Source organism: Malaclemys terrapin, chromosome 6 (genome assembly GCF_027887155.1).
Source record: "Malaclemys terrapin pileata isolate rMalTer1 chromosome 6, rMalTer1.hap1, whole genome shotgun sequence".
Taxonomy (NCBI): Eukaryota; Metazoa; Chordata; order Testudines; family Emydidae; genus Malaclemys; species Malaclemys terrapin.
Genome location: NC_071510.1, coordinates 80,004,581 through 80,148,759, shown reverse-complemented (window position 1 = coordinate 80,148,759; position 144,179 = coordinate 80,004,581). Strand labels below are relative to the sequence as shown.

General features: G+C 39.6%; 1 long non-coding RNA gene across 1 annotated transcript; it reads left to right on the top strand.

Moving 5' to 3' along the window:
• The first annotated feature begins 45,091 nt into the window (after positions 1-45,091).
• On the top strand, positions 45,092-135,608 carry LOC128838798 (uncharacterized). Its single transcript, XR_008445276.1, has 4 exons — positions 45,092-45,411; positions 117,268-117,500; positions 120,064-120,231; positions 135,099-135,608. It is a non-coding gene; the product is annotated as an uncharacterized LOC128838798 (long non-coding RNA).
• Positions 135,609-144,179: the final 8,571 nt, after the last annotated feature.

The following is a 144,179-nucleotide window of genomic DNA, read 5'->3' as shown; positions in this document are numbered from 1 at the left end:
GAACTCAACCATCTCATGGCCACTGCTGCCTAGGTTGCCACCCACTTCTACTTTCCCTACCAATTCATCCTGAGAGAATTCCCCCTCATTCATCCTGAGAAAATCTGCTGTGGCAAAGGTACCTTTTAACAAGGTAGACAACACCATCAAGCAGATAGTGAAGAAGTGGATGTTTCTTCCCCAGAGAACCAGCAATGAACTGGTTTAAATCTTTCACAGGCAGGGAAGTGCCAACATCCCTTGTATGGGTGATCTGAGTGACATCACAGTTCCCTTTGAAAACAGGACCCCGGCCTTCCGTGACACCTGATCTCAAAAGCTGGATAAGTACACCCCTCTGGCCGACACCCTGAGAGCTAGGGGTTAGCAGGTTCAAACTCATGTTCTAATCATCGCAGCATTGGACCCTCGTAACGAGAGAGTGTTGTGAGAATGCGGAAATGGTCAGCACTATGCTGGGCTCATGCGGCAACTCATGGTATCAGATGCCATCAGGGGGTTGAGGGACATCTACTTAGAACACATTGCCGGACATCGGCAATACCAGGAGAGATGAGCTGGAGTGCTGATGAGAACTGAAATCAGAAAGTAACTGAAATACTTCTCTGATGAATTATACCTAGTAAGAGACTGAGGGATAATCTACACTCATTCCTATATTTACTTTCTACAACCAACCCTCTGTATAACTTTTTATGACTGATGTACCCGAATATTCAGATTGTATCGGTAAATTTATTCACCTAAATTTGAGTTATTGCAGATTATGTACTATATGTATTTTGTGACTTTTAAATCAGATTTTGTACTTTTCGATAATCTAAGCAATACACCTAGATGGACAGACACTCTTTCCTTTATGTGTGTATTATATAATTTTAACATTAGCTTTAATAAAAATTTTATTCTCCCCATAAATCTGTTCACCCATGTCAAATGTCCCATAACACCTTGCATGAGCTGCACTACGCTTTGGCTTAAGTAGATAGGAACATATTCAGGATCAGGACACACAAGTAGGGGTGAGAGCAACAGGTAGGGAGTTACTCTCACAGGTGAGAATTGGAATGTCCTAATCAAAGAGATATAATTGTTCTTCCCTAGTACAAACATAGGAGATGCCTTCAGGTCCCTTTTTTCTGAACACATGTATTCCAGATGTCAACAGATAAGCGTACACCAGGGTACACCATGGTATAAGAAAACAAGGTAGAAAGCTTGGTTAAATCTAGTTTCAAAATGATGCATGCAGTACCTTTTTGCTTGTAAAGAGGATGGGCATAAAAAAATAGCTTTAGGAGTGTAACTTTGGGAGCACACCTTCTGTGTAAGATTAATTTAATGCTGCACAAGATGGCATCTCAAAAACTTGTATAGTGAACCTTCCTTCCTGCACTATGTTATTGAATTTTAGCAATAAACCTGACAGTGGTTATTTGGTCTCTTGAATATATTTCATATTGTGCTCAAGCAATTAACTATACTATTTAGCAACAGCATCCTCCATGACAACATACAGTTTCTCTAAGATGTCTGTGGAGGTGTGCTCTTTTTTCAAATCCACACCGACAGTGAGGTGTGCTGTCAATTGAGGGTGTACACGTGGCCAGTGCTGCTGCTAGTCTTTCTGCTGCTTTCCTGGTGGGCCGAACAGCACATGTTATGTGCTGTCTGACCATTAATCCACAAGGGCACCCTCCAATATTCTCAGTTACTTAGGTCAACCTGTACTGAAAATATCTCACAAGATCATACAAATATAGCACTGCCTTTTTTGCAAAATAGGACCAGCTACTTATCTGTCCCCTGAGAGCAGCTGTTGCCACAAATGATTTGAAGCCCTAACCCTCCACCAGGGAGAAAGGAAGTATATCCACAGCCAGAATCTTTGCATATTCTGTGACCAGCTTCCCAGCACTCAGGTGTCTGATTGTATTTTTGCCCCCCTTCTGATAACACTATGGTAGGGTCTGTTGATTGATGATGCTGGACTTAGCTGACAAATTGTGGAGAGCATTGGTGGTGGTAAGCTCCGCTCTGAAGTAGACCCCTTGTCTATTTGCTTGTCTCTTGAGCTAACCTATTCTGGCACTTTTGTGCTGTGATTGCATTTCCTGTCTTTTTAGCATGCTATTTAGAGTCCTGGCACAGACTGACTCTACATCTGTGAGGCAGGCAAATGGCAGTGTTACTATCCCCAGCATCAAGACTGAAGTGGTTCCAAACCCAGAGGTCTGCCAGTTTGCATTTTGCAAGACAGGGTTGGGAGACTTGACTGGTGACAGTTGCTGCTGAGTTAAATGCAGTGTGGGAGCATTGCTTTCTCCCACTAGGTTTTATCAAAACCATGTCCATCAGAGATGAAAAGTCAGGGACCTCTCCCCATGCCATTCCCATGATCTTGGAGCGTGACTAACAACCATTTCCTTTACAGAACTGAATTAATGATGGAGGAAAATTTGAGAGAGAGTGGTAGCTGATTTTCTCTGGACGATAGCCTGCTAGGGTCAGCATGACATTTGGATTAAAAAAAATAAAATGATATTAACATGACACACTTTGATGGATTAAAAACCGAATGATAGGTTTCAAAATGTTATTTAAATGGGGAATCAAGCAAGTCTGTTTCCTGTGTGATACCATAGGGATTGGTACTTGGATCTAACAATTTTTAATCATAGACCTTGAAGAAAACATTAAATCTCTGATAAAGTTTGAAAATGACCCCAAAATAGAGGGAATGGTAAATAAGGAAGGTGACAGGTCACTGATTCAGAGCAATCTGGATCACTTAGCAAACTGGGCACAAGCAATGTGTTTTAATACAGCTAAATGAAAATATATACATGTAGGAACAAAGAACATATTTACAGGATAGGAAACTCTATCCTGGGAAGCAGTGACTGAAAAGATTTGGGGGTCATAGTAGATAATCAACTGAATATGAGCTCCCAATATGATGCTGGTCAAGAGAGATAATGTGATCCTGGGATCCATAAACAGTGGAATCTCAAGTAGGAGTAGGCAGGTTATTTTACCTCTGTATTTGGCACTGATGCAACCACTGTTGGATACTGTGTCCAGTTCTGGTGTCCACAGTTCAAGAAGGATATTAATAAATTGGATTTGAAAAAGAACCATGAAATGACTAAAGGATTAGAAGACATGCTGTATAGTGATAGACTCAAAAAGTTCAATCTATGTAGTTTAACCTCTTTGTTAAGCTCTTTGATTATAGTCTATAAGTTTCTTCTTACACGTGGAACAAATATTTAATAATGGGCTTTTCAGTCTAGCAGAGAAAGGTATAACATGATCCAATGGTTGGAAGCTTAAGCTAGACAAGTATAGGCTGGACATAAGGTTTAATTTTTTGACAGTGAAGATAACTATTTGGAACAATTTACCTACAGTTGTAATGGATTCTCCATCACTGACAATGTTTAAAGAAACAGATGTTTTACTAAGAGATAAGCTCTAGCAATTATTTTGCTGAAGCTGTATTACACAGCAGATCAGACTAGGTCACAGTGATCCCTTCTAGCCTTTGAATCTATGGAACAGAAGCAACTTCCTGTGGTGCTAGAGAAACCCGAGCTGCACTAACAATCTCCTCCTCCAGCACATTGACTGGTTGATTGTGCCCCAGGAAAACTGTCTTTTCCAGAGGAGTTGTCTCAGAGGTGATGCATGGGGTGGGGAGGGCACACGGCCTCTCAGAGTTGCTGCTTGACTTGTGTTGAGCATGCTCACATGGACTGAGCATGCGCAGTAAAATCTGAAACCGCTGCCCTCACTCTGCCTCCTCTCTATCAGTAGGTATGAGTCATCTCTGGCTGTCATCCTTGGGCAAAGTGGATGCTGCTGAATCCTTTCTTTACTGTGCAATCCTGATTCCTCTCCCTTCTCTTCCAGGGGCTTATGCTGCAGAGTTTATCTGATTATCCATTGTACAATCCTAAGATGGTCTCATTTTCCCACTCTAAATTTCCCCATGGAAGAATGCTGATTGGGCTCTGGGTCGAATGCAGCAAGTAGTTTGTTGCTCCTTGTCTTAGGCACAGCCTCAGAATTTCCTCCCCTCCACCCTTCAGACAACTGCTGTCTTCAAGTCCCTTTTCATCTTGCAGAAGGGAAGAGAGTGCATGGAGGCAGAGGCAGCAGCAGCACAGATACAGGGCGGGGAGGAGACAGACAATACCTGTTATACTGTGGATATCCTCTCCTGACCCAGCTACATTTTTTGATCAAACAAACAATAAGATGTCTGAATCTGCTGGTTTGAGCAAACACACCCTCAGTCAAGCAGAGAGAAAGAGACCAGAGGCTGCAGCAGGTCACACTGTCACTTCACATGGGTAAACTGAACCATTCTGAAGCAACATGCACTCGTCCAGTGAAACAGCACCCAGGACAACATATGACAAGAGTGACTGACACATTACAGTGAATCGAATTTTTCAGCATGAAGTCAAAATGGAACAGGAAACTTGGAATGAAATTCTAAAGTTGGAATGAAACAAAACAGTGAAGCCAAAAACAACCCCCTCCCTCTTTTTCCCCCTGAAACATTTCTGTTGAAAATGTGATCCAAACCAGTGTGCCTTTGAGAAACTTCAATTTTGTCAAAACTTAATTTTCCAGCAGAAAACTGTTTAGTCAAAAATTCTCTAACCAGCTTGACCAAACACCTCTGTAAATCTGACTCCCAGTGGGATTTTTGAAAGCACTTACATACCTAACTCCCATTGATTTACAGGAGTTAGCACCTAGATGCTTTACATAACCTGACTAGGTACTTATATACATCTTTAGGCACCTAGAGTTCTTTCAAATGTGATTCTACATGAATTAACAAGATTTTAAAAAGGCTCCTGATTAGTATAACTGAGAATCCTGTAATTCCCCATACTACTTTGTTCATTTATTTTCAAGAGTATAATTTGGTTATTTTTAATGATTTATGCCAACAGTTGGCTGTATACTGGTAGTTACTGTAATATAGCTTCATCCAGCAAGGGGCTGAGCACTCTGGCCTCAGTCCTGCAAAACACTTAAACGTGTGCTTGAATGTAAGCATGTAAGTAATTCCTTTTGACTTTGGTCTTTTCGGGGTCAGCAGAAGAATGCCTCACCCCTTTTCAATTTGATTAAAATGTGTCATTCATTTTTGAACTGCATTTGGTGGGGCACAAGAAAAAAATTCTCTCGCTATTTTCTCTCCATCCCACTGGAGAAACAGGGATAGCGGGTGACAGTGAAATCACTTTCTATTCTCTCCTCCTTTTCCAAGTGGAAAGAGTCGGAAAGTGAGAGAAAGCTTCCCCCTCGCCCCACCTCTTACATTTGTTACCCTCTTTTTTTCAGTGGGGAAGTGAAAGCAGGGTTGAGGGGAAGAGTTAAAGAGCGAAAGAAAAGAGGATTTTTTTTCCAACAAAAAGGTTGGGAATATTTTTTGGAGGTTTTTTGGTAGCAAAAGGCATTTTTCAGTGAAAAAAGAAAAAAAAAATACTTTAATCAGCTCCACACAGCACCTTACAGGTTGGAATCTTCTGTATTTTAGGGTTAGAAATTGCATCATTGAAACCAATAAGAATTTTTGCTGTGAAGTGAGGATGAGACTATCATATTTTTCCCCAGTGGTCACCGAACAGGTCAGTGGCAGAACTGGGAATAGGACTCCTGATTCCCAGCACAATGCCCTGTCCATTGAGTAACACTGCCTCCCTTGTTATCAGATCCACTCCAACCATTTGGATTGTGCATAGCCACTGAAGGTTGTAACACACATATATACATAAAGAATTTACATTTGGGGGCTATATAGCCCATGATGGGAGGAACTGGGGTTCACAACAGTGGGATTCCCTGAAGCCACTCTTATTAACTCCTTGCTCACTGGGAAATCCCAGCAGAAGTATAGTGACATTTAACAAGATGCTATATTCTCCCCATGGTGCCAACCATCTGTGCTGGCCAGTACACAATGGGGATGGACACAAGTCCCTAACATCTGCCTTCCCTGGGGTGTCTAGCACAAGAGGCATTACTAGATTTACATAATCCTGACAATGAGTGTTGAAATACTGGCCACCCCATACAGGTATCCAAGGTGTGAAAGGCTCTCCAACTGATCCACTAGGACCCAGAGTTATTAACATTCCAGACATAAGGTGAAGCCTTCGCTTAGCCACTTGGAGCAGGGGTGTGAATAGAGGAATATTATTGTTATTAGTTAGTGTTATAACTTGTCACTATGGTGCAGTGTTTGGTCTGTGATGCAGGTATTTCTTAAAGGACACTGAGTTCTTTATAATATGATGCGTAGGTTAGTCTGAATTTTAAAGTTACATAAAGGTGCCTAGAATAAGGAATCAATCCTTATTGAAGCTTTTAACATGCAAATTAAGTCAATTACATAAATTAAATACTTACATTTCAGTGTGAGCAGATGAGTCCTGCCTGTTACAGTCAAAGTCAGTAATTGTTCAAAGTAATTGTTTAATTCATAATTAAACTAAAATAACTTCAGCATAGCAGGAGAGAGGGGAGGCAGGGAAATGTAACACTTATTCCTGCGATATTTTTCCCTCCTGTACTGCATGCTGGAGGTAGATGTGATGTAAGGATTTGAAATCTTGATTTGTGCCTATTAGCCCTAGCTTTGAATGTAAGGATTGTTGGTTTTTTTAGCTTGTCTTATATGATGTTTATTTTACACCTGTTTAGTTAATCAGTGCCACTTTTTTTAATGCCTGGGCATCTTGACTGCAATGTGAATGACTGATGTTTGTTTTACTACTTAATGTTTATGATACCCTGAAGTCACTTGGATCATTTAGTACAGAATTCTCTGATCTCTTGACAACTTTGAGGTGTTCTTTGGAGAACTGTTTGATAGTCCAAGACTTTAATCTTTACATTGATTACCCATCTGCTTTGGGAGTTTGGAGTTGTCTCAGAGCACTGGAATGTTTAGCATTTTTTCATCTCATTAATATTTTTTTGCCCACAGCCACAGCCCTAATGTAGATTTAGTACCTAACATTGTAGGTTTCACTTTTTTTTGCAAATGCATAATCATACCGGTCCTGATCTCTTTGTCTCATTTCCATTAAATAGAAACTGGACTTTTTTGCTCTACACACTTTAATTGCCTGTTTAGTTCAGTAAGTAATCACCTCCTCCACTTCTGCTACTGTACGCACAAACTTCTTACTACTCTATTGGAGATGCTGATTCATAATATGGGAACTATAATTCATCTCCTTTTTAGGTCTTTATAATTTAGTGCAGCAAGGGTGAATTAATCATCTTCTCTCCGATATTAGCCCCTTTTTATAGGTCTACATTGCAGTATCAGGGCCTCAGTCATACTTCTGCTGTCATTTGCAATGAGCTGCCCATTGACTTCCACAGGATTCCATTTGGGGTCCATGCAGAACTTACTGTAGGACTGTAGTTTAACATGGATTTTTCAGAATGATGGATTCCTTTAAAAAACAGATTTCTCTATTTTCATTGTGATTTTATTTAAAGAAACATGTAAAGTTTGCAAAATTGTGATTTCAGTGGAAAGAGTTTTCTCTCAATGAAATCAAATTGCATCCATTTGGGTAGGTTTAGGAACAGGGGTCTGATCCAGTATGGCAACTCCTAAGTCTATTTAGTCCAGTATTCTGTCTGACAGTGGCCAGTACAGGGTGCTTCAGAAGGTGTAAGAACCCTGCAGTAGGCTGATGTGGAATAGTCCATTTCTAACTTAGGGCTCCTCAGCGTCTCTAATAGTTACAGACTGACTTAACCCTTGTAGCACAAGGTTTAATATTTCTTCCAAAGCATTTGTTATTGATTATAACTCTGGATATTCTTTATCCATATCAATATCCACATGTATATACAATCCCTTTTTGATTCTTAAGTTCTTAACCCCAACAACTTCCTTTGATTACTTCTGACTCCATTTGCAAAATCTTCCCAATAATTATTTGCAAAATAAAATATATTTTTTTAAATTAGTTGGATAATATGTTATAATAAGAAAGGTGGTTGACTCTTGTTCTGCAGTGATCAGTACTGCATCAACCTTAGCAAGCCCACTTTTGTTTAACTAGAATTATGCTTATTTCTGATAAGAGTCAGCCGATGGACTGAAACTGATTAACAATCACAGATAGTAACTTATGTACCTCCTAATGAAAAATTACCTTAAAGTATGGAAAACCATGATTCGTTATTTTGGCAACAGCACTAATACAGGAACGGGTGGGAGACATACCAAAAGCAACTATGTAGCTGGATGTTTTTTCTCGCCCAATAACTAGACCTTCAGTCTCAAATGTTAGTTTCCAGGTAAAAGTTTTTGCTATTAAATGTCATACTATTAGCTTTAGGCGGGTTTTTACAAGTGTCACTGAGGAAATAAACTTAAGACAATGGGGTTGCTCAGTTCGGGGGGCATAGTTTGTCCTGTTCAATCTTTATTACTAGCGCTGATGAATGAGACAGAAAGAACCCACTTTTCTACCATAGTCCAGGGCAAGTTTGCATAGGTGTCAGTTATTCAAGGAAATCTTTTGGGGCTAAATTGTCAGTTGTTACTTGGCCATCCAGAAGAGTAAAGGGATGTAAGATCCTCTTCTCCCTCCTCCACACCTTACTCTCCCACATGTCCCTATTTATTTTGTGACTCTGGCTGCACTGGGAAGAGCATCTGCTACTCATGTGATGTCCTGTGAACAAGTAGGCAGAGCATGACAGGCAGTGGAAGGAATCCTGGTTTTGCTTCCCTCACTACTTGCAAGCCAGAATAGATAGCCGGGTACTCATAAGATGTTCCAATAAAAGGATGAAGTAACTTTCTCTCACCCCTTAAGCCCCGAGCAGCCACAATTTGTTCTCTGGTCCACTCTCTGGGTGCTGCAGCTATATCCTCCTTTACTCATGGCAGCTGGTAAAGCTACATTCTACCCCTTTACTTATGAGCTGCTGAGCAAACTTAACATGGCTTTCAATGAGACATAATGAATAGCTCAAAGAGAAGTTTAAGTGGTGCTTTGATCACACTATAACAGTTATGGCAATTTCCTGGACAAACCTTATGCAAATATTTGGGATTGGATAAAACTTCTTTAGGAGGAAGACAGGATTAATGCAACCTCTAGGAGGTAATGTGAGTTTCAGAAGACTGCATTGAACAACATAACAGACATGAATGAATTTTTGGGACAATAACTGAAGTGAAATTCCCATCCATGGACTCAACCTTTGAAGCTTTGCCCTGAGGGAGGAGGGGGTGGGACTTTTTGTCTGCTGATCACCTGTTCATGAAGACATTTCAGAAAAACTGTATAAAGGAGTAACTGGCTTACTCATGAGTGTTCATGTTTTAAATCAAAGGAGTGATGAAATGGAAACCACAGGAAAACCCATGGGTCGGGTTCGAAGGAGCATTCACTAGTCAGAGCCCTTGTTGGACTCTTATAAGCTTTTTAGTGTGTGTGTGTGTGGGGGGGGGGGGTTAGTATTTTTGTAATGCTTCTACCTTAAGAATAAATATGCTTGTTTAGAAAAAGCTGTGTGATAGCTTAACTATGGCAATTATACTGATTTACTCTCCCTTAGGAGAAATGTAAAGTAAAACAGGCCGGTTTAGGCACCCGACTTTGCTGGAAGGTCACAGTGTAGGCAGACACCTGGGCAATCTGGAAATATCCTGATTTGGAGGGAGAAAGACATAAAAGGAGAGGAGACTGCTGATGAGACGGGAGCCTAGATGGGGGTGCCCTTGCTAGGCCACAATGGGGGAAAATGCAGGTGCAGTTCCCCAGCACTGAGACACCTACATGGTGAATAGAAAGTGGAATAGTGCAGGTTTACACTCAGTCTAAGAGACAAAGGTATAACAAGATCCAAGGGTGGAAATTGAAGCTAGACTAATTCAGATGAGAAATAAAGGTGCAAATTTTCAAACAGTGATCGTAATTAACCAGCGGGATATCATACTAAGGGCTGTGATGGATTGTCCATTACTGATGATGTTAACCTGTTCTCTACTCTTTTTTTTCGTGTTTCTGATACAGGGATCGAAACATTTGTATACGCTTTACTGATACTGAATGCAGCATCTGCCACTTTTTAGTTCTCCCTTAAAAATAAACCTTTTAATGAAGGATTATTGCACTCCTTGCCTCAGAAAACTAGAAGCAGCATAGCCAAGACTGATATAACCTTATATACTGCAGTTAATATGAGAGTATGCATGTGTTTGTGGTTTTATTATTGCTCTTAATACTAAAAGCAAGGCAACTGTTATTAAAAAGACAGTGAGACTGTGCCTTCAATTTAGAATTCATAGGTGAATAGGGGAGAATTGAAGCTAGCATTAACAAAGTGGCTGTGTGGAGCACAGTATGTGAGCTTCCTGGATCCCTTGTCTATACTCAGAAAGTGTGCTCAGTGCAAGTAATTACTATCTGTAGGTGTACAGTTCAGATTCAGTAATGCTTTTGCTACACATTAACAAGAAGGGGAAAGGATTCCAGTCAGGGATCAGGACAGAAGGTCTGACTGCTGTTCCTGCTGAGTTTATTTTATTATATCCTTTATGGAACATCACTTCTATGACTGGCTTTGTGCAGTGTAGAGGTCATAAGAATGCTTTGGGTTCGCTGTGGGCTCCTGGTGGGGAACAGACTTGCTTATCTATTGCTAACAGTATTTTGCGAGTCCAGTTGTACATATTCTGTCTAAACTTTGACAGCTTTTTTGCTCCTGCTCTGGCTTCTGGTGTTTGCTGGACCCAAAAAGGATTGGGCTTTTTTTTTTTTTTTTTTTTTTAAATGAAACATCTGCTAGCTTTAAATGGAAAGATTCTCTTCAGTGGATTTCAGTGGATTTTTGCAACTATCTTGTTATAAATATTATGACTGCTAAAGTAATTTTACATGAAAATCCTTTTCTGCTCTTTGACACAGGAAGCTATTCATGTAGAATGCAAGAGACAGGAAGTGTCAAGTTATAGCACATTCAAAGCCATATACACAAGAAGCCATTTGCAGTGCACAAGAAATTTTGCAGATACTTTGTAGGACAACTCTAGGCTGCCCTGTGCAGGCACCACTCACAAGCCCTTGCATAGAGAGCAAGCTGGAGGCAGGTGCGTGTGTTGGGATGGGAGGAGAATCCCCGTAGCTTACCCAGCTATGGGGATTCTCAGCTTCTGTTGGCTTTACAGTAACCCCACAGGTAGACTGGAAGTGGGGTGGGAGTAAGAAGGTTCACACTCCTGACTGCTCTAAATTACTGTCAGGGCAGCACCAGCCCTCTGCATCCCAAAATAGAGAGGGGGCACAAAGGTGTGTTAAAGCCGAATTTGCCCCTTCAGCCTTGGGGCTATGCTTCTCTGTGATGCCTATCCTACAGGTATAGCATAGAATTTCAGCTATTATATCTAGGATTGGCATGCTGAAAAGACTCCAACTGGAACAAAGTGTGGTATCCTCCGCTTAGGAACACAGACTGCTGTGAACCCATGATCCCTGTGCTCCACTCTCTGTATTGATGTTCCCAATGAATACAGAGTCCTATTCAATGTCTTTGTTATATTCAAAGCCCACTATGGAACTGCTCCAAGCTATGTGAGAGATTACTTCTCGCTCTGGAACCATGACCATCCATGACAGCTATATTTCACTGTGTGTATGAACAGCATGAAACTGTTGACCAATAGGGCATGATCCTGAGCAGAGGAGGAAGAAATTTCACAGGAGCTAGACCATGATTATGGTACTCACTGGCAGAATAAGCATTCACAAGTCACTGCAAAACTCATCCCTTCAATTTAGCCTTCCCTCAGTAAATTCTTCATATACTATCTTTAGACATACCCAGAACATACATACACCGAAGACAATAAGCCCCTGTAAAACAATCAAGTAATTTCTCCAATAGGGTGAAAAGGATTTTGGCCATAGCTAAAGGTCTCTTTGAAGCTTCATGTTTGGGGTCCGTATAAGTCATAAGAACTGTCCTATGGTAATAGATGAAGTTTTTTTTTTTAAGTCTCTATTTTCATATATGTGAATGTAATCCTGAAACTTGTACTAACACACTTTTGTTTCAAAATATGGATCATTCATTTCATGAGATGACGACTATTGAGGCTAAAGTGATACAGACATAAGGTATTTAAGCCACAGATTTTTTCTGAGGTTGGCAAAGTCAATAAATAGTTGATAGTAGTTAATTTGATACATTAATTTGATGCCTCATTCATATTACAGATTACAGCGAGTGGTCTTTTTTTTCCATACAATGACCCCAAACCACAGAACTCCTAATATTTTTTAAGCTTCACCCTATATACACCATTCCCTTCAACACATTAGTTTGGCAGAATATGTTGCTGCTGTGATGGATAGTACATGTCTTTTGTTCTTGTGGTTTCCAGATTTGACTTTTGAGGCACCAGATGAAGAATTACATTTGGACAGTTGCAGCACCCATGAAATAAAAGAAACTGATTGCAGGAACAGATTGGTTTAGAAGCTGAGAACTGATCAGTGAAATAGATCCATAAGTCACCTTGTAGAGTTCTGTGGTGGATTATTAAGTAAAAATAAATGGTGCTATAAAGGCCTATGAACAGCTAAGACCCTTGTGCTCCAACAGAGCCTTTGTGGCTCTTCTTATTACTAAAAAGGTCCTTTCAGTGGAATGCATACAGACTTCTAGGATCTTTTATCCCCAGCAGAGCATCTGCACAGAACTCAGGCTTCTGTTGTGTATGCATCCTTCTCTTAGCCACAGACAGAAGACAGAGTCCTTCTTTTTATGTAGCCCTGATGCTGTGTGCCTTCCTCCCACCCGCCCCCCATAACAGATCTGCATAATAAAGAAGCTTCAGTTAATGCTGAATCAATTCAGACCTTACAGCTCTCTCTCTCTCCTCTCCTCACTAAGTATGCCTAGCAAGACCACAAAAGGCTCATTAGCTGCCTTGCAAATGCTAGTTCAAAATTTGTGGAGGTTTTTTTTTCCATTCCTGATTCAGAACACAAACATTACAGCAAGAGTTATATCTTCAGTTGAAAAGCAAGAAGCTTTTCTCAAACAGTCTAACTCTTCCAGCAATAATTTGACCATGTCCATTCAGGACTTACTTAGACAATATTTAGACTCGAAATAATGATTTATGTTAGCCGACATGTTTTAGATAACATGATTTTCAACAGGACTTGGCATCTTCATCATCTGGACCCATGGGACAGAGACTCTGGAAGAATTCCACCACGATTTCAACAGCTTCCCCCCCACCATCAACCTCAGCCTGGACCAATCTACACGGGAGGTCCACTTCCTAGTCACCACAATACAAATAAGTGACAGTCACGTTAACACTACCCTATACTGAAAACCCACCTACCGCTATGCCTACCTTCATGCCTCCAGCTTCCATCCTGGACACACCACATGATCCATCATCTACAGCCAAGCCCTGAGGTATAACCACATTTGCTCCAACCCCTCAGACAGAGACCAACACCTACAAGATCTTCACCAAGCATTCTCAAAACTACGATACCCGCACAAGGAAATAAGGAAACAAATCAACAGAGCCAGATGTGTACCCAGAAGCCTCCTGCTGCAAGACAAGCCCAAGAAAGAAACCAACAGAACTCCACTGGCTATCACCTACAGTCCTCAGCTAAAACCTCTCCAACGCATCATCAGTGATCTACAACCCATCCTGGACAATGATCCCTCGCTTTCACAGGCCTAGGGAGGCAGATCAGTCTTTGCCCACAGACAACCCGCCAACCTTAAGCATATTCTCACCAGCAACCACACACCACACCATAGTAACTCTAACTCAGGAACCAATCCATGCAACAAACCCCGATGACAACTCTGCCCACATATTTACACCAGCGACACCATCACAGGACCTAACCAGATCAGCCACAACATCACCGATTCATTCACCTGCACGTCCACCAATGTAATATGTGTAATATGGCCATCATGTGCCAGCAATGCCCTCTGCTATGTACATCATCCAAACTGGAAAATCCCTACGTAAAAGGATAAATGGACACAAATCAGATATTAGGAATGGCAATATACAAAAACATGTAGGAGAACACTTCAACTTCCCTGGGTACAAAACTTCGGTTCATTTGCAAATTTGACACCATCAGCTCAGGATTAAACAAAGACTGAATGGCTAGCCAACTACAAAAGCAGTTTCTCCTCCCTTGGTGTTCACACCTCAACTGCTAGAAGAGGGCCTCATCCTCCCTGATTGAACTAACCTCATTATCTCTAGACTGGTTCTTGCCTGCATATTTATACCTGCCTCTGGAAATTTCCACCACATGCATCTGACGAAGTGGGTATTCACCCACGAAAGCTTATGCTCCGATACGTCTGTTAGTCTATAAGGTGCCACAGGACTCTTTGTCACTTTTAACAGGACATGGTGTCTAGTGTGGCCACAACTAGGACTGGATGGAAGAGGTCATCTTTTTCATGGAAGAATTTTGAAACACTTTTTTTCTTCAATGTCCCTTGAAATATTTTTTGGATTAGTAAACATTTTCCTGCGATTTTTTAGAGCCATTTTCCACTAAACTTTTGATCACATCTGGAAAAAGCCATTTTGGCTAGTCTAGATATGCCCTTTGTAAATGCCTCTATATAGAGTCAACTCTCCTCACAGCCCTTTTAGCTGTGCTGTAGATAATCTTTAGACATCTGAAGCTTGTGCATGCTTCCCCCTACAGACATATTCACGGTTGCATATTAGCAGGTTGCATATTATCTGCTCTAATTGATTAGAGCAGAGAGACAAAGATTTATACATTTCCATGGAAATTGTACTGCTGAAGAATAAAGCCAAGATTTTCTCCTGTCAGAGCATTACTCAGCACAGGAAGGGTGTGAGCACATGCTGGTGTTTGCTCCCTGATCCTGAGCCCAGTCCTAACCTGGATATGACTTTGTGACTTGAGGCAGTAGCTGGGTTGTTTGAGATCTCTCACTATTGTAAGGTCCTTTAATGGACAATATACCAATGGCAGATAAACGTAGCAAAGTGAAACACCATCTTCAGGCCCCCTACCTACCCTCAATACATCCAAGACACTCTCTTTACCAGGCATGGAGGGGACAGAAGCATAGCACCTGGGTCAAGCATAAATGCTCCCGCAAATTCTCCTTTCACTGAGGAGTTCTCTGCGGTCATGTAAGGCAAGTTTATGCCCACTTTGAACTACTGAGTGGTGCAAAGGGTCCAAAACTCACCAGAGGATCTAGCCACAAATGTTTAAGTAGGCCTACTCTGTAGTTTTGTCCTATCTTTTCATAATGTAATACTAGTAATTGCTTGATGTACTACATCCTAATCAGAAAGTGTGTATATATATATATATATATATATATATATATATATATATATACTGTATGTGTGTGTGTGTAGCAGTTCCATTCAGGCAATATATATATATACACACACACACACACACACACACACACACACATTCTGCAGTGGTACAATTCTCATCTGATTATCCAAGCCACACAGAACATTTCAAATTACATTTTTGTCCTTCAATTTGCACTTCAGCTCATATTGGTTCCATATTTGTAAAGTGAATACTTTTTTCCACCAGAAGTGTTTACTGAACTATATCATGAACAACCATACATGTTGTAGTTGTGGATGAATCAATTCTATTCTCCCCCCCTTCACTCCCCTCCTTTGTACCCTTTTTGACAAGCAATTCATTATTTGATCACATATTTATGGGCTAAGGTGGAGAGGTTGGTGAAAAAGCCATCTGTTCTTAAGGTGGGAGGGGAAGAGAAAAAGAAATCACTTCAAAAATGTCATACTGCTTGCACATCATTTACAGATATAGAAATATACATTCCACTTTCTCAAACTAAAAATTTCATTTTCACCTCGAATTGGTCATGCATTTAGGCAAATACAGTAACTCCTCACTTGTCCCAGTTAACATTGTTTCGTTATTAGGTTGCTGATCTATTAGAGAACATGCTCATTTAAAGTCACACAATGTTCCGTTACAAGGTTGTTTGGCTCGCCCTGCTCCACCCGCCTACCCAGCGCTCCTGCCAGAGAGCGGGGTCGGGGTGTGGGGGTTTGCTCTGCTCTGCCCACCTTGTGTTCCAGCCAGGGAGCGGGGTCGGGGAGTGGGAGCTTGCCCCATTCTGCCCACCTGGCGTTCCAGCTGGGGAGCAGGGTCAGGGCGCAGGGGCTTATCATTCTGCCTGCCTGGCATTCTAGCTGGGGAGTGGACAAGCTAGACCCGACTCCCCGGCAGGAGCACCGGATGGGCAGAGTGGGGCAAGCCGAGGTGATGACCAAGGTCCCTTCAAGCCATATATTTCTATGATTCTATGTTATACAGCAAGGATAATTATTTAGCATTTCCCCTACACCCCGCCTCAACCAAGCTTCACAATCATCATTGGCGAGTACAATATTAAATAGTTTGTTTAAAATAATTTAAAACTTATACTGTATATGTATATAATGTCTTTTGTTTGGCAAAAAAAAAAATTCCCTGGAACCTTAGCGCCCCCCCCCCCCCCCCAACCTCCCATCTACATTAATTCTTATGGGAAAATTGGAATTGCTTAACATCGTTTCGCTTAAAGTAGCATTTTTCAGGAACATAACTACAACGTTAAGCGAGGAGTTATGGTACACAGTCTGGTAGATCCTGTGCTGTTAGAATAAAGTCACATGATAGATCCCACATGTACAATCAAAGCAAAGTATTTTTTAATGCTAATCTAAGTTTATTTTTTAGGTTTTCCTTTTGGAAATATTTTTAATAACACTAGTAGGAACATTTTTTATATAAAGACCATTAAAAAAAAAACACCTCATCCGTGGTCCAGAGTCAGCATATGGTGGATGAGAGGAGGAGTCCACAGTGTGGTTGAGTGGATAAGGTGCTAGCTTGTGACTCAGGAAACCTGTGTTCCATTTCCAGCTTTGTCTGCAATGTGACCTGGGACAAGTCACTTGACTATGCTTCTGTTTCCCATCCCCACCATTAATCTGTCTAGCATATTTAAATTATTAGGTGCTTCTCTTACTATTTGTACAATCCCTAGCACATTTGGGACTTAACTTCTTTTGGGGCCACTTTGTGCTACTGTAATAGATAAAACTTGCATGGGCTAAAAGGTCTATAATGGCAAAGGCACAGCTCCTCAAAAGGTACTTAGGTGCCTTACTCTCATTGAAATCAATGGGAGTTAGGTGCCTAAATACCTTGAGGATCTGGCCAAAGTGCCTAATGTGGACAATCTTTAGTCTACATCCAACATCTCTGTAGCAGTTCCATTCAGGCAATGCAAGAGAGTGGCTCCAGGATGAGCCACATGAACCTAGACCTGAAGCACTTGTAGGACTGATATGGGTGCCCGAGAGGAGGAAGAAATGAGAAACATTTAGCTAGCAAAGTCTTAGGACTTTCTCCTCTCCAAACATTAAAATAAATAGATTACCACTTAGAATGCTTAGGTAAATTTCCCCTTACCATCTCATTAACACAAATCCACAGATCCGGTGAGAAAAACTGACCTACAGATATCTTTTAAAAGGAACCCTCATAATTGTGTAGAAGACAACAGAATAACCATAGTGGAGACATCCTTCCAGACATACTGAGTCTAAAATAAGATCGTCTCCTTCCTGGAATTCAAATTCAACCTGGCTAGAAGCATCTAGAGCAGGAGATGCTTCTAAAATGAAAGGTATTTTATAATTGTGTGGGGAACAGGTCTCGTTTCTTTCTATTATGTGTTACTCATACAGAGCCCAGACGTCTACTAGATACTTTATTGAGCAAATATCACACATCTCAAACTTGCTAAGATTTATATACATGCTTAATTTGATGCATTGTGGTTAATCTCACTGATGTCAATACTTATCATAGTCAAACTTTTAAAGTATTAGGTTATATTTAGTTTTGTTTTTAAATTCACTTTAAAATATATATATTAATATCTGGGCTGTATTTCATAATAAAGTTGAACAAACACATAATAGCACAGGTTTTTTATTACTATTAAGCTTATTTATATAGTAAATCTCATTCAATGGATAATATTTTCCCTGCATTTTTCCACAGGTGACAGTCACTATTTCCGGTGAACTTTTCTTTTCTTTTTTGTAGGAAAGGGATTCATAGTTTGGAGGTAACTGTAACTGCACTCATTTATAGCAAAGCAATGACAGAATAGAACTCTTTTCCCAACAAACAGTAAGAGACGGCTAATATTCTGACTGGCCGGCAGCAATTCATGTCAGCATATGGGGAAAGAGTCCCCTCTCCTTATTAGATGTGACTGTGGTGTCATCTTAACAAAGAGAGCAAGAGTATCATAAGAGGGCACCAGTTGGCATCAATCTGACTTAACCTGGAAGGTGATTTATTCTGAAGTGACCAGCAAGTTTGGGCTAGTGAAGAGGTCAGTAAAACCCTCATAATTCTTCCTAGGAAAGGGAAAAGACAGGTCAGTGGGTATGAAAAGATTTCATCAGCCACTCAAACATGACACAGTTCCATCTGAAGACACCTGAAGGCACATAGACCTATCACGACAGCTGCTACAGGAAGATGTGGCTGTTCTATAGGGTATCAGAGTTGAGTATATTTTGATATTTGAAACTGCAACTCTATATGCTTGCAACCATGTTAGACAAACGTTATGCAGCAATATCTCTCTAACAACTTATTTATTTCCTGTACATTAAGCCTTCCTCTCTGCTCTGTTGTATGGTATGTATGAATTTATGTAGGTACCACACTAGTTTTATGTTGAGTTAAGCTCTGGAAAATCTGTGATCAAACAGTTATAAAGAGTGGCTATATTGTCCAAATTATCAGATGGTGTAAGTAAGTGGAACCCAATTTGCTTTATTTAGATTTATATAAATACTATTCAGAAATAAAATGATGCATCTAAGGGTAGGTCTATACTTACCTCCGGGTCCAGCGGTAAGCAATCGATCTTCTGGGATCGATCCTGGAAGTGCTTGCCGTCGACGACGGTACTCCTGCTCGGCGAGAGGAGTACGCGGCAGTGACGGGGGAGCCTGCCTGCCATTTCTGCACTCGCGGTAAGTTCAAACTAAGGTACTTCGACTTCAGCTACGTTATTCACGTAGCTGAAGTTGCGTATCTTAGTTCGAAGTGGGGGGTTAGTGTGGACCAGGCCTAAGAGTCTAGGTGCCCTTGGTATAAGTCTCAATATCATTGTCAAGCCACTTACAGAACATCAGACTACTCTTTGTCCCCCAAATCCTATTTCCTCAACACCTACCTCTGTGGCAGCCTATGGTGAACAAGATATCCTTGCACCCTACCCTGAAGAGTAATAAACATAAGCTATTTCAGGCTGATGGGAAAGCCTTTTTCAGAACCAACAGATCCTCATAGAATGCTTTAACCACCAGCCCCGTTGCTTTTAAATTGGCAGGAGGAGGGGAAGAGAACACCTTGAAAACCAATATGTGCTGGCTAACATATTGCTATCAGATTAATAATTTGTATTATCTGCACCATATATACACATTAGTAAGCATTAATCACAAATAATATAGCAGTTATAGAGGCTAAATTGGCTTATACCTTTACTATAATCCTGTTCTCTTATGCTAAATATCTTATAGCACATAGGTGACTACTTCCCCGCTGCCCGGTGTGAGCTCGACTCCCCTCCCACCCCTAGCCCCACCCTGCACTGCCTCTTCCCACCCCTACACCACCCTTGCTCTGCCCCCATTCCACCCCCTTCCCCAAGTCCCCGCCCCTGCCCCACCTCTTCTCTGCCTCCTCCCCTGAGCACGCCACGTCTCTGCTCCTCCCTCTCCCTCCTGGAAAGTCCTAAGCGCCACCAAACAGGTGTTAGATGGCGGGGGAGTGGGAAGCACTGAGAAGGAGGGGGAGGAGGGGGGACACGGCATGCTCGGGGGGGGAGAAGGAGGCGAGGAGGAGGGAGCTTGGCTGCCGGTAGGCGCAGAGCACCCGCTAATTTTTCCCCATAGTTGCTCCAGCCCTGGAGTACCCCAGAGTTGGTGCCTATGTTATAGCACCTTTCCAACTATAAGGGTAGTTAAGCTCTGGAATAGATGTCCAAGAGAGGTCATGGAGTCCCCATCATTAGAAGCTTTTAAAAACAAGTTAGACAGACATGTGTCAGGGATGGTCTATGTTCACTTGGTCCTGCCATAGCACAGGGGGCTGGATTTGATGACTGAGGTCCCTTCGAGCTCTACATTTCTATGATTCTATGCTATACAGCAAGGATAATTGTTTAGCATTTCTCCTACATTCAAAACTTCATCACATTTTACCAAAACAAAGACTTTATGTGGAACTGTGAGTAACAAAAATGCAAATAAAGCTAGCCCAGTCTCACTAACAGGGAGCTTCAGCCAGCTTGACACTCTTAAAGGGCTTACATTTATTAATGCAATTTATAAGGTTTCTATAAAATTTGTAGAAAAAATTACATTCGATACAGGAAAAAATTTAAAAAATATTTCCCCCATTTTTCAATTATTTACTCACTTCCAAAATATATTATAGTAATGGGAAAATTACTTCAGATTATATTAAATGCAGAGATAATCAATATATCTGTTCTTCCAGTGGAAAGTCAGTAGAGGATAGAAAAAACACCACTTAAGTGCTACAATAGTTAACATACTCAAAGGATTGGAGTTAAATGGATTTGAGATTTTTGTTATTGTATGGTGGTGTAGTTAAACTTAATTTGGGAGACAGTGAGTTTCTCCTTTGTCTATCATTCCCTCTAGGATAGTGGCTTCATTCCACTTACTCATGCTATTGTAATCATTATATTATCTTGATCTATACCAGATTACTTTAAACTAGAACATAAGTATCACCTTACCGTTCCAGGTACATTTTTAGACAGCAGCTATCGTGGACTTCAACACAACTATTCCATGTCTGCAAACTGCTAACTCTTTAATTACTGGACTCAAATATAAAGCCTTGTGAAGCATATAAAACACCCCCTGCTTTAAACATTGATCATTAACTAACAGTAAAAATCTTTAAGAAAGATTTTCTCCCAAGCCTTTATGGTCAAGACCATGAATTCTCAAAAAATCCTCAGCCACAAGAAGCTTTAAGTAACCACTAACTGAAAAAGATAATTCACAGTCCACAAGAAAAAATAAGTCACCTATAACTGAATATAACAGTTTGTGTCCCCATAATTCCTTGCAAATTAGGCTGCTCTCTAGTATCTTCAGTTCTCTCCCCATCTAACAAATGAGTAATTCTTATAGGACTCCCTGGTGTAGACCTATAGCTCCCGATTGCTGTCAGTCATTGACTCTTTATCCCAGATAATTCTACCTATGTAGGTGTAGAACTGGGAACAGGTAGGTAATTTCCTTCCTGACATTTTGAAGGTAGGGCCTCTTATCACCACTTATTGAAGCTCTGATTGAACTAAACTGCCATATAAAGTACATTCAAGTACAATTTTGAGCTGATCAGCTTTACATTCTATATGTACTTCTTTTGTCTCTTCAAACAAGGATTTACTTTTTGTCTGCCACATTAGTCCATCTGAAGTAACACACACCACACACAAGAATGTAATGACAAAGGAAAAGCAATCCATCATCTCACAGTAACTGCATTGGTCTAGCCAGTTTGGGTCAATATTCCTTTTTTATCTCATTAAAATGTTAGACTAGAATTAGTTATTATGAAAGGATAATAACTAACTATTTTAAAGAGCTGTCTATCCAAGATTTGGCGAAGTGAAGTTTCGCACTTTAACATTGCCAGATATATGACTAAAAGTGTATAGTTAAAACAAATACATTCAGTAATTTTAATATACCTGTAGTCTTTCAAAATCATGTATTTGTTCTTTTTAAAAAAGCATCCCATGGCTTTCATGCAATATGTGCTATCTCCAATTGTTAACAGATATTGTGGTCCACTATATGACCAAAGTAAATGGAATTTTATTAGTAAATATTAGTTTTGGCTACTATTTATACTTATTACAACAATATATCACTGATTTACTGTCCCCAGTACTTTTTAGCCAATAAGACAGCAGGAATCATGAACTTTAACTTTTCAGTGTTTATACACACATATCCATACACACCTCTACCTCGATATAACGCTGTCCTCGGGAGCCAAAAAATCTTACCGCGTTATAGGTGAAACCACATTATATTGAACTTGCTTTGATCCACCGGAGTGCGCAGCCCTGCCCCCCAGGAGCACTGCTTTACCGCACCGTGTTATATCCGAATTTGTGTTATATTGGGTCGCATTATATCGGGGTAGAGGTGTATGTTTACACTATACTAACTATAAACACACACTAAAATAAATATTTACATTTAACTGTAAACTTGAAACAGAAAATACTGCATCAGTAATCATGAAATCAGTGACAAAACCCCAATGTCCTGAGCCAATGCCTATTGAAGTCAATGGAAAAAGTCCGAATACTACTAATGGAGCAATCTTAACTCTTGATATTTCCTAAATTTTGAGTAATTGATCTTAACGATACAGGAACAGAGTGAAGGTTGTTTGGGTGCCATTAATTGTGATTTTTGTGCTGTTTTTATTAAAGACTTCATATTTGGAAACTCCTTGTCTGACTTGCTCTACACTTTTCAGAAAATTTCTACCATGACAGAAAACTCTCAATTTGCAGGCAGAATGGTTGTTTTAGTGAATTGGGATAGGTGGTCAAAAATCAGCATTGAAGACTAAGCCTTTACTTCTGCAGCCACTACAGTATGTCTATAAACCATATAAGATTCTGAAATGTCTCAGACACTAAACTGGGGCAAAAAAACACTATCAGTATTTCTAAGGCACCTGTAACTGTAATATCCAAGGGCTTGTCTACACAGGGAAAAATCCTAGAATAGTTAATGTGGAATACCTAACTTGTAAAAAGGCATACTTAGTGTGGAATCGGAGTCTCCACTAGGGAAGGTAGTGCAGAATAGCAACTGTTCTATAAATTCACACCCTAGCTTCACTCTGAAATCCTCATGCAGACAAGCCCTAATGCCAAATGACAATTAAAGGTATCCTTGGGTATGCCCAAAAGAGACTCTATTCTGTCTACTTAGGGCTTGTCTATACCTGAAACACTGCAGAGGCACATCTGCAGCTGTGGTGCTGTAGCGCTTCAGTGAGGACACTAATTACTCTGATGGGAGGGGTTCTCCCATCAGCACAGATAATCCACCTCCATGAGAGGTGGTAGCTAGGTTGATGGAACAATTCTTCCATCAACCTAGTCCAATGTACACTGAGGGTTAGATTGGCTTATCTATAGTGGTTAGGGGATGGCTTTTTCACACCCCTGAGTGACATAGCTGGCTCGAGCTAATATTTTAGTATAGACCAGGCCCTATATCATTGTTTCGTTTACTAACCTGAGTTATTCTGGACACTCAGTGAAATATTAAATACAATGCAACAGAATTGCCATATAAATTGTTATGATATTCATCTTTAATGAAAATTTGCTAACTTCACAAGGCAACATTCAAAAGTTTTTTTTTTTTTATGCTGATAGGATAGAAGTAAATGTTATACTGTTGATGTAGCTGACTTCCTAGTTGTTGTCTATATTAAGTGTCTCAGCAAGATTTCTGAAGGTATTTTAGTAGACTGGAATGAATTTAAGAGAAAGAGCTCAATTTCATAAATAAGATATCAAGAATAAATAAATAAATAAATAAAGAAGCTGTGCTGAAAAACAATAGAATGTGCCAAACTAGTTTGAATAAACATCAGAAAGAGATTTGTAGGATGGCAAAATTTGATCAGGATTCTCCATAGATGACAGAAACAAAAGCCTGTTTATGTTGGTCATAAAACACTGTGTTCAATTTTGGGCATCCTTATTTTAGGAGACAGAAGTTAAGGAAAGTTCCAATTATAGCATCAAGACCAATATGGAGCATGTAACGTAAGAGGGAGGGCATCAAAAATTAGGTGTATTCAAAGAGAAATGAGAAGAGACATGAAGACTGTGTACAAATACATAAGGAAAAGTTATAAAAAGTATCAGTAATGGCTATTTTCATTAGTAAACAAATAAAAAAAACTAATGAGTAACTGTAGAATGGGAAAGATAAGTCAACAGGGCTTGATTGTGGAATATGCTACTGGACGAGACTAAACTGAGCCTAAGTCCGATTGCTTTTTGAGTATGCTGCATGGCTCACTTATTTGTTAGTTTTTCACCATAACTTATACAAATACAGGGAAAACACAGGAAACCAAAGTTTATCTACAATCCCACAATGGAAGAAGGATGTTGATAAATCAGAAAGGGTTCAGAGGAGAGCCATGAGGATGATTGAAGGTTTAAAAAGCATGCTTTATAGTGATAGATACAAAGAGCTCAATCTATTTTAAGAAAAAGGTTAAAATATCACTTAATTACTGTCTAAGCATCTACAAAGTAAATAAATAATCATTTCTTCAATCTAGTAGAAAAAGATATAACATGATCCGACCCCTAGAAGCTGAAGCTAGACAAATTCAGTCGGGAAATATGGTGTAATTTTTTAATTTTTTAAATTCTATGAGTAGTGTTTGTCTAATCTGTTTTTAAAAAACCTTCAGTGATAGGAATTCCACAACCTCCTTTGGAAGCCTATTCCAGTGCCTCACTACCCTTATAGTTAGAAAATTGTTCCTAATATCTAACCTAAATCTCCCTTGCTGCAGATTAAGCCCAATTACTTATCCTACCTCAAGTGGACACAGAAAACAATTAGTCACTGTCCTATCTAAGACACCACTTAATAGATTTGAAGACTTGTTACCAGGTTCCCTCCACCCCTCAATATTCTTGCCTCAAGAAAAAACATGTACTTTTTTTAAACCTTTCCTCATAGCTCAGGTTTTCTAAATCTTTTCTCATCTATGTTGCTCTCCTCTGGACTCCAATTTGTCCACATCTTTCCTAAAGTGTAGAGCCCAAAACTGGACATAGTAATCCAGCTGAGAACTCACTAGTGTCAAGTAGAATGGGACAATTACCTCTTATGTCTTACATATAAACTATCCTGTTAATACCTCATTGAATGATATTAGGTTGTTTCACAACTGCATCACATTGTTAACTAATTCACCTTGTGATCCACTAGAGCCCTCAGATACTTTTCTGCATTACTACTGCTTAGCCAGTTATTCACCATTTTTTAACTGTGCATTTGATATTTTCCTTCCTAAGTGAACTAATTTGCACTTATCTTTATTGAATTTCATGTTGTTTACTTCAGACCAGTTCTCCAATTTATCAAGGTCATTTTGAATTCTAATCCTGTCCTCCAAAGTGCTTGCAACCCCTACTAGCTTGGTGTCATCTGTAAATGTTATAATTATACTCTACACTCCATTTATACATGTTATAATTATACTCTATGGGACCATTTCAAGTACCTTCAGAGCAAAACACAGAAAGACCTCCGTCAGATACAAGACAACTGGTGGGAGAGCAAAGCCAAAGAAATTGAGCACTATGCTGAGACCCACAACTTAAAGATGTTCTTTAGTGCTATTAAGGCTGTCTATGGACCCTTTAAACCAAGGACCACCCCATTGCTCTCATTAGACAACACAATGCTGATTAAAGATAAAGAAGGCATCAACGAAAGATGGCGAGAACATGTTAGCAACCTTCTCAATAGACCATCAACCGTGAATAATAATGTCCTTAATGAAATTCCACAACAACCTGCTCTGACAGATCTTGACTTTTCGCTCACTATAGATGAGATTAAGAAAGCTGTTAGCCAGATGAGTTCAGGGAAAGCTCCTAGAAAAGATGGGATACCAGCAGAGAGATATAAAGCAGCAGGTCCAGCAGCACTAGCACCATTCCACAGTGTGATCATCAACACCTGGGAGAATGAAAACATACCACAGGACATTCGCAATGCTACTATTGTCTCTCTTTTCAAGAACAAAGGCATCAAAGCAGAATGTGGAAACTATAGAGGCATATCCCTCCTCTCTGTTGGAGGGAAGATCATCACCCACATCATCTTGAACCGCCTAATAGCTAGTATTTCCGAGGCAAATCTACCTGAAAGTCAATGTGGTTTTCGACCTGGCTGGAGCACAGTCGACATGGTGTTTGCTGTCAGACAAATACAAGAGAAGTGCATTGAACAGAACATGCACCTGTATGCTGTCTTCATAGATCTGACAAAGGCATTTGATACCGTCAACAGGGAAGCCCTTTGGACCATTCTAACACGACTTGGCTGCCCAAGAAAATTTGTCAAGATTATACGCCTTTTTCATGACAGCATGACAGGTGAACTATTGTCTGATGGAGCCACATCAGCCCCCTTTAACATCACCAATGGCATGAAACAAGGATGTGTTCTCGCTCCTGTCCTGTTTAACCTGTTCTTTGCATGTGTCCTTAACCATGCACTGAAAGATCTGGACCGAGGTATATACTTGAAATACCGGCACGATGGTTCACTTTTTGACCTCCGTTGCCTGAATGCAAAGACTGACAGTGCAGAAACTCCTTCTTGAGGCACTTTTTGCTGACGACTGTGCCCTCATGGCTCACACTGAAAATGGTCTTTAGCACATTTTCAACAAGTTTGCTGAGGCCTCGCAACTTTTTGGACTAACTATCAGCCTTGGAAAGACAGAAGTTCTCCATCAACCTGCACCTGGATCAAATGCTTCTGTCCCGAGTAACTCCATCGATGGCACTCAGATGAAAGTAGTGGAGAACTTTAAATATCTGGGTAGTGTCATATTCAGTAATGGATCACTGGATAATGAGATCAATGCACGAATATCCAAAACAAGCCAGGCACTTGGCTGTCTGCGTGTCAAAGTTTTAAATCACCACAACATCCCGATGTCAACAAAACTGTTTGTATACAGAGCTGTTGTTCTTTCATCTCTTTTGTACGGGTGTGAAACATGGACTATATAGGCCTCACATCAAGCAGCTCAAAACATTTCACATGCACTGCCTCTGCAACATCATGAAGATCCGCTGGCAAGACAAAGTGCCCAATCTTGAGAGAGCCCAGATGACAAGCATCGAAATGATGATCATGAAGTCACAGCTATGTTGGACCGGTCATGTCAGCCGCATGGATGCCAACAGAATCCCCTGCCAGCTTCTGTATGGTGAGCTCTCCCAGGGCATCCGGCATATAGGTCATCCACGGAAACGTTACAAGGACACCATCAAAGCCAATCTGCACTACAGCAGTATCAAACCTAGGGACCTTGAGGACGCCGCCAGCGACAGAACACAGTGGCGTGCAACGGTCAGAAATATCTGCATCACCTTTAAGGAAGACCGCTGCCGGCGTCTACAAGAGGCACGCGAACGATGTCACAGAGCATCAGCAGCGCACAATCCACTGACCGCGAACTTCCCATGCACCGTCTGCAGCAAAATATGCACCTCTAGAATTGGCTTGTACAGTCACCAGAGGGCACACGATAAGACCAACAACTGATGATCTGCACAGATTTGTCATCATTGGATTTGATGGACTACCAAGAGAGAACTCTACACTCCTTTATCCAAGTCATTAATGAAAATATTGACTAGTGCAGACCTCTGTGGTACTGCACTAGATGTGCGCCCATTTTGACAGCAAGCCATTTATAACAACTCTAAGTATGGTCTTTCAACTAGTTTTGGACCCACTTTAAGGTAATTTCATTTAGACCGCATTTCTCTAGTTTGCTTATGAGAATGTGAAGTGGGACTGTGTTAGAAGCCTTACTAAAAATCAAGATATATCACATCTATTGCTCCCCTCCCCATCCACTAGGCCAGTAACCCTGTCAAAGAAGAAAATAAGGTTTGGCAATTTGGCATTATTTGCATGCTGGCTAATCCTCGTAACCCTATTATCCTCTAGATGCTTACAAATTCATTGTTTAGTAATTTGTTCAGTATCTTTCCAGGCATTGAAGTTATGCTGACTGCTCTATAAATCCTTGTATCCTCTTTGTTCCCCCATTTAAAGACAGATACTGTGTTTACCCTTATCCAGTCATCTAAGACCTCACACATCCTCCAGCAGTTCTCAAAGATAATTGCTAGCAGTTCCAAGATTTCTTCAGCTAGTTCCTCAAGTACTCGAGAGCAAATTTCATCAGACCATTTTGATTTGAACATCTAATTATCTAAATATAATTAACCTGTTCTCTTCCTATTTTTGCTTATGTCCCTTCCCCCTTGTTATTAATATAAATTAGGATAAAAATCTGGTCACAGTTAATATTTTAGTGAAGAATGAAGCAAGTTAGGCATTAAACTCCTCAGCTTTCTTGATGCTCTTAGCCAAACTAAGCTAAAGCCCCATGATGCTCCATGACACTATTGACCAAAATCAAAGAGCTTGGCAGTCAGGTCAAAGGAATAGTGGAAAACACTGCCTGTGATGTTTCAATTACATCTATTGCTAAATGTTGCCATTAGCAAAATGGAATTTTTCCAGTGAAGCTAACTTGTAAAAGGAGCTATTATCCAGGAAGATAAGTTGTTTGAATACCTACCAGAAAACAGATACATTGTAAAAATCATCTATCAAGAGCTACATGTATTGATTAAAGCATGGAAGATATTTGTTGCTGTAACTGAAAGTGTGACTGAAAAGGAGGTATTCTGTAACCAAGATAAGGAAGTGGCTAATAATTAAAAAGTAAAGATATTTAGAATTCTTTATATTCATGCTAAATTGTATAACTTTAAAACTGTACTGTAGTTAGATGTTATAACCTTTTTGCAAGAATCCTGCTCAGTATACACAAGAGAATGCAAGCCTATCAAAGGCAATGTGTATACTACGTGTACAAATCCCCATATCCAGGCATTTCCTCTTTGTGTGGTTCAGCCATTCCTCCACTGCTGCTACCAGTGCTACCACAGCTTCACTGTTATTTACTCACACTAGCTCTGTGAGAGAATGTGCATATGAGCAAGAAATTGCAGCCCTAGCTTGAAGTTTAGACATTGCCAGAGCATGTGGTTTGAAGGCTGGTGGGTTATATCTGCCTACTACAAAACCTTTGTATCTTACAAACTATATATGGAGACAGATAAAAGAAAGACTTTAAGTTCTGTAGTGTTAGACAATCTCAAACAATATTATACACACTATCAATATTATACAGAATATCATATGATTTTGTTTAACAATTAATTATAATGAGCTCTTCTCAAAATGCTTATCACTTATGTTAAACCAAAGGAATATGGAAGTGCTGTAACTTCAGTGTTAGTTACCAAGATATTCCAGAGAGACCGGACAAGACAAAGAGTGTTGATGCTTAGCTAACTGGCTTTCTGTATTAAACTATAGCTGGTGCACAATACCTTTAGTGTTGTGCAAGGGAGTTGTCCAGGTGAAAGTGGAGCGATTACATGACCCTTGGGGTAAACTTGTAGTCTGTGTGTTTGTGTTTGTGGTGTGCTTGTGCTTGACTGAAATATATCATGTGGTCTGTTTGGGGGACTGTGTGCTGACTGTGTGTGTGCTGAGCCTAGCGGTCTGCTAGGCAAGGCTGAGAGCTTCTTAACGAGGCTTTGATCCCTAAGCCCTTTAGGACCCATCAACCCTTAACCAGGGGGTTGGGCTACTCAGGAAGACCAAGGCTTTAAAAAGCCTGCTCCTAAGCAAACAGAGGATCTAGCGAACAGGAGCTGCTAACAGGGAAGTTTTGTGAGGGAGTTTACAAGGGAAGTGGGGAGCTAGAAACACTTAACATTCTTTAAACTTAAAGCCAAAAACACCCCCTGATAAAAACAAAACAGCAACAAAGGAATGAGCTTCAGGAGTAAAAAGATAATGCAGGCAAAAGTCCAGCAACAGAGTGGGGGCTATCCAGTTTATTGCACCCAATGCAGCATGTATGATTACCTGCCCTATTGGCAGGTGGCATATGTGTGCATTTGGTGCAAGGAGCTCCTGGCCCTCAGAGACTATGTACAGGCTTTGGAGACAAGAGTGGCTGAACTGGAAGAGCTATGGAAGACAGAGAGGTACATAAATGAGATTTTTTGGGACACAGTAGAATGGGCCCATCCCCCCCGTCTGACAGCCTCTGTACTGTTGAGGAGGATGAATGTTTCAGGGAAGAACAGGAGTACTTGTGGCACCTTAGAGACTAACAGATTTATTAGAGCATAAGCTTTCGTGGACTACAGCCCACTGCTTCGGATGCATATAGAGTGGAATAAATATTGAGGAGATATATATACACACATACAGAGAGCATAAACAGGTGGGAGTTGTCTTACCAACTCTGAGAGGCCAATTAAGTAAGAGAAAAAAAACTTGGCCTCTCAGAGTTGGTAAGACAACTCCCACCTGTTTATGCTCTCTGTATGTGTGTATATATATCTCCTCAATATTTATTCCACTCTATATGCATCCGAAGCAGTGGGCTGTAGTCCACGAAAGCTTATGCTCTAATAAATCTGTTAGTCTCTAAGGTGCCACAAGTACTCCTGTTCTTTTTGCGGATATAGACTAACACGGCTGCTACTCTGAAACGTTTCAGGGAAGGAGAACCATCCAACTGGAGCAGAAGGAAATGATCCCATAGTTGGGACCATCCTTCCAGATGATATTGTGGTATCCTCTTGCACTGAGGATACCTCTCCAGGGGAGGGAACTCCAGTTATTAGGAAGAGACAGGTAATACTTATGGAGGATTTGATTAGAAACATAGATAGCTGGGTTTGCGATGACTGGGAAAACCATAATATAATAAAATGTAGCTTTTCTGTGGTGGGGAAAAGACCACCGCAGCCCAACACTGTAGAATTAAATTTCAGAAAGCGGAACTACACAAAAAGATGGAGGTTAGTTAAACAGAAATTAAAAGACACAGCACCAAAAGTGAAATCCCTGCACGCTGCATGGAAACTTTTTTAAAACACTGTAATAGAGGCTCAACTTAAATGTACACACCAAATTAAAAATCATAGTAAGAGAACAAAAAAAAAGTGCTACCATGGCTAAACAACAAAGTAAAAAAAGGAGTGAAAATCAAAAAGGCATCCTTTAAAAAGTGGAAGTTAAATCCTAGTGAGGAAAATAGAAACGAGCATAAACCCTGGCAAGTGAAGTATAAAAATATAATTATGAAGGCCAAAAAAGAATTCTAAGAACAGCTAGCCAAACACTCAAAAAGTAATAGCAATTTTTTTTAAGTATATCAGAAGCAGGATGCCTGCTAAACAATCAGTGGGGTCACTCGACAATTGAGATGCTAAAGGAGCACTCAAGAATGATAAGGCCATTGCAGAAACACTAAATGAATTCTTTGCATCAGTCTTCATGGCTGAGGATGTGAGGGAGATTCCCAAACCTGAGCCATTCCTTTTAGGTGGAAAATCTGAGGAACTGCCCCCAGATTGAGGTATCATTAAAGGAGGATTTGGAAGAAATTGATAAACTAAACAGTAATAAGTCACCAGGACCAGTTGGTATTCACCCAAGAGTTCTGAAGGAACTCAAATATGACATTGCAGAACTACTAACCGTAGTTTGTAACCTATCATTTAAATCAGCTTCTGTACCAAATGACTGGAGGATAGCTAATGTGACACCAATTTTTAAAAGGGGATCCAGAGATGATCCCAGCAATTAGAGACTAGTAAACCTGACTTCAGTACCGGGCAAACTCTTTGAAATTATAGTCAAGAACAAAACTGCCAGATACATAGATGAACATAATTTGTTGGAAAAGAATCAGCATGGTTTTTGTAAAGGGAAATCATGCCTTACCAATCTACTATAATTCTTTGAGGGGAATCTAGTGGATATAGTATACTTATATTTTCAGAAAGCCTTTGACAAGGGCCCTCACCAAAGGCTCTTAAGCAAAGTAAGAGGGTCATGGGTAAGAGAGAAGGTCCTCTCATGGATTGGTAACTGGTTAAAAGGCAGGAAACAAAGGATAGGAATAAATGGTCAGTTTTCAGATTGGAGAGAGGTAAATAGTGGTGTCCCCCAGGGGTTTGTACTGGGACCAGTCTTATTCAACACATTCATAAATGATCTGGAAAAGGGGGTAAACAGTGAGGTGGCAAAATTTCCAGATGATACAAAACTACTCAAGATAGTTAAGTCCCAAGCAGACTGTGAAAAGCTAGAAAATGATCTCTCAAAACCGGGTGACTGGTCAACAAAATGGCAGATGAAATTCAATGTTGATAAATGCAAAATAATGCAAATTGGAAAACATAATCCCAGCTATACATATAAAATGAGGGGGTCTAAATTAGCTGTTACTACTCAAGAAAGAGTTCTTAGAGTCATTGTGGATAGTTCTCTGAAAACATCCATTCAATGTGCAGTAGCAGTCAAAAAAGTGAACAGAACGCTAGGAATCATTAAGAAAGAGATAGATAATAAGATATAATATAGATATAATAAAGATGTAATAAAAATATCATATTGCCTCTATATAAATCGATGGTACATCCACATTTTGAATACTGCATGTAGATGTGGTCGCTCCATCTCAAAAAATATATACTGGAATTGGAAGAGGTTCAGAAAAGGACAACAAAAATGATTAGGGGTATGGAATGGCTTCCATATGAGGAAAGATTAATAAAACTGGAAGTTTTCAGCTTGGAAAAGAGACAGCTAAGGGGGGATATGATTGAGGTCTATAAAATCATGACTGGTTGGCAAAAGTAAATGAGGAAGTGCTATTTACTCCTTCTCATAGCACAAGAACTAGGGGTCACCAAATGAAATTAATAAGCAGCAGGTTTAAAACAAACAAAAGGAAGCATTTCTTCATATAACGCAGTCAACCTGTGGAACTCTTTGCCAGAGGATGTTGTGAAGGCCAAGACTATAACAGGATTAAAAAAAGAACTAGATAAATTCATGGAGGTTAGGTCCATCAATGGCTATTTGCCAGGATGCGCAGGGATGATGTCCCTAGCCTCTGTTTGCCAAAAGCTGGGAATGAATAACAGGGAATGTATCACTTGATGATTATCTGTTCTGTTCATTCCCTCTGGGGCACCTGACATTGGCCACTGTTGGAAGACAGGATACTGGGCTAGATGGACCTTTGGTCTGACCCAGTATGGTGGTTCTTATTTTCTTATCATAACTTCTGGAGTGCTATGTTCAAAATAAGATAAGAAACTTTTGCATTCTCTGTTCATGTGCAGGTTCTGAGTAAACTTGTCTGAATTTAAGATGTATTTTATGTTAAAAATATTCTCCATCTACCAGGTAAAGGCGATTAATGGTATCTTGGTGGCTGATATCAAAAGAATACATTAAAAATGAGTGTGACATTTGAGGTAATACAGATAAAAATTGTGAAACTTTGAGTCAGGTATAAATACAGGAGGGATAAGCACACAATCTTGAGACAATCTGACCAGTTGTACTTCTCTGTTCCAGATGGGTTGGCATCTTATTGAACCTGCCATCTGTATTATGCTTTATTAATCTGATTAATATTTGTATTAATGAAAGATGATTGAGCCTAGCTATTTGACATCTTCTATTACATTAAATTGAACCCAAAACAATGTCATCCGCTATTAGCTCTCCTTCCTCACTAAGTAGCGGGCCTAAACTTTCCTATTAGCTCTTCCTCCTAATGTATTTATAGACCATCTTCTTATTGCCTTTTATGTCCCTTGCTAAGTGTAACTCATTTTGTGCCTTAATCTTTCTGATTTTGTCCCTATGTTTGTGCTATTCTTTTGTACTCCTTCTTAGCAATGTGTGAGTCTAAAGCTAATTTCATGCACAAGTATTTGTAGCATCTTAGCTGCAGTTTGGCTTTCAGATCCCAGGGTGAGTTTATATGGCTGGAATTTAGAAACTAACTAATAGTGAAATGGAATTTAGTCCAGGGATGATAGTGCTGGACATTTGGGTCTTCGGCTGCCTAAAGAGAGAGCCTCTCCACTCCCAAAGATACCTGAAAAAAACTGGAACAAAAGACAGTGACTGCAAGGGGTGTGAGTGATTGCTGGACCCAGACTAACAGGAGATTAGTCTGTAAAAGGAAGCATTCTGGAACTGGTGAGGATCTTATCTGTATTCAGTTTGATTAGACATAGATTTGCGTGTTTTATTTTATTTTGTTGGTGACTTACTTTGTTCTGTTTGTTACTACTTGGAACCACTTAAATCCTACTTTCTGTATTTAATAAAATCACTTTTTACTTATTAATTAACTTAGAGTATGTGTTAATACCTGGGTGGGCAAACAGCTGTGCATATCTCTCTATCAGTGTTATAGAGGGCGGACAATTTATGAGTTTACCCTGCATAAGCTTTATACAGGATAAAACGGATTTATTTGGGTTTAGACCCCATTGGGAGTTGGGCATCTAAGTCAAAAGACAAAAACACCACTGTTAGCTGCTTTCAGGTAAGCCTACAGCTGTTGGAACGTGATTCAGACCTGGGTCTGGGTTTGCAGCAGGCTAGCAAGTTTGGCTCAAACCAGGCAGGGCACTGAAGTACTAAGCTGAAGGGGTAGGAAAGCATGGGCAGATTTAGTTTTGGCACATCAGTTGGCAGCTCACAAGGGGGGTTCTGTGATCCAACCCGTCACAGAGGTTACTCTTTTTTTTAAATTCATTACTGTAGCATGAAAGGAGCCTATAAATAACTGTTATTCTGCATTGATTAAAATAAGTGAAAAAATAACACAAATAATTGTATAGATTGCTGTTCGCATCAAGTATTTAAAGTATGTTGAATAAGTACAGTATTAGTTTAACTATTACCCCCAAATACCATTTTTCACATCTCTCAATAAACATAATGGGGAACTTGCACAGTTCTCTTTGAATTTGGTTGCAGCCTAACCATCTCAGTTTTTTCAGGAACTATCCCAATTTCTTTTTATACCTCTCTATTCAAAAGGAGGATAATCAATTATCTGAACTGTTGTAGTCTGTTGTATTCTTTAATTGCTTGTGAAACAAAAATGTTTCTTCAGAATTTGCACACACTGTAGCATTTCCTTTGAGAGAAGTCTTCAAATGAATTGAGCATATTCAAATTAGCTACCATCCAGAAAGATCATATCTGATTTTTATATACTATGACCCTCCTGAGAGAGACAGAATCAAATAGTCTTCAAGTTGCAGTAAACGGGGCCTGATTCAGATCTAACTTACAGTGTTTTTTACACTCATAGTTCCACTGATTTAAATGGAATTATTCTTGATTATATCTGCCCAAATATTTTTTTATTGGGGGTCAACCAACATTGTGGGACTGATCTAAAATCTGATGAAGTGAATGGGACACTTTCCATTGACTTCACTGGGCTTTGGATCAGGTCATTGAAGATACTAGAGTTTTGATTCAACCATATTTGAACACATTAGCAATTTGCAAATCTGAAAAGCTTAAAAAGAGCTTCATGATTCAGTCCTATAAATATATAGGACGTGTAATATTCAGGTGACCTGTTTTTATTGGCAAATAGCAGTCTACATTGGCATTTTCTCACTTGTGACATAGTCTGAATATTTTTTAAATACTGATACTTTCACAAATAGAGCTGGTCAGAACATAAATTCTGTCCCAGGAAAAATTCTGAGATTAAAAGCAAAAAAAGTCCCAAATTGGGACAGATAGATTTTTGGAATATTTTTGAGATATGAAATTAAAAAAAAATAGTTCTTGTAAGTCAAAATGTGTTTACATATCAAAATGAAACATTTTGAATTTTCTACCATATTTAAAAATATAAAATAATTTTGATTTTGTGAAAACAGCATTTCCTGGTGGAAAACTGTTTTGACCAGCTGTAACAAATAACAGGACTGATTTGTAAGCACTTCACAAAACAAAAAATAACCCAATTGTCAACAAATTCTGCATTTGGTGAATGTTGTTAAACCAGCTCTGTTCCTGATTTACACCATTATTGTCACAGCTCAGGACAATTGCACCTGTATCCCCTCTGGGTCCAGCACAGAAACCACTTTTAGGCTTCTAGCTCTGCTGGCCTTCACCTCTCTTGGGCAGAGACCCAGGGCTCTTCCCCTCTGGATTGGGATATTTCCAGGCTGCACAATTCCCTGCCTATGCTGTGAAGTCCCAACAAGTCAGACTGCCTCAGCAGGCCTATTTTGCCTCCCTTCTGCAGAGGCTCTAAACAGTATAATTGCTCGCAGTTAAGCTACCACACAGCTCTTTCTAAGCAAGCACATATATTCTTAAGGTAGAAGCATTTAAAGAGAACATATTAAAAGCAATAAATGAACCTACATGCATGCTAATAAGCTTAGCAAATAGCACCCCAACTCCAACAAGGACTCTGGCAACTGAACAATCCTTCAGACCCACCAAGGGGTTTCCTCATGATTACAAATTGATAACCACCCTGCTAAATGGACCATTGTTCTAACTCAGTTTGGCCATTCTTATGTTCTTAGGGTTTACATTAATAAGGTCTCCTCCCCAGACCTGCATACAACACTACATAAACATTTGCATTTGCAATACAATGAACTCCTAAAATACGTATGTTTAATTCAGTAAGGTTTGTGTAAGATATCGCAGGCAATTGCCATGTTGTCACAATTATAAACAAGATCAGAATTAAGGTGCAATATTGTTATTGTCTAAGTGGATATAAATAGTAGTAATGAGACAGAAAACATACATTAGAGTTTGGAATCAGGGCTAGAGTTTGGTTTCAAGATTCCATAACATAGAGGTTAACTGGTTTCAGGAATTTTTAGCCTCCAAAATAGTACAGTTCCTCTAAGTTCTTCTCACAAGATTACAAACACATTGGTTGGGCTGGAATATCATGAAAATAGTTCACATACATTTTCAGTTATAGTCAAAATAGAAGTGGAAAATAGATGGCTTCTGGTTTAGAGACCACCTGGAAACTAAACCATATGCATATTAACACTAACATCAACCCTTTAGATTGTTTGTTGCTCTGATTATAGTTCCTTTCTCTATAATTCAAGATGGAACTTCTCAAGTATATTTGAGACACTGGCAGACCAGGTGAAGCTCAGGCCAAGGTTCTCATGTTTCAATTGATCACTGACAAATATACATCCAGAATCAGTCTGAGCACCTGTGTGTTAGTATTATTAAAACAGGAATTAAAATGATAAGAATGTGTTCAGTGTTTAGACTTTGAGTGTTTGAGAGTTGCTGCATGCATTAATCTTGCTTATAACATCTGGTTCCCACATTGCAAGGAAATATTTGAGCAGCTGTACTGTGAGCCTCTGTGACTGTAAATCCCGACAGGAGAGATAAATTAATTAGTGTGAAGGGCTGATCTTCCACAGAAGATGTTACACCCTTCCCAATAGGAAAGGTCCATCAATACCAGAAGGATTATTGTGGGACATTGCAACTAGAATTTCCCTATGTATCATCAAGAGGACAAAAGACTTTCATTGTCCTACTCTCCTCTCTGTGAATATGAGTCATGGAAGTAAACTCCTCCCATCAGCTGAGTTTGCAACTCAGATCATATGGCAGGAGGGGAATAAAAATATGAAACAAAAGGAATTTGCTGTCTCTCTGCTGCTTCAACTCGGGTGGGAGGAAAGAGTTTCTAGGCATAAGCGAGAGATTCACAGCTGCTTAGGCTGGTTTAGCCCTAAAGGACATATAAAGCTTGCTGGTCATAGAAAGCTTAATTACATTTGAATATACAAATAAGTTCCACACACATATCTATGTTTACATGCTTTAATCTTGTCAATAATTCTGGTTTCCTTTTTCTATTTAATAAATCTTTATATAGTTTATTATAGGATTGGCTACAAGCATTGTCTTTGGTGTGAGATGTAACGTGCAACTGACCTGGGGTAAGGGACTGGTCCTTGGGACTGGAAGAAACCTAAATGTTGCTTTGATTCTTGAGGTAAGGAACCATTGATCATAAATGTATGCTCACCTGGGTGGTGAGATAGATGGGCTACTCCAATCTGTGATTCCATGTTAACGCTGTTATAGTTCCTGAGGAACTTACACTTCATGATTGGTTGGTGAATTTAACTATGGAACTCACAACAAATTTGGGTTTTGTGCCCTGGTTCCCAAAAGTCTGCCCTGAGGTTGGTACTCACACTCTTGAGTCACTGTAGGCAGCATTACAGTATTCTGTACTGGACTCCCCATCTTGGAGCAACCTGATGGCTAAACGTGGCATGACAATCTCACCATCTCACTCTCTTCCACAGCGCTCCCCTGGTCTGGGGTGACGATTTGGTGCTTGAACCAGGTCAGGTATATTCTCACCCCTTCCAGGGTAACAAAGCTCCTTAATCCAAGTCCAAAACCGGAACCAAAATCAAAGAATCTTCAACCCAGTTGAACTTAGCCTTTAGCCACCTTCCTTGCAGGCAGGTCCAACAGCAGCAGCCTGTTTTACTGACTAATTGCTGGCTCTTGGGCTCAAATACATTGGAAAATCCAGGCCAGGTATGCCCTCCTATCAAGGGCCTCTAGTAGGCCATAGACTTCAGACAGTTCCCAGACCAAACCAAGCTTCTTGTCCCATATACAAGCAGATCATCAGCTCTCCTCCCCAGCCAAGCCCAAACGGCTGGGCTTTCTTCCTCTTAAGTCCAACGCCCTATACAGGCTTTGTGGGGCGGAACTGAATGAATGGGGCTGGCAATCCTGCTGGCCTTTAAACACATCCTTTATTCAATATTATTGACCAAGTCATTTCCATGAATAATTTATTCTGTAGCTGTTTTTGTTTAAAAACATAGGCTATGTACTCTTTCAAGATTGGTGACAATAAATCTTAAAATTGAATTTGTGGTGCAAATACTTGTGATTATAAATTCAAAATTCACTTTTAGAAACTTTCTGCAACTATTGCTTAAACTTTTCTCTTTTAGTGAGCATTCCTCATAGTAATTGTTTCATTAGGTCAATTGCAAAAGTGAGTATAAAAAAGGCAAAAATCAGTTGAAGTAAATGTATTTACAGTAATGTACGTCCACATTATAGTCTGATCTTACAATGTGACCAATATGGGCTGACTCTTGCACTTACTCATCCAGAGCCCCATTGAATTCAGTGGGACTCTGTAGATGGAAGAGCTGTCTCACATAGACCAGACAGAGAGGGATGGAAGCAGATTTTTGTAACAGCCCAAATAATTTCAAATAATTAGCAAGCAAAATACTTGATATCACAGTTCATTTAAGTCTGATGTTCAGTAAGGAAAATATTTCCAGAATTAATTGTATTGAATTACACAGCTGTAAAGTTTTTAGTAGAAAAACTGATTTTTTTGAAGGATTTCTCCACAATAAGTCTCAGGATATTGTGTTTCACCCATTTTAATAAAGACTTTGCTATGGCCTTTATTTTTGTGTGCTTTCTAAGTCTCTGAATTAAATTAAAAATGTATCTCATTTATGTTTCCAAATATGAAGCAAATCTAATTAAATAAATCTAATTGCTATTGTAAAATCCTTTACTAATAATTCAGAAGGACAGTTTCCTGCTAAAGTACCAGTGAATACCTTTGGACTATTTAAAATTAATACTAAACCTTTTTCTAGAATAAAACATAATCTGCCTATGTTTTGCAAGCATCCAGACTATCCTCAGAACAGCAGCTGCTCATGGCCCCAGAAACTAAGTCGGCCCAGTCTCCAGTGTCCTATCCTTCAGCTCATCTCCCTAATGCATCCCTTAACGGTGCTTAAACAGTTTAGTTTAATTCTCTGCTACTTGTAGTGGAGGAGGAAAGAAGTTGCACTAGTTCCTCTTCTTCCATTGGTGAGTGTGTGTCACACAGGATGGGGAAAAATAGATGTGAAGCTATGGGAACAAAACAGAGCTTGCTCACATGTAGCCTACAACCAGAAGCAAGAACAAAGACACAAACTAAGTCATATCAGAACCAGCAATACCACAACAGCTGCTATGGCAGTTAGAACCCATTTCCCCCTCTAATTAACACATTAATATTCTAATTTATGGCTGTTTTGAACAAAAGAACTACTGTCCAAAATAGTGTTCACTGTTGATTGGAGTGAACTCTAGTGTAAGCTGGAAATTAATGAAAATGTTTTGATTAATAGTATTTTTGTTGAAAACAATATCTTGGTCAAATTCAAATAGTTGTAGCCAAAAAAAAAAAAATCAGAAAATTTCCTTTCAACTATTTTGAAATGTCTTATTTTGACTTTTCATTTCAAAAGCTTTTATTTTTAAAATTGTGAAACATTTGTTTTGAAATGACATTATTTTTTGAGTTTGGCCAATGTAAAAAAAAAAAAAGTCCCCAAAAGGGTGAATACCCAAAAATGACTGAATCACAATAAGAAAATTAAGGAAAAAATTGGTAGGAATTGACCAAAACATTTTGGTCAACTCAAAACTAAACGACCTTCCCTCTCCCTTCCTTCTAAATATTCAGGTAGAAGTGAAATATTTCAGTTGATTCGATGTGACTTTTTTTGTTTTGTCAATTTGATTTTTTTTAAGGCAGCTTCTGTTCAAATCTACCTCAACTATTTTTAGGATTTTTTGGTTCAGCCATCTGAATTTTTGTTGCCCAAATTTAAGCTTGGCAAACATAAAATTGTTGTATTTGTATGGAGGAGGCAGGTGGGAAATAGAAGTATCAGTGGATTTCAAGAGGGGTTGGAACGCATTAAAAATATTATTGTTCACACAGGTTCTTTCTTCATTCTGAGACTTACAAGTGAAGGATAAAGAGTCACTATGCTTTACAAAGCTATCCCAAAGGGTCTTGTTTGCTAGCATTTTAATCCCTGATGCGCCACTGATTGCAACTTTATGTTGGATAATTGACAGTATTGTTCAATAACTGTCAAGATAAATGGTGAAATGCAAACAAGATTAATATTTTGTAGATAATTCAAAGCAGCAGTTATTTAACAAGTTGAATAAAAAAGCTAATATTTTCCAGGTAGAGGAAGTGTAGGATGGAATGGTTCTTCACATAGGCACCGACTTTCGAATGAGCTGGGGGATGCTCCGCCTGGCTCTACCTCAGGTCCTGCCCCCACTCCACTCCTTCCCCCATGGCTCCACCACTTCCTGCCCCCAAGCACATCCCATCCTTGCTCCTCTCTCCAAGCACCTCCTGTATGCCGAAGAACAGCTGGGAGGGGGGAGGAGAAGGGGGAGATGCTGATTGGCAAGGCCACCAGCAGGTATTAATAGGGGGGCTGCCGGTGGGTGCTAAGCAGCCACCATTTTTTTCCCTATGGGTGCTCTATCCCTGCAGCACCCCTGGAGTCGGCACCTTATATCAAGTGCTAGGTTAATGATGTCACAGTGGACCATGTGTCCATTAACAGTGCACGGGTTAGTGAGTGAACCAAACCTGTACAGACAATAGAAAGATATCAATTTTAAAGGGACTCCATAATATGCTTTGCAAAAATTTCCTAACAATAACCATGCTATGTTCCCACCAACACAAATGTAAAGGTTAGTTCTATCATAAAAATGACATTGTGGGATTCTGTGTTTATTGTTTCTTACTGACTGTATATCTGATTTCCTCCATTTAGATGTAACAAGATGAAGACCTACATTTTCTGGTAGCGTAATCCCATCGTCTCCCATGGAGTTACACCATCAGAAATTTTGCCCAGGTTTTCTACCTATCAGTCCTGAAAATTCAACTTAAATTCTGAAACTCCTGTTGGGATCTTTCCATTTCACTTCTGACCAATAATTAGAGCTAGTTAAAAAACAAGGGAAAAGGCTGCAAAAAAAGACAACATTTTCCATCAAATATCAATATTGTTTACATTTTCTTAATAGCTGTGGGCCTGGTCTAGAGATTACTGTCAGGGACAGACCAGGAGCTAACCAGAATCAAGCCAAATTGGAACTCCAGATCATCACAACTGAGAGACAAACCAGACTGCAGGGACAAAGAGTCAGTTACTTTTTGAGGATACAGACTAACACGGCTGCTACCCTGAAAAAAGTTACCAAGAACCAGGCCAAGTCAAAATATCAGGATCAGAAGTCAGGAACAGGTAAACTCCAGAGCAGCAGTCCATGGCAGAGTGAATCCTCATTGTACAGATAGTTTCCTGTTTCCTCATCTAGTTTAAATAGGGTCTCTTGCCCAATCAAGCTCCTTGGAGCTTTTCAAATCAGAGCTTAGGGGCAGGGCTTGTACCCAAGTTGGGCTTCATGGACCTCAGTCCCAGCTGCTGTCTATGAACTGCAGGGTGCAGAAGTGGAGTATAAACATCTCCATGGCCATGGGTTTGAGACCCACAGGGCATGACATCAGCTCACTAATAAGATAGATGTGGTAGGCCAAAATAGACCTTTAATTCAACCTGTACAACTTCATCATCTTCAAATTATGCCCTCAGTTACACCTGGGCAATCTCCTGACAGTTCAAAGGGGCTGCAGAATCATTATTATTGGTAATGTATGAAAAAGAAGGAACCCAGCCTGAGGTTCAACGCCCATATTAAGTTTGCAGGGATAACAGTTAGAAAAAAACATTTTTAACTTGACACTGTGCAACTTTGGTACTTAATCAGTGAAATAATAAACATGGAACATTCTGATGCCATTTTTACAGACACTTTCATAGCAGTGCTGTACATGATATAAATAGTGTATAGAGCTATGAAAGTACAGCATATGACTGGTAATGCTGTGAAGGTTAGTTTCTTGGAAATTTGTAAGAACTAAAAAAGAATATAACAAACATAGGAGCTTTGCTCTACTATGCTCCACTGGCAGGAATGTTGCAAATATTCTGTCACATTGCTCAAAACATCACCAAGAGCAAGCAGATTGCCTGCCAGACTAATCAGTTATACATCAAATCTTTGCCCTACAATAGTTACTGGAAGAACTCATCAGGTTCCACAGCACAGAATAGTTCTGCTTCATTAATTGTAAACCTTTCTTTGATTCTGCTGACCATGACAGTCTCCAGAGAATCATTGAAATGACTGAATACTCTGATCGGGATGTTTGAACTGCTTTACAATAGAAAAGAAAGCCATGAATCCATCAATCATATATATATGGCATAGTAAGTGTGTATATATATACAAACACACGCACACTTAATATTCCAAATTGTCTTTAGTGCCTATCAGGCTGTGTAGTAATTCTGGAACCTTCCACCATGTAACTGCATTATCAGCAAGACGCATATTCAGCTCATCATTTATGATAGCAAGTTCTTGAAAGCAAATATATTTTGTTGTACCAGTGTCAATCTCTCCTTATTTCAAGAACAGTTAATAAGAAACTCTCAGTACTGAGAGTCTGGAAGTGTCTGTTGGAATGGGAATACTAATTAACTGGCACTACATAGAGGTTGTTAAGATAATACTAGAAACAGGGAAAATCAACTACATACGTGGAGTAACAATTTTATTTGCAAACGTCATCTGTTGTCAAATGTGATAGTGGCCTGAAGCTTTTAATTGGAAAGTCTCACTTAAAGGATTGTTCTGCTATGGTGCATCTTCTAGGTTTATATATAGACTACATGCTACAGCTCAGTCACCTTGTGGAGCAATAGAAGTATACATAATATTACTGACATCTCATGTCTGTTACTTTGTATGAGCTCAGTCCTGAAGTCCTCTCTCAGACAAAATCCTCATTGAAGTAAATGTTTTTTTCTGCCTAAGGACTGAGGGCTCGATCTGCAAAAGTGGCTAGAATGTAGCTCAAGTTAAGCAAGTATGCTGAGCACAGATCCAACAAACTGGAGTAAAAATAATCCAGTTTACTCCATAATTGTGCAGATCTGTAACTTGTGGCAGCTCTACAAAGTGGCAGAAAGCCTAACTCATAAGAACAGCCCTACTTGTTCAGACCAAAGGTCCATCTAGCCCAGTATCCTGTCTTCCGACAGTGGCCAGTGCCAGGTGCCCCAGAGGGAATGAACAGAACAGGTAATCATCAAGTGATCCATCCCATGTTGCTCATTCCCAGCTTCTAACAAACAGAGGCTAGGGACACCATTCCTGCCCATCCTGGCTAATAGCCATTGATGGACCTATCTTCCATGAATTTATCAAGTTCTTTTTTGAACCCTGTTATGGTCTTGGCCTTCACAACTCATCTATCCTTTTGTATTCTGTCCTATTTTTAGATTTCAGTTATTAGTTTAGATAAACTTCCTTTTTGCATTTCATGTTTTCTTTCCCTTTCCCCCATTTCTGAATGCATAAAGCAAACTCTACTGTTTCCAGTTTAGATCTGAGTAATTTTATAAAACTAATGATAAAAGACATGCCTCCAAGGTCAGTTTTTAAAAATAAATAAAATTTTCTAGCCCACTCCCATTATTTCTATTGTTCTATTCCCTGAAAACTAGATGAGAAAAACTAGATACTGTGTATAAGCTGTCCATTTTATTTTTATTTTGAATTTCTTAACAGTGTTTTGTCACAAGACATTACTTTGGAATCATGATTAAAATCAGTATATTTTATTCTTTTAATTCCAAATTATGCAGCAGGTGGTTGTGATGGAGAAAAAACATGGACAGGCATGATATGCTCTATGAAATGTGCTGTGATATTTTGCACATTTATGAAATTAATTGACATGATTTCCCACAAGAATATATAAACCAATTTAGACAAATATTTTAATGGTATTTGTTTACCACTTTGGCAGAGATGTTATGCAAAAATCAATACAGGTGTGGGGTTGAGTCTTTATTTTTCTACTTTTGGCAATTCAACCTACATCTGCTGTTTGTTTAACAGTATTTTAAAAACTGATTGCCATTGTGCATCAAGCAGCATATTAAGTAAAAACTGGGCAGCAGAACAGGTTTGACAACTGATTCAGCCTTGAAGCAGAAACTGCTTATGATCAGTTCCAGTCATTAACTCTCTGACATTTCTAACATAAGTCCTTCTGGGAATGGCATCCAGCAACATCAAAGTAGCATCTAAAATATAGCAAACAATGTAGCTGTACTTCAGAGATGAAGTAGAAGGCAGAGGGTAAACTTAACTGGTGCCAAAAAGCCATAGTAAAACCATTTGCTATAGCGCCCTGTATATTTGGGGAAAATAGATTATGTTTGCTACACAACACTAATGTTATCAACAGAGGCAAGCAATTATCCCCACACTGCAAAAAAGCAGAAGAAGGAGGAGGAAGAGAAAGAGCTACATGCTTCTGTGAATCAGAATTTCAGATTCACTGACAAAGAGGGCTCTTGAAAACCATTGGACTGCACTGATTTGCAAAACAAAGAAGATGTGCCAGACCAGTTGTGATTGTCATTGAGGCAAGGTGGCAGCAGGTAATTATGGAGCGTGCTATTTTTTCTCCTAAAAACTTAAATTCTTATTAAAGCTAATTGTCCCAAGAGAAATGAGAACTGAATCCAGTAAAGGATCCAGTGATCACTATCTCTAGAAAAAAAATCATCAGAAAGTTGAGAGTGGAGGCAAGGGCTGTTTCTGCATTTGAGATTTACCTGATTCATTTAAGTGGGGTTAATGTTCTGAATGGTGACAGGCTATCTTCCTGTAAGAGGTCACTTTTCAAGGACAAGAAAGATTAATGAAGAATGGTTTATTGTCTTTATTCTCAAACCAACTGAGTGCACTGGGAGATAAGGTCTTCATGTAAAAACATACCTGACCTTGACATAGTTCACAGATTGTCTATAAAATGGTCTCTCTGTTTATAGTGTATGTGGTCTAGGCTTTGACTATAATCATTGTTCATGTGAGTACATCTGTGTAAACCCATCCCAGCAAAATGGGGCTTTTCCTTGGTGTAAAAGGATGAAAATGCTGCTTCTCACTAGTGCAGTTCAGCTTGTTTTCACCATGTGAGAAACACAATTTCTGAGCAGCTCATTCATGTTTTACAATTAATAGCATTTTGTGTTAATCTATTATGGACAATATTAAATGATAAAAAACCCAACAGTGAGTAATGCTGGACTTTATGTTAACATAGACTTCACCCCAAAGGAAGTTTCATGAACCTCTTTCAAGTTGTTTTGTACATTCAAGTTTCAAATTCTATGTTATTATTAACAATAATGCCAGACAACTAGTATGGATGCATGGACAGAGCCACTGTAAACATGTCAGATTTCAGAGGAATGATAACAGGCAAGTATATAGACAGTATCATATTATTATATCAACCCACATCTCATCTTTAAATGCTAGAGGTGAGATGCAGCAATAGAATGATTAATGACTGATAATTTACAAGCATTATGTCAACATATTCAGCAATGAGTTTTATTACAGGTTTTTGTGCTAGGGGGCCTACTAGAAAAAGAACCGACTAATATGTAGTTAGAGATAGGAATGATTGCTTGGGCTAGAAAGTGCTCCTTTTTCTGCTAAGCAGAAAACAAACCCAGGAACATCTAAGTTCAAGATGAAGTTTTGAACAAGTATTGCTCAAGTGGTTTGCAAATGAAGCAAATTGAAGTTTTTTCATCTCCAGCTGGATAATCACCTAAAGATTGGATTATTATTCATACTGAACCCCCCCAACTATTAAACTTCACAGAATCCTAGCAAAATGAAGTTGTCTTCATGTTGTTCCTCATATATAAATTTCCCTATTCTAATGATTTAAAGAGTGCTGAGGATTGTTTGATCTACCAGGGAATTCATAGCTTTTTACAGGTATTGGCTCATTGATCGGAATGCCAAAAGGATGTTACCTTTCTTTGATTAATTATGACAGAACTTTCTTTGATTAATCATGTTTTAAACTTTCTCTTATAAATATTTAAAATATTTAAAATAATAAATAAAAGCAGAAATATTTTTGATGAGTAATGCTAGTTCAATCCATGTGGATTCATAGATTCATAGACTCTTGGATTGGAAGGGACCTCGAGAGGTCATCGAGTCCAGTCCCCTGCCCTCATGGCAGGACCAAATACTGTCTAGACCATCCCTGATAGACATTTATCAAACCTACTCTTAAATATCTCCAGAGATGGAGATTCTACAACCTCCCTAGGCAGTTTATTCCAATGTTTAACCAGCCTGACAGTTAGGAACTTTTTCCTAATGTCCAACCTAAACCTCCCTTGCTGCAGTTTAAGCCCATTGCCTCTTGTTCTATCCTTAGAGTCTAAGATGAATAAGTTTTCTCCCTCCTCCTTATGACACCCTTTTAGATACCTGAAAACTGCTATCATGTCCCCTCTCAGTATTTTCTTTTCCAAACTAAACAAACCCAATTCTTTCAGCCTTCCTTCATAGGTCATGTTCTCTAGACCTTGAATTATTCTTGTTGCTCTTCTCTGGACCCTCTCCAATTTCTCCACATCTTTCTTGAAATGTGGTGCCCAGAACTGGACACAATACTCCAGATGAGGCCTAACCAGAGCAGAGTAGAGCGGAAAAATGACTTCTCATGTCTTGCTCACAACACACCTGTTAATGCATCCCAGAATCATGTTTGCTTTTTTTGCAACAGCATCACACTGTTGACTCATATTTAGCTTGTGGTCCACTATAACCCTTAGATCCCTTTCTGCCATACTCCTTCCTAGACAGTCTCTTCCAATTCTGTATGTGTGAAACTGATTGTTCCTTCCTAAGTGGAACACTTGGCATTTATTTTTATTAAACTTCATCCTATTTACCTCAGACCATTTCTCCAATTTGTCCAGATCATTTTGAATTTTGATCCTATCCTCCAAAGCAGTTGCAATCCCGCCCAGTTTGGTATCATCTGCAAACTTAATAAGCGTACTTTCTATGCCAATATCTAAGTCGTTGATGAAGATAATGCACTGTTATACAACAGACCACAGTGGTTGGTATTTAAGTGATGTGGAACATTGGCACTTCAGTACAGCTGAATAAAGTTCATGAAACTACACTAGAGGTCTAAGTTTGATCACTGCATTTGGTACATTAGGCATCAGTGAAACAGTTCCTGTTTCTTATAACATGGTGGCTAAATTGCAACCCAATCTCCAGTATCTAGCCCACACAGAGGATAAATACCTACTGATTTGACCAGCTAATGGATTTAATTCTTTAGCTCAAGTTCAGGGTGTTTCAAAGAGATTTGAACTTCTGTGGACCTCTAAAACCTAGAACTACAGCATGTATAAACATGATGGCAAAGTCTATGGTGTCCATCTACTGGTGAGTCCATCTAGAGGATAAGAGCCTATTATTTCTGCTAATGAGCACAGTTTTGATACAGGCTTATGTTTTGGTGCTGAACAACTTGAGTTTATGTCTGCTGAGTAGATGTGGTTGGAGTTGTTACAAAAACAAATGGTTAGTGACAGGATTAGTTCTGAAAGCTTTTACAAGCAATTGTGTCCTTTGGGGACTTTACACCTTTTGAATGGTAACTAAAGTGTTTTAAAATAAATAAATAATCTCTCATGAAACAATTTGTTATGAAACAAATTATAACAAGTGCCTGTCCTTTGTCTTGAGTGATTTTCACAATGACTGAAAATGCACAGTATCAGAAAAACATGCAGCTATAAATGTCCTGTGCTTTAGTGGTAGCTGGCTCAGATGTTCTGCTTTTGCTCATTTCTATTCAGACTATAGCAAATCTGATAGCTGCATATAGTGGGCCAGTTTCATGACTTCCCATGAACTAAAGCCAGAACTAATCTGGGCAGAAGAAAACCCACCTAAAAGGGGCTGTGACAGTACAAGAGGCCTTCAACATAGACTCCTTTGAGTCATTCACAGCCAGCCAGTTGTGACCGGTGGTGGCTAGAAATAGGCCTGGCCATGACTGTCCAAGTATATACTCAATTCTGTGCATCACCTTTGCACGCACTGTCAGAACAACTCTTATGGTGGTCTCCAGCTAAAGCAGCCATCTCATTGTGGAAGTGTCCAGGAAGGATGATCAGAGAAACACCATCCAACTCTTGCTAGAGCAGAGAGTTGTATTTAGCAACTGGAATAAACTTTAGTGAATCTTATGCCGTGTATTTAAGTGTGTGTAGATAATATAACATACATGTATAAATACATACATACATATATATACACATGTATGTGTAGATAATATAGATAGATAGATTATTCTGAGTGTACTTAAAAACATATAAACCTTGTAAAACCAGGATGACAGTACAGGAAAATCTTAGACTCAGCTCTACCTGTGAAAGCCAATTAACTGCAATAGAATGTAATCTGTTATAATATGAAAGTATTACATAAGCATATTAGTCAGTAATTACTTAAAATACCATTTGTTTGTTATTACTTTCGGTAAATCTAAGATTCTGAAATAACTTAGTGTTCCATCTTGCAACAATTGCCTCACACACAATAGTAATTAAAAAAATACAATAGATTTCCAAACAGAACCGTATGATTGAAAGCAGCACAGCAGCATTGAACCTATAACGTAACTGTAGAACACTGCAATATTAGTAAGAGGTTCTATTAGTAGCTTTGGACAAGATGGCGCTGTGACAGGTTCAGTCACAGAGACTCCCTTGGGACTATCACCTCACGTGCTGAGACTACCTCTGAGACCGTTTTCCCTGCCAGCTTGGGACTCCAGAATCCTGCCTTGTTGAGCCAGACATGCTAGCCTGCTGCAGCACAGACCCAGGTCTGGTCCACGCCCCCAAAGCTGCAGACTTTAACCAAAAACTGCTCAGCAGGTTACCAGTCTCCAGCACCCAGATGCCCAGCTCCCAGTGGGATCTAAACTCCAAATACATCCGTTTTACTCTGTATAAAGCTTATACAGGGTAAACTCATAAATTGTCCGCCCTCTATAACACTGATAGAGAGATATGCTCAGCTGTTTGCTCCCCCAGCTATTAATCACTTACTCTGGGTTTACTAATAAACAAAAGTGATTTTATTAAGTATAAAAAGTAGGATTTAAGTTGTTTCAAGTAATAACAGACAGAACAAAGTAAGTCACCAAGCAAAATAAAACAAAACATGCAAGTCTAAGCCTAATACCTTAAGAAACTGTTTACAGGTAAATCTCACCCTCTTTCACAGACTAGACTCCTTCCTAGTCTGGGCCCAATCCTTTCCCCTGGTACAGTCCTTGTTAATTCCAGCTCAGGTGGTAGCTAGGGAATTTATCATGACTGGCAGCCTCCTTTGTTCTCTTCCACCCCTTTTATAGATTTGGCACAAGGCGGGAATCTTTGTCTCTCTGGATCTTCACCCCTCTTCTAAATGGAAAAGCACCAGGTTTAAGATGGATTCCACCATTCTTCCTGGGCTGGCTTACACAAACACAGGAAGGCTTGCAAGTAAACAAACCCATTCACAGTTCATTGATTCTGAAGCACCCTTAATAGCTTCCACTTAATGTGTTTACATCAGCAATACAAGTTTATATCTTATTATCCTAACTCCAGACATAGAAATAATACATTCAAACAAATAGGATGAACACACTCAGTACATTATAACCTTTGTAATGATACTTTTTGAGAGACCTTTTTGCATAAAGCATATTCCAGTTACATTATATTCACATTCAAAGCATATTTTCATAAGATGTTATGGAGTGCAACATCACAGGTGCGATGAGGGCACAGGTCCATGTTGTGGTGATGCAGAACAGGTGGGAAAACAGTAGAAAAAAATGGGTCTGGGCTATAAAATGATGAAGGAGAAGAGTTTCCTAAGGGAAGATGCAGAAGACATTAGACAGGCTGCTGAAGGGACACTACTAAGGTCCAAAAGTTCTTCTACAGTAACCTTGTACAGTCTAGTGACATAAGGCCTCCAGGTTCTATATAGTTGCTTAACAAAACAAAAACTACCACTCTGCTGCTGAGAGAGAGAAAAGAAAATAGTAGCTGTTCAAAGACTGACAATAATTTGTGCTTTGCTCTTGTCCTGCCATTTAGAGTGTTTGTAAATTAACAGACTCCCTTCCCAGAATTGTGTTGAGATCATTAAAAATAGTCAGTCACACTGATGTGAAAACAAGGAAAAAAGCAAAGTGAAACCAAAAATAGATTTGGAAAATAGAAATCAATGTTCAGAAGAGGAAAAGAACAAAGTTGTCAAGGAAAGTGTTATTTTCTTTTCTTTTCAAAGCAGTTATTGAACATGGAAAATAAACAAATCCTATAAAAAGTAAATTTAGAATGAACAAGGTTTGTCAGAGAGAAAGCAAGAATTGAAGAATCTGTAAGAACTTTTAGTTATAGTTTTATTTTTATTGACATTCATAGAGAAAAAAAATAGTTGATGGAAATACATTGGGGAAAAAATCCTCTGAGTCTAGCAGATATTGTGTTACATACACTTATTTAATTCCAAGTAAAACAGTCTCCCACTGAGTCATACAATGGTAAAAATCTAATTTTATTACATGTGATTACAAAACTCCCTGTCATCTCAATTCTACAAGGAGCTCATATGGAGTTTATTGCAAGATCAGGAATTAGGCCACAATGGTCCCTGGCAAATGCAAAGTCAAACAACATAGTGCCATACATTTTCTACTGCTCTTCTAACACATTTTCAGTGTCTCATACATCAGTATATGTTGGGTAGGTTGGAAATATGGTTATTTAAAGGGAGAAAGTACATTCTGTGTTTGGTCTTTTATATGACTTGATAAATTGAAAAGTATCTTCTCATTGTTCACTTTTTATTTAAATTTCCCTCTATCCCTTCATCCTGTGGCAAGGTTTACACTAGAAAATTAGGTCAGCTTAACTACACCGCTCAGGGGTGTGAAAAATCCACTGAGGGGCATACTTTAAATGACTTAAGTCCCAATGTAGACAGTGCTAGCTCGACAGAAGTATTCTTGCATCAACCTAGCTACTGCCTCTGGGGGAAGTGGATTACTTACCATGAAGGAAAAAGCACTCCCAGCAGGGTAGAAAAGGTCTACATTGAAGCAACTGTGCTGCTGTAGGGTTTCAAGTGGAGACAAGCCTGTGATGGGATGTTAGATGAGGTGGGATCTGAGTTACTACAGATAATTCTTTCCTGGGTGTCTGGCTGGTGAGTCTTGCTCACATGCTCAGGGTTTAGCTGATCGCTATATTTGGGATCGGGAAGGAATTTTCCTCCAGGGCAGATTGGCAGAGGCCCTGGGGGGTTTTCGCCTTCCTCTGCAGCGTGGGGCACGGGTCACTTGCTGGAAGATTCTCTGCACCTTTAAGTTCTTAAACCATGATTTGAGGACTTCAATGGCTTAGACATAGGTTTGATACGGGAGTGGGTGGGTGAGATTCTGTGGCCTGCATCATGCAGGAGGTCAGACTAGATGATCATAATGGTCCCTTCTGACCTTAAAATCTATGATTCTATGATTCTTAAGCCGTAAATGGTGATATGATATAGTATCACCTCAAGCACTGAGGTTTGGATAATAAATAAATGACACACCAGTTTTATGTTAATGAGCATTCTAGGTGAGCCATAACACTAAAAAAAAAAATGTTTTGGTACTAGCAATCAGTAGAGTATTTTATTTTTATTCTATTTCCTCCATGAGAAAATATTATGGAGTTGTTTTTTAGAGAAGATACATGCAACTCCTAGTGACTTCAACTGGAGTTGAGGTTACTGCTCGGCACCTCTGAAAAATTCACCCCTACCTGGTGTTTGTGTTTTGATTTCACATTCCCTAATTCTGTATTTCTTACTCTGCATGTTACGGTGTCTAAACACTATATCTGCCAGCAAAAGGCAGACGTACTCCTGACCTGGATGATATGCTAATTACAACTTATGTGATGCTTTTTGGTTTGACTATGTTGCTATGATCAGCAGAGATATTGCCTCGCATTAGCTTTGATGTAGGGCCCTGATTCATCCATCTGCTAATCAGGCTTAATAGAAGGTTCAGTTTTAGGTAGCGGTTATTTATATCACACTAATTATTTCATGGGAAGCATGAACTGTATAGACTACAAGCCTTACAATTTTCTGGCTGAAATAGGTTACATCTGTATAATGTAATAATGATAATTAATAGATAAACATGTTCTGTTGTTACAATAATTATTTCATTTAGAAATAAGCACACAATTAAAACTTGCTTTCCGTATGAAACGTAATTGTGATGGCTTTAGCATAGCTGGCAGTGGTAAATAAATAGTCAATTATCAGTATTCTCATACTTTTTATAACAAAGTTCTGAGTCCACTGAAAGGCTTCTGTGACACTACTTATTTAATACTGATAATGGACATTCATACTTATTTTAAGGTTTCTTCTTTCTATTTATGAGCTACTTATATTTTTCTTCTAGGTAAGGACATTTTTCCCCCCTATTATCTTAAACTGGTAAAGAAATATGTAGGACTTGACTATCAAGACATATTCACACTAAGTACACAAACAGAAATGTACTGCTAATGATAAGCTTTCCATTGCTGAGAAAAGCAATTTACTGAAAGTTAATTGTTAGTGGGTAGTGCAATAAAGGTACTTTGTAAGACAAAATATACTGAATTAGCATTATTGTGTTAATTTCTGTGCTAAAAGTGGTCATATGGGCTCTCTTGTGGGTTGGGGTTAATGACAGCAGTTATAATTAATTCAGCCAGTTAGAAATTTAATAGTTTGACTCTAGAGTATTTTTATACAGCCTTTCTATGTGAATGCCTATTGATTTATAATAGATTTGCCTTGATGGCTTTCTAGTTCCCCTCATTTTTGTGACTTTTGTTTAATACTTTATTAGATTAAATTGTCATTTAACTGACTCCATACTCCCTAGCTAAATATATTAATCTGCCTAGCTAAATCAGACTCTTTAGGGAAGCTATTGTTATTGATGTTACCTGGTTTGTATTTTTATTTTTATTTTTTTAATACAGAATTATGTGGGATTTTTACCTGTTTTATTAGACACTTTTATGGTCCCAGTGCAAATTGTCTGGAGAGAAGAGAATGAGCAAATGCTTAACAAATCCAATTCAACAGTTATTCCAACAAAGGGCATCTTAAAAGGGCCAGGCTTTCACCTGAAATGGGATTTTCAAGGAGGTTTAAAAGGGGTAGGTACCCAACATTCAATGGAAATCAGTGGGTGTTGGTAACATAATTCCTTTAGCTACCCTTGACAATCTCAGCCCCATCCTATGAAAGTGAGACCTCTTGGCATATCAAAACAGCCAAAAAAGGAGACAATCAAAAACCCTGGCCACTTTTGAAAATGTCCACCTTAATGAATTCCAACTCATGTGCAAAATTTCCAAGGAAGTCAATGGAAGTTTTGCATACATTTCAATGGCAGGATATTCACCTAAAGACAAAATAAATTATGTTTATGGGGAAGTGATTACAATATAGGAAATTCAATACAATATCCTGAATTGAATATTGAAGGGAAAGAGTGGAGTGATTACAAGTGGATATTAGAGTGGAAAGAGTTTCATTTCACTCCCGAGTAGATCTAGAAATCAGTCTTGAAAGAAAACTAGTTAATTTGTTTCCTGCTGTCCAGAAATGATGATGGTGGTGTTCGTGTTTTGTTTTAAATTATTGTCAATGTGGGTTTTGGTTTTTTGTTTGTTTGTATGTTTTGCAGAGCTATAATGTTGCTTTGATATGTAGCTTTTTAAATGAGCTGCTTTAAATGCTTTTAGTTTTATTTCTTGTGGTAAATCAAATCCAAAAAGTTATTTTTAACAACAATAGGCAGCACCTAAAAATATCAGATTCAATTAAAAGTTCACTACAACTTCACAAAAGTATCTGTTTGAACAGCTTCCTCCCTGTCTATGTGGTGTATTGCAAGTATAGACAATAAGACAATCAGTCCTGAGTAAACTGAATCAGCTATTTGACAATATTTGGTTTAGATGCTGTTTTGGTAAGAAATTTGATTGTGTACCATTTCGGGATCATTCAGGAAAACATTTAAGCATATGCTCAATTGTTAATTAATAGGATTTCAGCATGTGCTTAAACTGAGCCCATGCTTAAATGCTTCGCTGAATAGCTGGCTATGTAACACTAAAAACAAATAGATACAATAGCTTCCTTGTGTGTTATTATGTAACACTGTACATTGAGAACCACCCTCCTGATGCACATTTTATTTTCTTTTTCTTCTGCATAGTAAAGTTTTAAAGCTGTATTAAGTTAACAACACTTTTGAAAGAACAACCATAATGTTTTATTCAGAGGTATGAACATTTCAGAGTTATGAACAACCTCCATTCCTGAAGTGTTTGTAACTCTGAGGTTCACCTGTATTGTGTTATGTTTTCTGTGTTAGGAATCTGTTCCTCCCACATCTCCTGCACTAAGTCCAGGATACTCAGTGGCTATCTCCAATAGAGGAGTACATAGGTGACAAATCCAGTGAATGACTGGGTTACCATACAGCAGAGAAGAGGGGATAGATCAACTGCTCCTAGTGAGGGGGGTCTGAAGCGGTAAACTTTTTCAGCATCCTTTTCATGGTCTGCTTGAAAGATTCTCACACACTGTTTGTGGATAATACACAGAAGTCTTAATGGTCTTTATTTTAAGCAGGACACATACCTATCTTCACAACCTTCAGTAACACAGATGCTATCATTGGTGCTGGGCCTACAGTTCCTAGAAATGAGGGTGAAGTGGGTCCCAGAGGCTGGGCCACAATTTGCTGAACCAGTTGTAGCTGCTGCTCCTGTTGTATGCCTAAATGATGGACCAGCTGTCTGATGTCCATCTGTTGCAGAAGCTACTGTTGTGCTGGTTCCCAGTCATCCTTATGACAGATCCATGTTGTTATGAAGTTACCAACTCACATCTTTAGCCTTGGGGTATTTGAAGGCCCAGGTTATTCGGTCCTCCCCTTTCTTGGCGCGGGGGGCGGGAGGGAGATTACTGCCTGTGCTCTCCATAACATGTGTCTAGGTCACAAGGAGTCCTGTAACAAGTTAGCCAGGCCTTTCCAGAGACTGCCTGAAAGGCCTTAGCCCCAGCCAGGCTTTCTTCAAGGAGCTGGCATAGGAGGTCCATTCCCTCTCCCAGTCAGCCTTGCTGTGCTTTTCCCTTCTTCCTCCAGGCTTGACAGTTCTTGCAGGGGAGCACAGCAGGGCTGATTGAGGCCACAGGCTTTCATTAACCCCTTCTTGGTTGATGTGGGGTTTGAATATCACAAGTTCTTATACACAAGTTCTTATGTACATATGTATATAAATGGAAGAAAACAAGACTTGCCAATCACCACCCAAACAATTTTGTTTACATATTGTATGTATTCCTTTCCCCCACTCTTCTTCCGTTTCTTCCTTTATAGAAGGAAATCTTTTTAAGGCTATAATGTGTCTGGTATGTCTGACACCAATACTCTAATGTGATACTATTAAATTATTGGTATTATTATAGTATTGCCTTAATAGCACTTATAGTTTTCCCAATGATAGGAATGGAAGATCTGTCACAGATCAAGCGTAGTGCTTGAATTGAAGAGTGGAAACAACATAATAGGATTCAAACGCACCCACACTGCATACCTTTTAAGCACTAATTGTATTTTATTTAAAAACTATATTTATTCCACACACAAAAAGAAGTTTCAAGAAAGTTTGTCATTGTACACAGAAGTCTGAACTACAACCAGTTTCCAGTTAAATAAAGCCTTAACAAATATATATATATATATATATATATATCACAAAAGCCCTTTTCAAGTCAGAAAACTGACTGTTCAGAAACAGACATTCATAAGAAAATGTCAATCTGGATTTCATCCAGAGGGAAAAGTCAACATCTTGCTCTAAATTGTGACTAAGCCATGGAAAAATCATTTGAAGTGGAGGAGCACATAAAAACATTAAAGATTTTGAATTAAATCATCTGTAGGTGTTCTCCATGAAGGTTTATTAAATGCAGTCACATTAGGTTAGATATCTCATTACATATTAAGAACTGGCATTATAGATCAATAATAAAGTAGGATGTTTGTGACAATCAGAGAAGTACAAACCAGTTTGGATGAAAGCAGTAAAGACATGGTTCTCCACAGGTTGGAATCTAATCTGAACTGAACTGTAGAAGTTAGGGAAAAAATTAGATAGTTTTCACCTCTTTTTAAAGACCTTGCCACTTCATTCCTTGATTTTGGTCTGGGTGGGAAGTACCAGAATACTACTAGCATAAACTTTCCTAAGAGGGATGTTGTTAAGTATTACCATGTGTGCTTATAACCAAGATGATCCTGCAAGAATTTCAAGACACCTTTAGTGATGTGGCTTATGCACACATCTTTTGAGAATCAGTTCATCTCTTTCAAAGTTGCAACTCCTTTTTGTTCCCCACTTCTGCCCATTGATGGGCTCCGTTGGCAGCAATCTGTCCCTTTCTTCTTCCTTACTCCTATTTCGTTCACACATGATCAGGGTTCTGAGGGATACACAGACAACTAAAGAGCAGACATTACCCCTGATTATGCATGGTCTTTCAGCTGGGTGGACCACTGCATTGAAGTCAGTGGGGCACAATATCGATTTGGGGTCCACCACTGTAAAGGGCAGCTCAGGATTGAGGCTTAAGAAGCCAGATGTGGAACCCTTACACTGGTGAGCACTTACTTGTATGAAGCCAGTAGAACTAACTGAATGAGTAAGGTTTGTACAATTTGGTACTTATCCTTTAGCTCTCATTCAGGATTCCAACAGAAGAACAGTACTTTTGCATATGTGCATTGTTAAGTCATGTAAATTAAATCCCCAAAACAAATTGCAGGAGGACAGTAAGTTAATTAAATTTCATATTTTCCCAAATTAAAATAATCTCTCAAAATAAAGGGTTGCATGTAATGTTTAATTCATAAGAATACAGAAATGTATTTTGTATTATTTCAACTAAACTTTGATCTTAAACTAATTTTATATCTTCTTATCTCAAGTAAACTTCAATTCCTAAAGCTCATATTCCTAAGCATGTGAGAATTATATATTCATACTTCAAGATTTTCTAATCTTCTTTTTTTTACATGTTTGTATTAGTCCTGGTCCTGGAACTTACTTTTAAGTAAGCTTCACAAGGTATTATTTATGATGTGTTCCAATACCAAATATTCTAGTGACCATTTCTACCATAGCAGATACTGCAAAGGCACTTTCAAATTGGTAGAAATCTTCTGTGGTGTCTATAGTCCTTTTATATATATATATATATATTTCACAAACACTCATATAAATGTCAATAGACTTCAATGGCACCAGGATATCACCCCCAAATATTAAAATTAGTGGAAATTGGACAGGTTTAGAAATCTCCGCCTACATTATCTACTATAAATTAGGTGTTTAGCGAACAAATTTAATGAGACATACCAATTGATTTCTTAAGTTCTATATCTAGTAACATATTTACCATGTTTCCTAGAGAATAGTGAATCTTCCTACCTTTGGCATGTTACCACATAGTTTTTTATGTAAGCTCCCGGCCAAGGAGGCTAGCCCCCGGCCCCTCCCCCACTGTCCTCCCTCCTCTGAAGCTGTAGTGCGCTGCGTCACCAGCACTCTGGCCCGACACTCCTGCTGGGCAGTGCAGGCGGCGATAGTAAGATAATATTTAGCAATAGAAATGGTTCAAAGGTAGAACCTCATTCATATACACTGTTGAGTTTAGGGCAGGGAGAACTTAGTTTCAAATCTCAAGTCCAGCCCATCCCAATGGCTGAGGTCCAGGGTTGGATTCTAGACCAGAAAGAGTATTTGCTAGTTCCAGTTTGGATTATATCAACATCTATGATGCCAATGGGGTTTTATGGGTATAACTGAGGGCGAATCTGGAGATTAGTGATTAGCTCTAACACAAACCAACACATCCTTAAAGAAAAAGATTTATACTTTTACTTTTGATTCCTTCCTCTTTCCCACTACTTGAGCTAAACATTTTTTAGTTTAATATTACATATTGCTATGGAATTTCACACAACGATGGAATTATTTTAGCTCAAAGAGCAGCCTACCTTTTTCACAGTCACGTTCAGTTATTACCATCTCTACTTTGAAATCTTCTTGTCTTTTCATTGAAAGAGTGGGAGGTAGGAACTGAGAAGTTCAGCTTTCATTGTCTTGAAGTCAGTTTAGGATGGGCATATAACAAACTGGCGTCATGGATCTGAATTGGTTACTCAGAGAATCACTATGTGAGACCCCAACATGAAAAGACTCCTTTGGCAGATGGGAATAACACTAACTAATCTAAAAAGTACTATTGATACAGTATTCTTTATATACATTATTGGTTAACAGATTCTGTTGCTTTTTCTGGTCCATAAAGTCTTGTGCAAAATGACAAGCAGTTAATTAAAATTTAAGCCATAACTGATGTAGCAAAATGTAAGGCTTTGTTGAAAAACTCAAGTGATCAGTGTAATGTTTACATCTATCTTTTTAGGTATGTTTTCAAAAGAAGATGTGAGGTACACCTGCAAAAAGGGAAATAAACTCCACTCCACTCACATTAGTGTGTACAAATACTTACACATGTTAAAGAAGTGATTGTAAACACCCAGACACTTCTTTGTAGCTACACATTGTGCACGTACAATTCCTGTTTTGTCTTACACTGTAGGTTTCTGAAGGCGCAACAAAGACCAAATACATTGTTTAAGTTTACTAGTCTCCATTTTTTTAATCACTTATTGCCCTTCAGCACAACTTCATAGAGTCATGTGTGCATATGCTGCAAGGAGTGGGATTACATATTTATTTAATAGGGTTTTTGAAGAAGGCTGAGATGAACAGGGGCTTTTTTTAGGGGGTGGAGTGGTAGCTAGGTCCCTGACTGTTTGAGATAATTTGTCCATACTCAATTCTTGTTTTTTGAATGCTGTTGGGTATATTATGTATTGTAAAGTTAAAGAAGTATCTTGGCACCTTGAACTCTTTGTAGATGTGACTTATTTTTCATTATTGTTCAAATCTATCTATCTAGCTTATATAGATAGATAGATAGATAGATATTAAGCTAGACTATAATAAAGGGCTACATTTTCAAGATGTTTGCACATCCAGGGTGGGGTTTTATACACATAATATTGTGTACAATGCAAATATGATTGTACATATATTATGTTTTTAACAATTGCACTCTACCACTCTACATCTTTATATATATATATATATAGAGAGAGAGAGAGAGAGAGAGAGCTAGCTTTATATATATATAAAGATGTAGAGTGCAATTGTTAAAAACATAATATATGTACAATCATATTTGCATTGTACACAATATTATGTGTATAAAACCCCACCCTGGATGTGCAAACATCTTGAAAATGTAGCCCTTTATTATAGTCTAGCTTAATATCTACTCTTTATCTCCCATTTTATAAATGGCATTGTTTAAAAATTAACCAAAATGTTATATGACAAAACATGAGGTTAAATGGATCTTATATTTTCAGTCTATTTCTTTTCTCCTTTACAGTTAGGCATTCTAAACATACTGTTTTTCCATCTTTAATTGTGTCCTAAAAGAAAGGAACAAATTACAAACTTTATCTGGCAAAGAATAGGTGAAATCCAGTGCCCCAGAAATCAATGATAAAATCCTGTTGTGTTCCACAGGGCCAAAACCCAATGTTTTGGCTAATAAACATAGCCATACATGCACTGAATGCCCACGAGTCATTTATTCTATATAAATATGCCACTGGCATTCATCTGCAGTGTTCTAAGGATACAGTATCAGGTAAATTATTTCCTATAAATGAATAATCATACTAGTTATTTTGTATTAACAAAAATAATCAATGCACATGATTGTTTATTATTTTTTTCCCCAAAAAAACCTTGATAAGATATCAAGGGTAGGTCTATACTTACCTCCAGGTCCGGCGGTAAGCAATAGATCTTCTGAGATCGATTTATCGCATCTTGTCTAGTCGCGACAAATCGATCCCAGATCGATCCCGGAAGTACTCGCCGTCGACGCCAGTACTCCTGCTCCACGAGAGGAGTACGCGGAGTCAACGGGGGAGCCTGCCTGCTGTGTCTGGACCCACGGTAAGTTCAAACTAAGGTACTTCGACTTCAGCTACGTTATTCATGTAGCTGAAGTTGCGTATCTTAGTTCGAAGTGGGGGGTTAGTGTGGACCAGGCCTTAGTGGGAACAATTAGTAGAAGCTATGCCGCAATGCACCATGGAAAAACAATAAATAAAAACAGAGAGTAGGTCTCAGCATTGTCAGATCTATTAATAATTATAAATGGCAGGTCAAAAAAATCTCAGACTGATCATCATAAATTGCTGATACATATTTTAGTAAACAGTGAAAATGACTTGTTTTCTTCAGGCTGTGTTAGCCATATAATACCCTCAATATATTTTTACTTCTGGAGAAAATTAAATGTAGATACATTATTATTACTCCTTAAAACAATGTATTTAAGACATACATACTGACTAAGATCACCAAGCAGCACATATTCATAATGTATAATATGGCTTTATTAAAAGCAAGCATTTGGATCACCTTTAGATCACCAAGCACCATGTATTTCACAATGTATAGTATGGCTTTATTAAAAGCAAGCATTTAGATCACCTTTAAGCCCCACTATGTACCTACTACTAGAGGCAATTATGAATAGTTTGACAGACACTTGCCTACAAGCCCCTGCTTAACACTCTCCATAGCATCGTAGAAATAGTTATCTTGGCCAACAGAGGTGAGGATGGTTCTCTCCAGAGTCCATTATCTTTCTATAACTGACTAAAGGAATGACTGCTTAGACACAAAATGTTCCCTGCTCTTCTAAGGGAAAAACACCACAAACAATTCCACCTGTTAAGGTAGGAGAGACGGGGACCAAGTACCAAATCTAAGCCTCCTGCATGGCAATGCTGAGCACTGACAAAGTTACAGTTGTCACCCTTTAACTGGATATCATGCTTCATGTATGAATGTAGACTAGCATTTATGAGGCTTTCCAACCCTTACTTATATTGTGCTGTCAACCCCTTGCACACAACTCCCATTATCATCAAGAGGAATTATGTTCTTGGATCAGGGAACAATATGGCATTTTGTGTTTATTTACAAAGAAAGCTTTGAAACTTCCTTTCAACTTTTTCATTTAATTAGGTTTCAGTACAGCGGTACTACCCAGAACACAGACCAAATGTACTCATTTCAATAGTCATCTCTTGTGGCTTTGGATCCTCCATGATTGAATTACACAAGAGCATAGACAAGTACATTAGAAATATTTGTGTTATTAGCATTTGGGTAAATCATCATGTGGTACTGATGAATTTATGGTGAGAAAAGTAAAATTTCTAGCATGTTTCAGATTATATTAAGGTCTATTAAAATGACATCTTGTTTTCTTAATAGAAAAAGCTAAAGGGGATAAATATTGCTTCTGAAAATAAATTAGAAAAAAAGAGATCTGTCTTATCATTAATGTCTATTTAGAAAAGGCACATTTATCAACCCATTTTATATTTGTTTAATTTCAGATAAACCCAATATATTTAGGGGGGGAAGAATGGTTAATTCATGTTGACCTCTCAAGGTCCCTTCTAGTCCTACAATTCTATGTTTGTATTAAGGTTTCTTTACCCCATTCTGGCAGAGTAAAAGGGGCCCTAAAGTGAGTAATGAAATGTATACTGTGATGTAAAGAGAACAGGTTATATTATCATCCCTCTATCATTTCCCCCCTCTATTCTGTCACACACAAGCTGCTATATTTTTTCTCCTCTTGCCTTTCCATAATTGGAGTTAATTACTGTAGGTGACTTGAAGCTATAGTGTTATTCCCAATATAATCATAGGAATTTGAACTTTTAAGACTGCATGGTAGATTTAACCAGAGGTGGATTATGGTTTTGTGGGGCTCTGGGGCAGAGCAAGGGGCCCCCCTCACCCCTTCTGCCTGCAGTCCCCTCTCCCATCCTCACCCCAGCACTCCTGCTGGGGAGCAGGGCTAGGGCACAGGGGCTTGACCTGCTCTACCCGGTGCTCCTGCCGATGAGTGGGGCAAGTCCCCATGCCTCGTCCCCACTCCCCAGTAGGAGTGCCAGGCGGGCGGAGTGGGTTGCAGAATGGGGGCACCCATTTTTCCAGGGCCCCCACAACTGGCCAGGGCCCCTGAGCATGGGTCCTGTTGGCCCAGTGGTATTCCACCAGTGGATTTAGCTTAGAAGGCAAAACTGACTATGGGGATAATTGCGCTCTCCCACATAAAGACAGGTAAAGCTAACTAGACTGTAAACTCTCTAGGGCAAAGACCATCTTTACTGAACAGCACCTAGCACAAGGAGGTCCTATGTGCTGCAAGAATACAAAAAAAATGGACCCATATTGAGATGTGGAATATTGGAAATAGTCATCTTGTTCCCACCATTCCCTTAGTCCCATCTTATCCCCATCATTACTGTATGGTACCAATGACTGACATTAGCATCGAACTTCAGGTTGGGGTGTGCTAAGTGAAATTATGATCATTAAGTCAGATCGTTATGGACGTGGGGAAAATATAAAACTTTTATTAAATATGTATGCTTTCTAGGTCTGTCTATTCCAGGGCCCAAAGCAAAGTTGTCACCTTCAGTTTTTCTAGGGGTCCCAATTTTCTCATAACTGGCCTTCCTATATTAATCTAAAATTAGCTCAGTCCATCAACTTAACCTAAAACCTTTGTCTCCCTGCCAGTTTCTTAGAGGCAGCCTGGCATGGGGTTGTTGCACTTTCACTATCCCAGGCCTTTCTACCTCCTCCTATCTCTGTTCTTCTTACTTTATAGCTGGGCTTCTTTTCCTTGTTGGTCTCAGCTGTCGGTGTATGCCTCCATGATTGGTAATTCCAGCAGCTGTATCCTGGGGTGCAGTCAGCCTGACTATCTATGTGAGGGGAAGATTCTCCTCTTCCTTCTGCCTGTGCTCAGTACAGAGTTTGCCAACCCCCTTATCAAGGTACATTGGAAACATTTTTATTAAAATCTTGATAGATTTTTTTAAGAATAAAAACAATGTCTTTGTCTAGTACTGGGCACCAGACTTGAGCTGTATTCCCAGCTCTGCCAGCAACATGCTGCGTGACCTTGTGCAAGCCACTTCACCTCTGTGCCCATTTCATCTCTCATTCTTTGTCTGCCTTCCGTACTTAGACTGTAAGCTCTTTGGGTGAGGGACTGTCATTTATTATATGTTTGTACAGTGCCTACCACAATTGGGCTCTGTTGTTAGTTGGGGTCTATGTGTACCACTGTGGTATTAATGTAATTCAAATATTTTGAAAAAAAAAATCAAGATGATTATAATTTTTCACTAATTAGTCCATGACCTGAAAGTAGGTTGGGCCCTGTGACTGCATACAACCCCATTTACTTCAATTAGTATTTATCCACAAGAATTATTTCCAGGATCAAGCCTTATTGTTTACACACACAGAAGTCCAGATTATTGGTCTCATTAGTACTCTGTGACTATATTGGCCTCCACAGCACTCATCTATGACCCATTAGGGCACTACTCATGCTGCCTCAAGGTCTCCAGTGGTCAGCTGCCACCACTCACAAAGTCCAGTGGTGCTTTAGTTCTTCACCTAAAACACTCCAAAAGTATTAAAAGTATAAAACTAAGAGAAAACAAAGAACTCAAAATAGGGTCATCCAACAAGTCTTCAGTAGGACCTCACATATCTGCTCAGGGCCTGTTTTCAAACAACCAGCCCTTTGATAAGTCTCTAAGGGCCCAGTCATCACATCCACTAGGAAGCTCATGCAACTGGCAAGCTTTCTCATCCAGACTCCTCTCAGAGATGGACAAGCAGAGCTTTGCTTTTCTTCCTGGCTAGCCCCTAACTATCCTAGGTCTTTTCATTTTAATCCCCTTCTCCACACCTGATTTCTGCTACAGGTATAGGAGTGTGGGGCTGATTGAGTCTGCAGGCCCTTGTGAACCCCTCTTTGCCAGTATGGGACCAATAAAACCCCTCACATAGTACAATAGTTGCTCAAATATTTGAGGCCATATTCTACCCTCATTTATATTTGTACAAACCCATTGACTTCAATTTAAGCCATAGGGCCAGAGCCTCAGCAGCTGTAAATTGGAATGGCTCCATTGAATGTTTTAATTTTACCTAAAAAAATAATAAATAGGAAGAGTACCTGCCTAATCCTGCTATGTTAATTGCCTTTATACAATAGTCACAGCTGGTTGGTGTAATATAGTACTGATGACTTTGCAGTACGTGAAGCTGTTTTGCTGGAAAAAAAACATTTTCAAGTGTCAGCATGAACATGGTTTGAAAAACGTCAGCTGCTGTAGTTTCAGCTTCAATTTGTGGTTTTATTACATCCCCAAAAATCCCCTGAGGGACGGATTCAATAAAAATTCCCTTTGTTTCAGTGTGACATCCCTCTTCCCTCAAGGAAACAAAAAACTTGTGAGGTTTGCGTGGGCTTCTGCAGTATGAAAGCTGGACACCGCTTTTATTGGATCCAGCTAAAAATCAAGAAAATAAAGTGATTTCAAGTTTTAGCCAGGGAGTATTTAGGAATAATGCTATATCAGGGTGCTGTAAGAATACCAGTGATGTGGACTCTGGGAACACGAGCTACATAAGAACATAAGAACGGCCGTACTGGGTCAGACCAAAGGTCCATCTAGCCCAGGATCCTGTCTACCGACAGTGGCCAATGCCAGGTGCCCCAGAGGGAGTGAACCTAACAGGTAATGATCAAGTGATCTCTCTCCTGCCATCCAGCTCCACCCTCTGACAAACAGAGTCTAGGGACTCTCCATTCCTTACCCATCGTGGCTAATAGCCATTAATGGACTTAACCTCCATGAATTTATCCAGTTCTCTTTTAAACTCTGTTATAGTCCTAGCCTTCACTACCTCCTCAGGTAAGGAGTTCCACAAGTTGACTGTGCACTGTGTGAAGAAGAACTTCCTTTTATTTGTTTTAAACCTGCTGCCTATTAATTTCATTTGGTGACCCCTAGTTCTTGTATTATGGGAATAAGTAAATAACTTTTCCTTATCTACTTTCTCCACATCACTCATAATTTTATATACCTCTATCATATCCCCCCTTATTCTCCTCTTTTCCAAGCTGAAAAGTCCTAGCCTCTTTAATCTCTCCTCATATGGGACCCTCTCCAAACCCTAATCATTTTAGTTGCCCTTCTCTGAACCTTTTCTAGTGACAGTATTTCTTTTTTGAGATGAGGAGACCACATCTGTATGCCGTATTCAAGATATGGGCGTACCATCGATTTATTTAAGGGCAATAATATATTCTCCGTCTTATTCTCTATCCCCTTTTTAATGATTGCTAACATCCTGTTTGCTTTTTTGACCGCCTCTGCACACTGCATGGACATCTTCAGAGAACTATCCACGATGACTCCAAGATCTTTTTCCTGATTTCTTGTAGCTAAATTAGCCCCTATCATATTGTATGTATATTTGGAGTTATTTTTTCTAATGTGCATTACTTTACATTTATCCACATTAAATTTCATTTGCCATTTTGTTGCCCAATCACTTAGTTTTGTGAGATCTTTTTGAAGTTCTTCACAGTCTGCTTTGGTCTTAACTAGCTTGAGCAGTTTAGTATCATCTGCAAACTTTGCCACCTCACTTTTTACCCCTTTCTCCAGATCATTTTTGAATAAGTTGAATAGGATTGGTCCTAGGACTGACCCTTGGGGAACACCACTAGTTACTCCTCTCCATTCTGAGAATTTACCATTAATTCCTACCCTGTGTTCCCTGTCTTTTCACCAGTTCTCAATCCATAAAAGGACCTTCCGTTTTATCCCATGACAACTTAATTTACATACGAGCCTTTGGTGAGGGACCTTGTCAAAGGCTTTCTGAAAATTTAAGTACACTATGTCCACTGGATCCCCCTTGTCTACATGTTTGTTGACCCCTTCAAAGAACTCTAATAGATTAGTAAGACACGATTTCCCTTTAGAAAAACCATGTTGACTTTTGCCCAACAATTTATGTTCTTCTAGGTGTCTGACAATTTTATTCTTTAGTATTGTTTTGACTAATTTGCCCGGTACCGACGTTAGACTTACCAGTCTGTAATTGCCAGGATCACCTCTAGAACCCTTTTTAAATATTGGCGTTACATTAGCTATCTTCCAGTCTTTGGGTACAGAAGCCAATTTAAAGGACAGGTTACAATTAATAGTTAATTGTTAATAGTTAATAGTTCCACAATTTCACATTTGAGTGCTTTCAGAACTCTTGGGTGAATGCCATCTGTTCCCGGTGACTTGTTAATGTTAAGTTTATCAATTAATTCCAAAACCTCCTCTCATGACAGTTCCTCAGATTTGTCACCTACAAAAGCCGGCTCAGGTTTGGGAATCTCCCTAACATCCTCAGCCATGAAGACTGAAGCAAAGAATTCGTTTAGTTTCTCTGCAATGACTTTATCATCTTTAAGCGCTCCTTTTGTATCTCGATCATCGAGGGGCCCCACTGGTTGTTTAGCAGGCTTCCTGCTTCTGATGTACTTAAAAAAAAACATTTTGTTATTACCTTTTGAGTTTTTGGCTAGCCGTTCTTCAAACTCCTTTTTGGCTTTTCTTATTACATTTTTACATTTTACATTTTTTTTTCTTATTACATTATAGTCTTCTGCTATTCTTAGTGTTCAGTTCACAGGCTGCCAAGACTTCACTGTCCTACATGGGAAAACACCATTTTTGCAGCATAATTATGATTTATGGTCCCAGGCTTTTGCAGCATTTAGTACTTGACTTGAGGAGCTGTGGCTTTCCACTTCCTTCCTCTCTCAAACCAAGACTCAGGCCCTGCATACTGAAAATGACTATGGCACCTTGTAACAGGGCAACGACTCACCCAGCAGCACCTCCTACTGGTCATCCAGGGAATTAGCTAGCCTTTCCCCAGCCCTGCTCCACTTTAGTTACCCTGCTCAGCAGCCAGGCCCATCTCTCTCCACATCTAGAGAGAGACTCTCTGAGCTCTTTATAGGGCCAGCTGTAGCCTGATTGGGGTGTGGCCCAGCTGCAGCTGCTTCCCCAATTAGCCCAGGCTTATTGGTTCCCCTCCACAGCCCTCTTGCAGGGCCTTCAGGGCTGGAGCAGGGTAACCGCCCCGCTACACACCTACATATCTTTGAGGGGCTGTGTCTATATGATGAAAATAAGTAGGGTCCAAAATCTGCCCTTAGATAAACATGTAACCTCTATTTATAGAACTTATAAATTTGACCCACATTCTTCTTATGTCAGTGAGCTCTACTGATCATGTTCAGGGAAAGTAGATGATATGCTTCCCCACTGCATAGCTGGTGGCTTGAGTGGGAAAATGAATATATATCTTGAAGAGCAGAGACCTGGTACACTTCAAATTTTTTTTTTTTTTTTTTTTTGAGTTTGCACAGCTGGGAAGCAGGCAGGAACATTTGATTTAACATTATCATGTTTAGTGTCAGTCTATTTCGTAATAAGGGGATTTTTTCCCTGGTATGTTTTCTTTCAGTCCCTCATTTTCCCCATCTGGATAATGATACTTATCTTCACGTTGAGATCTGCTGATGAAAAATGCTATAGAAGAGCTAAGTGTTTTTATTCACTAAAGATGGGTCAAAAAGGTACAGCTAAGAGCAATTTCAATTAAACACAACTGAAGGGACTTTGGTGCTTATAAAGAAGAGGAACTAACATAGTAATAGAGAACTGTGTAGAACAACATATAGTGCAGATGCTATACCATGTAAATTTCAAGTCACTCTCAATGTACGATACACAGTATAAAATATATTCACCACTAGAATAGGTATTATGTCATTGAGAGTATTGTGTGTCTCTCAGTGGCATAATACCTATTCTAGAGGTGAATATATTGTACATAGTTTATATGAGAGGTTTGCTGAGCTTCATATTAGAAAACCCCTACTAAGGCACTGAATACATTTTGTATCTGTTTATTCTTGATAATGCAGCTATACATATGGCACGATCAACCTTCTAAAAAAGTCAGGAATCATCTCTCACAGCTTTGGCTGAAGACACTGACCTTTATTTGCTAAAATCTTTTCTTCCTGAACACTATGACAGAGTGCCTATGCTGCTGAGCTGAACTATCTGTCACTGCACCTATTCTCACTTAGTGGTTTTAAATCCACTAGAAGCCGGCCAAGAAGTTGTTCTGTGCTTGTCAGGGTGCATGACTGAAAATGCAGCAGCTGGTAGTTCAGACTATGCAAAATGTAGGCATATGTCTGCAAGCATACTCTCTACTGAAGCCTTGAGTTTGTCAAATTGCCTAGTATTTCTGTGACAAATGTCCATGGGATCCTAAGATAAAACCATCAAGCTAATTTCCACTGTGACCTGATCAGTATTTGAATTGAGGTGCCAAGATCCAACAATCCTGTTAACCCACTTCCCTGAATATCTATTCCCCAATGCTTCTGAATTTCTAGTGAAGATCGTAGTCAGATCAGTGATTTTCCATGGCACAGAAGTCTGTAAAACTTTAGACATGAAGATCGCTAATGGACACATCCAACACTAAAGTGTGGGTTCCTGAGAAAAAAACCTAAAATAGAAAATCGAAATCCATTTTCAAACCATAATAAGTAACCTCAAGACTTACCATTGCATAATTATAACAACAACAGTTTGTACGTCTATAGTGACTTTCCTCTCAAGATTTCAGAATGTTTTACCAAAAGTATTTAAGACTTGCAACACCTTTGTGAAGAAGAGAGTTATTACCACCCTTTTTTACATGTGGGTAAGCTGAGACACAGAGAGGCTAAATGTGTTGTCACACAGACTTTCTGTGCAGAGAAGGAAATTGAAACCAGACATTCTGATTACAGATGCTTGCTCTAACCAGTAGACAGATTGTACTAAGTTCCACATTGCTTTTTTTCATCTTCAACAGCTCAAGCATCTTCTCTATTCAGCAACACTCACTTGACTTTTCCTGTTGTTTCATAATCATACATGTGTATGTAAATGTAGTTTATTAAATCTTGCAACTAAAGTTGGTCAGAAAGTGGTTTTTGGTCCCTGAAAATTTTGATTTTTTTCATTGAAAAAAAAAAAATACCCAAAAGCAAAAGACCAAAATCACCCAAAGAAACAAAAACCACTTAGGTCAGTCGACATGCAATTACCAGAATACTCATTTATTTTATTCCTATAAAAAACATGTCAAACTCCATTATGATGTTCGATAATTGGATCTCTGAAGGGCTTTGGTCTTAGAACAGAGTTTTTCAGCCTAGCTTGCTATGTAATTCTTGCTACCAGGCTTCTATTATAATGCATGTGTAATTTGTATTTTTGGATTTCTGACAAAGCTATCAAAAATATTCATGGAAAAATTGTATATGATTGAAAACTAATTCCATTGATTTCAACAGGGTTGCTCATAGTGCCTAAAGGTAAATACACGTGCTAGCATTTGCAGGATCAGGCCTTGTGGGTTTTTTTATTTTATTTTAATTTATTTTTTCTTTTTGAGGAAGTATACTTGAATTAGCAACTAAATAAAGTTGAACTGAAGTAAAGACAGCAAGTGGGACAGCTGTGAATTACAATCGACAAGTTGTGTGGGGTAGTTTTATGATCATCAGAAGAATATACTGAGTCCCATTTTACCATTCTTTTAATAAAATTTTATATTGATAAAACAGAAGGGGGCAAGTATCGAGATTTATTTAATTACGTTTCCACCCACACAAATCTGTGATAAAGCATAGTTTGCAGTGTGGTTGAGGAAATTACATAGGAACTGCCTGAACACAATAGTCTGTAAATGGTGATAATGAAAGATTCAATCTGCTTTGAAAGCAGGGGATAGCACACAGACATCTGCTTTTATATCTCTTTTTACTGTTAACATACAAAACACAAAGAAACCAGAAGGCTGCAAATTTCCAGTATGTTTAATATATATGGTAAATAGTATTAAGAAACTGTCCTAGAGTATAATGGGCCTTTCTCTGTCACCATGTTCGGAGTCCTTTTCAGTTGTATTTATAAAGAAGTTGAAATAGAGATAATAAGAGTACTATGATGCCACATGATAAATAACAAGGCAAACAATATAAAGGAAAGGCTTATGTAATGTGAGGAATTTCCCTTCCTCAGCAACTGTGCGTCTAGGAGTGAATTCCATCCTTCATAACCTTTTAAAATCTCTAGGCCCAGCTCTATGTTTGTTAGAGCTGGTTGTTGTTTTATTTTTCTTCCAATTTTTTTTTTATTATTATTAATTTGGTGGCAAAATTTCAAACTTTGACCAAAAAGTAGCCTGACATTTTTGCAGGTGGTGGTTGTTGTTTTTGAAAATGTAACCTCAGGTTTTGACCAGCTATAGAGCTGCTTGAATTCTTTTAAACATGGATGAGAAAAGAAATCTTTTTCTTGCATGATAATTGGGAGAGCTGACTGAAAAATGGAAATTGCGTGGGTAAAAGTTTTCATGAAAATTTGCCCTTTTTTTCAAATCAGCTCTCCATTTAGTGTGCAAGGAAAATACACTATAGTCAGTGGATATATTAAATGCTCTGTATCTAATACTATGCCTTGATAAGTAATAGAGAATGCTACATTATTTTCAGTGTTTATTCAGTTCTTTTATTGAGTACCATGGGTCAGAAAATCTAGGTGCACAAAATAAAGTATACAGATTATTTGCTGTACAGAAAAAAGAAAACAAATATAATATAAAAAGCACACATGAGTACCAAATTATTCCAGTCCTCCCCACAATTATGTAATGCTCCAGAAACAAGGTTTATTTTTCACATATGCTTTGTACATTAATTAGTTTACTAAGTAACTGTGACACTGGTAGACCAGGTCATGCCAGAGTGTAATCAGGCCAATTCACTTGTGTATTATCATAGATTCTTAGGGTTGAAAGGGACCTCAGGAGGTCATCTAGTCCAACCACCTGCTCAAAGCAGGACCAATCCCCAAATTGCCCCTCAAGGATTGAACTCACCATCCTGGGTTTAACAGGCCAACGCTCAAACCACTGAGCTATCCCTCCTCCCATTAGTATAGATTAAAGTGATTGTTGAAGGTAGAAGAGTGTATTTGGTGTTTAAACTTCATAAAACTAATGTGGCGTTACTTGCATTGTTTCCACTTATCTGTATTCTGTTATAATGCAACAGCAAACATTTATATTGTGTATACCCCTCTGACTAAATAACCCATCAAAGAGGTCTTGTGGCATTCTAATGAAGGACTTTAACAAAAAACTGCTAATTTCAAAGCAAGTGACCGTTGTCTGTGATGACGAGAGGTCAAAGACTTAAAGTGTATTCCTCACTCACTGTCATCGAAGGAAAAGTCCATGTGGGTAGAGACACAGTCAGCTTGTTTTCTGTCAGAAGAAGCTATAAATATGGATTCAAAGAAAGATCCTTCATCTCCAGAGAGTTTGGACTCTTACAGGGAAGTACACCAGATGCAAACAGAGAATCTGGGTACACTGAAAAGACACGGGAAAGTGGCAGTTTATTACGTCACTGCCATCATTTGGAACTACAAACTGTGACACACCTGTACATATATTTCACCTACTTTAACCTCTCAATAACTCATTTTCTCTTTTTAGCTAATAAACCCTTAGTGAGTTTACTACAGAATTGGCTACCAGTCTTGTCTTTGGTGTAAGATCTGGAGTACCAATTGATCTGCGGTAAGTGTCTGGTGTCTTGGGACTGGGAACAACCTGATGTGGTGTTAGTTTTGGCTGAAGTGATTTTTTAATCACAAAGTTCAGTCTGGGTGGAAAGATAGACTGGAGAGTTTAAGAGGACTGTCTGACTCCATGATAAGACTGGTAGAGATATCCAGGAGTTCACATTTGTACTGATTTGGTGAAATCTAATTATGGAACACACTACCAGTTTGGGGTGTCTGTCCTGTTTTCTGACAGTCTGCCTTGAGGTGGGCATTCATATGTCTCCAGATAGTTATTGTCACACTATTTTTGTTTCAATTTAAAAAAAAATCAACATTTTTCAGTTAAAAAAAAAAAAGCATTAACCTAGAGGTGAATGAAAAGTTTTAGCAATTAGTTACATATTGATTTCATTTCAGCACACAAGTGTAATTGTTAACACCGTTATGTAAAATTGGTAATGCAATAGTGCTACTGAACAGAAAAAATAAATAAATGAGAGAAATCCTATTTTGGACTGAAGGTGTTTATGGTTTAACCTCTGAAGAAAATATAGGGCTTAATACTCAGGAGGTATATGATGTATAATGTTTCTCTGGAACACCAATATGTTTCCTCTCACTGTATTTTCCCCATCAGTGTGGATTTTTAGCAGTCAAGGTTTAAAATAAATCTGACTCAACACAGAGGGAACTTCAGGACTACTACATCTTCCCAGTCAATCTCACATCTCCGTAGGGACTACTAAATATTTTAAATGGAAATTAATGATTTTCTTGCCACATCTGCAAACTCTTCTTTTCCAATGGAGCCAGCACAGCAGTTCAGTGAACCATACTCTCTACCTCACTGACCCTCTCTGCCCTGTATTTCAGTTCCCACTTGAGACGTGATTTTAATTTTTGATGAGGCTTTAGTGTTTGGATCTCAGCAACACTGACCTCGGAGCAGATGAGAGACTGGCTTACAATCTAAAATGAGTCATCCTGCACTGCTGAAACTACTTGCACAATGTTGCAATAAGAGTAGGTTAAGGTATAGGGGCCACAAGATGGTTTGTGTTTGGAACATAATTCAATTTATTTTTACACTTTTTTTTTTTTATTCATTCAATCACAAAACTATTTAATGAAAGAGGTAGAAGATTAGCGTTTACTGCATTAGATTGTCACAATAAAAATTCCCCCCCCCCATAGGGTCCTCTGGGTAAGCATCAGAGTTGTATATTGCTAACACTTTTATATGCATTGGAAAGGATCTTGGGAAGGGTTGAAGGTGAGAGTGTGGAGTGGAAGATTCCTTTGCAGGTTACAAGAGGCCAAAGGGAGAGGAAGGGAGAAAGGAATGGGTTAACTCAATGATCCATCTAGGCCCGAAGATAAGGAATGAAACTGCAGCCCAAGGCCAGTGCACACAAACAGGCTCTCTGCTGCCAAACAGCTGGAAGCCTGTATCTAAACCCCGGCCAGCCGTGAGAAATGAGAACTGAGCCAGACAGAATATTGAAGGGGTTGCAAAACTAGTAAGATTGCGAAGGTCAGTGAGTTGGAACACAACAGTCTCGCGACCCTGAAACCGGTGTGTTTTGGGGAAACTAAGGGAGCCGTGGAAGGCCAGTTCAGACTGGTACAGAGAGCATGGGGAACGAGGGTCCCTGGACGAAAATGCCCCCGGAAGAAGCCAGGGCTTAAAGCACTCCCGAGGGCTGAAGCAAGTCGAAGATTTACAGCGGACCCTAGACGACCTGTGCACAGGGAAGAACTCTCGTCTACCCTTCCACCTCTTCTTCTTACATTACACCCAGGCTTGGCCAGCCTTGGGTTGTCCATGTGTAAGTATGAAAGTGCATTAGGGCTCGGGCACTAATGCTTTCTTCCTCCCTCTGAGTGACATGGGGCACGGCCAGCACTCACCACTGTTATTTGGTTAATAAAGCTTTAAACTTAGTTACTTGGTGTACTCCTTCATCACCTCCCCTAAAGATCCTGCGGCCTCAGCCTGATCACCTGAAGCCCCAGGCAGATTTGAAACATAAATCTGTCACAGGATAAAGAAAGAAAGAGAAAATGATGTACAGAAATGAAGTGAGGTATTGTTGTTATTAACCTATTTCCATAAATATGCATTATGCTTTAAAAAATACAATAGGCACAACCCCTGTCCTGAAAATGTTACAATCTGTATTTGAAAAAACAAACAAAAAAAAAACAAAACCCCTAAATCTAACATTTAAAAGTTTTTATATATAATATTTTAACCTAGTTACAGTGACCAGGGGATGCAGGATGCAGGTTGAAGGAAGCAATAATGAAAAGAGTGAAGAGTTAGTAGTATTTAGTGTCAGACTTAACCTAAGGTTATAAGGTGAGATAAGAGGAAATCAAGTGGCACAGTGGCTTGAAAGGAATGAAGAAATTCCTTATAATGAGGCAGAGCAAGGGAAAGAACAAATCTGTCACTATGAAACCTCAAAAGAATCAGGGAGGGAGGCTAAGATTGTTGGAATGGGTAAATAGGAAGGTGGAACAGGTGAATAATAGGTCAGTGAGGTGGGGGGAAGGAGGCGGTATATGCAGAGTTTTGAAAACCAGGACAGCAATTTTGGCTTGGATATAGCTCCATAGCCAGTGAACTGGGGAAGATATCTTACTTCCTGTAATAAAATGTCATGTGGGCATAGCATTTTTGGACCCCCTCAGTAGAATTTTGAAAGACCATAACTGTAAGAAGTACTCCTGTTCTTTATGGCATAGCAGAGCTCCCATTGACTACAATGGGAGCAGGTCTGGGTCTCATGATGAATGTCCACCCTTTGTTAAATCTCTTCTTGAGGTGTGACATATCCTGTGACAGAGTGGAATAAAGAAACAAACACGTTATTGTAATTCTTCTTACAGTTAGTGTGAGAATACTTACAAGGGGAGATAGATTCAATGTTTGTACTACATCTCCCCTTGTAAGTATTCTCACACTTCTTATCAAACTGTCCGTACTGGGCTATCTTGATTATCACTTCAAAAGTTTTTTTTCCTCTTAGTTAATTGGCCTCTCAGAGTTGGTAAGACAACTTCCACCTGTCCATGCTCTCTGTATGTGTATATATATATATCTCCTCAATATATGTTTCACTCTATATGCATCCGAAGAAGTGGGCTGTAGTCCACGAAAGCTTATGCTCTAATAAATTTGTTAGTCTCTAAGGTGCCACAAGTATTCTTGTTCTTTTTGCAGATACAGACTAACATGGCTGCTACTCTGAAATATGCCATAAAGGTATTTCACATTACTTAGGGACTCATTGTCCACATGTTCTGCCATATCAGTTAACTTTCAAGGCACAGTAAAAAGCTTGTCTTTTCATGAGAGGTTTGCTGAGAGAAGAGAGGTTTGGAGAAGTCTATTTTATTTAAGTCTATTGTGTTTATTATTTTACTTGCTAGATAGCATATATTTCCATGTGTTTTATAGTGAGATAGGGAGCCATTTATATTCTAATGCATTCTGATGGTGTTATTGTATATGTTAATTTGTGTAATGGGCACCCAGACCTTAGGATGAGTATCTTCAGAGTTATTTTAAATTCAAATAAATTAATGTGCAAATATTGTAATGTCCAGCATGTCTGCAGTGTGCAGATCTCACCTCCTTTGTGTCATCTCTCCCTGTCTCTCTCTACCTCAGTTAAGTATTTTCCAACTACAAAGACAAAAGACTTGTCTGACTAAATATATCTAAAGCCACTAGGTTATAATGTAGGCACAAATGTATTTCTCGGTGAATTCAGTAAAGAGATGCATGATCACAACACTATCAGTCACATTTTTTCATGTATCATCTATTGGCCATGAAAATGCATTGAGGGCAGTAAGCATTGAAAAAAGTGTAGCATCAGACTGGAAACTCCTAAAACAGGCATCTGTAGGTAGGGAAAAGGGGGGTCAGAGGAGTTGCTTACCCTTGGGAGGGGCAGGGGATTCATACTAAAAAAGCACCCATGAATTCCCAAGAACCTTATGCATTTCAACATATCTTCTGGAAGATAAGGACATCACCCCTAACTCTTCTCAACATCCCACATTTTCCTCTTTCCCTTACCCTGTGAATCCTAATCTCTGTATAGCACTTCTACTGAGTAAAGGGAAAGTGCCACTGATATCTCAAACCCTGACTTTGCATCCTTTTCAACCAGAATGACTAGTTTTCGTCCTCAACACCAGCAGAGGTGGAAAGACACTTTGGCCTTTGTTAAGTCACTTACCAAGTCTGCATAGCTAGTGACAGACCTTGGATCAAAGCTCAGTATTTCTAGGCTCCTGTTCCCATGGTCAGGCCATATGACTTTCCCACTTGACTGATTCTTGTATTTTTTTCTTTCCTCCACAATCCAGCTATAAAGAAAGGGAGGGTAGTCATGACCCCCGAAGTTGAGAACTTTTACATTAGACCATGCTGACTATGGGCCCAATCCATTTCCCATCCAACTCAATGGAAAGACTCCCACGGGTTTGAACTGGAATGCGATTAGACCCTATACGGACTATCTTTCATTCTGGACTTACTAGAAGCTGGTATAATACTGACAAAGATATTTTTTCCTTTTGATCCAAAAAGGAGTGAAACCTAATTTTCTTGAGACCAAATGAATGAATGAATGAATGAATAAATAAATAATGCACTTAAAAAAAAAGAAAAAAAGCTAGAACACCCATCTTTCAGAGAGTAGTTTTAATCAAGCAAATTAAAGATAATATAAACATGGTGATATGAGTCTGATTTTATTTTAAAGTGATTTATCACCAGGCAGTGGTTTTTCTCCTCCCTATGCTTTCACAGTTTTAATATGACTTTTTCTTTTTCCATTGCTAGGGCTGAGTACTATGACAGGCAGTAGGATTAATGATACAACGCAAAGGTCCTGTTATTTAATAGATAACTATATCATAACAAACTGTGTAAAAACAATAAATGTCTCCTGCAGTGCTGTTAAAGAGCTAGTGTGTGGGCCATAGCATTAATGTTCTATGGAAAGCATTTGCAGGGCATACACGCTTCTCCCTGGCACATTTGTGATGCTGCTATGATACTGGAGGTGTAACATTTCATTCTGTTCCAACCATTGCTATTACACATGTTCACTATGGGTCACCAGGGGCAAATGTGTTGATTGGTGTGTGTTGAAGAAGTTAATAAGGGGGCAGCCAAACTCCAGCTAGAATTGCCACCTGTCAGATTTTTACACAGATAGGTTTCTAAATGCTGCGTAGGGTGTTAGGCCACAGACAAGCAATATTGTTTGATATTTGGTTAGCAACTTCCAGGATCGACTATAAAGTATGCATTTTAAAATTCCTCCCTGTTAAAAATGGATGGATACTACCATTGCACTGCTATGGTGCAGGCTATAGATATTAAAATGAACAAATCTACTGGCTCTATGGAAACAATAATTTAGCACAGTCGTCTCATATTGATTTCAAACATCCTTCCTAATTAATTTTGCTGTTGATAAGCCAGCTCATCAGATGACTTTCAACCAATGGATCAAATGTAATATACACTAAACTGTAACCCTGAATATGTTGACTTTGTTAACCTAGTTACCATATCAAAGGCAGAAAAATTGCATGGGATTATTCCTTTAAAAGTAAAGTACTAAATATTATATTCTAATGTGTGTCTTGCTTTTGTCTTTCCAAAATAAATTTTCACTGGTAAATGCCCAATTACTGTGCATGTGCATCATTTTTAAATGACACTATTAGTTTTAAATGAATGGCAAGATCCTTCTAAGTGTACTTAGTAATGATTTGTGTTGAGCAGAAATGCTGGAGCAGTGTTGTTGGCCTTTGGCTTTTCATTACAAGTGTAGTACACATTAATGGCTCAGTAAGTGTTTGTCCCCTTCAGAGATAAATTTGAGTAGAAATTCCATTTCAAATACGTTCAAGGGCAAAGCAAGCTGTTTGGAAAGTGGAGATGGTGAGAAATAAGCTTGTCAGACGCTCTCATTGTACGCTTCTTGAACAGAGTCTCCCTCATTACTGACACATGCTGCTGTTATGCCTAGGTGGGTTGTTTTGGGTTGTTTTTTCTCATAAATGCCAGTAATCAATCCAGAGGGAGCTCAAGTTGAAAAAATGCTAAAAGGTGTGCTTTTGTCAATGAATGGAAGCAAATGAGTTTATCGTAATATGGGCTTCAATGTATCCTCCCGGGGCATTGTATTAAGGGATTAGAAGTGATCCTGACATTTGTCAAAATGCACTGTCCCTTTTTACCCTTAGCTTTATTCTGTCTCTGTCTGAAGCCATGATTTTGCAACAATATGGCCATATCCTTTCCCTGTGATGCAGGAGCTCTTAGCCTAGCTGAGAAAAAGGGTGCAAAGGTGCTTGAAAACAGGCTAATCTTGTGATGCAGTTAGCTATAACAGCCCCAATAGGCTGTTTGACATTTACAATCACTGGAGAGCAGTGCCATGCTTCTTTTTGTTCCAGCTACACCCCCCTAAGATGTGAGGCAGGAGAGGGGTGGCATAGGAGTCACTAAGGTGGCTCTGTAGCCCTGACAAGGTCCTGTTCTGTGATCTCCCAGTGTGGAGTATTCCTCAGGTGATATAGAGCCACTTTAGCAACTCCTATACCATCTTCTTTCTTCCAGGAATCAGATCCAGGGCTGCTTTCTCCCCAGGGAGAGGCACAAGATGTCTGTAGGATTTATCATTGTGTTCTTACCATAGCCGGAATAAAGAGGCTAGCCAGACAAGGTATCCATGGGAATTCTTTGCTCAAAACTTTTTTTAAGGAATAACTAAATAAGATTTTAAAACATTTTTTCCATTTGTTCATTTTTTCTGAATGTTTCCCAAGACAATGATTATAGCTTTTTTACCCCGTGTAAGGAAATGATTAACAACACTCAAAGCACAGAACAAGTACCTTGAATCTCCTGTTTGCTGCAGCAGATTGATACAGTAACAACTGAAGAGAAGACTCAATTAGCTTGTGAATAATCAGAACATGCACAAAAAATTATTGGTGAAAAAAAAACCAAGAAATGATATATATAAAAAAAACCCAGCACCTCTTTGTTAGTTAATGGTTATATACCTTCCATAATGTTTTCCCTCTCATAGCACTCTGGGGTTTTGTCTGGTGGGGTTTTCTTCCCATTATTATTTATGTATTTATTTTAAAATAATAAAGGTTATCTGGTAATCTCAAAGTTGTGAAACAGATCAAATGTTAATTCCCTTCAGATTGTCAGTGATCACTTCTCTGTGTACATTTCACTAATGAATTACTGGCTTTTGGCCAAGACAGATTAAAGTCACTAACATGGTTATAGTAAACCTTGTAACAAAAGCAACGCAGTTTTTATTGCAGATGAAATATTTGTGCGAACATGAAAATGCTCATGTAAGTGGCTATGTTATGGACAGGCTTAAATTTAATGAGGAAGGGGTAAGCAGACAAGAAATACAGAAGAAAAACCAGGAGTGTGGAATAAAGGAAATAAAGACAGAACAAACAGATTGGGATTCTAGAGCTATCCTCAGCAGGGATTTAAAGCTCTCAAGTTAACATTACAGTTCCTCAGCAGGCATGCAGTACATTGCTTTTATAATCTTCCAGTTCAATCTTTTGCATCAAGCAGCTCTCTGCTTTTATAGCAAAAGCTCCCTGTTCCTTACAGACTCAAGTTGAAACTCCAAGATGATAAGAACAGGTTGGTAATATAAACTTTGGAAATAGATAGCAAAGTTCATGGCTATGGGCTAAATTCAGTTCTAGTGCAACTGAGAGCACCTATTTTGAAGTTGACACAGTGAGGAGCAGTAGAGTTGCATCTATGTACAACAGGTCTAAATTTCAGTGGGCTGAAACAGCTTTAGTGGGCTGTTTAAAAGCCTGATACTGCGAGTTCTGATTGCTTTCTATGAATCGCTTGGCTCCTGATGATTTTAGTAGAAGTAAAAGGGTTTTGTATGCCAAACAAGAAGGAACTGATTTCTGGGAAAGTTTTGCTGTCTCAAAATGAGTTCTACATATTTTAATATGCAAGGTTTCACTTAAAGCTGTGTAACCCTGAAGCTTCTAGATGAACTATGTAAGCTTCTAGATGAACTATCAAAGCATGTATAGTATAATGTTTAGTCAGCATTCAGGAATATGGCTGATTTTGGAGAGAAGGTACAATACAGATATTAACAGCACAAGAAACCATCTGACTCTGCTGTCCGCTCTAGCTTCTGGAAATACCCTCTTTAAACTGGTAATGCTGAAACACTTAACACAAGCATTAGCAGAGTCACTACATACTAAGGGATTGATGAGAGAGACTCTGTCCAGGAGCTTGAAGATATTGGACCATTACTCTATTAGAATAAATTGATGTAATTTCATTAAAATCCACAGTATATATAGACAGTGATTATACAGATTCCTGGTTGTGTTTATACAGAAGGATAGTTATAGTTACAAATTACTGGAATAGAAGTTAGTATGCAAATCAGGTAATGTAATTAAGTTAATTTCAATTTTTTCCTATTGCATCTATCCTATGCTCTAAGCACATATAAACTCAATTTAAAATGTCAATAGAGCATAAAAGAATAGATCTCCCTGTGAGGAAAATGGACCAAATTATCTGCTGGTATAAACTGGCCAGTTTCCAACAAAGTTAATAAATTTGACTCCGTTGGCAGCATCTTTACTAAATTATTACTATGCAACAAATTCTCCACAAAGCTCTCTAGTGACAGCAAATATCCATTGTCTGAATCTGGAAGAAATTCATGTTCAGAAATCTTCTGCCCAATATTTGGATTTATAAATAAGAACATATCAGTCTGATCCTCAGGACTCTATCCTTCCAATAAGCCCCAGGACTACAGCTGGTTGACAGAACCATATTCCTTTGGAATATGCAGTTCCATCAAAATGATTTGCAAAAATCAAGCTGATTTAATCAGAATTTTGTTTCAGAAGAAAACTGGAGGAAAGAAAGTTCCAACAATATCAAAATGTCTCAATATAACCTTTTTGGAACCAAAAGTTTCAGTTTTTCTTTTTGAAACAGCTTTACTTCATATTTTTTTTTAATTTTAAGTTATGATATAATTTTACAAATAGTTATTTGTACAAAATTTTAAAGTCAAAATTAAAGAAAAACACATTTTAATTTTGTCTAAGCATAACATTTCAATCAACTGCAACTATTTTTTCCCCAGAAATTTCCTTTAGATAATTTTGAAATGTTCAGTCTCAGTTTCAATTTGGAACAAAGCCAAATTTCAAAATCCTTTCTGAAACAGAACTTCTGTCCTCCCCACTCTACTCAAGATTTGTTTTTTGTGTGGGGAACTGTGCCTTTCAATCCCTTTCCCTTCCTAGGATGGGGAGATGGGTGGAGAAGTGAAATAACAGCTAAGACTTTCAAGGGATGATTGGCAGATTTGCTCCTTTCATCCTGAGTCTTTTGAGGAAATTAGCAAGATAGTTCTGGTCACCACTCCGAATCCTCCTGGTAAATGTCTTCTGAGCAGCAGTAGGATTAGAAACAGTCCTGCTCCACTGGCCCTTAACTCTAGCTCTGTGAAATGCCACAGAATGCACTGGGCCTAAGGGAAATCCCTTATCCTGATGTTCAGACAATATTTGCCTTGCTAAGAATGGGTTGCTACAGTATATATCCTATTCAGCAAATTTAATATTCAGTTTGCCCATCCCTAAAGTTATCCTGAGGGAAAGTTTAGCACAGCAGTAACATGACTGTTTCAACCCACCTACTGTCACTATTGAGATCATCAGGCCTCTCTAGAGAATATCTATACTATTTTAATCTTTACAGAACTGTAGTACAGTATTATTAAATGACTTAAAACAGTACCAGTCAATTTTAATGGTATGTTAAATTACTGCTGAATTACAGTGGGATTCTTATAGAAGTCAGCATGACATCCACATGAATTCCAAATGAATTAATTATGCTTAGTGCAATTACACTGAATACCAATGAGTTAAGGACATGACACTTAAAAATTCTTACCATTAAAATTTAAGAAACATTTATTGTACTAGATTTGTAACCTATTTTCTACTTTGCTGTAGCTTTAGTTAGGGCTACTAAATCCACACCACTGAGATACATGAATATTTTAAGCAGCACACAATCCTTACCATCCACAAATGCTTTATAATGGAATAGACAGCCATTTTAACTTACTAGGACAAGTTTTTGATGGTAGCTTTCTATAATGGTCTTTCCTATTAAACTTAAGTATAGAGATTGGCTTGGACATTAAAATCAGGTACCCTCATCATAAGGTATCCCATGGGACATGTCAGATTGGTGAGCACTGCTGTATTAGGATGCCACTCTCCGAAGTACTGCTATGCAGAAACCTGTTCTGTTAGGAATGAAATGACAGAGGTCTTCCTCACTGCACTGTTTGCCATGTAAAGCATAGGAAACTTCCACTCCAAGTTGCCCCTCACAAAACTGGCAGGGGTTTTTGCCGCCTCAACCTGCAGATGTCCCAAGATTTACATGGATCTTACATAGGGGTAGGAGCATTTAAACTAAGGTTCAGGGGCCACATATGTCTCCATGGTCTTAACCTTGGCTATGTCAGTATGGCTTTTGCAGGGTGTGCCAAAACCCCTGCTTGGGCCAATTTGCACCCATGTAGGTATAACTGCTTCAGGTTTGACCTTGGAAGAGGAAGCCTCTTTTCCCTAGTTCTTCCCCAACTGAACTTTGCCTCCTCAGAATCACAACCTCCCCCTCCCCCCAATCACATGGTGCACTATCTATAATGTTTGGAAGGAAAGGGGAATAAAACAGCTGCTGCTTCACCCCTTCCCTTTCTTTATTCATAATTTGCCACATTTTGCTACCTCTTGCATTACTTAAGGGGAGGATAGCAAGTGCTTCAGAGTTAACAGCCAATCAGTGTTTCTCCATAATGATGTAATTCCCTTTAGCCTCGCTTTTAGCAGCAGTTCTATTCAGAATGCAGGTATCCCAAACAGAATGATGCCCATCACATGGAGGCCAAGCAAGCTAATGCAAAATACCAAGTTAAATATCATTCTGACCTACACTCCCATACAGATATGCAATGACACGCAGATTGGTTTAGTCCATCCCTGAATATGGACAATACAGAAAATGCACCTGAGCAATTTTTATGATCAAAAATTGAGAAAGTCTATATTCCAAGCTACAATAAAATTCATCTAGCTGAAGATGATTGTTTAGCTTGCTGTCATTTTTCCTATTTTCTATTTACTATTTGATACCCTTTAAAATTAAACTGAATAAATCCTTGATATGCGAGTTCCTGTCCTGAAGTGTAATATCTGTATAATTCTTCACATCTCAAACTATTTGACTGCCTTAAAATTAATTGGGCTACAGACCTTGAAAGCTGCTAATCAGCAACATAACCCTAAGCCACAATATTAGATCCATCACAGCTCGGAATAATTTGCTACCTAGGAAGAGGGATTTTTTGCCTTTCTTTCATTGAAGCTATACAAACTCATACCCCTCCCTAGAGAGAGAAAGAGCGAGATCTTCATTATTCTGGAGAGACGTTTTGAATGAAAGTGTTAGACTGTTAAGAAGGTCTCTTTGTTCTAGACTCAAACAGCCGTATTTCTCTCTCAATCTGGTCTTCATTCTGAGCTATAAATGTTAACACATCTCCATTTTCATTGGCTGTCCAATTCATGTTTTCATGCAGAATGGCTAATATGTCATGGCCAATACATATGAATGGCACAGTTATACTGTGACACTAACCCTACAGACTTTCTAAGGGTCTAGTCCTGCAAGTGGTTGACTGCCCCTGGTGAAGTACTGTGCTTACAGTGGGGCTAGTTCTGCTCCTACCAAGGTCAACTGGCAAAATTCTAACTTCACTTCTTTAAGTGAGGAAGGTCAAGCACAAGGCCTCAAAGGCAGTTATGGACATTATATACATTGTGAGAGCTGTTCAGCATCTTGCAGAACGAGGCCCTATCATCTTAGTTTCTAAATGTTTAAACTCTTGAGACAGTAAAACATAAATTAAAAATAAAATGGTTTTAGATGCATTTGTAGAATCCTCAAATAACAAAGGGAGGAGGGGCATTCAGGACACTGATTATTCAAACCCTGAATTTTCTGATTTCCAATGGGATGCACCTTCATTATTAGGATATAACATGACAGCTGCAATACCCGTATATGTAAACACCCTCAGGTGGAGGAGGTAAATTGCTTATTTTCTTTGACAAATACATATAAAAACCAAATATAGTTTTACAAGGTTTATCTCACCAGAGCAGTGCTCAACACATTTGGAGGTAGGGATGGAATTTGTCACTTTCTGAGATTCTGAAGATCTGGATCTATGCTTTTGACATAATAATAAAATTAACAAAATGCAGAATTCTGTCATTCTAAGGGCAGAATGGCACAGGTGATACTGATTAAGCTGACATCAAAGGTATCCCTCCCACAGCTATTACAACTTGTCTAGTAGTCCATATTAAGATAGGGGCTGCATGAGGTAAACAGGATGAAGTTTAATAAAGACAAATGCAAAGTGCTCCACTTAGGAAGAAACAATCAGTTTCACACATACAGAATGGGAAGAGACTGTCTGGGAAGGAGTAAGGCAGAAAGAGATCTAGGGGTTATAGTGGACCACAAGCTGAATGTGAGTCAACAGTGTGATACTGTTGGAAAAAAAGCAAACATGATCCTGGGATGTATGAACAGGTGTGTTGTGAGCAAGACACGAGAAGTCATTCTTCTGCTTTACTCTGTGCTGGTTAGGCCTCAACTGGAATATTGTGTTCAATTCAGGGCGACCACATTTCAAGAAAGATGTGGAGAAATTGGAGAGGGTCCAGAGAAGAGCAACAAGAATAATTCAAGGTCTAGAGAACATGACCTATGAAGGAAGGCTGAAAGAATTGGGTTTGTTTAGTTTGGAAAAGAGAATACTGAGAGGGGACATGATAGCAGTTTTCAGGTATCTAAAAGGGTGTCACAAGGAGGAGGGAGAAAACTTGTTCATCTTAGACTCTAAGGATAGAACAAGAAGCAATGGGCTTAAACGGCAGAAGGGAGGTTTAGGTTGGACATTAGGAAAAAGTTCCTAACTGTCAGGCTGGTTAAACATTGGAATAAACTGCCTAGGGAGGTTGTGGAATCTCCATCTCTGGAGATATTTAAGAGTAGGTTTGATAAATGTCTATCAGGGATGGTCTAGACAGGATTTGGTCTTGCCATGAGGGCAGAGGACTGGACTCGATGACCTCTCTAGGTCCCTTCCAATCCAAGAGTCTATGAATCTATGAATCTTTGACAGGGATTTTACATTTCTGCATCAATCTCCTCAGCCGTTTCAATTTTATTCTTCCTAACGTCCAGTGCCTAAATGGCAACCATACTAACTTCCTATCCTAAATTTCATGTAGTGTTGCTGTGCAGTGTGCGCAGATGTCATCCTTTATTCAAGAGGTGGATGAAGTCAGCTCTTTGTATATCACTTAAAGTTTCTGAAGTACTTAGGGATGAACAGTAATAATGTAAGGTATTATTTTTATACTATCAGCTGCTACATTTACAAGTAAAGTATTTCAATATCCACATATCTTCAACTCAAATCTTTAACAAAGAGGACTTCTTAAATTCAGATGTTGGGTATCCAGCATCTATTGTAATTTATTCAACAAAAATAGCTATTAACAGTACTTTTTTTTCCTTGTCACACAGTACAACTAACACCCACACATTCAAACATTAGTTAGGCAGTAAAGAGAAAACTGGAGCTATCAAGGGCAGTTTTCTACGCTTGGAGTTTTTTTTTAAACAAAATTCAGACAGTGCTTTAAAAACAGTTTCATAGGATCAATCTATTTTATAACCTCAGTATAAAAGACAGACTGAGAAAGATGATGTATGAAAGCATATCAAATAAATCTAATCCTTTGTATTGATTTATATTTTTTTGAGATTGTGCTTTAAGTATTAAATAGACACAGGCATAGTCTGAAATTCCCAGCTGGTACCAAAAAAACGATAAAGAGAGCCCTTGTTTTAGCTCATGATGTGGAAGATTTGCCAGCATTGTCCTACCACTTCTCAAAGCCACCTAGCATTCGTTGCCTTTTTAATGGTCTCTTCCTAGCCATCTCCAAAGCTTTAAAAAAAAAAAAAAAAAAAAAAAGTCAAAACATATAAAAGGTGAATAAGTGTGCCTTGGAATTGGTATTATAGATTCACTCAGCCCAATATTTTGTTTTGTTGTTCTCTTTGATAAAACTAATGAAAACAGTGAAAAATTAAATGTGGAATTTTGCACAAGAATGTTCATTGTTTATTTTAGAGTATTCAAATGTTGGCCTTACTCAAAATCTAACAAAATTCACAAAAAAAGTTAAAATTCTTTTTTTTTCAGAGCTAATATTTGCTCAGAGTGACCTAATTTTTCCTTCAGACATTGGTTCTTTTCACAGAGAAATGGGACTGTTTTAAAGAAAATAGTTGTGAAACATGACAAATTTTGGAAACACCAGGCCTATTTTTGAGTTTGTTCTGAAATACAACCCAATCAAATCCAACCCAGTCCCAACCCCCAACTAGTTGGATTTTGTGTATCCTCACCCTTTTTTGTAAATATGTTGTTCATCACCAGAGTAAACTGGCAGACAAAATGTATGTAAACAGCAATAACTCTTATCCCAAACAAGCTACAGTATTGGTTAATCATTTTTAAATATATTAATATGTTGCAATGATTTTTATTTTAGGATGGAATTTCCAAAGGGAGACAATGAGAGATGGCTGAAAAATCACAGCATTAAGGGTTGTGATTTTAAGTTACCCCAACCACTGTAACGTCCTGATATGACAGATTCCCCTCTGTATTGATCCTCAAAGGATATGTTACAGCCCCAGCTTAAAAGCCTTGGCTCTTGAGTTGGAGCCGTCGCAGCTCATGCTTTTACTCTGCCAGTCCTGGTCCAATCCCCTGCATAGCAGCCAATAGACATAGACCTCACAATTAACACACAAAACATACAATTTTCATTGTATATTATATATATTGAAAGTGAAACAATGGAACCTTTTTAAACAAGCTGCAATCTGTTATCATTAGCATCAATTTCATATAGCAATAGTTAGATAATGGAGCCATTTAATGATCCTGTTTTTAAATCACAGACGTTCATAATTTTTCAAAGAGAACATTTCACTGTATTCCACTCACACTATTCATAACTATAAACATGCATAAACTCTGAATATTCATAAACAATTCACTTGACTGAGCATGTTTGTGTTCTTTCCTTTATATGTGTTACGACTATTGCTTTATCTGATTTTGCATTTTCCATTCAATTATTTTGTGAGTCGTGGTCTGCTTTCAAGCCAATGTCAGGAACAGACTGTTTTCTTTATTTATAGGGCTATATTTGATTGAAGTTGAATAACTGCACGGGCCACTTTTGTTATTGAATATTTTCCTAGAGATCATTTGAAGTCCATTTGCATTTTTGGGCTGATAGATTTAGAATCCTGAAACGTCAGCAGTATGTATGTCTCATTGGTAAATATTGTTACATTAGATAAGGCAAATGAATTTTTAATAGCATAGGCCATTTTATGGCTGTAATTAGATTTCTGCATGTATGTGTGAATTTGATTTTTATGTTGCCTTGTTGGATCACAGTTTCATTTCTTGTATAACTTGTTTTGATTAACTATCTATTTTAAATTATGTCCTTCACTTGCCTTTAAAATGAAATTAAAAAATATGGTCAGCTTAGCTTTCTCTGCCTAGCACCACTGAAAACCATTAAATACTATAAGGCAATTCTGAGTTTTGAAAGATCATGTTGCTTGATGCTGGCATATGTTCAACATACTATTGTAACGATATGGTCAAAGATAGTATAGAGTTATACCTGATGCTGGTTTTGTATCTGCTGGCTAGGTTAAAATAGTGAACAATGAATGACAAATTCTCCCATAGAAAACCCATATACATTGGGCAAAGAGGAGATGTCAAAACTAAGTTCTACATTTATTTCTTCTTGATCTAAAATCTTGTTATATAGGACAATCATGTCAGATCCATGCATAGCATAGGAAGGATTTTAAATAGATATGTTAACTATGTAGACCTCTTTAAAAAGTTGCTTTAAAGCTGAAATACTCAACCAATCATAGCTATTAATAGAACTCCAGTTTGGGGGCAGGGTTGTTATTTTTTCTGTAAAAATATCTTCTATAGAATACCTTATCTTAAGAATGAACCAAAGCTTGGGCCTGAACCAAAATCTAGAATTTGCATATCCCTGAACCTTTGAAGGATTTAAAAAAAATCTGACCCAGATTTCACAGTTGACCATTAAATAGTCTAAAATGCTTGGAACGAAAACTTGTGGATTCAAACACCACAAAACTTTATGGATGGAAACCTAAATATGAATTTTATGGCTTAAGCCAATCACTACTTATAACCAACATTTTCCTTTTTGATTAATATTAACTGAATGTTAAAAGGAAGTATGGCTACATATCAAGTATGTCAAGAAAGCCTCAGCACAGCAGATCAAAATGAGATGTCGAGGCAGAGTTTCCAGAGAAGCCTCCAGTTCTTTTTATAATTGATATGAAAGGTCAGAAATCCATATTACAAAAAAAAATGAAGCAATGTTATGTAATGCATTGGTTGTTTTATGATTTTTGGCAGTTATGGTGACATCACACATCAGTCCAGTTTCACTCCCAGTTTAACTATGTCAAGAGTAAATTCCTATGGGATCACAATTTGTTCTTTATGGTTATTTTACTTGATTCAAGTTAATTCAGAACCTTTAGGTGTAAATATGATGTTTAATATGACTGATACTGTATGAATATACAGTACTTTTTCTTAAAAGTTCTCTTTAAGGGCCAACTCTTGATTGCATAAAAGTTTATGACAAAATTCCCAATTACTTCACTGGACCTTGGATTTAGCCATGTATATAGGACATGGATATTGGTATAAAAAGCACTAGTCCCCTGATGTAGCATAATATGTCTTTTGTGACACTGGTGTTCTTTAGTTTCTGAAGACTCAGTAAAATAGCAAATACTCTCCTAACTCAGTGTACAGCACTAGGATTTTAGGAACACCAGAATATCCAGTGCTGACATACTTGGTGAGGAAGAAGTTTAGAGTAAAGTGGATGGTCTGTATTTATAGATGTACCATAGTCTAGATTAGACATTAAAACAAGATCTTGTCTGCTAATTTTTCAAGAGAAAAATGCATAACGGGAGATATTTTTGCAAAGGAGAGTTAATCTCCATACCCAGTATATGTTTTAAAGCAAGTGCTAACATCTGTTTAATATTCAGAGCTTGTGTTCATGTAGCTTTTGTTTCAATAAATGGTTTCCTTCTTATTCTGTGTGCAAGCATTTTGGGTCTATTTTCCGTATCTTTGTGTTTGGCGCCAGTATGTTAGATTTGACATAATTATAATTCTGCCTTAACTGATCCCACATCTGTGGAGTTCATTTGATTATTTGTCTTGTCCCATAACAAAAGGGCAAACATTTTTTACACTTTATTAGTGTTCAGCCCCAGCTGGGAATATTTTACCTAGTCATGGTTTAAATATTAATATATAAATCTGTTGAAGCTTTGCCAGAGGCTATTTTTATTTTTATTCCATTTTCTCTCTCTCTTTTCCATTTAGGATATGTGATTAGAATATAGTAGCTACTTTACCATATGAAGTGATTTGTTGCAAAAAATAAGTGAGATTTAGAAATCTAACTGACTTCTACATGAGGACCCTATTATTACATTGCCCCACTAATGAAGTTTAGAGTCACATACACTCCATCAGGAGGGCAACAGAGGACATATAAGAAAAGTGTTTTCCTAACTCTTATGTATTTAGAAAAAAAGATTTGGGACCGCTTTTTTTTTTCCTTTTGGGGAACTACCTGGTATTGTGAATTCAAAATATCCCATAAAGTTAATTGAATATAAACAAGATGAGCAATTCCCACACCAGCCAATAAACCTTTTTATCACCAGCTGATCATAGAGCTCTGTCAACAATCCTGTTCTTTGTACCAAAGAAAGTACTTAGTAAAGCCATTATGTTTGTTAGTTCCCAAGTTGGTGATTAGCACAACCCTTGCACTTTGTTTCAGCCCTTATTCTTACCCTCTCCCCATTGCTACTGGATAGACTCTTCAAGCTGTGCAGAACTAAAAAGTCCTGAGAAGTAAAAGGGATATAACCAGTGGAGAGAGAGCAGAGAATGTAGACTGGACAAGGGCTGGGTGGATTTGATGCTAGTCAGCAAATGCGAAAGCTAGGGAGAGGAGCTGGCAATCTCTGGCTGATTTCCTCCATCTCCCTCATTTAGGGTCTAATCCAGCACCCACTGTAGTCAATGGGAGTCACTCTGACTTCAAAGTGGGCTGAATCAAGTGCTGAGAGCCACCATGCTCCAGGAAGGGTCACACTGCATTTGTGTCTCCTATGTTTGGGGAAAGAGTGTCTCTTTCTTTTTATATATACCATATAAGGTGCCCCTGGTTACTGTGCTGAGGAGAATCTTATAAATTCAAGTAATGATGATAAATAAAAATCAGTAATAACAATGGGAAAAGGACACTGAAGATGTGAATAGTAGCATATACAGAAAGTGGGGGCTGGCCAGAGGAGTCAGCAGTGTGTGTGCAGACTGGGGTGAGACTCTACCTCCCTAACTCTGTGGATCAATCTCTATTATACTACATTCAGCCAAAAGGGCACACCTAACTCATGTTCTGTAGGTATAATCTAATTATCTAGGACACCGGTTATCAAAGGAGCACTACTTCAGCTCTCTTGTGTATCAGTTGTTGTGGTTTTGACATTTTTGATATTAAAATGTAAGAATTGTTTACCAATGTTTGTTTGAAAGTTCACTTGAAGGGACTCTACAATTACTGCCAGCATGAAAGGAAAACTGTGTAGCTCTCTTTTAGAAAACACTTTTTCCCCCTTGAAAAGCATGCACTTAAAGGCAGGGAGAAATCAATTTGCCTCAGCCTTTAGTCACCTTTCAGCTCAGTACTTCTCTAATATGCACAGAGGAAATCTGAGAACATGAACACAATAATTTTTGGCTTTTGGGAGTATAAAAACAAGATTGCTCTGGGTCCTGTTAATGATTTATACAAGGAAACATTATATGTTCCCTTAGTATAGAATAGCAGACATGCAAACATTCTCCCAGGTACTTTGAGGAGCAAATGTATCTCCTCTACCTGCTAAGGATAATATATTTTATATACTTACACAAACTAAGGGTTTCCTCTTCACATCTTTAGCTGCATTTCTCCATGATCTCAGGTGTGGCAGGAAGATATTTATCTCCCAACACTATTCTGTTGAGGTATCAACCAGATATTAGGGCTTGCTGCTGTCAGGAATGAGGGCTTACAGCTGCACCTACCCAGTCATCAGGCAGTCAATGAGTGCAGTTGTACCACAGTAGACCCTCCTGATTAGCTAAGGCAGTCAGATTACTTGCTCTGAAACCCAGCAATTGCAGAAGATCAGTACCTGCTCAATACATATGACCCACAGGTTCTCTGTCTTCTTGTGCCCACCTCACTCCAAGCCCTCTCTTTTTTTGCTCCTTCATGGCTCCAGTCTAGACCCTGTTCTGCAGCCAGCCTCCCTGCAGCCTAGACCTTGCCCAGCATCTGACCTTGTTCCAATCTTGTTCCAGCCTTGCTCCTGCCTTGGAATCAGCCCCACTCCTGCCTTTCCTGAGTCCAAGTAATCCGATTCTGATCCTGGGCTCTCATTCTTGGTTCTGACTCTCAACCCTTGGCTCTGGCATTCAGACTCCAAGTACTAGGCCTGACTCCTGCTCTGACCACTAGGCATCACTGCCTATGACCTGGTCTCCTGACAGTTGCTCCAGCTTTTGGAATTAAAGTAGGTCAAGAAGTGTTTACTGACAAAGACTATGCCGATGACTTGCTTGTATAGATAGCAAAGAATTTTAGTTCCATGCTGGTCTCCAAGATATCACCCACACTATGGGATTTAACATCTCATTGGAGAAGACCAAGACCAGAACCTTGGAGTTGGGCCACCAGAACCCCAGTACAGTAGGGATCAAGTACCTTGGACAGCACTGATAATTTCATCTACCTAGGCTGAAAGCAGACTTCAAATGGTCACAAGAAATTAGATCTTCTTTTACTATTAGGTCTTGCTGCCTCCTGCATGAAATCCATGTCTCACTTCTGCAGATCGGTTCTGGATGCAAAACCATCTTGTACTGAGACAAAGTTCAAGATCTGTCAAATACTACCTGTACTACCAGTATTGCTATACAAATCAGAAACTTGGACCCTCTTACAGACAGACTTGTGGCTAGATGTATTCCATATGCACTGTCAGTGCCAAATCCCGAACATTGATTGTGTGCAAAATATCACAGTTTTGCAAACATCTGGCCCACTTTGTTGCTAATTTTATTCAAAAGCAACATTGCATGATCTTCGGCCATGTCTCCAGGATGGACATAAATACTCCAGCACACTGTGGTTTCAAAGTCTCCATCAAAGGGGTGTACTCCCAGACCTTAATTGGCGCTCTGCCTACAGGGCAGCCCCAGAAAATTTTGGATTTGCAGGATTGAGCCAGATCTGGAACTTTGGTATCCAATGCCTGGTGCAATGCCATCAGCCATGGTCACTCTGGCTGGTGCAATAATCCTTAGTAGACTATAGATGTTTGAGTATGTTGAGGAATATGTTCAGCTATATTTTGGGAAAATAACCAAGTATTATATACAGTATTTTCCAATGTGTATGTTAGGCAGCTTTGAACAACAGAATCATCTTTCATTGCTATATAACTAGTTAGCAACCAGTTTGTGGGATGTTTTTAAAAATCAGAGTGGTCCTTATGTCATTTCTCACAAGCAAATATGCAAGTCATGCTTATAAATATTTCAGCTGTATTTAGATATTATTGATGTGTATGGAATTTACTGGAGTTATGCCTGATTTCCTGGAATATTATTTTTCTGCTTTTCACAGTCCTTGAACTACATATTCTCAACACCTGTCTTAAGAACTTTTGTGAGTTATTCTCACACATTACACAATTCAACAGAATTGGCAAAATGGCAACAGAATGAGTGAGTAAGGGACTCATAGCCAAAGTTGCACACAAGGACATTAAAAACCTTTGTGTTGTCCCACACACACACAGATCTCCCCTAAACTCTTAAAAATTAATAAAGAAAAGGATTTTATTTTTTGTTAGTTTGACATTTCATAATGGGTTAGAGCAAAACTTGAGTGCTGAATGCACTTAGTTCCAAATCCTGCCTCCAGCCCAGTGCACATCCCATACAATTGAGCTATGTGCTGGAGAGAATCCTTTTCCTGAGCTATGGCATACCAGTGGAGCCTCTCCATAGTTACTATTTCAGTTTACAAGCTGGAGTAGCCTCTGCACCCCTCCATGGGGAGAATGGCTAGTATATATAGCCAGTGGAAGTTCCATTGACCCCCAGCTCACTTGTGCTTCACCACAAAATCCCTGTTGTGCAGCACGATGCTAAATTTTAAATAAATAAAATTTTAAAAATAAATTAAATAAAATGAATGGAGATATCCTATCTCCTAGAACTGGAAGGGACCTTGAAAGGTCATCAAGCCTAGCCCCTTGCCTTTACTAGCAGGACCAAGTACCCATTTTGTCCCAGATTCCTAAGTGGCCCCCTCAAGGATTGAACTCACAACCCTGGGGTTAGCAGGCCAATGCTCAAACCACTGAGCTATCCCTCCCCCATGGAGAAACTACAGGATAAACAAGGGATTCTCTCCACAACAAAATTATAGTGGGTGTCAGAGCTGCTGAGTGGCTGCCTGAGACAAGAGCAGATGCAGGCTGAAGTAGGGGCTGGCTAGCAGGGAAACAGGCATGGCTGGAGCAGGAGCAAAGGGAGTCTGTTGAAACTAGTGGCAATAGGAATGCTTCCAGTCAGATTATGACACTGAGCTGAATGGAAAGACTGCTTCCCTAAGGAGCCGATATATTTACCTTGGGATCACAGAGGTCAGTCCTTACCTGTGGATCCGCTGAACAGCATGGAGCCTATCACAAGATCTGCAGGCAATTGCATCTCATGACTCTTCATACTCTGGCTCGGGGTGACTCATCAGGCTCAAGCAGGCTCTGGCTCAGAGGTAACTTATATTTAAGCAAGCTCAGAAGTATCACAATGGTTTGGGGGGAGGGGGCATTTGCCCTGATAGAATTAGTACTGTGTTTGCACAGTCAGAATAGTATTACACTGAACTTGGTACTAAGCCTCACGTGGAATTCCCTGGGCCTGATTTGCAGCTCCCATTCATTTTGACTGGTGTTCCGAATAAAAAGCATCTCTAAAACTCAGGCCCATTACTTGATTTCAGTGGGAAGTTTACTGATTAAATGATTACAGAACCAGCTCCCAGGTTAAAAGGCATTTTAGAAGATGTAATCTACTATAGCAAACAAGTACATTCATAGGAAGAGTCTCTGCCCATTTCCTTCCAATGGCAGTTGTGTACTTTGCAAAAGTAGTATATTAGTAAATGGGAGCCTAAGATCCAAATAAATAGCATTTGCATTTGATAAACACTACCTCTGAACTTTACATCCAGTTATGGACGCTGTTCAGTGACGGTCTGATTAGTCAGTGTTTTTTTATCATGCTACAGCAGCAGTGCACAACTGTAACCACACTATTGAAACACACAAATTTCTATACACATTATGTTGAGGTGGGGAGGGGGAGAATTTACTAAGATGAAGGAAGGGCAAAGATTATGAGGCACACTGTATAAAAGGGAAGAAAATGCAAGTTCTAAACTAGAGCCTTTTTCCAAAGTGCCAGACTTCCATTGTGGCCCTCTGAACTACTTGTCTGTTTTAAAACCTAAACTGACAATTGTTAAATATGCCTCGTCAAAACGTTTCCATCAAAGCTATTATTCAGTGTGTGTGTGTGGGGGGGGGGGATAGGGTTTTAATTAAACTATTTTTCACAAAAGGAAATTTCTAGGGATTTTTTTTTCTTGAAAAACTAAACTGAATTTTTTTTCAGTTTTTAGTAGAAAACCAAAATATTTTACCTGAAAATTGGAATTTGGAATATTTCAGCCAAAAACTAGATATGATGCTGTGGAACCTCACAGCAGTTGCAGTTCTGGGGCTTTGAGTCCCCATTCTCCTCTGTGGGTCAGCCTCCCCAGCCGGACTTTATCATGGTGCCATACCATCTTATATACTCATGAGCTTTTACCACAGCAAATAGTTTCATAAGTAGCTAGAATTTTTCTACTTCTCCAGATTGAGTTATATTTTACACTTTCCAGCTAGCTCAGTTGTCTTCAATCTCTGCATACTAGACATGCTCTAGTTCAACCACAAGTTGTTGGACCAGATGCAGGAATCACTGGGTGAAATTGTGTTGTGCAGGAGGTCAGACTAGATTATAGTCCCTTCTGGCCTTAAAAATCTATGAACCACAGTGCAAGTGATTACACTTGGGGGCCACTTACTTTCCCAATCACCCTCCATCCTCACCACATTTTCTCTGTTTTTGTTTTGTCATGTTAAGACTCACAAGAAATATCTTTGTGGACTGCTGGTTGGTCGCGGACCAAGGTTTGTTTAAATGATTCAACACAGTGGTTGTCAAAGGAATTTATATTGCAATAATAAAGGAAGCCATATCATAGAACTGTAGGACTGGAAGGGACCATGATAGGTCATCTAGTCCACTCCCCAGCACTGATGCATGTTGTACGTTGAAACATAAAAGCATTTTTGTGACTTTTTTTTTAGGAAGTGTAAAATAACTAGTATTGGAGCAGATGAGAGCAAAAAGAAATATCTGACATGTTAGATGTGCATGGTCTGCTTAACCTTTCACTCCAGTTACTCCTTAAAACTGCAGTGTGAGCATTTATGAAATGTTGCCCAACCACACCTTTTGAAAATGATTCTCCATAATTAGGCTTGAAAGGATTATACTTATTGGTAAAGGTTGGTAAATGTCAATTGCACCATACACTCACAGACCGACAAAAAATATTTCTATAGATAATCAAAATGTACAGATGGGGCAAGTAAGAAAAATGCTGCTTGAGAACTTAGAGTTTGGTTTAAGGCTATTTACTTTGTATATTTTGACATGCAATGTGGATAATTTGTGTTTTAACAGCTATAAATCTTTAATGTTTTTGAATATCAGTGTGTATGGTCATTAAATAATTATTGTCTGACCCACTCCATAATTTCATGCAACTGAAAATTTAAATAGATTAAAAATAAACATCAATATTATCCATCAAGGTTATAAAAAAAAATTACCAAGCCTTCCCATAATGTTTTCTTGTTCAGAGTTTTAGCAGGATGGGCAGCGTTTACGTACTATTCTGCATAGTAAATTACAAAACCAATCAGAGAAACAAAATCCTTTCAAACTCAGATCATTTTAACCATCTCCAAGGACAGAAAGCACTTGTTCAACTTACCTCTCTATATGGAACTGGGACATTTGTCAGATGGTTCTATGAATGTGTCTGTCAATTCATGGACAGACAACAGAGTGGACTGAGCCCACAAGTGGAATCTCCCACCTGGTTGCTGGAGCCACAGGTGGTATAAAGGTACTGAAAGAGCAGAAGGTAAAGGTTATGGTAGGAAAGCCAACCTTCAAGAGAGTTTAAGAAACACTTATGACATCATCTTAAACATTCCTTTCGCTTTTCCTGCTAAAACCCTACCTTTCTGCCACCCCCTTGAGGTGTGCGTAATATATCTACACTGACTTGTGACTAACACAACCATTTATATCAACACTGCATTCATTACTAGATCCACTAAGTGTGCATTATCCCCATTGTGATAGGCAAAGCTCAAACCAACTCTGTGATCCATAAGGAGCAGCACAACCAAGTGAGTCAGAATCTGAGCTGCCTGAGGGGGGGGAAGGGAAAAAAGGGGTAGTTTGAGGGCCCCCAAACTGAGTGGCATTGTGACCAGGTGCAAGGGGTCACACACCACTTGAGTTTGGTCTGGTTGCCCCTAACAGAGCGATGCCCAAGCCAACCCTAAGTGGCTCTGTGACTCTGTGTGCCAGGTCTCAATACCTGGAGAGGGGAGGCAGGCCCATCCTTGCAGGGCAGAAGCCACCTCTGTAGGTTGGGGGTGGGGGATTCACTCTCCAAGCCCGCCTCCCCTCAATGGTAATCTTTTGAAGGGTGGGGGATAGCTTCAGATTTTGAGTGACCCTGCTCAGAAGGGAGCTTCTAGGTCATACTTGTCTTCACTAGATGTTAGTCTATATATCATAACATCCACTTCTAAAGAACCAACATATGGTTTGCAAACAGTTGGTATCTGAATTTGTGTAAAGCACGACTGTAATTAATGAAAACTTTTGCTATGGAACTTTCACTCAGCTGGAATTAATTTTTTTTAAATGGAAATGAAATGTATGATGGCAACTTGTGGAAATAAAGTGTGGGTTTTCATCAGCAAGACAGCAGGGTACATAATGAAACAGTGTTCAGAAAAATCATCTACTGTTACATAGTTCTCAATATGAATTGGTAATTTCATATTAACTTATATATATAGAATGGCACCTTTTCATGCACAAAACACTGGGGGCTTCCATGTCCAGTCTATTATTAAACACTTATTTCTGGTGGATAGTAGCAAGTTATTTTGTGCACCAAGAAACTGAATTATCTGACGTTAGGCAGCTGTTGGATTCTGTGAATGGTGCAAAGGTTTTTTTTTTTTTCCCCTCTATCCTAAACTTTACCTCTGGTACTGGAAAGGTAAGAGCTTGCATCTGTTCCCTTTGTACTGTCAGAGAGGTATTTCATGTTAATTCCAAACAAGAATCACTTGCAGGTAATCTTAATTTTCACAGTGAAAAGAGATCCCCTTCACAGAATTTTGGGAAATATGCATAGTATAAGAAAAGCAAAATACAATACCTTTAAATATATCCTTTTAATTTGTTACTGTTTTAGACAAAACAAGCTTTCAGGAAGTGGTAGTGTATTACAAACTCTCCAGACAGCTCTAAACTTTCTATGTGTCAATAGCAAGAAAGATAAATGTTAGTATATCATTGCATAACAGCAACATTATTGTAAAAAGGCAATAAATAAGACTCAAGAGGCTGTTTAAAATTACAAAGCAGCAACTTGAACATAAAATGGTTTAAATACTGCTTTCCTTTCTCCCACATATAGCAGAGAAAATGAAGAAATGCAGTAGTATGATGTATAGTATGGGTATGAAAACCCAGAAGTAATATACAAAATAATTACAGTAGGTATCAATCTATGCATCCTGAAAGATAAATGAAAGGAGAACAAAGTTAGAATGAGTCATAGATCTCAATGTGTATTTTGTTTTTGGCTTGTTAAAGTTTATGGAATTCGCTTTCTACCATTCTTGGGTGCAGTACGAAGCAAAGCTTTTAACGCTAGTAAGGGTACATTAAGGGTGGGTGAACAGGTGATATTCAAATGTAGATCATATTGAAGATCTTAATAGTTGGGAAACATTCAGATACTCCTTCCCATATAAATATTAGTCTATTTTAATCAAATCCCCGTACCTTGCTAAATGCTTACCCACCTCTAGTTCTAATTCTCAAAAATGTCATCAAACTGCATCAGGGAAGAGCAAGAATTATCCTCGTAGCCCTGTTGTGGGCTAGGCAAATGCAGTACTCGAACCTTCTCCACCGCTCTGTGACATTGCCTCTCTGCCTTCCTCTCAGGAACAGTCTCCTGTCTCAGACCTCTGGGACCTTGATCCATCCCAACTCCTCCTCCTTGAACCTGAAAGCATGGTTCCTAGGTGGTTCTTGAGTATGGAGCTAATCTGCTAATCTAATTCCTAGACTATCTATTGTATTTTAAGTCACAATATCTATCAATGAGATTACTCTGAATATATTTGGTTGCTGTGACAGCCTTCCACTTGTCCACTGAGCGCATCTAACTTTTTGCTCACCCCACTATGGCCAGATTCTTCAAGGACTTACACAGCTTATTTCCCTGTACAGACCCGCAGACAGACCTTAAATTGGTTCTCAGTGCCCTGAGGAAACCCTCCTTCGAACAAAGGCTACCTGTTCTCTCCTCTCCCTGTCCCTCAAGACTTTCTTCCTTATAGCCATTATTTCAGTAGATGAATAGAAGAGCTTTGTGCTCTTATGGCAAACCGACCATTCTATAGAGATAAGGTTACACTGCATCCCCATCCTTGCTTCCTTCCTGAGGTCTCTTCCATACACCATGTCAATCAAGAGATCCACATGCCAGTGTTCTACCCAAAGCCTCATGCCTCCAGATTCCCAAATATAATCTGCATATGATTTTATTCCCTAATCTAAATATCACCCTCTTTCAAATACGAAGGTTTTGTGAATCCAGAGACAGCACTAAAAGTCTTACAAGAAACCATGTTGTACTAGTGAGATTTCCAGATCACAGCAGTTCAGTTGTATTCATAAAACAATCTATCTAAACAAAACCTCAGAACATTTAGTGTTTATCAGCATCCATCACTTTTAGTACACTTTCAGCAATTTCAAGTAAGGCATCTTGCTGAGAACAACAGCCTGGATCATAAACAAACATTTTTCCCATTGTATTATTTTAGAACAAAGCTTGAATTGATGTTCCAAGATCCAGTAGGACTTTAAATATGTACACTCTTCCCCTTTGTAATTCTTATTAAAACATTACTAAATTACAGAGAGAAAAATGTGAGGATTAAAAAGTGTAAACGGATGACAATCCTTACAGTGAATGTTAACAGGATGTAAATGATAAATGACACATTTGAGGATATGATAAACAAGTTCTGGATTGGCAGTTCATGGGGTCAGTACTTAGCTTCCTACACCCAGAAAATATTAAAAGTTAATTTGGTTTCTAGAGAGCCTAATTGGACTTTATGTTGGTCACAAAGCACCAGAGAATGCACTCGATTAAGAAGTTAAAATCATCAGTTCCCCATGACTTGCATCTTGCACTGCTTCTTGGTGCATATGCTGCTTTGAGTATGGTTGACAGAAATTGTGATATCCACATTATTGTGTCTCATGATCCTGGAATTCTCCGTTACTTGCACGTTACCATTGTAGTGTTAAATTTACCCACAGTACGCAGGTCTCTATGCACAATGAGCACCAAATTGTGGCTATGTGGGATATTTAGGTTGAGGGAACGAAGAGAAATTCTTGCGTATGCCTTGTGCGTTGCAGAAGGGGTTTCCATGCCAAACTACATAGAGACACCAAGGAAAAGTTCAATGGGACTGGACCATGCGAAGGGCCATGGCTTTACATGTAACTAGGACAGAGTAGCTCTGAGCATCACATCAGCAAATAAATAGGCAAAGTAGTAGCTTTGATGGCTACAGCGTTGTGCCCTCAGCCCTTACCTGAACCCTGATTTAATATTAACCTATCTGCATAGAGCTCGATTACTATAGGAGAAGTGACTGACATCTTTGAAATCAAAGCCCTCTATATGCCAATAATAAATGGCACAGCATGAGAAGCAGTAATGTTATACCACAAAGCTGAGTATAGTATTCATAGAGAAGTTTGCTTGGCTTGTTTAATGGCATTTTCCCGGGTTTGAATTAGCTTACAGTTCTGCAAAATTGAAGTAATTTTACAAAACGTTGCATTTTTTTGATGAAAGGGTTGAAATTTCATGTGCAATATTTTACAGTGTCCTAATATATATTTTTGGAAACAGAAAACAATATTTTTCACTTCAAAGTTCACACTTTACAATTTTGAAAAAGCTACTAGTAGAGACATCCCCCAAAAAGATGGCACATCTCTCTTCCAATTGTAACTTTTCCTTGGTGATAACAATAGTATTACATGGTATTAGCCAATAAAGCAAAATAAACTCACTATGCTGGTGAAGGTGAAATATGTTATGATGGTATTAGAATAACTTTAGTTTGCATAAAGGGAGACATTTTGCTTCTCTAATGCCTCATCCTAGCAAAACAGTATTTCACTTACTGTAAAGAGTTCCTCAGAGAAGCATCATAGAAAAGCAAAGATAAAGAACTGTTTGGGAGGGTCCAGATTGGTCAAATCATGCTGCTCTGAATGTATATCTCTAAATGTAATGTCCAATAAATTGCTATGTGTGTAAGGCCATGTAACTGAGCATGCCTGAAACTGAAAAGGATAAAGGAGATCTTTTCAGCACAGGAGACTATATTGTTTGTCTTGCCTACACCAGATTATGAATGTTTAGGCAATAATTTCAGAATAGAGGCCCCAATTCAGCAAGACATTGACAAAGATTCTTAAATCCCATTGACTTCAATGAGATTTTTTTAATAGGATTGTAATTATCGTGTGCCTGATGTGAGTGCTTAAATATTTTGCTGAATTTGGGCCAGAATGAAGAAAGTTATGTCTGATGAAAAAACATCTGAATATTAGTGACTTCATATTTTGGATCTGGATCCAAATCTGAACATCCTTAACTTTGGGAACTGTTTGGATTGAGGATTTTGGTTTGGCACGTTACAGAGAAAGGGGCCAGAAATTTGAATCAAGATCTGAATTTTCCCTTTGAGTTTCTGGTTCTGTGGTTTTGATTTGAACCCATCTCTACTTGAAATATATAAACAGAAGTTTTATACTAGGCTTGCATATTGTTAAAAGTACAGTGGTGACAAGTTATTTACTGTATTAGCACAAAATAACTGTAGTAATACCAGGAATTAATGGATCTGCCTGAATAATACAACAAAGAAGATCATCTATAATATTATGTGGTATTTTGCAGTAACTTACATCAATGTACTAAGGAAGGATTGTTTATAAATTCATATACAGTATGGGAGAATATTCTTCATGACCAGAATAATTTTGCAAGGAAAATTTTGGCATTAATAGCTTCATTGAAATGCAAGCTTTGCAAAAAGATTTACAATAACAATAGATTTATGGGTGTAACAATTTGATGAAGTATAATAATATTAATATTTTAAAATATGTACCTGCAGAGTTATAAACAAAGCACTATAATATTAGGTACATTCCACTTCTTCTGGGTTTTGTTTGTATATTCTAAATAGAAATAAATAATATCACTTCTTTATAACTTGATTCCATCATGAATGTCTTCATCCCATGTAGAATTGCTTAAGGATTCCAGTGTTATCAAATCCTTATTAATGATCTTCCATACAATTATTTTAAGTTTCAGTGCTGGTTTTCAGTTGGAATTATTTGTATTGTTCTTATCTCTTATAAATATTTGATACATATTTGCAATCACTTATCCCTTTTACTCATTGTTTTTGTCAGTAGTAAATATATTTTTTCACTACTCATGAAATTTCCTATAAGCATCTCATGATTTATTGAATACTCCATGCTTTTAACATGCTCTGTTTTGTTTTTTGACTTCTAAGTATAAAATAAGATCTTGATGTCAAGAACAGTGAACTGTTTTGTATTTTGGTTTGTTTAAATCAGGCAGCGCTTACTAGGTTAAGATATTCATCCTTTTTTTTTGGTGGGAGGAGGGGTGATAAACTATCTGCCAAACTTGTCAAGACAGGAATGTTCACAGAAATACCTACATGAATGTTATTGGTTGCAGCATATTTTCAGGAAGCCTTCAAAAGATCCATTATTGAACACGTTGCTTGAATTCAGAGTTAAAAACAAATAAAAACTTTTACAATAAACACTTACTTACTTCTCCTGGATTATGTGCTTCAGTCTCTATTATCCTTCAGAAGATTATTATTTTAGCTCATCTCAGGCTTATCCTACACTAATTCAAAAGTCTTGGTTTCAGGGCCAGAATCTTCCCCTGTAATAGTGTTCACACCATTCTGGAGGTAATAACCAGACCTCCCTTTCTCTGGTTATTTCATCTCAGAATACTAGTAGTGCTCATAGACTGAACTATGGAGGTAATATGAAGACATGCAGACAAAGAATTCAGCCGCCTTCAATTCTGTGTTACTAAAGATTGATCTTACTGGAGTGATGGTTGCAGTATTTAGTAATCAGTAGCCCAAAGACAATACAGTTTGAAAGTCCTCTTCACATTTATTTTGTTCCCCCCCCCACATGCAATGAAATAAAGTTTGGGGGCAAATTTATCTATTGACTTAAATCTGTTTACAGCAGAATAGAATGTGATGCTTTGTCTATTCAATACTAATGGATTAGATGATCCTTCCCCACATGAGAGGGAGGTAGTAAGTGTCGTCAGATGTTTGGCAGCATGTGTGTGTTCTTTCTGGATGCTGCACTGGCTCTGGCCAAATAGCCCATACAGCAGGCTCTGATCGAACTGACCAATAAGACCACAAGACTTGGTTTAGTATTGGAGGCACCCATCCAGGGTTATTGCCAACGAAGCATGGTGCTAATGTCCTGGCTCAATGGTTATAGGTAAACTAACACATGTATGCCCATGACAATGGACCACATCAGTGGCAGGACTTTCCACTGCGCCCTAGGCCAGACGAAGGGTTAAAGTGACGTAGCCCAAAATTTATAGACCGAGAAACAATCTGGGATAAACAACTTATCACCTTACATGTTTCATGACACGTTTGTTACCTCCCCTTGTACTTTCTTCCTGATGTTTAAGACAAAACATTCCTATTCACCACCTGTCTTTGTACTTTTATTCCTGATGTTTCACACAAAAATATCTCTATTCATCACTTTTGTCAAATCATTTTATCGTGTGCTAAGTTAGGGTGTTCTTGTGCTGGTCTGCTGGTATTTACGTATTTGGTGTGTTTTAGCAATGCTAGCACCGAATTCGTGTACCAGTCACTGACTTTCAGGCAAGCATCTGCTTTTGACAGGGCCTGATTGTTGTTCATAGCATAACTTTTGATGACTTTGGTTCAGGCCTCAGACCTTACACCAGGTCCATGTTTCAGGCTCCCTATTTCTACTACAGAATGGATATTCAAGGTTCCCATTTCCTGGAATTTTTCTTGGGCATCTCTTCTGTGGGAAATGGGAAAAGGAGACTCAGGTTCATTAAGGAAGCTTAAGTGGTGCATAAAAATTTGTGAGGGGTCTTTATACAATGTTAACTATCACCCTCAGCATGCATAGAATTCTCTTGGGAGTTATACACTTGCACTAAGGGTAAAACTCATAGTTCCAAAGAATTTCCGCATCAGAAGCCCAATGTTATTTCCTTTGAAATCAATGGAAAAATCCCCATTGGCTTCAGTAGGTATAAGACTGGGCTTTACAATAAGACAATTTTAAGATAAGTCAAAGTTTGGACCTACAAATCACTACGGTCAACCTTTCTTCCATTGCCCTTTTGGATGATGCCATCAGTGTCATTAAAAAGACAATATTTTCCAACTGGATTGACACTAGATTGACTTCACCTATACATATATTCTCCTAAGAAATTATTCAGCTGGCAATATGGAAAATGCCACCATCCTAAAAGCTAATTAAGCAATAAGACATGACAAACCATGCTGCAGTGTAAATTAATACATATATAAGGTGCACAATGGGTGACACACAGAGCTTCTGGTGCACCTAAACCATGTTTATTAAAATGACCACTTGGTGGATGAAAGAGGAATTTAACATATCTATCTCCACTTTTTTAAAAGTTGTAATTCGTAAGGGTTGAGGAAGTTGTGAACAACTGAAACAGAAGGTTTTAAAAGTTCATTACCCTTTTCAATAATATTCCTCACCTTTAGAATGGGGAATGCCACTAGAACTAGAATGGGCGAGTGCTAGCATGATCATTTGGGTAAAATCCTGAGAGGAGCTGAGCAATGTAATTTCCCATTGTCGTGTTGTCAGGTTTGGTTACTGTGAAAAGACCAGTCTATTTCCTTATTCCAGACTGTTTATAAACAAAAATATTTCTGACAAATGCAATTTACTGTAACCATCGATCACTGTTAAAAGTTTAGACACCACTACAATATTAACTCTCTTTTTCTAACTATTGAATTTAATTCCAATACAGGAAATACACAGATCATAACTTTTCCATTTCAAATGACATTGAATGAGATTTTGTTTTCAATTATGTATTCAATTACGATCACAGTCCACCTCCTGAGGTTTCATGTTAAGATAAAAACATGTCACAGTCAGAAAGAGTCTGTCTCATCAGAAACCCTGTTGTGAAGTTGTTACCATGAAATCTTGCCAGATGGAATTATTCTGAATGATCTCAATTTGTTTATAGCTAATTTAAAACTGATTCTCAGTGGTAAGTAAATTTTATATCATTATACCACAAAGAATTAACATATATTAAATCTCTCTTTAAATTCCAAAACAGTTGAGCTGCTGTTTGCCCATCAGTGTATCAATGTGGAGAAAGGAATTAAGCATTTGAAATGTGTATAAATGAAAGGGAAAGAGGCAAACATACTGTCTTTGGAAAGATGATCACATAGTTGAGGCACTGAACTGGGACTCAGGAAAGCTGGGTTCAACCCTGGCTCTGTCAGGGATTTCTTGTTTGACCTTGGGGAAAATACTTGATCACTTTCTGCCTCAGTTGCCAATCTGTGAGCAGGGGGTAATTCTTCCTCTCTCATACTCTTTCTTGTACATTTACCATGTAAACTGCTCAGGGAGGGGAAGGGACTGGTTCTAACTTCTGTACAGTCTTTTTACAGCACTTCCACAGTGACAGTATCATATCAGAAGGAAGTCCCATGTATTTTATTACAAGCAGATATTAATGTGTGCTTAGAATAGATACTCTTATTTGTATGTGTTCATTTTTATCTGTATGCATACAGCTCATAGTGGATGAAATCCTGACCCCACTGAAGTCAAAGGCAAAATTCACACTGAATTCAGTGGGTGTGAGGCCCCAGTATCTTTCAAACCGTAGGCATGCTGATTTGAATGTCATTACAAACCTAAAATCTGTGTCATATCCATGAATCTTTCTGGACAACATAGGCTGAATTTTAGATAGAAATTCTATAGAACTTAATGGTTATCATACGATTTTGACATCAAATGTTCACTTAATTTCATGGTACAGTTCACTTATAGTTTTGAGTTCTTTCTAACCTAAAAACTCAAACCAAACCCATGTAAACTTAAATAAATAACTGTAAGGGGGGAAAAAAATCCATGAAGTTTCACATTCTTCTATTCAGCCCAACACAGTATCTCTGGTGCTTATATGGTCCTCATTACCATAGTATTTGAGCACAGTCTCTAACTGATTTACTCTAACACCATCTTTGTGAAATAGGGAAGTAATATTTTCCCCCACCCCGATTATTCCCATATTTTCCCCAGAATATAAAATCTCCATTTTAAAAATAGGGAACTAAAGCATAGAGGGTGAAATCTTGGCCCCATTGGAGTCAGTATTACAGACTATGGCTTGGATCCAAAAAGGGGCTTTAGCATTGCAATTCTGAGCATTGTAATGCCTAACTTTTAGACACCTAGAAAATAATTGAATCAACAATGGGATCCACAGAGCCTGAGTTGGACATGTAGGCTCCCTGTACAATGCCTGGGGAGAGGGATTTGTGCCTAAGAACACAATCCACAAAAGCCAGCAAGCTGGGCAGAGAGCCATCTAAATTAGCCAATGGAAGCTGAGAACAAGAGGGGGTGTGTACTAAGCCTTGCCCTCCTCATGGAATTTGATGCCTAAGGGTACATCCAGACTACCCGCCGAATCGGCGGGTAGTAATCGATCTATTGGGGATCGATATATCGTGTCTCGTCTAGATGCGATATATCGATCCCCCAACGTGCTCCCATCAACTCTGGAACTCCACTTGGGCGAGCGGAGGTAGCAGAGTCGATGGGGGAGCCGCGGCCATCGATCTCGCGCCGTGGGGACCCAAGGTAAGTCAAAATAAGATACGTCAATTTCAGCTACACTATTCCCGTAGCTGAAATTGCGTATCTTACATCGACACTCCCTTTCCCCCAGTGTAGACCAGTCCTAAGTGTGGTTGCAGGGAGACATCTATCTCTGTTTAAATTATTTCTTGCAAGGAATGTCAGGGTGGTGACGGCGGCAGCAGCAGCAACCTTATACCTTTTAGCTCAGTGATCAGAGCACTCACTCAGGATGTGGGAGACCTGGGCTCAATTCCCCCCCTGCCTGATGAGGAGAAAGCATTTGAATGGGAGTCTCACACTGCTCAGGATAGTGCTCTAACCCCTGGACTACAGGATATCCTGACATGAATTCCCACAGTGTCACCTGTTGAAGCTGTTTCATTTTGTATAAATACTTGAATAGTCATTGGGTCCAAGAGAGAGTGACTCTAGCCTGATGGATAAGGCACCCTCTTGGGATGAGGGACACCCAGAGTCCACTCCCCCTGCTTCAATGACTCATTATTGATATATAGTGGAGCAGCTTCAACAGGAGACACTGAAGAAGACCCACACCAGGCCCACTCCCCAGTGGTTAGAGCATGAGTGTGAGAGACTCTTGTACAACTCCTTTCTCCCCATAAGGTAGAGGGGGAAATTAAACTCTGTTCTACCACCTCCTCAAGTAGCTAGATTTTGAGTCTGCCCCAGTATGTGGAGGAATGCCTATATTTTCCTGGTTTGTAGATTTCACTGGAGCTTAGGTAGGAAACAAATACAGCAAAAATGTAAGCCCCTACAGGACTGGGTACAAACCAAGTGGGTGTTATGTGGATTGCCATGGTGCCAAAACTGGAACTTAGCCAGCGAAATCTGGGGCTTAGAGGCCTATGTACCTTTGTGGATCTGCGTCTGAGTGAAGGCACCCAAAGTCAAATTGGAAATCTGCTGTGGAGCAGAAAAATGAACCAGAGCTTCAGAGCCACAAGCTGGTGCCTTAATCCCTTGTCCATCCTTCTTCTCTCTGGAAAAGGAATAAATACATGACATTTAATAAATTCAAGGATGATACCAAACTGGGAACAACAAAGACATTTGAGAACAGAGGAGGAGATTATAAAAGATCTAGATAATTTACAAAAATGGGATGTGGAGAGAAAATCTATGATGAGATTTAGACTTTAGGAAAAATTAAGAAGGTGAAAATAATACTAAGTAGATGTAACAATGGGGGCTGTTCTGGTTGAAAATAGCAAGCAAGGGCTAGCCTGGCAGTCTGGTGAGGTAATGGTGTAGTGTGGGAATTCTGAATTCATACCCCAGTGAAAATCCCTTGCTGTTTTTTGTATGTGTGTGGGGACTAGGAACAATGTGAAGGCAAATTGATCATCTGATGGAGGTCATGTCTTGCACAGCTCTCAAGTGGCCCCATCTCAGGGATGTTCACAGCAGCTCTAAAGGATAGAAGCTGTGTCCAGTCCTCCTTGATCAGTGACTGGCCTTCATGGTTGCTTGCTGAAGAGAAAGATCTTAGAAGGATAATGCAGAGCAATCTGCATAGAATGTGATGCTGTTGCTTTAAAAAAAAAAGTAGTTTTATACTAGTTATATTTTCTGCATGGATGCACCATGTGTACAATTATATCATCATCATGAGAGTGTATAGAAGGTATTTTAGAGGGTTCCTATGGAGGGCCTAGAGGGAAACTGTATACCATCTCATTACCAATTAAATTGTCTGCAAACTTGAGTGATTCACATTCTTACCTTATTGTTCTTTGATCACCTTTTTATTTAGAATCATTTAGTTTTCAGAACCATAGAATGATAGCATAGAAGAATTCTGACTGCTGATGCTGCTTAGTTAAGGGAAGAAGGGGAGGTGATGTCAGAAGGCTGTTGAAGGGATGTCTGAATCTTTAGAAAAAAGCGTGAGTTTGAACAGCAGAAAAGTTACATGCTGGGATTCCATGCTAAGCAACACCTTCTGACAGAAACTAGCAAATGAAGCAGACTTTAGAATGTCTTTGTCTCTTGTCTTGCTTGTTTCCAGGTAGTAATACAAGCACTCTAAAACCTTTCTCTGAAAAGAAATACTGCAGGACAGCAGAAATAAATCCTGCAAATAGAGGAACCAGGTGGAGAATGTGAAGGAGGCAGTAACACATGCTGTGAGGATTAGCAAAAGGAAAGCTAAAAACATGCTTTGTATTGAGCTTTCTTGACAATTTTGGTTTAATCCTTTCTGATTCCTATTAGCATTTGTTTGCTATCTTTGTAAATCTGCCTTGAACCACTATTTCCAAGACATTTATCTGCCATTCTAATAGATGTGGCACAACAATCCTCAGCTCAAGTTTCTCAGTTACATTGATTCTCAGTTACATTCTCTTTACGCAAATCCAAATACCTAGAAACAGATTGTTTGAGCTGTAGCTTTGCCCATCTTCTGGAGTTATTGTTAGCCATCATTTTCCACTACACTCCTTGAAGCTATTATCAGCATAAAATATCCCCCTGGGCTACCTTTCCCCTGTCAGCAATGGGACCATCTATTCTGCTGAATTTAATATAATGTTGAAGGCTGCTGAAAACAGTCAGAGATGCATAACCTACTACAATTTCCCTTTCCACCAACTGTCATTTTATAGTTTCCAGGTTTGGCATATCCCTGTGAAGAGACTAGCCTTTTACCTACTGCTACACATTACTACAATATGTAGTAATGTACATTATCCTTGATTTCCTATAGGATTTCACAGATGGTCTGCATCCCTCCCTGCAGGGAACTGCACTTTTCAACCATCTCTACCATGTCTTGCTAGAGATTCTTCAAGCAATTTATGAGACATAGAGCCAGATTAATCTTTCATCCCAGAGGTTCCCAAATAAGCTGATAAATTTCTATACAAAATGCAGCTACTGGTGAGGTAGAATGAGGCAGCATAGAACAAAACCATGCTACCATTTATGACAAGAATGGAAGACTATTGTACCCAATTAAAACTGCCAGGGGAATCTGTGTAGATGAATTTATTGTAGTAACTGGAATTATTTTAGTTACAGCTGGCAACATCACCTATAATTAAGGCTGGCCAACATATATTCTTAAACTGAGCTTTCAAAAACTATTTTGGCATGAATTTTTTGGTGCCCTGTTTCAGATGCCCTTAAAGGGGCCTTATTTTCAGGTGGTGGGTACTCAGCACTTTTGAAAATCGGGCCCTATTTCCATACCACACAATTGCTGTGAGAGATGATTTAATAATATTTGAATGAGCTCCTTAGACAGTAGATACTATTGAAAATGGTAAATATTATCAAAAACTTTTCATCCGGAAACAAAAATTAATTAATATATATATTGCACACAAGAAGCTTTTTACACATGGTCTGTAGATATATTTGACCTCTAATCATTGCATGGTCAAACATGTAACAAATTTTCATATGCAGGATATAATACACAGGATCACTTTTCATTTCCTGGTGCAAAGTGTCACACCTCTGGGCAACTGCATCTGTATTCTCCCTCTGTGGTCCACCAAGAGCAACCAGTCTCAGACTTCTGGCTCCCCAGTCATCACCTCTCTTGGGTGGAGACACTTGTGGTAAACCTGAATCGTTTTTTTTCCAGGTTTCATAGTTCCCTGCCTACATTGTGAATTCTCCAGCAAATCAGACTGCCTAAGGTGGCCTGCCTTGCCTTCTCCTCAGAGGCTATAAACAGTGTAATTGCCCGTAGGTATAATTTGCCACACAGACCTTTTTAAGCAAGTACATTTATTCTTAAGTTGAAAGCATTACAGAGAAACATACTAAAAACAATAACAGAATCTACACACATGTTAATAAGCTTACCAGAAATCACAGCAACTCCAGTGAGAGCTCTTGCAGCTGATCAGGACTTCACACCTCACCAAGGAGTTTTGCTGTAATCACAAGACCATAACCTCTGTTAGTGCAGAATTAGTATCCCCATGAATAAGTCAAGTCCTTCCAACCATTCCCAGAAAGAGTTGGGGCCTCCCTTGGACAGAAGGTCCTGTCTGTTTGCTGGATCAGAAAGAAAGCTTGAGTCAGTTTAAACTCAGGCGATTTATCCAAAAGACTTTTCTTTGTCTCAGTCTCTGGAGAACGCAGTTTGAACCTGTATAGGCGAGACTCACCAAGAGGTGGTACTTGTCCTGAGGCATAATAATCTGAGGGAATTTGCCTAATCATGCTCCACTGTTCTTAATTCTTGGAAGTGCTCTGGTCACCCTCCTCAATGAAATTACATACAATGATACATAAACTTAACACAGTAAGGTCTCCCAAATATATTTGGGAATTGCTATACCTATCACACTGAGTTTTTAGTCAGACTAATACTTTGTACTTTTATAGCACTTCCTGTCTGATAAACTGAGTTCCAGTCTTACAAATATAATTAAACAACACCTCACAACCATCTTTTGTGGTAGGTAAATGTTATCATGCTCACTTTTAGGCTACGTCTACACTTGGGAGAGTGCACAGTTAGATGTGAGTGTGCTGCTGGAGTGTACCCTGTATCCATGCTGACTATCCACATATGCCATACTGGTCATGGGTATATGCTGTCCACAGGCATAAATCCATGTCCGCACCACCCCTCTTCAGTACACAACTTTAGCAATAAAATTTCATGGGTGATATCTCAAAGTCTTGTATCACAGGATACACCCTAGGAACGGTCTTGCTGCACATGGCTGAAACTGTACTTGACAATGGCAACTCCTGCTCATCTCTCCCTTCTGCCAAACTGTGTTGGAGACATGGAGCAAATCCACAAAGATGTGGTTCTGCTCCTGCTAAGAGGATTGACGTTTATGCAGTGCCATCGCTGGTAAATAGTATAATGGCCGATGAGGGTCTGGCTGGAGAATCTTGCCTACATGCCCGGGGTTCTACTGATCGCCATATTTGGGGTCGGGAAGGAATTTTCCTCCAGGGTAGATTGGCAGAGGCCCTGGAGGTTTTTCGCCTTCCTCCACAGCATGGGGCAGGGGTCACTAGCTGGAGGATTCTCTGCTACTTGAAGTCTCTAAACCACAGGACTTGGGGACTTCAACAGCAGAGTCAAGGGAAAGGGTTGGAATGGCTTTGTGGCCTGCATCATGCGGGAGGTCAGACTAGATGATCATAATGGTCCCTTCTGACCTTAAAGTCTATGAGTCTATGGATATTGGACAGAATTGGTCCAGGGAGCTGTCAGGTGGTAAAGACACCTGACCTCCAGGGGGAAATGAAAATTTACTCAGGCCCCATGGTACATATATTCTGAATGGTGGGATCATAACGATATGTAAACCAGCGAACCAGCACAATGTGGTGGGACCACTTCGCCTTGGAAACCTGGGATGACAACCAGTGGCTAGAGAACTTCAGAATGAGGAAGCAGACTTCCATTGAGTTGTACAAGGAGTTTACACCAAACCTCCAACACCATATCACTCTATTTGGGAAATGCACACCAGTACAGGAGCAAGTGGATATTTCCCTTTAGAAGCTGGCAGCACCTGACAGCTACCAGTCAGTTGCCAATCAGTTCAGGTTTGGAAAGTCAACTGTTGGGGTGGTGGCTGTACAGGTTTACCAGGCTTTCTATACTGTAATCTACCCACAGGTAGTTGCCATTACCCAAGTGTCACAGGGTGTTCCACTCACCACTTGTTTGGCTCCTTCTCCTGGTCACTCTGGGAATTAGCTTCTTGAGGTTGACATGCCTTTCTGTGGTTATACACCATCACCCAATCTCTCACTCTGGTCTGCAGCTCCCCTTTCATCCCAGGACCTGCAGAGTCTGCTTCATGACTCAGCCTTACAGCTAGGTCACTCAGTGTCCCCCCTGTCTTCCCCAGGGTAACATCCTTCAATTCCCTGTCACTCCCACAGTGACCTAGGCAGACTTCTTGTTCACTGCCCCACTAGTCTATGCCATGGCCTTGGTAGCTGGTAGGGGAACCTGGGCCCACCCAGTATTCCAGGTTTCAATCAGGGACCCTACAGAAAACAGTTATGGGCTTTCCTCTCCCAGCCCTCACTGCTCCTTCCCCAGACTGCTTCCTACAACTCCTGGTTTCCATCCTTGCTCTGAAACCCTCCTCCCCCTTCCCAGGGAGTGACTAAACTATCCCAGGACCACCATTTGTCTGTTGCCAACTTCCTGGCTTTATAGACCCTGCCTATTCCAGCACAGCTGAACCTGCTTGCAGTCAATTCCCTGTTCCCTGGCTCTTCCTCCAGGTATAAGCCTACCTGGCCACCTTACCCCCTTCCAGTCCCATCTGGGATGGACACCCCATTACACCAAGTCCTTGAAATAATAACAGATTTTCAGAGGATGTTTTTTCCAAATTGTGGGGGAGGAGGCATTGACAGAACAAAACACACATCCCTGTACTTTGCCCAATAGAAGGGGCCAGTGAATACATGAACTGCAAAGGTGGTTTTCCAAGGCTTAGTGGACCACATGAACATGAACATTTGACACACAGGAAAGGTCCATGATGTCAAAGTCCTCAGAAGATCAGGGATGTATGGCTGGGGGGGGGGGGAGGAGGAGAAAGGGACTTTATTCGCCCAAAACGATGTGACTATGTACAGTGTTTGTGCCAACACTTATTTTGGGGGACCCTACATATCCATTCCTACCATGGCTCATGAAGCCTTATCCTTATATCACCAACCCAAGAAAAAGGCAATTCAATCACTAATTGAGTAACTGCAGTATGGTGGGGGAAGTGCAACTTTGGGTGTTAGCAATCCTGCTGGGGTGTCTCTGGACCGGTTTAGATGCTAGTGTGGCCAACACAGTTCTGATTATTGTGGAACACTGTGCTTTGCATAACATAGTTGAGGCTGAAGGGGAATACTTCCACACAACAACTGCTTTTCAAAACCAGTTCAGACAACTTTACTTCATTCATGTGCAAACTGCTCCTGGTTCCCAGAAGGCCAGGGAAATTTGTGATGCTGTGTGCTCACATACAATGGAAAACCAACAAGCCAGAAGGTGACTGGGACACTATTGTGACATTGTGTTTCTGCTTGACAAGCTCAAAAAAGCATTGCCACTCACCTCAGTTGTGAGAAACCTCAGTGGGTTTTGATCTCCTGCAGTTAATGTACTAACTGAGAGCAGACAATTGGAATACCTCCCAGAAACTTAACACCTTTGGCTGTGATTTTGTGCTATGGATACCTTTAATGCACTTTAATGCCATCATCGAGTAGTATTTTTGTTTCATGTCAACTGTTCTGTTTCAGGTTGGTTCATGGGGAGCACATAAACTTTGTTACAATAATTAAAGAAACAGTTATGTAAGGATTTTGGAGGAACTTAACACATTCCCTCCTTACTATTCTGTCTGACACCATATCTCAGGGCTCTTATCAGATGATAGGCACAATGACTCCCATGACATGACTACTTCCATGATTGCCAGTAGTAACTATTGGTAGGGGTAGGAGAGTCATAAAGAGCTCAGTGTCACATATTTTCACTGTTACTTCTGTTTTCTTTGTATTCTCCCTTAGTTATCAACAAAGACAAAGATGTTTCATTTAACTTTGTCATCTGGTTTCCATTGTGGTGCTTTGGACAGCAACAGTTATTTCACAGCATACCTCTTTGCATGAACCCACTAACCTCTTTGGTACTCGCCTCATTCTCCCCCTCCCCGCCCTTCCCCTCCCCACCCACACACACATGGTTGTGGGGAAGGGCTTGTGGGAAGAATGTTAGTATTTCCATAGCACTGGCTTTTACAGAAATCACATGTACTGTGAATTATGCTACCTCATTCCAAACTTCAGGGAAGCATCATATTGATCATGCTTGTAAAAAAAAAAAAAAAAAAAAAAAAAGTGCACACACAAGTGAAGTGAACAGTAACTTCTATGCACATACATGAAACAGGGCTAGATTCATTTCTAACAGGAACAAATGAGCAAAATTGCAAAATTCTCTCAGAAATGGGCAAAGGTTACTTTCTGGGAAGATGTCTCCTCACACTTCCCTCCCCCTGAGAAGGTGGGAATGCCCACAGAATATTGTGTGGGGTGACAAATGGGGATTTCTCCTGAGTGGGGTTTGAGAGTTGAGCATAGACTGGGCTACAGGGACAGGATGGGGATCATTGTTCCCCTCCCCCATGATCTGGAGAACTTTTGTCCACTCGTCAGTGACGCACATTCCAGACTTCTATGTGCAATCACAAAAAATGTAGGTGCAAATACATGAACTTTGAAAATACCCCTTTGAAATAAAATCAGCCTCTTGGGACCAATTCTTTCTCTTGGATACATACGTCTCTAGTTTGAAGTTAGTTTGGCACTTTGACTCACATTAGTTAGAAGGATGACACTGTGCAGCAAACAGTTGACTATCTCATTCTGTGTTCATCTGAGATAGTCAGGCTTCTTCCTATTTATGTGGGAAAATATATTATGTGGAAAAAATGTTGATTGTGAGGCTACAGCAGAGCTTTCCTCTATAAAAGCAATTTTTGGAGTGGGGAGTCTCCTATGAAAATAAAAAAGTACTTTAAAATGAAAATAAGAAATAACATTCCTGTGTCCTTTCTCCAGACTTGATGCTACAAACAATATAGGTAAGTGGGGGGAGGTAAAAATTTATTAGAACCAAGAACAAACAATATACAGCTTTTTCTTATGGGTATCTAATGGAGATTATCATTATTATTCACTCTTTGCATTACAGTAATTCTTAAAGGGCCCAGCTGATATTGAGGCCTCATTTTGTGAGGTACTGTACAAACACTAATGAGAAACAGTCTGAAGAGCTTTCAGTTTAAACAGATTGGACAGATAAAGGTCAGAAAGGAAATCAAAGGCACAGGGAGGTGAAGTGTCTTGTCAAAGCATGTCAGTAGCATAGCTGCAAATAGAACCCAAATAGTCTCCTGAATTTTAGTTCAATGCCTTCACCACTAGAATATTCCACATGCCTGTAACCATGATGTCTGCCAGATGCAACTATCCTAGTGAAAATGAAGTTAGTGCGCCTGATCCACTCAAACCAATTCACTTCCAGTCACGTCAATGGAGTTACTCTTTATTTGCTCCTGTATGCATAAGACTAGGACACTTCCTTTGTCCTTGCAATGTAATCTTTGTCTTGCTTGCAGTAAATTACCTTATTTCATGAAATGGGGTATTATAATGTAGTAGATACACATTTTAAAAGAGAAAAATAAAACATTGCACTTTCTGTACTGTGCATTAAGCTCAGAAGGATTTACTAACCTAGCACAAACAAATTTTTTTTTCCATTATGTTATGGTCAAAATGATATGTTCCTTCCTTTACACAGCATAATGATCCTTTTAGCGTTAGCCTGCAAGTTAGACATCTAACATAAACACACCAGAGAAAGGCTTCACAGTTCCTTTGGCAGTTTCAGGACCTGGGGTGATTTTAGTATCTGAAGCTGAGGCATTCATGCTAAGTTTCCAGAGTTTGAGTTGAAAGGAAGGCTTGACACTGATTTTTCTTGTTCATAGAAAAATGGAGTGGTGGAGTCTACTACATCTTGCTCTCCTAAGGACAGTAAATACTTATACAAGCCTATGTTCCCAGCTCTGTGTCCTGGGTGCTTCTGGTTCTCTCCTTCTCAACCATAACTCAGCCAAAGCTTCTTTGAGGACACTTGCAAGATTCCCCAAAGAGCCTGATGTGAATTGGAAAACACTGGTCCCTGTTGAAAGTTTGGGATTCTTTTTATTTGGAAAAAAAGGTTAGTATTTTCTTGTTGATCAGAATAAACTTACTGTATGAGTTCAGTAAAGAAACTAAAAATATTTGTATTTAATTGAGTTTGTTTTAGAGCTAAAGTTCTTCGCTAACAACATTGCACAGAATATGAATTCTGCCACTCCTGGGAATAGTGGTGCTAAGTACACTTTAATACTTTGCCTTGAGAGTTACCATTAGCTTTCTTTCTTTTATGAATGGGCTCAAACCAAAATATCTACATTTGGGGAGGTTTAAATTCCAATCTGGATCTGAATTTAGGATCCCTGACCCATCTTTGCTTTATTTACAAAGTAGTGTAGTGGTAGTTCATGTGACATTTAAACCTATCACATTTCTGTGGACTACTGAAAGATGTATTGATAGAATCACGCTAGGCAAGCCAAGAGGTAAAGGTTACATTCCATAATTTGCAACTGCCAAAGGATGGTCAAAATGGCATTGGGGAGCTAGATTCAGGCAAGCTGGCTTGGGGTGATATACTTTATACTTCTTTGTCTAGCAAGGATCCAGCTGCCCCAGGGCAGATGGCAATGACTTCTCCTATCACCTTCCACCAGAACTTCCCTCAGAGACCTGTAGGATCTCCAATTGTGAATGCTTCTGAAGGGAGATACTGAAACAGTGTGCTCTTGGCCAACACTTTACAGGCATCCTGACACAGGAGAAGGAACTACTTTGCCTTGCTCTTGTTGATCTCCTTGGAGACTGACCACTACGACCCCAGCAACAGAGAGAAAAGAACTGAGCATCTATGGAGGGTTGATCAATGAATGTGAAACTTTTCTTACCCACCTAAGATGCTCTGTAGATCCCCTTTACATTCTAGTGTCCAACTATCTTCAGGATCCCGCAACTTGAGGAGCTCCCACAACTCCCACAGAAGCTCAGCCACTCTGGAAACCAGCCTATTTATTTAAGGGCCTAAAGATAGATTTAGAACTAACCTTTAGACAGGACTTTGGAGCGGAGCCCGGAGCTGGAGCGCGGACCAGTAGGTTTTTGCCCAGAGCTGGAGTAGAGCCAGACTGGAGCAATTCAAAAATTTGATTGCTCCAAATCCCTGCCTTTAGATATCCAATTTTGAAAAGTTAGGACAAAACATTTATCACAAAAGACTTCACTTACTGGTTTCTTTTTTTTATTTCACAGTGTGTAAGATACATACAATGGACCAGATCCTCCTCTGCATCAGGGCAGCTTTACACCAATCCATTAGCCATAGAACTACCTCCCCCTGTGCTCTGTCTGGGCCATTAATGTGGGTGGCTTCCTTTATGCTTTTCAGTGAGAGGGTTGCACTTTGATCTGCAGCAAATTCTGCTTGGGCATTGCTGCACTGCAGGCTCTCTCAGGCAAGGGGGACTCCTCCCCACTGCCCTAGAGACACACTACTGCCTTCTGCTGAACAAGACATAGAGGCTTCTTTGTCCCTTTCTGTCTCCCCACCCCTTCTTCAGAGTTTACCTCTGGGAACTCAGAGACATATTCCCTTCTGCTGTGGGTCACAAGATTAACACCTCTGGGCAGCGATATTATGTCATTTCCAACCAACAATCCACTAGTAAATTCTTAAGAACTCCCAGATTCAAAGTATCCCTTAGACCTTTCCACTCTAATTCAATGTGGTTAAAGGCACTATGGTTTTAAACTACCACAGGCCAGGAATGTTACCTCTTCCCCTGGGATTATATCAACCTCCTCAGTCACATCTCTCCTGACTAGGTAAAGCTGTGTTCCAGTCTCTCTCCACCCTAGCACACTTTACCATTTACCTTGACCTGTTTATTAAACTATTTGTCTACCATCCTGGAGGTCAGATCTGACAAAATTACCTAGAACTCCCTCTGCCTTGGTAACAAAGGATCTGGTAGTTCTGTGAGTGTCCACTGGATAAGGGGCTGGAAACTCCAATGGGATTCCCAGACGACTCAGGGGTTCGAGCATATCTGTCCCTAACCTACAAAGGGATGGCAGAGAGGATAGTGCTTGTGTTTCCTGTGACTGGGGAAGTCAGGGGACTGACCTCAGGCAGGGCCAGACAATGCTTCCTTGCACTAAGGTGAAGTGCCTTACAACCCTGGGTACTCCTAGGAAGTGTCACACCCCTTTTCCCCCTCATGCATCAAGTGTTCTTTATCCACAGCTGACGATTGTATCTTAAATACTATTGCATGTAACAAATTAGATAAAATTTACAAAAAGGATGTTTTAGTATATATATATTTTTTGCCAATAGACCTGCAGATCAAGTGCTGCATTAAGCATTAATATCCTGTTAGCCTAGGGTTACTGCATACTTTTAAATTACACAGTAGTATTATTAAACAGCAGAAAGGTCTATCGGCATCAGTTACTGTTTAGCCTGGATGATAAATACAGGAAAGATAGAGCAGAACACTTTACAGAGATGAAACATAATTCTGCCCTTTAGCTATCCAACTCCCACATTTTTACCACTTATAAATGTCAGATTACCATAATGTTTTATTTGGGTTACATTTTTGCTTTCTTCAACTTTCTGTTTTCATGTCACTTTGTTTTAGATTGTATAAGAGCTAAACTCTGGATGCACAAGGAAGCACTAACTCACATAACTGAAGCACCACTTGGAACTCTTCCTGCCTTTCAGTAACATGGTGGTATGTGACTATAATCACAAAAGATGAAGCCACTCTGTTAAGAAGAAAAGCAATGTGTGTGAAAATGCCAAGGTCAGTCTCTGAACCACTCTTACCTGATCACCATGCACGTCAAAAAATTGCTTCATTTTTTCTTGCTGTAAATATGTGTAGCTTTCCAACTAAACTGAAAAATGCCACCCTTTCAACTCCAGGGTAAAGAAAGTCCCAGACAAACAAACGTCAAAACCTTCACCCAGTCTCTCTCCCTGAGTCACAGCTCTCCCTCAAGGGTCTGTGTCAGTCTTCCCTGTTGGGAATATAACAACAGCCACCCACGTAGGCTCCAAGGAAAAGGAGAGCTCTCCCTCTCTTGGGAGCTCCAACCTTGGGTCATAAATAGTGAAGTGAGTGGCACATTGACTTGCCAACTTGCCACTTTCTCTCTCTCTCTCATTGTTTACATGGCCACCATCATTGTTATGTCTGAGGACCTCCAAAACATGAATGAATTTAGCCTCACAACACCCATCTGAAATAGGGGAGCATTATCCTAATTTTACAGATAGGAAACTAAGACAGAGTGATTAAGTGACTTGCCCTAAACTACACAGAAATCTGTAGCACAGCTGAGATTTGAACATGTATCTCTCAAGCTGATTTCACAAAACCATCGCTCCCTCCACTTAATACATAACCTCTGAATTTGTCCCAGTGAGTCTCAGTTGGTGTAACTCAAATTGAAGGGTCAGAAAAGAGATGTGTACAAAGGCAAACAATACTGGAGGGGAGGAAAGGGGGCGTATGAGTGTGTGGGTTAAAGCAGGCAACCCCTAATTTAACTCCCACCTCCTCATATAGTGTAAATGAAAACCATTTAAGCTCAAATTTCAGTAAGTACCTGTAAGTAGCTTTAAGGAATCTAAACTGGTGTACAGGAGTCTAACACTACCTTATACATCAACACTGAATTTGTCCTAAAGACTCAGTAGTATGCACTTTGAGTGTTCACTGGGTCTATCCTACATTTGAAAATACGGAAAATACCAAAAATTTAAAAATAAAAAGCTACTAACTTGTAAACATAACTGACGTAACTATTGTAGTTAAAATTTACATTATTTTGTCCTTGACAGGTTTCAAAATTAATTGCCTCTTCTATAAGCGTCTGCAGAATAAGTATCTTATTATGGAGATCAGTTTTCAAGTAGCTGGAACTATGGAGGCTCTCTCAGAGGCAGCTTTGGCTAAGATATAGTCCTTCAACACCTTCCAAACCTAAAAATAAATAAGGCTTTTCATCATCATTTTTAAAAGTACCAGTGCTTTTAAGTTTGGGCATCTGATGTCTAATTCTGATACTAATATTAAAAAGCTGCATGTCCGGATGTCATCTGATCCATTGCAATGTACAATTCCATTATTTGTGGTTTCATATTGATCATAAAATATTTATACTTTTGCTTCTCCTATGAAACAATCATTTTATCAAGGCTACATAAGCTTTTAAAAGGGATACTGACAACTAAAGAATATGCTTATAATCAACTAGAGCAATAACTGTGGGTGAAACATGAATAACACATGGCCCTCACTCCCTTTCTAATCTCCACATTATAAAGCCTGTATTCCAGAATCCTGAAGGATGATAAATAAAAGAAAATATTTCAAGTAGTGGAAACAGGATACACAATCAGAGACTAGAAAGATGATAATACAATACCCAACCTTTAAAAGGGATCAAAGAAAGAACAAGGAAACTACAGACATGTATGTCTTACCTCCATAATCAGAAGCATTCTAGAGTCACTGATTTCGAGTAGCAGTTTCTACACCACATTCTGGCTCCTGGAGTAGGGGACATGGACAGGAAAAAGTGGATGTGACCCAAAAACTCCAATTCCCTAGGAATTTCCAAACTGCCTTCATGGCTCCTTGGGGCTATTGACAGCTGGCATAAACTAGAGTAGCATGAACATAAGAGACTTTACCAGCAGCTAGGTAGCCCCAGGATTAAGGGAAAATAAAGTGGCTTAAATTCTTCTTTGCATACCTTCTATTCTCAGCTGACCTCTCTGATGGACCGCAACCTTGTCGTAGTGGAGAGGCTTGCATGGGCTAAAGACACTCAGAGCTACATCGTCTGGAGCTTTCATACTCCTGGTAGGGTCCCCCTTGGCAAGCAGGTCTGAGGTGAGTCCAAACTTCACAAGACCCCAACAGTGGATCAGGCGCATATAGAGGACCTTCTAATACTTTGCAGCTATAAAGGCAGATGAGGGCTGTGGCAAGAGGGAGGACCCTGGCTGTCTTGGATCTCCTTGCCATTGGGTCACGTTTTTTCTCCTAACCAGTCTCGTGTGGTTACTGCCTCTACACCAGTTTCCCCATGTTAAAAGATTTCACGCACAGGCCTCTGCCAAAGGGCTCACGCCCACACAAAGTCCTGCGGCAATGGATGAGTGGTGGAGAAGACAGGAGCAGTGATCTCTGGGTGTCTTTAGTCACAAATCTGCATACAGGTGGCAGCCATGTGATGGTCATCTTGTGCTTGAAGGAGACAGAAGTGCATTTCGGCAGCAGCGACTGAACAGGCCTTTTTAGGACCTTCTCTGCTCACTCCAAATGGGGACTGGGCTAGAAAAGGTGCCCCAAACATAGGCTGCCTCAACTCTGCACTCAACTCTGTGGCTGAAACAAGAGATACAAGACAATGAATTTCGCCAACTGTAATGTCCCCTCCCCTATGGGCTCTCAGCACAGTGAATGCCCAGAAAGAATGCCCATAATTGCCAGAGAACTGGCAAGACTCAATATTGACATTACAGCTCTTTGTGAACTCTGCCAGGCCAATGAGGGCCAATCAAAAGAGGATGGAAGTGGCTATGCCTTCTTTTGGAAAGGAAAGCCACCTGAAGAGAGACACATTCATAGGATTGGCTTTGCCATCAAAAATAAGATTGCCAGTCAACTTTTGGAGCTTCCTGTATGGATCAATGAGCGTCTCATGACTGTTTGGCTCAAGCTCAGCATCAACCAATATGCCACGGTTATCTGTGCATACGCCCCAACACTCGATGATGAGGAAGACAACAAGGAGCAGTTTTATAGCACTCGTGATACAGTCCCTTTTTAAAGCCTGGTCCTGGCCATCCTGACTTTTTTTTTTTTTTTGGCAAAAGTTAGCATTTGTCCCATTTGCTCTTTCCAACTGATCACTTTGCCAAAAAAGTGGGGCACACACCCCTAACAGAGCACAGAGGAACATGTGGGGAGGGCAAGCAGCAATGCCAGACCTGTGTGGGAGCAGGGCTCCAGTGAGTAGGGATGCCAGCCGCACGGCTGGGAGGCAGAATTCAGGTGAACAGCAACAGCTGTGCGGGGGGCAGGCAGGGGTCATGCAAGCGACAACTCCAGCCCCACGCCAGTGGGAGGAGGAGGGCAGTAGCAGGTCTCAGGCGAGGAGTGATGCCAGCCCCGGGAGGCTTATCACCTGCTCAAAGCCAAAATCCAAAGGAGACTAGGTGACATCAAAAACAAGTGGTAGCAAGAGAAGGACTCTGAGATCCAGGGTTTCGTAGATCAGGATGACTTGAGAAGCTTCTTTCAAGCAACAAAAGCTATATATGGGCCAAGCTGCAAAGGCCCAACCCCCTTATGTTCCCAGCATGGCTCCACCCTCTTCAAGGACAATGTAGTCATTAAAAAAATGCTTGAAGGAGCACTTTGACAGCCTACTAAACTGCGAATCCACAGTCTCTGAAGACACCATAGAGTTTATTACACAACGCTCAGCAATGGAACACCTTGCTGATCTCCCATCTTCTGTGGAAGGCTGGACAAAAAGTCACAAGGCATCAGGCCCAGATGGCATCCTAGCTCAGGTTTTTAAAGCTGGTGGAATAATGCTTCAGCACAAACTCGCCAACTCCTCAACAAAATCTGGACCTACGAAGAAATTCCACCTGACTTTAAGAAGGCCAACATTGTTAAAGAGGTATTGCCCTCCTCTCCATTGCAGGGAAGATCCTTGCCCAGATCCTACTAAACTGCCCCCTCCGCTTTGCTAAGAAACTCCTCCCCGAATCACAGTGTGGCTTCAGGCCATCCCGAGGCACAACCAACATAATCTTTGTGGCATGACAGATTCTGGAGAAGTGCAGAGAGCAACACTAGAAACTGTTTATGGCATTCATTGACCTAACCCACGCCTTTGACTCTACCAGTCATGATGCCCTATGGAAGGTGCTGTGTAGGTTTGGCTATCCACAGAAATTCATTTCTATCATGAGACTACTTCATGATGGGATGACTGCCATCATTCTGTGCAACAGCCCACAGACCAAACCTTTGATCTCTGGTGTCAAGTAGGGCTGTGTCATTGATCCATCACTCTTCTCTAATTACCTTGCCGTGATCCTGATTCTCATGTACGACCACCTTCCTGATGGAACTGGGATTGAGTATTGTATGGATGGCCAATGCCTCAATCTCCGACATCTACAAACAAAATCTAAGATTACAAGAATTGGCATCAGTGATCGGTATGCAGATAACTATGTCATTCTTGTACACACAGAGGCCAACCTGCTAAGCACACTAAATTTTTTTGCAGATGCCTATCACAGCCTGGTTCTCTCTCCCAGAGTCGGGAAAAACAAAGTACTCTACCAGCTTTCACCCTGCACAAACTACTCTTCGTACTGTACAAATCACAGTCAGCGGAGAACCCCTGGAAAATGTGGACCATTTTCCATACCTTGGCAGCCACCTCTCCCAAACAGCCAGAATTGACAGAGAAATCAAATAAAGGATCCGCTGTGCCAGCACACCAGCACATCCTTTGGAAGACTACTCAAACGAGTCTTCAATCATAGGGATCTGCAAACAGGCACCAAGATCTTGGTTTATAAGGCAATTGACATTCCCATTCCCACCCTTCTCTGTGTGTGAGAGATCTGGGTAACCTACAGATGACATCTCAAGCAGCTGGAGTGGTTCCAGCAGCACTGCCTCAGGAGGATCTCAGGATCAGCTTGGAAGACCGACGCACTAACATCAGGATTCTCTCTGCAGACAACATCAGCAGTGTAGAAGCACAAATTGTGAAAACCAACTCCACTGGACTGGCCACTGTTTACATATGCCAGACACTTGCCTCCTTCTCTCAGTTAAGTCAGGGAAGACGGGCTTGCGGAGGGCAGTGGAAGCACTTCAAAGACATACTGAAAGTACACCTTAAAAAGGGAAACATGAACCCAATGAACTGGGAGGACTTGGTGTGGAACAGAACACAGTGGTGCCACACCATACACCAAGCCACAGCTCATTTTGAGGAGAACAGACGTTCTCATGAGACAGAGAAGTGACCAAGGAGGAAAGAAAGGGCACAATAGTCCAGCCAACAACTATGTCTCTTCTAAGATTAAACCGATCCCTTCTGTGGGAAAATCTGCAGGGCACGAACTGGGCTCCTCAGCCACTTAAAAACCCATTAATGAACCCCCTTCACAGACATCATCCTCGCATCGAGGGATAGCCGAATAAGATTATCAGCCGAACTGATTTTTCCTCGGCCACAGTTGAGGGTTTGGATCATTGTAGTATATTTTTAAAGGCATAAAGGGAATCTAGGTTCCTAGTTATGCTTAATATTCATGGAGAGGTAGCTAAGTGCCTTTGAAAAAATCTTTATTATTTTTAGCCATACCAGATTGTACTATGCTCTTGCCAGCTGTCTATAGCTAAGCAGAGTTAGAATGGGTTGCTGTTGGGATGGGAGAGCTCCAAAGAATACCTACCTAGGTACTGCAGGAAGTGATTTTGGTGATCCATACTGTCCGTCTAATCTGTACTGGATGAATGCTGTTTTGGTTTGTTCCAAATCAGTGACTCTAGAATGCTTCTAATTATGGAGGTAAGACATATGTCTGTAGTTTCCTTGTTCTGTCTTTGATCCCTTTTAAAGGTTGGGTATCATTATCTTCTTTCCAGTCTCTAATTTTGTATCCTGTTTCCTGTTTGATATATTTTCTTTTATTTATCATCTTTTAGGATTCTGGAATACAGGCTTTATAATGTGGATGTTACAAAGGGAATGAGGGCCATGTAATATTCATGTTTCACCCATAGCTATTGCTTTAGTTGATTATAAGCATATTCTTCAGTTGTCAGTAGCCCCATTTAAAAGTTTATGTAGCCTCGATATAATGATTGTTGTTTCAGAGGTGAAGCAAAAGCATATTCTTTGTACCATCAGTATGAAACCACAAATAATGGAATTATACATTGCAATTATAATGATAAGTGGTGAGGACCTTGACTATACGTTTCATTCAAAACATGGAGCCACTTGTAACACCATGCTGGGAAGTGGCCCTCTGATTCTGTACTGAACCACTTCCCAGCATGTGGTTCCATCGTTTGAATGCAACATACAGTCAAGGTCCTCACCTCTTATGGTTATTAAATAACCTATGGCACATTTTGGGGGGTATGTCTACACCACAGCTGGGAGCATGATTGGACAGTTGCATGAGCTCTACTCAAGCGATTGGGCTAGAATTAGGAGTGTAGCTGTGAGGGTAGCATGGGCAATGGCTTGGGCTAGCTGCTCAAGTACATACACAAGGGAGTCTGAGTGGATTTGTGATCAGGTGGTTACCCTGAACTGCTGTCCATGCCACCCCCAGCTACACCACTATTTTTAGCGTGCTAGCTCAAGCAGAATTAGTGCATGTATGTCAACCTGCTCTGAGAAGCACATTCCCAGCAAGAATAGATGCGTCCTTGAGTTGAGGTGTTTGTCCTGCTCTTCAGATCAAACTGCAAATAAGATAATCACATTGTACCTGCCTACATTCTCCCTGGAGTTTCAAAAAGATAATCTTCACATTCTGTCCAGAATATTGTGTAGTGTTGGTATGTGCTATCAAAATAGCAGCTTCCTTTCACCTTGGAGGCAGCTGCATTTCAGTTGTGGCTTCACTGATCCCTACATATTGTTTGTAAAGCTTTTAGGCTCTTTCTTTATGTAGGAGCTGTATAAATGTAAATTATTTTAATCACGTCTGCTGCCATAGTTGGGTTTCACAACACCCATAATACACAGTCCCTGGTTATTTTGGAAGGGAATATTTTCCCAAACTTTCTTCAAAAGATTTTCTTGTTTTAACCTCTGGGTCAGAGTCTATCAAACAAATGTGATGCATATAGATATTAAACTTCCCCAGTGTCATTTTCAAACATGTTTTTACTCTCCTCTAAAGTAGAAATTGGTTTCACTTTCCAACATTTCACTCCTTTCATTATATCACATGTAAACTAATTCTTTGGTTCCCATGTGCTGGAAGAAACTCATATTTTGAAATGCATTAATCCTATAAAGCTTCATGTATAAAAAAAACATACACTCACGTTAAGACAAATGGCTTAGAGCCTGAATCTTCATTTCAAACAGAAATACATTTTTAGTAGAACAGCAGTTGCAACCAGATTCTTTACTCTTCATTATCTGTAAAGCTCATAAAAAATCCATTTCAAAACAGAAGAGAGGGTGCTGAAGAATGTCATCAGCCTCATTTAAGAATGCAGAGACATATCTTGAAATCAACTTTGCTATTTTTCTGTATAACTTAACATCTAAGAGAGTAAGATGAATTTAAATTACTCATATTTCAAAATAAGCAATTCATACAAGACTTGCATACTGGAACAGGTTCCATTATGAGACTGAATTTAAATATAGCATCTGCATAGCTGTATATTACAAAGAATATGCAAGCTTTCACCTTTCCCGATCTTATTTATTAGCCTCAGCTGCTTAACAGGCGACTAACAAAAAAATCTTATGTCCAACAGACATAGAATGATTTCTTCAGAGGGTTCCACAAACTGGAAAAGGCCAGGAGGTATATTAAGTAAAAGAGATTTGGAGGTGATCAGTGGAATCTATCATAAGAGTGACACAGGTGGAGAAAAAGAGGATCAACCTATGCTGGAAAATATATCGCATTTCCTCCCTTTTCAGAAGCTGCAATCATTGTTAGCCTCCTCCAGTAATCTGCTAACTCCTCCTGAACAGTAGACTCCAGAGACCCAACATCTTAAATCTGTTCTGATTTCTTCCTCGCTTCGAAACATGTAGTGCTGTTCATTATCTATGCCTTTGGGATGACCATTACCAATTTAATTGATACTTACTTAACATAGTAAAATGTATCTTTGTTCTGGTCCAGCGTCTCCTGCTAGGCTGGTCTCTGATGACCTGGAAACTATATATCAGAAATAGCAACGTTTACCCATGTTAGTGGAATGCAATTGTTCCGTTTCAGGGAAATGCCGACACAGGAGATTGTGAAGGAGAAAACAGTTACACAAACACTGCAGGCTAAGTGACATTATTTACAGCTGTTGGTCAAACCATTCTGAATAATGTTAAGGATCTACAACCCCTGAAGATTGAACAGGACATGATAAATATAGAATTTAATAGTGAATCCTGTGATCTATTGCCAATATGATTAAGAAAAACATCTCCACAAGTCAGAGAAGAAAATCCATTGCTGTAAGAAACTATAACACACACCACACACACACACTGATTAGTTCAATATTTTTAACTAGCACATACATGCATCATTGTTATGCAAATATTCATGTATTAAACTGATCATAAATTGTTAATGATCGCCCAGGATATTTTATCTGATCAGCATCTTCTGCATCATTTAAATTCCAATGCCCAGGTGTGATCAAATGACAGTAAGTGCATACCACCGCACAACATTCCTTACATGAAGGGTCTTCAAAGAAATCACAAGATATGATTCACATCTGCACTACTCCAGTTTTACACCTACGTAATTCCTAATTTTAATAGCATTAAATCAGCATAAAACTGGAGTAACACAGCAGGGAATCAGATTCACAGAATCTACTATCTGATTATTAGCAATAGGCAAATCAATTATGTTAAAATAAAAAGTGGCTTGGAGCTGAGCTCTTCCTTATATGAATTGAACTCACAGCTTCTTTAAGGAGAGTAGATAGGATGGGCTCCCTCCTTCCCCCACATGGAAAATATTCCCTTTTTCCACATCTTTGACACCTATGTAAGATTCCACTGCCCTTTCCCCAAACCACTGTTGTTTGATAAGCCTTTTCGCCTTCCCCACTCTCTTCAGCCCTTTGAGAGCAGAATTTGGCCCAACATATGTATCACATATTCGGTTCCACTGGTAGCTGATCAAAGGAATGGTGCTTTTTTTCTTCTATACAGAAGATCATGTAAAAGCAAAGCACACACAAAGAAACCCGCAAGAAATCGTACTTCCCTGCAATAGCTGTCAGCTTAGATCTGTGGGCACTTTGCTACTTGCACTTCTAATGAGAAAGTGACTGCAGACTCTCGGTGCTTTAATTTTCTAATTAAATATGAGTTGCTAACAGCCCCCACATCCTTATGTCAGACACGTTTTCACCCACACACTTTGTTAATCATTTTAAAATCTTTACGAAGTGCTTTAAGAAGGTTGTAAGTGAAGAAAATTGGACCCAGGGTAGAATATTTTTAGAATAATTGAAATGTTGAGTTCGTTTAGAATAACTAAGCACCATTTCCCCCCCTTCCCCTATACAATCACCACTATTTTGTTAATTAGGTCTATGAATTATATAATTAGTTAACTATTAATTATTCATTACAATTACATTTGATATTTCCCAGTGCCAGTTTTAAGTATTTGTGATGGTTTTAAATACTGAATGCAGTGATAAGTGCTTGATTTATGTTTAGTTCTTATAATTATAGGTCTGTTAATGTTAAATATATTGATTTGGTCACAATAATGTAACACCAATGAGCTACTGCTTGGTACTATAAAGATTATGTCTCATTATCTGTTAGCACACGCACTAATTATTATTTGTAATATGTAACATCAGAAAATAAAATGGCTTCTGTTTCCAAAAGTCTCAATGATGAATGGCTTTTAAATGGCATATAAGGTAAGATATGACATATTAGGAAAGAGTAAACACATTGTGGCCAAGATTACCAAAACAGGGTCAGATCCCAGAAATCAATGAAGCTATGTCATTTTACATCAGTTGAGACTCTGACCACAGATGCCTAAAAGTGAGTTCTTAAATCCATATTTATGTAACTAAAACATGATTTTCAAAAGACCTGAGCACCCAGCAGCCCCAACAGAAACCTATGGGAGTTTCTGGGTGTTCGGCACTTTTGAAAAATAGACTAATTATGTAAGTATTTAATTAGCAGAGCTGAAGTTCTTTTTTCCCCCATCACAGAAAATTGCCATGACCACACTATTATGCATAGGTTTGACCTTAAAATATTGGTGAAGCTTAATAAGATGTAACCTTGGGGTCCATCAATGTAGCTCATTCATTTCATGTAAAATAGGGTGAAGGATCTCCAAGCCACCCCTGTGTTGGAAGTGCAGAAGTGGAACTGAGATGTTGTATTCTGGGATCTATGCACAGTTGCTCATGTTTGTTTAAAAAAACATTTTTAAAGGACAGTTGTGCAAATAACCTCATAATCTGGGGGCTGCTATGAACCCCAGCCCTCAGAGACACCTACTGTGAGAAAAATGCTGTTGAATGTTAGCCATATATGGCATTTTTCAGACATTAACTAATTAATCATTGCAATGACCATTCTAAAGAGGTATGTAGTTATTCTCCAAATCAATGAAGTTATATGAATTCTGCCCAACACTCTTTACTGTTCTTCCCTTTATTCATTACCTAGCAATGATTTCTGAACAATGTATAGTTTCAGCATCTGAGGTCACAAAGAGGTCAGATTGCACACTGCCTGTTGTTGAGGTCAATAACCCTCTAAAAATGGTAAAAATAAATCTCACCCAAAAAGAAGTAATTACAGACAAATTGTCATTTAGTTAGGAAATAAGCAGTGCTATTTGTTTTTGCAGGGGAGAAAGACAATTAGATCTTTTTGGTCTCTTGTGATAGCTAATGGAAGCAATGTTTTTAATTTTTTTTTTTTTTTTTTTTTTTTTTAAGAATATCATGAAATTGCAGTTTAGGCCAAAAACAATTCCTTTTTATCAGAACATCATTGCAGGTAAAATGCACTCTGGTAGAGTAGAGTACTAATCCTTCTGGGGGAATGACAAATTATACTATAGTACCTTTACATTCAGGAGGAACAGCAGTCAGACAAAAATGTTCTGTAACTAATTAATAACCTGCCTCTCAGACGAAGGAAAAATCCATGTTGCCATTATTCTTTCTTTGACCCATTTTAGGAATGAAAGGCCCTTAAATAGCTGCTATTTCCAGTTCCCACTGGACAAGATTTCACAGTTCTAGGGGATAGTAATTTAAATACATTTTGGCAGTCACACCAGAAAGGCCATGGGAAGCAAAAAGAAGAACAGGAGTGTAGCACAGTGAACACCAGCCACACCCATTCTCTGTCTCCAGCACACACCCTAGGTTGGGGGCTGGTCTGCCCCAGCCAGGGAACTCACCTGAGCAGGGGGTAGTTTTAAGGGGCTATTTACACTCCTTTTAAACCACCATTACACTGTCAAAGGGGACATTAACGTACATGGGAATCACATTCAAGTTAGGGTTTTTTAAAGGATTCCAGGCACAAATGTGTGTCTCTGTAGGTAGATTTTAGCCATCTCTTCCAATTATATTATCATTATTATCCCTTCTGGCCATAAAATCTACTACTATATTAATAAAAACAACTAAGGCTGTCGAGATTTAAAAAATTAATTGTTTAACAGTGAGATTAATCACAATAATAGAATATAATTCATTAAAATATTTTTGGATGTTTTCTACATTTTCAAATATATTGATTTCAATTAAAACACAACACCAAGTGTGCAGTGCTCACTTTATATTTATTTTTATTACAAATATTTGTATTACAAAAAAACAAAAGTAATAATATATTTCAATTCACTTAATTCAAGTACTGTAGTGCAATCTCTTTATCATGAAATTGAATTTACAAATATATAGTTATGTACAAAAATAACTACATTCAAAAATAAAACAATGGCAAACATTAGAGCCTATGAGTCCACTGAGTCCTACTTCTTGTTCAGCCAATCGCTCAGACAAACAAGTTTGTTTACATTTGCAGGAGATAATGATGCCTGCTTCTTGTTTACAATGTCACCTGAAAGTGAGAACAGGCGTTCTCATGGCACTGTTGTAGCCAGCGTCACAAGATACTTATGTGCCAGATGTGCTAAAGATTCATATGTCCCTTCATGCTTCAACCACTATTCCAGAGGACATGCGTCCATGCTGACAATGGGTTCTGCTCGATAACAATCCAAAGCAGAACAGACTGATGCATATTCATTTTCATCATGTGAGTCAGATGCCACCAGCAGAAGGTTGATTTTCTTTTTGGGTGGTTTGGGTTCTGTAGTTTCCACATCAGAGTGTTGCTCTTTTAAGACTTCTGAAACCGTGTTTCTCACTTCATCCCTCTCAGATTCTGGAAGGCACTTCAGATTCTTAAACCTTGGGTCAAGTACTGTAGCCATCTTTAGAAATCTCACATTGGTACCTTCTTTGCGTTTTGTCAAATCTGCAGTGAAAGTGTTCTTAAAATGTACAACGTGCTAGGTTATCATCCAAGACTGTTATAACATGAAACATATGGCAAAATGTGCATAAAACAGAGCAGGAGACATACAATTCTCCCCCAAGGAGTTCAGTCACAAATTTAATTAACACATTTTTTTAACCAGCATCATCAGCATGGAAGCATGTCCTCTGGAATGGTGGCCAAAGCATGAAGGAGCATATGAATGTTTAGCATATCTGGCACGTAAATACTTTGCAATGTCAACTACAAAATTGCCATGTCATGTCACTTTCAGGTGACATTGTAAATAAGAAGCAGGCAGCATTATCTCCTGTAAATGGAAACAAACTTGTTTGTCTCAATGACTGGCTGAATAAGTCGGACTGAGTGGACTTGTAGAGTCTAAAGTTTTACATTGTTTTGTTTTCGAGGGCTATTATGTAATAAAATATATTTGTAAATTTCATTTTCACAATAAAGAGATTGCACTATGGTACTTCTATGAGGTGAATTGAAAAATATTGTTTCTTTTCTTTATCTTTTTACAGTGCAAATATTTGTAATCAAAAACAATATAAAATGATCACTGTACACTTTGTATTCTGTGTTGTAATTGAAATCAATATATTTGAAAATGTAGAAAAAATCCAAAAATATTTCATAAATTTCAATTGGTATTCTATTGTTTAACAGTGCAATTAAAACTGTGATTAATCGTGATAATTTTTTTTAATTGAGATTACTTTTGAGTTAATTGTGTGAGTTAACTGCAATTAATTGATAGCCCTAATAATAAGTATTACTAATAGTAACTAATAAAGGCTCCAGCCCTATTGAACTAGTATAATAGGGTAGAGCATGCTGAGGAAATATTATGCATAACTATTGTATTCCCCTCCCAGCTGTTCCTCTAGGTCCAAACAATTATCTTAATAGGAGGATTCCCTAGTAACTAAAGCTGGAGTAGCACTCATACTTATCTAAAGGAGGAGGGGAACTGAGACCCAGCCATCACAGCAGATGTGTCTCTTGGTCCTGCATGGATCAGCTATTGAGTTTAGAGAGGGCTGGACTTAACTCCTACATTTATAACCTCCTCCCCGTGCACCTGTGGCTCTGATTGGCTCAAGTGTTGGGTGGTGACTGGGTCTGGATGTTACCTGCCAGGTGGGTTGCCCACAATGAAAACTTCCAATACAGCTTCAAGAAAAGCTAATAAGCATGTCTAGTAACCGCCACACCCTAACTCTGAATGCTTCTGGGCCCCTCTAGCTGAGATGCCTGTCCTGTCCTCTGCATGTGTGCAGAGACACAGAGTATTTCAACTAAAATCTGTATCTTCTTCCCCACTGCTTCTCTCCCTTTCTTTGGGCCAAAGTCAAATGCTGTAGTATAAAACATGTGGTTTACACAAGACGAGGTACAAACACATAATAAGATGGTCTCTGCCTCCAAGAATCAACACTCTAGATAAAAGAAGAGAATCAATAGGAGGACACAACAAACACAAGGAAGGAAATGGTGAGACAATTATGATCAGTATACTAAGCAACAGTCAAAACACACCAGTTGACTAACTATGTCAAGAGTTTTGTAGGCATGGTTACAGAGATATGTTTTAAGGAGGAATTTGGAGAAGAACATTGAGGTCGTTTTGTAGATTGTAATAGGGCGTGTCTCCCATGCATGGAAAAAAGCACAATATATTAGGTGGAAAATTTGATAAATGGACTATCGAGACTGCCATATTGGCAGAGCAGAAGCAGGACTCGATGTCTCAGTAGCATATAAGAAGTGATGGGATGGGTAGTAATACATTATGAAGGCTCTTCTATCTGAAGTCATAGAGTTTAAGGCCAGAAGATACTACTAGATTATCTACTCTGACCTGCTATGTCACAGGCCACCAACACCATCCAGAACCCTAAACAGAGCCACTGAAATAAGACCACACAGGAGACTAGACTGTTATGTTGATAAAATATAAATTGATCTTACAGGAGAGACTGCATACCCTAGAACCATCTTATTAGAGTGGGCAGGCCTGGGTCCCCCCACCCTCACTTATCACTGGGTTGTTGGAGATACACCACACCTACCTCTGGAAGGGGGAAACACAGATGACAACCTGGCTGGGTTGCAAAGAGGATGCTGCGTTTCTGGAAGTTGAGAGAGAAATTATAGGCGGGACCAGAGATAGAGTACTGGTGTGAAGACTGGAGATGTGGGCGTCAGCCTCAAACTAATCCCCAACATGACCAGGAGGCTGTGCCAGTCTGGTAATGAGAGCTGTCCCCTGTGACAAGGGCCTATGTATATTTTCATTTAACAATTTTAATGTTTTTAGTATGAATTTAGGGATCATGGAAATTACCAGGATGGCAACCAGAGGGATGGAGATCTGCTATTTATTCACAAAACAGAGACACCAAGAGGATTGATCATTCAAATTCTACCTTGCTTCTGGGCCAGTGTGCTTCCTGCATGACTCGGAAGACAACTTCCAGCACTGAGAGGATACTTTGGACTCCATGCCCATTCAGTCCTTAGCTTCTCAGCTGAGACTGCCACTGTGGCTATGAATTAGTCCTGCTTTTCTTAACTTTTGTGATATTGACATGTGTACATATTGATTGAAACCATCCAACAGCCACAAAATTGCAGCAATTCTTGTCTTGATTAAGATCTGAATTGTCTTTACATAGGGTGACCATATTTCCCTTTGCTGAATACGGGACACCTGGTAAAATTATTCTTATTCAAGTGAGTTCAATGGCAATCAATCAGAACTATGCTGTACAAACATTCAAATTAACACCAAGTTGCCTGAGCCCCTATTAAAAAGAAATACTGTGTAGTTGGATTCTTTTTATTTGCCTTATCTTTAAGGCTTTAGGGTTCACACAAGGAGGAGTGACACACACATACTCTCGTATACCTCTCTCACACGGGGCAGGGGGTAGGAAATGACTGAGCCAACCCTCCCTGCCCAGCACTCTCCATGCCTGGCTGGACCCCCGGGATGAACCTACCTCTTCTGGGACCTGGCACTGCATCTTCCCGAGACCACACGTTGGGAGGTGTGGGGAGACGACACAGCGTCACATGCCCCTCCACCCCAGATTTCTGCCAGGGTTCACACCAGAACATGGCCAGCAGCAGCCTTCCGGCACTGTGCGGGAGGGAACCGGAGCTGCTTCCAGCCACAGGGGAGGAGTGGGGAAGGGATGACCTGGCCCATGTCTTTGCAGAGCTCATACTTCTCCCTGATGCTCCCCTTCCCTATGTGGCTGGAAGCAGCTTGTTCCTTCCTGCCCGCACAGTGTTGAAAAGCAACTAATGCCTCCAGGCTTCTGCTGGCCACTGCCATACCCCAGTCACCTCCGGCTATAGTACAGGTAGGAAGAGGTTAAGCCCTAAGGATGTATACATTGTGCACCAGGGCCCAGGGAACCTGACTGCAGGAGCTTCATGGAACCTGGCCAGAGAGGTGGCTCAGCAGCGGAGGGTGCCTAGGACACAGAGCAGTCCCACACTCCCTGGGGGCAGGACCCAGGGTTGGGGGGGGGGCGGCAAGTGAAGAGGTTGCTAAGCTCCTGCCCCAGGGGCTGCTGTAGAGCCTGCAGGTTTGGGATGAGAACAGGCTGGAAATCGCTTCCCCCGACTCCAGAGTTTAGTTGAGAGGCTGTGCGGAGCTTTGGCACCACAGGACTTTGCTCCCCGTGGCCAGAGTCTGGACCGGAGGGTCTTGGCTTTTCTGGGGCACCGGCCCAGCCAGAGGCAGTGTGGGAAGGAAGGAGCCTGCTGGCCAGGCTGTTGGTGAGTTCAGCGTTTTGACCAGATTCTGGTTCTCTGCACAGCACTGGGAGTGCGTTGTGCGGAGAACTAGATATGGAGGTTGCTGGGGGGAGGGGCGTGAAGGTCAAAGCAAGGAGAGGATAGTGAGAGGGGGAGCACATAGAGGGCCGATGGATGGGCAGCAGAGGCAACACGTAACTGGCTGTCGCCTGGCACCTGCCCGCACTCACCAGCCACCGCAGCTCGCAATGCAGAGCCAGCACCAGTCGGAAACGGGACGGGGGACGGAGCCCTGCTGGCCGAGAACAGCCGGGACTGTGCTGATGGACCAACGGGGGAGCAGCTGGCCCCGCATGCTGCATCTTGGCCCCGTCACAAGCCTTGCACACCCACACCCATCATCGGCCACTGGACCCCCCACCTCCACTCAGCGCTGTTGGGTGGGGAGCTGGCAAGCAGGGATCTGGCCAGCAGCAGGACCTGCCATTACTGATGTAGGGGAGACAGAAAATATGGGACAATTTGCCCAATTTAAAGAGAAAGTCGGGATACCTGCTTAAATACAGGACAGTCTTTAAAAACAGGATATCTGGTCCCCTATCTTTACACTATTGATCTAGACCAACATATCCCAATACTAGTTATCTGAACCATCTAATCACCAAAATAAGGGTGGAGGGCAATTCACCCCTAGTCTAGTGATGCTCTTTTTCAGTTTCTCTGCCCTGGTCTACACAATGAACTTATCTCTGTAGTGATACTGACCTACCCCTGGTGTAGATTGTGCTATGTCAATTGGAGGGCTTCTCTAGTCTACACAGCTACTATCTCTCAGGGTGGTGGAGTATCTATGCCAGTGGGAGAAGCGTAGCAACATCTTCACTAAATGCTACAGCTGCACTGCTATTAGCATAGATGAGCTCTCTGTTTCCTGCTTTTAACGTGAAAATGTTGCCCAGAAGCCTTGCCTGCTGCACACAAATCTATTTGATTACAGTGGAGCACAATCTCAGAAAACTTCAAAAAACCAAATGCACTCCCAGCTGATCAAGTGTCGTTAATAAATGTGCCTTTGGCAAAAGAGTGGTGATGATGTGACTGGAAGCGGCAATTAGACTAAGTCTAATGTTTGGTCAGTTCATTAGCTTTTGAAGCTAGTCAACACAAATCTGCATCCAATGGAAGCCCAATCTGGGAAAAAGGACTTTTCTAAATTCTGCAGCAAGCATTTAGTAATCTGCATGCACTTTCCTACCTTTTCCCCCAGTAATGCTAACCTATTTATTGCCTTTCTAAAAATTTGATTAAAATTAAATCAAATCACAATACTAAGGGAGCAACAGAAAAGGCAACAGAAGACAAACACAAAGAAATAAGAAACAAGATGTGCACATTGAAAGCAGCAAATGAGCAAATAAAGAAAATACGGTAGTGAGATAAAACAGACACCAGAGAAATTCAGGCAAGTTAAAATCATGGATTTGTTTATTTTTAATTTACCCCACAACTTTTCATTTCCTGGACTCAGGCTGGGACTACATTGTGTACTAGGGTAGAATATGGACTAACGTTGTTAAATGACTAACAGACTTTTATGCCAGGAAGCCTGCTACCAGATGCTGAATTAGTGTCAGAAAAAGTTCCTCAACCCAGTCTATAGAATCAGTATGACTGCTCTGTGCTTCTCTCAATCTGTGCACCCATTTCCTCTCAATACCAATGGTAGTTCAAGGTCAGTACTTAGTCCTTGTACAATGAATTCAACCCTTTTTTCTAACTGTGAATTTTCACCTAACATATTTGGGCCCAATTCTGAAAAGACTGTCATATAGCCTGAATAATTGCAAAGAAGTGAATGGGACTGTTCACCCTGCATAAAGTGAAGCATCTGCAGGATCTGTGCATGTGTTTTTTGTTAATTTGTTACCAGTAATGTAACAACCATTATGCAAACCTATTATTTCATTCTATGAAGCACTCACTACTATGGTTGTACTTCAATATGATGTTGTTCTTGATAATAGTGTGTGTCTGGAGTAGCTCATGACTGTAACTGCCTACCTCAGGGCAGACTGTCAAAAACAGGGTAGATACCAGAAACTGGTGGTATGTTTTATAATTAGATTTCACCAATCTACTAACAAATATGAACTCCTGGATCCCTGTACTAGTCTTACCATGGAGTCAGACAGTCCCCCTTGGGCTCTCTAGTCTAACTTGCCACTCAGGCAACCTAGATTTAGTGATAATTTATCACTTACACCAAAAATTACAAAATATTCAGGTTGCTTCCAGTCCCAAAAGACGAGTGACTTACTCCAGATTGTCTTTGCTGTAAGATCTAGGGTAGCCAATCCTGTAATAAACCATCTAAATGTTTATTAACTAGGAAAAATAAATGAGTTTTCACATTTAAGCAGGCGAACATATAGACGCAAATGAGTTAACACCTATCATTCCTAAAGGTGACATGTAATAATCTGTCCATCCAAAATGTCTTTCAGGGTGGACCCTGAGAATCTCTGCTTTAATTTAGTGTCTCTGGCCTATCTTTAACATTTGGCCTTCCAGTCCAAGAGACAAGCTCCCTTTCATATAGCATTTTCCAGGTGTGATAGGGCTATTCACTTTGTATTGTGATGTTCCTTAATGGCCCATTTAATCTTGATAGGCTAGCTGAATGGGTGGGTAGGATGATTCCCAGGCCCGGGTTCACAAGTTCAGAGCAAACATTTTCAAAGTTATAAAGCAAAAATTACATATTTCCCTGTAGCATGGAATACAGACATTACAAATGAGATTAATGCCTGCAGAGACCTACAAGCATTTCATAGATTCTAAATGCTAAATATATTCTTATAAAACATATCTATTTTGAACAAAATTAGCATACAGGTGAGCTGGTTTGGTTTCCAGCCAGGAGTTAGCTAAGAATTGACAAACGCCTATGGTCTTGGCCAGAGATGGCACTTGGTTTACCAGTCACATTGTACATTACAGTAATGCCTAGGAACCAACCAAATATGTCCCAGGTATAGTAACTGAAAATCATTGCCATCTGATGGCAGTTTGGTGGCCTATGTGTAATGAGTTTGCTGGTCTGTCCTGTAAAGGTACAGACTCACCCCTGCAGTACCTCCTGCTGGTCATCCAGGGAATTAGCTCTCCAGCCTCTGGAGCACCCTCTGCAGGCCAGTGATCCTCCTGTCCTCTCCTTCTCAGTTCCCGTGTCCCTCCCAGGACCCCAGTGCCCCTTGCTCTGGGTGCTGCTCCCTAGCAATATGCTAGGTCTCCCCTCCCAAGGGAACCCCCCACCCACTAACCCCACCTCACCTCAGGTGAAGGCCACTGCCAGTCACCAACTAGCCCCCACTCCCTGGGGCAGTATAGGCCACTCATCATCAGCAAGGTTGGGTTTGGACCTGCTGCCTTGGCCTAGCCCTGGGCTGCTCTCTGCAACCCCCAGTACCCCTTGGCCTAGTACCAGGCTGCAGCCTGGGGCTATCCAGGCTGGAGCTCCCCAGCTCCTCAGCCTTTCCCCAGCCCTGCTCCACTACAGGTACCCTATGTCTAGCTCCCTGCAGCCAGGCCCTTTTCTTTTTCTTTTTCTTTTTCTTTTTCTTTTTCTTTTTCTCTCTCTCTCCAGGCAGAGAGAGACTCTGTTTGGCCTCTGACTCCCAGCCTTTTTATACAGGCCAGCTGTGGCCTGATTGGGGCGTGGCCCTGCTGTGGCTACTTTCCCAATCAGCCTAGCTTTTCCCTTTGCCCCAGCCCTCTGCCAGGGCTGTTTTAAACCCCTCAGGCAGGAGCGGGGTAACCACCCCACTACATGTCCAGATTCTAAAGAACAGTGTAAGACAAAAGGCTAATTAAGGGAAACTAGTCAGGCTTTTAAATAGACTGGCAGGTATCCTCAGAGGTTCTCTTCTCACTCCGCTTATTTAAAGAAATGTGACTTAGTATCAATTTTGTAAATGTTTTTAAAACAAACTTAATAAAATCTAGAAAACACATCACCAAAGCTTAGCACTGTTAATAATACTAAGCTAAAATACAAAATGAAGCAATACAGCTGCCAAATCGATATCAAATCACAGTCAAATTATCAAATTAGTCGCAGCACAGATTGGAATTAAATCATCAAATTAATACTAAAAACAATCAATCCTTATTAATTCTAATGGAGTCTAAAAAGGTGGCAATCTATTTGGTTATAAATGTCAACCAAAGTCAGAGTGTACCAAAGTCAATCAAATCTATAACATGGAGCTGGTTAAATGTCTTCACATGGAAACCAAATTATTGCTTAATATTTGAAAAACAACCTCATAGCCAATTTTAAACCTCCCTGCTTAGAATTCTACTTGTTTGTGGTAGCTAACCCTTTCTTCTCCTCCCAGAAGAGAGATTGTAATTTTAAATAGAATATCCTTGATAAGCACAAATTTGACAATTCTTGTGTACCAGAAAAATACAGATGAGAATTTCAAGTCTCTCAGGACTTTATAAACATACTACACAGAACACACTTTAATGAGCATTTTTATGAGACAATATTTAGGGCTGTTTAAACCTGGGGAACTCTCTTACTGACATATTCCTATGCGGACTTTATGAGTGCTCATACATATACACATAACCACACAATCACACCCTAAAATTAAAGAATATAAAAAGGCTAGGCTACCTCCTAGCTAATAAAAGCAACTAGGAAAAAAATAAGATACTTAAGATAACTGGGGATTTGTCAATTTTTCAGCTCTTGCAGTCTTCTGGACTCTCACAGAATACGAGCTGGAACTGCAGTCAAGGAGCATCTACTCTGGGGGTTAAATCGGCATAGCTATGTCAGTTAGGGGTGTGGTTTTTTCACATCCCTGACAGATGTAGCTACATCAACCTAACTTTTAAGTGTAAGCTTAGGCCTTGTTACACTGGAACTTCACAGCGCTGCAACTTTCTTGATCAGGGGTATGAAAAAACACCCCACTGAGCGCTGCAAGTTTCAGTACTATAAAGTGCCAGTGTAGAGAGAGCCCCAGTGCTGGGAGCTACTCCACTCCTGGAGGTGGTTTTTTTATAGCACTGGGAGAGCTCTCTTCCAGCGCTGGTGCTGCGACTACACAGCCAAGTTAAAGTGCTGCTGCAGCAGCTCTTAAAGTTGCTAGTGAAGACATTCCCCAAGTGTATGAAGGCACTTCCTATAATCCCAGCCACATTAGTGAGCCTTTCAGAATCATCTTGAGACACTGAGCCTGATTCTCGACATTGCAATCAAAGGTCTGACTGCAGCACATACGATCTGTCCATGGACACTAGTACTTACTTAAGAGGCTAGCTCATGCTGCTGCAGCTTCACTACTATGGTTATTCAAGCTAGCTAAATCAAATCTCAGGTCTGGCTACACATGCTGTAGTTGCACCTCTGATTTCAAGACATATCCTTACACTAATGCCCCTTTACAGTACTCAGGCAGTGTTGAGGGGCCTTTCTTTGGCCAGACATAACATTTGGCCTCTCTACACTGCTAACGCCATGTAATGGGGCCTTAGTGTAAATGAGAATCAGACCCATGAACAGGACCATGTTGGGGGAATTTGTTACCATCCTTACTGCATACCTGTTCATAAGATGTATGATCCTGTTCCCAAATGAAGTTTTCTAGTTTCTCAGAATTTAAGGCCAGAAAAGACAATTAGATCATATGATTTGACCCCGTGTATATAACAGGCCAATAAATTTCACCCCAATACACCTATATTAAGCCCAATAACTTGAGTTAAACTGAAGCATTTCAATCTTCAGGAGCCTAAACTGCTGTAGTGCCAAAGGCAGAGTACAGGAGAGACCATGGTGATCCAGGTGCCTGAGGTCCCTGCAGTGCGGGAATTGATTAGCTGAGATATATCCAGCTACAGAGGAAGATGAAAAACCTCCAAGACCAAACTGATCTGGGGGGAAATTCCTTTCTAACTCCAAATCTGGCGATAGGTTAGATCCTGAGCATCTGAGCAAGACACACCAGCTAACTCTCTAAGAAAGAGGATTCTCTGTACCATCTCAGAGCACAGGTCTGACGCCCCCTTACTCCCCTGCCCCAGTGTCGCATCTCCTGGTGTGGTCACCGCCTGATACCTCTGAGGAAGGCAAAAACAAAAACACAACAAAATAGAATAGACTATAACTGGCCAATTGGGCATAAGGGGAGAAAAATCCTTCTTTGACCCTGCAGGCTATCACCTGAAGCCTTAAAGTGTGAGATGTCAAGGCAGAACTGCAAATGTTGTCTGCATTTTGAGGGCAATGCACACACAGACTGTAGAATTTCTCTCAGATGGTAGTCCCTCACCTCCCCAGGTAATCTGTTCCAAAGTTTAATTACCATCACTGCTAATTTCCTCTTATTTCAAGGCCACTGAATTAGTCAAACTTCAAATTCCAACCACTGGATCTTGTTATGCCTTTGTCAGATATATTAAAAAGTCAGTGGAGTGTCATATGGATTTCAGTGAGTGTAGGACTAGGCCCAAATAGAAATTTTCACTCTTCATTTCTGTCAGTCCAGCATGATAGATAATGCAATTTTTTTTTTTAAAGAACCAGCTATAGAACAAAAGGAGAACAGAAGTGAAGGCACACTGTAAGATACCAAAGTGGAAAAGACAGCACACAAAGATGGACAGAAAGGGAAAGCAATTGTTCTAAAGACAAAATATAATGAGACTAGCAAGGAGGAAGAAAAATGTTACGATCAAATAGGGTGACCAGATGTCCCAATTTTATAGGGACAATCCCGATTTTGGGGTCTTTTTCTTATACAGGCTCCTATTACCCCCCACGCCCTGTCCTGATTTTTCATATTTGCTGTCTGGTCACCCTACGATCAAATAAAAGAAACAAGCAAATCGGGAGACACTGAGAGACAAAGAAAAAATACACAAATAATCTTAGACACAAATCATAAGACAAAAGCTGAAACAGAAAAGAAAAAAACTATCTAAATATGAAAAAAACAACACCCCCCCAAACCCTCAGTTAGCTAGTCACCAAAAAAATATAGGGAAAGAAAAAAGCACAGAAAAATGACAGACCAATATAGAGAAAAGAAAGATTAAAGATAAAAAAAAGTACTTTGCTAAAGATAAGGATGAAGAGACCCTACCAACAAAGTAAAACACACAGATAAAGAAGAGCACCACAAGAAAAGAAAGGTCAGAGACTTCTAGAGAAATAAGTAACCAAGGATAGGATAATAAGAAAAGGCGGGAGGGGGAGGGATAGCTCAGTGGTTTGAGCATTGGCTTGCTAAACCCAGTGTTATGAGTTCAATTTTTGAGGGGGCCGATTAGGGAAAAGGGGCAAACAAAAACTGTCAGGGATAGTACTTGGTCCTGCTAGTGAAGGCAGGAAACTGGACTAAATGACCTCTTGAAGTCCCTTCCAATTCTATGAGATAGGAATATCTCCATATATTATTATAACAGTAAGTAAGATGACAATATTGTGCTTGCAAATGGTAGCCAGACATTAGAAAACACTTTACAAATAAGCTGAATTCTCCATCTGATGTCTTTTCTACCTGGTGTCTAAACATGATGTATGTGACTGGAAGGGACCTCAAGAGGTCAT